This window comes from Sapajus apella, unplaced genomic scaffold, assembly GCF_009761245.1.
Source record: "Sapajus apella isolate SASKATOON/1434 unplaced genomic scaffold, GSC_monkey_1.0 scaffold31, whole genome shotgun sequence".
Classification (NCBI taxonomy): domain Eukaryota; kingdom Metazoa; phylum Chordata; class Mammalia; order Primates; family Cebidae; genus Sapajus; species Sapajus apella.
In genome coordinates, this window is record NW_022436971.1 from 3,705,534 (window position 1) to 3,849,712 (window position 144,179).

The following is a 144,179-nucleotide window of genomic DNA, read 5'->3' on the forward strand; positions in this document are numbered from 1 at the left end:
TAGGAGAGATAATAATAACATGATAGCTATAATTTATCGAACACTTATATATGCCAGTATGCTAAGCAATTTTCATTCATTACTTAAATTAATCCTCATAATATCATTAAGACATAAGTATAATTCTCACTGTACCACAGGAGATGATACCGAAGACTAAGAAATATTCTGCTGAATATATTAGCAAAACTTAGGGGAGAAAAAAAAAGTCACCCAGTGTTGGCAGTGAGTATTGGAAACTACATGCGTTCACACTTTCATTGTAGACAGGGGGTTAAATTAATAACAATTTTATTAAGTAATTTTTACTATATATCAAGAGTCAAAAGCTGCTTTATGTTTTGATAGACTCTATGCAAGTCTAGGAACATACTCTAAAGGAATAATCTAAGCTTACTGTGGCCTGAATATCCCCTCTAAAACTCATCTTGAAACTTTGTCACCAGCGGGGCAGTGTTGAGATATGGGGCCTTTAAGAGGTAATTAGATCACAAAGCCTTTGACCTTATGAATGAATTAATCCATTCATGGGTAAATAAATTAATCCATACATAGATAAAGAAATTAATGGGCTAATCAATTATTGGGTTATCATAAGAGGGGACTGCTGGCCCACCTCATGACTCTGTGGAGTCCCCACAGGCAAGAAGGTCCTTACTGGAAGCATCCCCTTTATGTTGGGCTTCTCAGCTTCTGTAATTGTAAATATTACATTTATTTTCTTTGTAAATTACCCAGTTTCAGGTATTCTATTATAAACAACAGAAAGGGGATTAATACAAAGTTATAGAAAAAGATCAAAAGCATGATTAATGATATTAATTTAATAGGTAGCCATAAGAATAATTTGGAAAGAATTATTAAAATGTAACACTATGACATAATATTTAATATACCATAGAAATATACATACATGTATGCATATATATGTTTATGAAAATGAATAAAGCTCTATATCTAGATATTCCTTGATTAAAACAATGGTCAAATGATACACATACTGGAATACAATTAACCAAAAATTTAATTTCTTACATTTCTCACCTCTTTAATTGTATTCTTACAATAGCGAATTGTAAATAATGGCCCAAATGAAGCTGTAGCATATACCTTCATTTATGCTATTTTTTCCCCTGGAATGACATTCTTCTTGTCTTTGTTTAAGCAACTTATCCTTTAAGATAAAGCACAGGATTTACCTTTCCTGAGAATTTTTTTCTGCCCCCTTTCTATGTACATATATGGGTCCCCCTAGATATCTTGCAATACTAAAGTGTGACAAGTTATTTTAAAATGGTGTTTTCTTATATTGCTGCCTACTCTGGAACTCCTTGTGAGCTCAGGGGATATTGCTACATTTCTTCTAATTATTCTCAGGACCTAGCAAGTGCTGGCCATGTGGGAAGTATCATAAGCTTCTAGGAACTAAACCTATATGTTCTGAAGGGAAACCACTGTTTCTATTAAGATATTAAGATTAAGATACCATGGTTCCCTTTTTCTCGCTTTCCCATAATTTTATATTGTGGTTGTACCATTTGTACACTGATCAGTATGTACGCATTTAAACAAAATGCAATATAAAACCAATATATAATGTCTATAATTGTGTCAATATTACTCTTCAACCAACAAATTTTAGACCTACCTACAGAATAATTATTACATATATTTTTTAAATGTTTAAACATGTACTTGAAATCTGGGGTTAATATGGGAAGGAAACACAAAAAAGAAATGCTGCTTGTCTATAGACACCAATTTTAATGTCTTTGCAAGTTTATTAAAGCATAGAAACTTCAAATAACTTAGCCAAACCAATACTACAAATATTGTTACCAAAAAAGTGTGTATAATCCAGGCACAGTGGCTCATGCCTATAATCCCAGCACTTTGGAAGGCTGAGGGGGGCAGATCACAAGGTCAGGGGTTCGAGACCAGCCTGACCAACATGGTGAAACCCTGTCTCTACTTAAAAGTACAAATATTAGCCAGGCGTGGTGGCACGCACCTGTAATCCCATACTTGGGAGCCTGAGGAAGGAGAATTGCTTAGACCCAGCAGGCAGAGGTTGTGGTGAGCCGAGGGTACACCATTGCACTCCAGCATGGATGACAGAGTAAGACTCCATCTCAAAAAAAAAGGTGTATAACTGAGGTTTAATTCACTTCTCTAATAACAAAAACTAACTGTTGTAAAAAAAAAAACCACCAAGGAAGTAAATTATAAAGGATGACATTAAACAAATATAGATATTTCAGATATCTAGGCAGAAAGATATCCTTTCATAATCATGCAATTGTGTGCATTCTGCCCCTCCCACAAACAAATAACATAATTTCAAATCACTGTGGTGGTTGTGATTTCTGGGAAGTAAGGGATCAACAACAGTTAAGAAATGATGTTAAATTTCCTGAAGACACTTATTTGAGTTAGCATCTTAGATTTGGTGCACACTGACAGATAAATGAGTAGCTGTCTTTGGCTTGGATGGATACCTGCTTTAGGGAGTGTTTACCAACTGATTAATTGTTAGGTATTTGAAAAGAGAGTAAAGCCACAGAAGCCATGAAGAAATGTTGCACTTCTCTGAGGTTGTGTTTCTCCTTCCAAATACCAACAATAGAATACCATGTGACACATTAAAAATTCTGGAGGCCAATAAGTTTATTTTAAAAAAAATTATTGTGATGCTCTAAACTAAAGAAATTTCTAAGAAAGAGCTGAAAACTAAGCCAGAAAATCACAGTACAAAAGGAAAATAAGTTAATGCACAGACATGAAAACTAAGCATGTAAAGGAACATCTTTGATCCTCAATACATATCCAGAAGCCATCAAAGACAAATGTTACAGGTAAAAGCAATAAAAAGCTTACCTCAAGAGAGAGAAAACAACAACACATATTTAGATGCTCTGTTAGAATAGGAAACAAAGCCAGGCAAGCAGTAAAAGATTTGAAAATTGAAAGAGAAAAATCAAATCAGTGGCTTTTCTGCCTCATCCATCTGCCTGAATCCAGACAGCACACTTTGGAGTCCAATAGAGTGAAAACTAGATTGGGCAACTTCAGCAGAAGCACATCCTCTCCATTTTTAAAATAATGAAAACAGTAACAGAGGCATGACTAGGAACCAAATGGAGGAAACATCCAGGGAAATTGCACAAGGGACAGTCGGAGAGGCAGTGAAAAGAAGTTTATTCATTGGAATGACAATTCAGCATGGCTGGACCAGACTACATGGATCAATGGCCTGGAAGAAATTGATTGGAAAAAAATGTGAATCTGCTAATGATCCCATTTGGTCAAGCAAGAAAAAGGGTACTGAGATGCTTGGGAAGAGTGTATCTGGTTTTTGAAGTGATGTGAGACTGTTTAAATTTATAAGCGTGGCCTTCAGAGCCCTCACCATCTACCCACAGGCTTCCTCCCTCACCATCTTCTCCTTGGCTCCTTGGCATGGAGGAGCCTTGAGATTAAACCCAGACCCTTCACTGAGGTTTAAAAGGACCTTTATAATTTGGGCCATCTTGCTTTTACCAGCCTTTATCCTATGATTTCCCTGTTGTTTACGTAAGTCTGGCCACTGGTTCATTCCACCGAAACTTGAAGCTCATCCGTCTAATCTGTATGTTTTTACGTGTTACTGTTGCTTGAAGTTTTTTCCCTCCAGTTCCTTTCATTCATATTTCACCTTATCTGTGAAATTTTCCTGGCTATACCCTCCTACCATTTTTTTATTGTACTTTTAACAATCTTATAAAACTCACCTACATCTGAAATCAGCATTTATAATTATTCATATTAGAATATAAACTCCTGAAATACAGTTTGTTCATTGCTCAGTCCCAAGCAACTGGAACAGTAGGAATTCAGTAAATAAATTTTAATTAAAAATTGATTGGCAGAAAAATAATGATAATTCCCGATTTGAAGAAACAATAAGGAATAACAAATAGACACTGAAACCTACATTATGCCAAGACAGATGCTAGGTATTTTATATGCATTATTTTTCATTAAATCCTCATGCTAAACCAAAAGAATTGTTGTTATCCTGACTTGACAAATCTACTGTGGCTAAAAACAATGGAATGACTTAAACAAAGTCACACAGTCACATAGCTACTAAGAAGAAGAATTTGGCTTCAAATCTGATTTGGAACTCCATGTTCTACCTCCTTTACCATACTGACCCTTCTTTGTCCTGTCTATTTCCTTTCCTGACTGGCTCATTTTCCAACATGCTCTGTGAAGCAGACTACAGTGACCTCCTTCTTTGAGTGACATCCTATTCTGATCATCAATTGGACTTTTATGAGAAAATATACAGGATTGAGATACTCCCTACTGATTTTATGAATTTCTTAAAGTAATAAGACCTTTTAGGACACTAATCTTGTCTATTTCTTCTTTTCCTGTCCTGATTACCTCCATCTTCCATTGATAGGATTTGGCTGTGTCTCCACCCAAATATCATCTTGAATTATCATTCCCATGATACCCACATGCCATGGAAGGGACCAGTGGGAGGTAACTGAATCATGGGGGTTGTTACCACCATGCTGCTGTTCTTGTAATAGTGAGTTCTCACAAGATCTGATGGTTTTATAAAGGACTTTTCCCCCTTTTGCTCAGCACTTCCTCTTGCTGCTGCCATGTGTAGAAGGACCTGTATGCCTCCCCTTGTGCCATGATTGTAAGTTTCTTGGGGCCTCCCTAGCACTACAGAACTGTGAGTCAATTAAACCTCTTTCCTTTATAAATTATCCAGTTTTGAGTATTTTTTCTTTCTTTTGAGACAGAGTCTCACTCTATTCCCCTGGCCGGAGTGCAGTGTTGCAATCTCAGACCACTGCAACCTCCGCCTCCTGGCTTCAAGGGATTCTCATGCCTTAGCCTCCCAAGTAGCTGGGATTACAGGCATTGGCCACCATGTCTGGCTAATTTTTGTATTTTTAGTAGAGATAGGGTTTCACCATGTTGACCAGGCTAGTATCAAACTCCTGACCTCAAGTAATCTGCCTGCCTCGGCCTCCCAAAGTGCTGGGATTACAGGCATGAGCCACTGTGCCCAGAAGAGTATTTCTTTATAGCACTGTGAGAACGGACTAATACACTCATCCTGCCATGTCCCCTACCCTCCTCTATGCCCTCTCTTCCCATGCTTCTAACCTACATGCTACCCGCCCTTCTCTGTCCCCTGTCCTACTGTGCTTACTGCCTTCTACACCCTTGCCTGCCTGCCTTTGCCTCCTGCATCCTTTTTTCCCCTGCCCTAACTTGGACCACAGTTCTGTACAGATTGAGATAAGCTCGATAATAGCTTGGCATAAAAATAGGAGAAGTTATAGTATTATAAATAGGCTTTTCTTATATCTAGATACATGTTCATCACTTTTATGACAATAGCTGGAAAGATGAATGACACACAGAAAATATAATGAGCGATAGTCTCAATTGCTTTGTTTGTCCATGCTTAGTAGACACAGCCTCATTCAAGTCTCTATGGTCATTTTCCTTTGAGAAAGAACTTGTCTAGTACTTAACAAGCATGTGTTTCAGAGCCAGCCAAACCTGGAGTCACATTCTTACTCTGACTTCTTCCTAGCTGTGACCTGGCTAATTTACCTAGTCTGTATCTCTAAAATGGGGTGATAGAATGAATATTACAAAAGATTCTTATAAGGAATAAAAAACCTAATATATGTACATTTCTTACCAAAGTGTCAGGATCATACAAAGCACTGAATAGCTACCTGCACTGTTCAAAACTGATAGAAGTATCACTCCAGCCCATTGAAGGGTTTACACGAACAAACTATGGAAAAATTCTTTTTTTCCCCTAGAAGATTGTATGGAATTTCTCCAAAGGCTCTCAGGGACATTGAAATGTTTGTGTGTTTTTATCGCTATGTGATACATCTCTACTTAGGGGAAAGTATGCTATTCCTTTTCAAAAGATCTGATTCTGACATGAATAAAATTAATAAAAATCTTTTCTTTTTCAAGAGATTCCTTTTGCTACCATTTGTTCTCTTGGTTTGCCGTTTATACTTCTAAGTATCTTTTATATTCTGCTAATTATAAACTATTGTATTACTTCTACGCCATTCAAAGAGTAACAAGCACAATGTAGATAATTTGTAAAGATGATAAACACCAGTAGTACTCACTAATAACTAGATCATTGTTCCTTTTTGCACATACATGAATCTAAAATTCTCACCCCTTTGTAATTAAGTGGGGCCATGTGATAACCAATGAAATGTAAGTAAAAATAGCAAGCGTTTTTGGCTGATGCAGTGAAGAGCCCTGCAGGAGTGGACAGTTAGTTCTTCCTCTGCAACGACCATGACCAGCAAGTCCTGTGCCAATATGGCAGAACCAAAAGATCAAAGTGGCATTAAGTTACTGAGTAGAGATCAAGTGCCCCGGAGAGTGTCCCAGATTTGTGGTAAACGTTGCATAAAAGAGGAGGGAGATTTTGTTATAATAAATCAATATTACTATTATGAAGCTGTTTATTATAGTGTAGCAGGCATGTGCAGGACAGAGTTAATTCATCAAATCTGAGATGCATAAAACTTGCACATTCCCAGAAGAGCCTACTTCTTTTTGACTGGCTCTTGGTGGGCTTCTGAGAATTGAGTGCTGGGAATGTTAAAACTGATAAGATGGTTGTGCATGCGTGGAGCCTTGAAGGAAGCTATATCTGTTTGTCTAGATAGTTTGTGTAAATGATGTGATTTGTGGTGAACATCTGCCTTTCCTATGGAGATCTGCAATTGGAGTAACTGCAGTCAGTCATGAAGGTATCAAGTGCTTATGTGATCAGCCTCCAATAAAAACCCCAGACTTAAACTCCAGCAAGCTTCACACTGTACTTATGTTGCTAAAATTTCTAGCAGGAGGAGTTAAGTGTGCTTTGAGTGACTGCTTTGGAAGAAATCTCTTAAAACTTACTCCTGGTTTTCTCCAGACTTTGCCTGATGCATCATTTGCTGATTTTACTTTGTAAAGTTTCACTACAATAAACTCACCATAAGTGAGTCCCAAATTCTGTGAGTCCTTTTAGTGAATCATCGAACCTAGGGTGATCTTTGGGACTATTGAGACACTTCCCTAACCAATACAGAAAATTAATACTGGAAGTAGGACCTATCATAATAAAAACCTGAAATATTTCTCACTGCTGTTATGGAGGTCTAAATGATGGTGATTTGTATTATAAAGTCGTAGAATTGTTGTCATATGTGATAGAATGTCAAAATGCTCGTTTAGGCTAATTTGAGAATTAGATCATATAGGTAATGAACTTGTCCTCCAGATCTGGGAGTCTAGAGAAAAAGTTTGGAAAACAAATTTTAGGGCTGTGTTTTGAATGGAATTGACCACATTTTATAGGGCATTTTGAGAATGTGATGAGCTTAGCAAAGAATTGGCCATGGAAAAGAATCACGGAATTATAAGCAATCCAGGTCTTACAACAGTAGTGAAAATAATTGCTTTTCAATTCAAAACTCTAAGTGATTAATATATTAAAGACTTTGAAAGTCAAAATGCCTGTAAAAACTCAGCCATGAAACAATGATTAAATTAAGAAACATTCCACCTTTTGTTAAAACATCTCAAAAGACTTAACCACCTTAAAACAAAAAAATCAGATTAAGAATCAATGCCCAATAAATTAATATTAATACATAAAATATCTTCAGGTAAATATTAGATTTAGGGTATGTTTTTTCATCTACAATTCAAAATAGGCTCAGTAAGTCGATAAAGAAATATAAGAAAATGTAAATAAAATCAAACATACTGGGCCTGAGAACATGTAAAAGAGGTCCTTGAAGCAACTGCAGGTATGGTTCCTAGGTACATGGATCTGAATTGATTCAAGCATGTAAAAGTCCTACAGTGTTTTGTGTTGTTATTGTTTTTAAATAGTACTGTATTGCTACAGAAACCTGGAGACCACGCTGAAAAAGCCTGTGATTCTTTGAGACTAACAAATGATGTTTGCATTTGTCGAAAATATTGATTATGTTCACCCGCTCCAGGAATGCCTTCCAACAATTCTTGAAACAATCCTTTCAACTGAGGACTCTAAAGGACTATGCAGGAAACTTTGCAGATTGGTATCAGACAGAGCAGGATTTGGATCCAAGTTCCATTATGGACTAGCTATGGAACATTGGGCAATTTAAATGGAAATAATTATAATGCCATTTCAAAAGGCCATTGTGAAGATTAAATGCATGTAATTGCTTAGTATAATTTCTGCCACATAGAAAGCATCCAATAAATGTTAACATTTACTGTCAAAATTATTTTTGGGTTTCCGTGCTTCTACAGGCAGGTAGTGGGTTGAGAAACTGTTATAGCCCCCAAGAAGGATGTATTCCCCAAACACTTCAATATGAGCACAGAGAATAAGGTAAGTGGGAAAAAAAGGAAGAAACAACTTTCTGAAGATGGAATTAGGAGGCTTCTGAGGACAATACAAAAGGGAACTTCCTCCCAGAGAGCAGACTAAGGGCCCCATTAGAAATTATTTCTACCCTCAGTTTGCAGCTGAGACCATAGGGCCGCTCATATAATGTCTGCCCACTGAGATTTAAAAATTTCTAAAGATCTATGTCCTCTGTCTATCCCTCATTTTTCTCTGTTCAGAATCAGGATGTTTGTTGTAATTATTCTAGCTTTATTTTACTATTATACCCTACGTATATGAGTGGGGGCAAATGATTGTCTTTAGAGTTCGTAGGTTCAATTCATGAGCCACATCTAGACAGGATAGACTACTGCACAACACCTAAACTTTAGAGCTGTTATAGGATAAGATTTGGGTGGTCTTCATTGGCAAGGGGGTGTCTGCTTTGCAAAAAAAATTAGCATATTTGAACTGAAGGAACAAACTGGCAAACTTTACCTGTGCTCACAGTATCCAATTCTCCTTTCCTTCCTTGGTTTATAGAAACTGTACTTCCTGGCTGGGCATGATGGTTCATGCCTATAATCCCAGCATTTGGGAGGCCAAGGCAGGCAGATCTCTTGAGGCCAGGAGTTTGAGAACAGCCTGGCCAACATGTTGAAACTACATCTCTACTAAAAGAAAAAAAAAAAAATTAGCTGGACGTGGTGGCATGCACCGGTGATCCTAGCTACTCAGGAGGCTGAGGCAAGAGAATGCTTGAATCTGGGAGGCAGAGGTTGCAGTGAGCTGAGATTATGCTGCTGAACTCCAGCCTGGGTAACAGAGTGAGACTCCATCTTAAGAAAAAGAAAAAAGAAACTGTACTTCAACATTCTTGCAACTGCATAAAATACCATGTGGCTAGTTCTGACTAATAAAATGTATCATTTCAAGTGGAGGCAGTGAAAAGACCCAGAGACTTTATCTCATCATTATCTCACTACTGCAACTTTTATGAAGGAGTCCTCCTGTTGAGATGGCCAAGTCTCAAGTGCTACAGGCTGGATAGAAGAGAGCTGCCAGTGAGACATTTCTAGACCTAGAGTCTAATTTTACCAGATCAGCATTACGCTGACAGAAGAAAATAGGCAATGACTCTACCAGAAAAGAAAATTACAAGCCTATATACCTGATAAACATAGAAACAAAAGTCTTCTACAAATTACTAGCAAGCCAAATTAAACATCACACGAAAAGGATCACACACCATAACCAGGTGGTTTTATATCATGAACGCAAAGATGGTTCAACATAAACAAATCTATACCACATTAACAGGCTGAAGTACAAACATCATATGATCATTTCAATAGATGCACAAAAATAATTTGACAAAATTCATTATCCTTCCACAATAAAAATTTGGAACAAATTAGATATGGAAAGAATGTACCTCAACGTGACAAAGCCTAAATATAACAAGTCCACAGCTAATATTATACTCCGTGTTGAAAAGTTGTAAGCTCTTCCTCTGAGCTCAGAAATAAGACAAGGATATCAGTTCTTACCACTTCTATTCAGTATTGATCTGGAATTTCTAGCCAGAGCAATTTGGCAAGAGAAAGAAATAAAAAGCATCCAAATTGGAAATGAAGTAGTTAAATTGTCCCTGTCTGCAGGTGACATAAACTTATATATAGTAAACCTTAAAGTCTCCTTCAAAACACTGTTTGAACTAATAAACAAATTCAGCAAAGTTGCAGAATAAAAAAATCAACATATAAACATCAGTAGGGTTTCTATGCATTAACAAGGAACTACCCACCCCCCCAAAAAAATCAAGAAAACAATGTCATTTAAGATAGCTACAAAAATAGAATATAGTTGGCCCTCTATATCTATGGGTTCCATGTGCATGAATTCAACCAAACCTGAACTGAAAATACTTAGAAAAAAAATTTTCTGTTCTGAAAATGTACAAACAGATGTTTTTTGATCATGATTTAACAGACAATACATAATAGTAGCTATTGGATTTCATAGAAAATATATAATAGTAACTATTGATATACCATTTATATTATAAGTATTCTAGAGATGATTAAAAATATGTGGAAGGATGTGCATAGGTAATATGCAAATAATATGTAATATTTTTCTTATTTATTTTTATACATGAATACGTTTTATAATGATTTCTAAGATTTGGTGCATCCATCACCTGAGCAGTGCGCACTCTACCCAATGCGTAGTCTTTTATCTCTCACCCCTTCCCGCCCTTTCTCCCTTTCTTATGCCTTTGCTTCCTCATAGCTTAGCTCCCACTTATGAGTGAGAACATTGATATTTGGCTTTCCATTCCTGAGTTACTTCATTTAGAATAATTGTCTCCAATTCCATCCAGTTTGCTGCCAATGCCATTATTTTGTTTCTTTTTATGGCTAAGTAGTATTCCATGGCATATATATGAACCACCTATTGTTTTTCCACTCGTTGGTTGATGGGCATTTGGGCTGGTTCCATATTTTTGCAGTTGCCAAATTGTACTGCTATAAGCATACATGTGCAAGTATCTTTTCCGTATAATGACTTCTTTTCCTGTGGGTAGATACGCAGGAGTAGAATTGCCGTATCAAATGGTAGCTCTACTTTTACTTCTTTTCCACAGTAGTTGTACTGGTTTACATTTCTACTAACAGTGTAAAAGTGCCCCCTTTTCACCACATGCATGCCAACATCTATCACTTTTTGATTTTTGATTATGGCCATTTTTGCAGGAGTAAGGTGGTATTGCACTGTGGTTTTGATTTGCGTTTCCCTGATAATTGGTGATGTTGAGCATTTTTTTCATGTTTGTTGGCCATTTGTTTTATCTTCTTTTGAGAATTGTCTATTCATGTTCTTAGCCCACTTTTTGATGGGATTGTATGTTTTTTTTTTTTTTTCTTGCTTGTTTAAATGAATTTCCTGTAGATTCTGAATATTAGTCCTTTGTCAGAAGTATAGATAGGGAGGATTTTCTCCTGCTCTATGGCCTGTTTCTTTGCTCTGCTGATTATTTCTTCTGCTGTGAAGAAGCTTTCTAGTTTGTTTCATCTATTTATCTTTATAGTCGTTGCATTTGTTTTTGGGTTTTTTGTCATAAAGTCTTTGCCTAAGCCAATGTCTAGAAAGGTTTTTCTAATGTTATCTCATAGAATTTTTATGGTTTCAGGTTTTAGATTTAAGTTCTTCATCTACCTTGAGTTGATTTTTGTATAAGGTGAGAGATAAGGATCCAGTTTCATTCTTCTACCTGTGGACTGCCAACTATCCCAGCACCATTTGTTGAAGAGAGTGTCCTTTCCCCACTGTATTAGTCAGGGTTCTCTAGAGGGACAGAACGAATAGGATATATGTATATATGAAAGGGAGTTTATTAAGGAGAATTGGCTCACAGGATTACAAGTCTGCAAATTAAGGAGCAAGGAAGCCAGTAGTGGATCAGTCTGAGTCCCAGAACCTCAAAAGTAGGGAAGCCTTTAGTGTATGGCCAAAGGCCCAAGATCCCCTAACAAACCACTGTTGTAAGCCAAAGAGTCCAAAGGGCAGGAAGTATCTAGCACGGGAGAAAGATGAAGGCAGGAAGACTCAGCAAATCTGCTCTTTCATCTACCCCTGCCTGCTTTATTCCAGCCACACTGGCAGCTGATTAGAGGGTGCCCTCCCTGAATTCAGGGTGGGTCTGCCTCTCCCATTCCACTGATTCGAATGTAAATCTTTGGCAACACCCTCAAAGACACACCTAGGAACAATACTTTGCATTCCTCATTCCATTCAAGTTGACACACCATATTAAGCATCACACCTACTTTATGTTTTTGTTGCTTTGTCAAAGATTAGTTGGCTGTAAGTATTTGGCTTTATTTCTGTGTTCTCTATTCTGTCCATTGGTCTGTGCCTATTTTTATACTGGTACCATGTGGTTTTTGGTGACTATGGCCTTATAATATAGTTTGAAGTCAGGTAATGTGATGCCTCCAGATTTGTTTTTTGCTTAATCTTGCTTTGGCTACACAGGCTCTTTTTTTTTTTGGAATTTTAGGATTGTTTTGTCTAGTTCTATGAATAATGGTGGTATTTTGAGGGAGATTGCGTTTAATTTGTAGATTGCTTTTGCAGTATGGTCATTTTCACCGTATTGATTCTACCCATCCAAGGTCATGGAATATGTTTCCATTTGTTGGTGTTTTCAGCAGTGTTTTGTATTATAGTTTTCCTTGTAGAGTTTTTTTTTTGTTTTTTTGTTTTTTTTTTTTTTTTTTTTTTTTTTTGCTGCTGTTGTAAAAGAAGTTGAGTTTTTAATTTGATTCTCAGCTTGGTTGCTTTTGGTGTATAGCCAACCTACTGATTTGTGTACATTGATTTTGTATCCTGAAATGTTGCTGAATTCATTGACCTGTTCTAGGAGCTTTAGGGATGTATCTTTAGGGTTTTCTAGGTATATGGTCATATCATCAGCAAACAGTGAGTTTGGCTTCCTCTTTACTGGTTTGGATGCCCATTATTTCTCTTTCATCTGATTGCTGTGGCTAGTACTTCCAGTACTATGTGAATAGAAGTGGTGAGAGTGGGCATTTTTGTCTTCTTCCAGTTCTCAGGAGGAATACTTTCAACTTGTTCCATTCAGTATAGTACTGGCTGTGGGTTTGTAATAGATGGCTTTTATTACCTTAAGGTATGTCCCTTGTATACCATTTTGCTGAGGGTTTTAATTATAAAAGATTGCTGAATTTTGTCAAATGCTTTTTCTGCATCTATTCAGATGATCATGTGATTTTTGTTTATGTGGCATATAACATTTATTGATGTGTATGTTAAACTATCTCTACATCCCTGCTATGAAACCCACTTGATCATGGTGGATTATCTTTTTGATATGCTGTTAGACTTGCTAGTTTCTCGGTGTGTTGCTAGTACTTTGTTGAGGATTTTTGCATTTATGTTAATCAGGGATATTGGCCTGTATTTTTCTTTTTATTGTTATGTCCTTTCCTGGTTTTGGTATTAGGGTGATTCAGGCTTCATAGAATGATTTAGGGAGAATTCCCTCTTTCTCTATCTTTTGGAATACTGTCAATAGGATTGGTAACAATTCTTTAAATATCTGATAGAATTCAGCAGTAAATCCGTCTGGTCCTAAACTTTTTTTTGTTGATAACTTTAAAATTACCATTTCAATCTAACTGCTTGTTATTGGTTTGTTTAGAGTTTCTACTTCTTCCTGGTTTACCAGAAGGGTTGTGTATTTCCAGGATTTTATCTATCTCCTCTAGGTTTTCTGGTTTATGTGCATAAAGGTGTTCAAGACAGCCTTGAATACTCTTTTGTATTTCTGTTGTATCAGTTGTAATATCTTCCATTTTGTTTCTAATTGAGCTTATTTGGATCTTCTCTCTTTTTTTTCTTGGTTAATTTCACCAATGATCTATCAGTTTTATCTTTTCAAATAAGCAGCTCTTTGTTTCGTTTATCTTTTGTATTTATTTTTGTTTCCATTTCATTTAATTCTGTTCTGATTTGGTTATTTATTTATTTATTTATTTATTTTTTTGAGATGGAGTTTCACTCATGTTACCCAGGCTGGAGTGCAATGGCGTGATCTCGGCTCACCGCAACTTCCGCCTCCTGGGTTCAGGCAATTCTCCTGCCTCAGCCTCCTGAGTAGCTGGGATTGGTTATTTATTTATTTTCTATTGCTGGGTTTGGGTTTATTGTCGTCTTGTTTCTCTAGTTCCTTGAGGTATGACCTTGGATTGTCTATTTGTGTTCTTTCAGACTTTTTGATGTAGGCATTTAGTGCTATGAACTATCCTCTTAGCACTGCATTTGCTGTAACCCAGAGCTTGTGATAGGTTGTGTCACTATTATCATTCAGTTCAAATATTTTTTAAAATTTCCATCTTGGTTTTGATGCAGGACTTTTCTTGGACACTTTGCCTACTGGGGACCTCCATGGCTGGTGACGGCCCCAGCCTGGGCCTTGATTGAGACTTGTTATCTAGGATATGGTGTGTTTTAGAGAATGTTCCATGGGCTGATTGTAAGATCTTTTAGGCTGACTGATAGCCCCATGGATGCCATATTAACCTCTGTGAGCTACAGAAACACTCTAGATGCGTTCCTGAAAAATCTAAAGTAACTGGATGACCAAAAAAATGATCGACCACTGTGGCACCTACTTAACTTTGAGAGTTTCTCTATTGTTCCTTATTCCTGCTCTAATTGATCAGGCCATTGGACTTTGTAACAGAACTTGGTCAACCTCATGACTCCACACCCTACAACCCCCTCCCAGCTTGCAAAAACACCCTAAACTGTAATTTTCCACTGCCCACCTCAAACCTATAAAACCAACTCCTATCACACTGTACTTTGCTGATACACTTTTTGGCTTCAGCATGCCTGTACCCAGGTGAATAAACAGCCATGCTGCTCATACAAAGCCTGTTTTGAGGGGGGGTCTCTTCATTCAGCATGTGCATTTTAACATTGATGAATAGAATGTATATTCTGTAGTTGTTGGGTAGAATGTTCTGTAAATATCCATTAAATCCATTTGTTCTAGGTATAGTTTTAAGTTGTTTCTTCATTGACTTTCTGTCTTGATGACCTGTCTAGTAGTGTCAATGGAGTGCTGAAGTCCCACATTATTTTGTGTTGCCATCTATCTCATTTCTTAAGTTTAATAGTAATTATTTTATAAATATGGGAGTGCCAGTGTTAGGTGAATACATATTCAAGACTGCTATTTTTTCCTATTGGACTAGTTATTTTATCATTATATAATGTCTCTCTTTGTCTTTTTTAACTGCTGTTGCTTTAAAGTTTGTTTCGCCTGATGTAAGAATAGCTAATCCTCCTCACTTTTGGTGTCTGTTTGAATAAAATATCTTTTTCTACCTTTTTACATTAAAATTATATGAGTCTTTATGTGTTAGGTGAATCTCTTGAAGACAGCAGATACTTAGCTGGTGAATTCTTATCCATTCTGCCATTCTGTATCTTTTAAGTGGAGCATTTAGGCCATTTACATTCAATGTTAGTATTGCGATGTAAGAGACTACTGTATTCTATTCATCGTGCTATTTGTTGCCTGAATACCTTGTGTTTCCTTCCTTGTGTTATTGTTTTATAGGTCCTGTGAGATTTATGCTTAACGTAGGTTCTGTTTTGGTGCATTTCAAGGATTTGTTTCAAGATTTAGAGTGCTTTTTAGCAGTTCATAAAGTGCTAGCTTGGTAGTGGCAAATTCTCTGAGCATTTGTTTGTCTAGACAAGACTGTATCTTTCCTTCATTTATGAAGCTTAGTTTCACTGGATACAAAGCTCTTGGCTAATAATTGTTTTGTTTAAGGAGGTTAAAGATAGGACCCAAATCCCTTCTAGTTTGTAGCATTTCTGCTGAGAAATCTGCTGTTAATCTGATTGGTTTTTCTCTATAGGTTACCTGATGCTTATGTCTCATAGTTCTTAAGATTCTTTTCTTTATCTTGCCTTTGATAACTTGATGACTATGTGCCTAGGTCATCTTTTTGTGATAAATTTCGCAGGTGTTCTTTGAGTTTCTTGTATTTGGATATCTAAATCTCTAGTAAAGCTGCAGAAGTTGTCCTCAATTATTGCCTAAAGTGTGTTTTCCAAACTTTTACATTTATTTTCTTGGGAACACCAATCATTTTTAGGTTTGGTCATTTAACACAATCCTAAACTTCTTGGAGGCTTCGTTCATTTTTTAAAATTCTTTTTTCCTTGTTTTGTTGAATTGGATTAATTCAAAAACCTTGTCTTTGAGTTCTGAAATTCTTTCTTCTGCTTCTTTGATTCTATTCCTGAGAATTTCCAGTGTATTTTGCATTTCTCTAAATGTGTCCTTAATTTCCAGAAGTTGTGATTGTTTTTTAATGTATGCTATTTCACTGGATTTTAAAAAACTTATATCCTGTATCATGTTTTTAATTTAAGTTGAATTTTACCTTTCTCTGCTGTCTCCTTAATTAGCTTAAAATAATTTACCTTCTGAATTCTTTTTTTTTTTTTTTTTTTGACAATTCAGAGATTTCTTCTTGGTTTGGGTCCATTGCTGGTGAGGTAGTGTGATCTTTTTGGGGTGTTAAATTTGTTTTGTCATATTGCCAGAATTGTTTTTCTGCTTCCTTCTGATTTGGGTAGACTATGTCAAAGGGAAAATATGGGATTCAATAACTGTTGTTCAGAGTCTTTTATCCCATGGGGTACTCCCTTGATTTGGTGCTCTCCCCCTTCCCCTAGGGATGGGGCTTTCTGAGTGCCAAACTACTGTGATTGTTATTTCTCTTCTGGATCTAGCCACCCAGTGGAGCTAATATGCTTCAGGCTGGTACTGGGGAGTGTCTGCAAAGAGTCCTGTGATATGATCTGTCTTCAGGTCTCTCAGCCATGGATACCAGTACCTGCTCTGTTGTTGGTAGCAAGGGGGTAAAGTGGACTCTGAGGGTCCTTGGTTGTATTTTTGTTAAGTGTCCTGGTTTTGTGTTGTTTGGGCTCCACTAGGAGGTGGTGCTACCAAGGGTGCATTTGCTGCCGTAGTATAGTGAAAATACAAGCTTGCCCTAGGGTCAGGCGATGGGAGGGGCCATAGAGCTCCCAAGAGACTCTGTCCTTTGTCTTCGGCTCCAGGGCAGGTAGAGAAAGTCCATCAAATGTGCCCAGAATTAGGCTGTCTGAGTGCATGCTCTCTCTTTGGGTGGGGCTTGCTGCAGCTGTTGTGGACGATGAGGGTGTGGTTCCCAGGCCAATGGAGTCATGTTCCTAAGGGAATGATGGCTGCCTCTGCTGTGTCACACAGGCCACCAGGGAAGTGGGGGAAAGCTCGCAGCCCCAGGTCTTACCCAGCTTTCACACAGCCCACAGCCCAAAAGACTGGTCTTACTCCCACTGTGCTCCTCTAACAGCATCGGGATTGTTTCCAGGTACCAGTGAGTAGGGCTGAGAACTTGCCCCAGGCTATAAGTCTCCCAGGTGAGAAAGCTGGCTGGCTCAGTTTCTTGGCCGTCCCATGGGATTTGTGGTAGAAATTTGATTCCTTCAAAGGGTCTCTGGATTCTCAACTATGCAATTTTATACCAGAGTGATATGGTTTGGCTAAGCTCCTACCCAAATCTCATCTTAAATTGTAATAGTCCCCATGTTCTAGGGTGGGACCAGGTGGAGAAAATTGAATCAGGTGAATGGTTTCCCCCATGCTGTTCTTGTGGTAGTGAATAAGTCTCATGAGATCTGATTGTTGTATGAAGGGGAATGCCCTGAGCAAGCTTTCTTGCGTGCTGCTTTGTAAGATGTGACTTTGTGCCTCATTCACCTTCCGCCATGATTGTGAGGCTTCCCCAGTCATGTGGAACTGTGAATCAATTAAAATTCTTTCCTTTATAAATTACCCAGTCTTAGGTATGTCTTTATTAGCAGCCCGAGAAAACACTAATACACAGGGACTTGAGCATCCACAGATTTGGGTATTAATGGGAAGTCTTAGTTAAGATTAGGTTTGGGGTTAGGGTTACAGTTAAGGAAACCAATCACCTATGAATGCCAAGAGATGACTGTACTTAGGAATAAATTTAATCAAAGAGATGAAAGACCTGCACACTGAAAACTATAAGATATTCTTGAAAGAAATTGAAGAAGACACAAATAAATGGAAAATATCTTATCATGAATTGGAATAACTGTTAAAATGTCCTTACTACCCAAAGACATTTACAGATTTAATGTAATCCCTATTAAAATTCCAATGGTATTTTTTCACAGAAATAGAAAAAAAAATTAGTGTGGAGCCACAAAAGACCCCACACACTTAAAGAAATCTTGAGCAAAAAGAATAAGGCTAGAAACATCATACCACCTGCTTTCAAATATATTACAAAGCTCCAGTAATCAAAACAACATGGTACTGGCATGAAAACGGAAACATAGATCAGTGGGACAAAATAGACCGGCAATAAATTCACAAATTAAAAAAAAAAAAATGTCAAGATTACACAATGGAGAAAAGACAGTCTCGTTAATAAATGGCGTTGGGAAAACTGGCTATCCATCTATGGAAAAATAAATTAGACCTTTATCCTTCACCATGTGCAGAAATCAACACAAAATGGATTAGAGAAGTAAATGTAAGACCTGAAACTATACAACTTTCAGAAGAAAAGCAGAGAAAATATCCATGGCAGTGGTCTGGGCAATGATTTTTTAGATATCACCTCAAAAGCAGAGGTAACAAAAGCAAAATAGGTAAGTGAGATGTCAAACTAGTAAGTTTCTGAACAACAAAAGAAATGATAAACAGAATAAAGAGACAATATCATTAAAAAAATGTATAAACCATACAGCTGATGAGTTAGTATCCAAAATATATAAGGAACTCAACTGAATTGTAAGAAAAAAATTGCCTCAATTATAAAATGGACAAAGAACCATACAGATTTTTCAAAAGAAGATATACAAATTGCCAAGAGATATATGATAAAAATGTTCAACATCACCAGTCATCAGAAAAATGCAAACCAAAATCGCAAAAAGATATTACTTTATATTTGTTGGAAGGTCTATTATCCAACAGACAAAAGGTAAGTATTGGTGAGGCTGTGGTGAAAAGAGGATCATTGCATTCCCACCTTAGGCGGGGATGTAAATTAGTGCAGCCATCATGGAAAAGAGTATGAAGGCATCTCAAAAATTAAAAATGCAATTGCCATATGATCCAGCAATCCCACTGCTGGGTATGTAGTCAAAGGAAATGTAGTCAGTATGTCAAAGAGATATTTGCACTCCCATGTTAATTGCAACATTATTCATAATTCCAAAATATGGAATCAATCTAAGTGTCCATCAATGGATGAATGAATAAAGAAAATGCGGTAATACATACATAGTGGAAAACTGTTCTCTCAAAAATGAAGGAAATCCTGTCATTTGCAACAATACAGATGGACTTGAAGACGTCATGTTAAGTAAAATAAGGCAGATTCAGACAAATGTCACATGACCTCACATATGTATGGAATCTAAAAGAGTTGAATTCATAAAAGCAGCAAGTAGAATGTTGGTAACCAGAGAGTGACAGAGGCCAGAGGTTGAGGGAGATGTTCGTCAAAGATAAAAAATTTTAGTTAGGAGGAATATGTAGTTCCAGAGATCTATTCCACAACACGGTAACTATAATTAATAAAAGTGTATTTCATTCTTGAAAAGAGCTAAGAGAGTAGATCTGTGCTCTCATCACAAAAAAATAAGTATGTGAAGTAATGCATATGTCAATTAGCTCAATTTAGCCATTACATAATGTATACATATCTCAAAATATGTTGTACATAAGTATATACAATTTTTATTTCTCAATCAAAAAATTAATTAAATGGTATTTCTGATCATATTCTCAGCAAGCTAACACAGGAACCAAACACCCCATGTTCTCATTCTTAAGTGGGAGTTGAACAACGAGAGCACATGGCACAGGGAGGGGAACATCACACACCAGGGCTGTTGTCGGGTGGAGGGCAAGGGGAAAGGGAGCCATAGGACGAATACCTGATGCATAGAGGGCTTAAAACCTAGATGATGGGTTGATAGGTACAGCAAACCACTACAGCATATATATACCTGTGTAACAAACTTTAACATTCTGCACATATATCCCAGAACTTAAAGTAAAATTAAAAAAAGAAAAAATAAATAATTAAAAAATTTTAAGGATGATTTTATCTTTTTCTCAGTGAGGTAATGTGTTAATGACAGTTAATTTGTGATCCTACAGAGAGATGTGGCTCAATGTATTAAATATTAAAGGGGTAGCTCAGGACGAGTTATATGTTTAGAAAGTTTAGAATATAGAGTGTTCCAAGTCATGACAATGAATGTAAATTTTATTTACCAAAAGTGGTATAAAGACATTGAACAATATTAATAACTAGAGTGACATATGATATACATTTTATGCATATTCTGGGCTATGTACAAATCAAAATGATAACTGGGAGAACAATGTTTGCAGCTATTGCAGTTCTCTAAGGAAAAGATGATGTTCTTAAATCCGGAGTCCCTAACCCCTAGACGGTGGCCCATACCAGCGAGCATTACCACCTGACCTCTATCTCATGTCAGATCAGCTGCAGGATTAGCTTCTCATAGGAGGCCAAACCCTATTGTGAACTGTGTAAGTGAGGGATCTAGGTTGCCTGCTCCTTCTGAGCATCTGACTCATGCCTGATCTGAGGTGAAATAGTTTCATCGCAAATCCAAAATTCCCCTGCCCGCCAACCCTCAATGTCTGTGGAAACCAGGAAACTGGTCACTGGTGCCAAACAGGTTGGAAACTGCTGGTTTAGACTATCGTGGTTGTAGTGCATTTGATAAGGTCAGATGGATTCCACATATATTTTGCAGTTTAGAGGCAGTGAGACTTGCTGATCATCTAGGGAAATGCACTGGAAATTTATTTTCCTTGAAGGTAATATAATTTTTGAGAAAGTCAGACTGTACAAACTTTTCTGTATTTGCAAAGCAGGAAATTTGCAAAGGTCTTGGGATTTATCCCTTGTAAATGTCAAGGGTCTTATGATATCTGCTTATTGTAGAAAACTTGAAAAATACAGATGTACCCAAATGTCACTTAGAAGTAGGTATGTATTGCATCTATGCCACAATTACATTTTTAAGGTACCTCTAGTTTTATCTCCTGCAATGTTTTCCCCAGCATAAGCGAGAACATAGACCTCTAAGTATCGTCCCCACTGTTTTCTTGGAGAATACACAAAAGGGATACTTTCTACAACTCTCTAAAGTTTTCCATAGTTCTTCATCCTTTCTTTTTCTTTCTTCCAATTTCAAAATTAATCTCCCCCCAGTCTATACACAAACACACACAAGGAAAAGCTGCTTTTCAGCATTTCAGGGCTGCTGCCTCTATAAATTTTATCAAGTGAACATTACCATCCATGATGGAATATTTTTAAATGATAATTTTAAATTTTCATAGGAAAAATGTGTTTCTTCTCCTTTTGTCATTTATATCTTGTCCCAGTTGTCTCAAGAAAACAATTCAGTCATAACTGTGTCTTCACCTCATCGTTATGTCCAAGTTCTATAGATTATTATATATTTTTTCTTCACTCATGTTTTTACTACACAAATCGAGATCATCATCTCTTTCTGGGACTACTGAAATGGCCTTTGGAACAGATGTCTCTTTATGTAATCTAGTTGACAACCAAATAGCATATACCACACAGCCAGAATAAACACTCTGAACTGCTAATCTCACCACCTCTAACCCTCACCTAGCTTCATTGAAACTTGAAATCTTTTAATACCTTCTCACTGCCCCAGAGCTGAATCCCAAGTACCTCTGTTTGCTTTTAGATATTTTTGGGACTTGCCAATGGCTATTTCTGCAGCCTCATCTTTCATTCCTTCCCCTAAAGCATGTATCTCATAGTTTAAACGTTATTAAAATCTCTCAATTCCTCTATATGGCAAAGGTCTTTCATTTTAGAGCCTTCACATGTCATGATCTTTCTTTCTAAAATAATATTTCTTACACAATTTAGAACTTCAATGTTAATAGCTCTTCCTCTATAAAAACTTTATGACTTCTTTCCAAACCATCTTCTACTTTTAAAGTATGTAGTTTCAAAATACTTTGCATTACTCTGTTATATCATTTATTACATTTACATTGTTATTGTTTAATCATTTATAGACTCCACTATACTTCATAAAAACTGGGCATCTCTCTTGCCAAGCACCTCATAGACAGAGGACAAATAGTTACTGACTTACTGTTGTTTTGCTAGTCTTTGGTGCCAACATTTCTCCCTTACCATCTGAATATAAGTCACAAAGTAACTATGTGCGTTTTATGGAAAAGGCAAAATTATCTACCCTAGAAACTAGCGGAGTATGTATGTGTTCCCTCACCAAATCTCTCTGCCACATTGGAAAACGTACCAGAAAAACAAAGAAGAGAAAAACACCCGATATCTACTTGCTGTGTTTCTTCCAGCCTCCTACTTTTATCTGTTAGATAAATAGGTAGTAAATAGGTAGAACGTATAGTCAGTTCCGGAGATCAAGAGATGATACAGAGCTAGATCAATAGATGATAGTAGTTATGTTTGAAAACATACTGCATGTGATAATGTGTACAGTTTTTTGTTGTTTTTGTTTTTATTTTCTCTCTCTCTGTGTGTGTGTGTGTGTGTGTGTGTATGTGTTTAACATTATCCAGGAAACCTTTCCCATTTAATTGAAAATTGTTTCTAATAGCCACATGATATTCAAATATAAAATGCACATTCAGTAACATACATTATTTTCATTTTTATTATAAATAATTCAATAGCGATAATTTCTGTCAAAATAGTTGCCTAAATCTGGATGTTATATTAATATTTCACAGTCCTATGATCCTTTGCACCAGTGCCTGGTCTTCTAATAGAAACAAGAATAACTTGGTACACTTCCATTGAGGCTCATTTACATAGGCTAACCTTCCTCTTTGCTAACTCCTAGTGATCCTCTCCAGTTTGGTATAGTAGCATGCAAGCTATTGAGTCCAAGTCATCAACTCAGTGGAGTTGTATGAGCTTGAAAATTCACTTAGTTTCCTCATTCTAATAATAATAACTACCTTACTACCTCTCCTTACGGCTGAGCAGGTTTTTGTTTTGTTTCATGTTTTAAAATTTACCTGTGTTTTATGACCGTGAAGGAGTAAAATATAAGTAAATGCCTCTTAACTAATAATATTATGTATGTGTTTGTAAGAATGGTTAATAAATTTTGTTTTACTTGAAATGATTTTATGCCCTTTGTATCACTTGGATTAATTTCAGATGCTCGATTCACACAGTGCATTTGGATCATCTCCAGAGTCATCTCAGGGTTGGCAAATAGATTCTTTCCAGTTTCACTCCAAGTGACAGCTATAATCTGTGCGTATGTGTGTGTGTGTGCGTGCTGTTCCAGATGTACTTACCTTCCCAAGTTTTACAAAATTTCAAGGTCCTTTCAGCACATGGTGTCTTTCCACAAGTTTGTTTCTCTACTTGGAATGCCATCTACCATTTCCCCCTCTCCTTTGGCAAATTGACACACATCAAAGATTGAATGATACTGGCAGATCATCTTCCAGATAAGTTTTAAAAGGCTGTGTGTGTGTTTGTGTGTGTATGAAATGTATCATAATATTTCAATATATGTAATTTTTCAGAGTGTATGTATGTGAATGAGCAGGCATACACATGTATGTCTATCAGTGTGTCTATGTGTAAGAGACAGTCTGTGGGGGAAGATATATATTGAGGATTAAAAGAAAATAGTTTTTTTCCAGTTTCTTAATGACAAGGCTTTCAGCCTGTGAATTTCCAGTTAATGGCAAATGGAGGACATGATTGTGCCTCTCCTTAGGCTTTTACTCAGAAAGCAAATGGATGATAGGTTCCTGAACGCCACTACATCTGCACTGCCCATTGCTGTGTGAAGCTGTCAGCTTCCTATCACGAGATGACCTCACACAGCAAGGTGCAGATGCTTCACTGTATTAGTTATAACAGTACATTGGAGAGGGAGAACAGACATGCATTATTGTAAGGAAAATTAACAACCAGTGTCTGGGAGAGAAAGAATTGAAAATGACAGGCCAGTTTTAAGAGACCTTTTCTTTGGGCATGCATTATTCACCTAGAAATGGACACAATTACTGAAAATTAGAAATGAAACTGGGCTTTATACAATGAAATGAGATAATTTCCTGGCCAAAACAAGTGGGCTCATGTTGAAAGGAAAGCCATTAAAATATACCTAAGCAGCAAGTTAATGGGGGAGAAATTCAATTTGAAAATGAGAGAACATTTTCAGATAGAAAGGGCAGGCAGTGGAACAGTGTGCTTAATGAGGTACAGTAGATATATTCAAGTTTAATCTAGATAATTTTAGATAATTATACAAAATGCTTAAGATAAGAGATTTTTCCTCCTTTTTTCTGATGCCAACTATTTGACTGGAAAAGAAAAAAAAAACACATCCTATTATCAGTTGTTTTTTAGAACATCTATTTTTAAAAACTGAAAGTTTAAAGAGTTTTTCTCCAGATTACTGGATGTCAATCCATAAAAGGACTGTATTGTTGTCAAATATAGTAGTCCCCCTTATCCATGGTTTTGTTATCTGTTGAGGTCAACTGCAGTCTGAACACATTAAATGGAAAATTCAAGAAATAAACAATCAAATAGTTTTGAATCACACGCTGTCCTGAGTAGTGTGATGAAATCTCACACAGTGCTGCGCTATACTTAGCAGTAAGCGAATCCTTCATTCAGCATCTCCAAGCTGTCTAAATGCCCTGTCTGTTGGTCAGTAACCATTGTGGTGATCAGATCTAGTGTCATGGTACCACAGTGCTTGTGTTTAGTAATCCTTGTTTTACTTAATAATTGCCCCAAAGCACAAGAGTACCATCTCTAATATTAAACCTTATCACAGGTATGTATGTAGAGGATAAATCTTAGTATATACAGGATTCAGTACTATCTATGGTTTTATGCATTCATAGGATGTCTTGGAACATATCCCTCATGAATAAAGGGAAACTACTGTAATGCTTGACAAAGAACATCCAGGATTTTTATTGCTCCTAATTTCTCTACTTTGATATAAAGAATAATCTCACATTGGTTGTTAACCCTTCTTTGTCTTCACTCGTGGGTTGTAAGTCTGTACTAGGAAATCACCTGCTGGGAAATGGCCACTCTCTGACAGTCAAAAGTAGCTTCAAGGCTGATGATGATATTTTCCAAATCTTATCTAGCTCCAAATATATATATATAAGTATCTTTGAATTAGTATGGCTGACAAGCCTTAGGTATTGTGTGCCTCCTCTACAGAGGGGATCCAGGAAAGTAAGTAGATACTCAACTTTTGAATAGATTGTCTAGGAGAGAATGCTAGGATTCATCAGAGAAGAGACAGAAGCACCAGAAGTAAGGAGAAGGTTGAAGGCACTCATCCTCACAGGCAACTTACTGAGAGCCAGAGGCTTCTGGACACAAGGGAAACAGTACTAGAGAAACCCCATGGTCTTCGAATTTATGATCTTGGCTATAGGAGAAACCCTGGACCCACTAGAGCCTTGGGTGTGACACATAGAGTTGCCTAAATATTGCGCAAAGACATTGCTCCAGAAAGGGAACTCACACAAAATCCTGTAGGTATTCAAATCTGGAACAGTCTCGGCCAGGCACCATTTTGAGAGCCTAGGTACAGGAGATCTACAGGCACAGCTGTGGCTGCTACACTGCTCAAAGGAGAGAGAAGAGACTGGAAAATCTCTCGCCCCACTGGCAAGGCCCCTACCACCCTGCTTGTAAGTTGCTGCTAAGACTGAAATGTCAGTGGACCACACTCTCCGCAGCTTCTTCTCCATACTGCTTACCTGGGAGGGACCCTGCCTTCAATAGTTCCAGGCCCAAGACACCATTTTGAGAGCTTTATGCTAGGCTGTGCCCTACTCTAAGGCTGAGTTCAGCCTGACTCTGTTGCAGCTGCCTTCTGGCCAAGGTCAAACAGAGAACCAGACTCTCTTACGTATATCTAGGACAATACCCATGGCCCTGCAGTGGGCAGCTGTGACATTGAGATCTGAATTGACTGCACTCCCACAGCCTTCTCCCCACACTGCTTATCTGGGAGGGGTCCCACTCTCCCTGGTTTCTGAGCCAAGGAGCCATTTTGAGAGAGTAGGACTGGGCTGCACCCTGTCTTCAAGCTGAGTTCATGTTGACATGGATGTGGCCAACACCTGGCTGAGGAAGGACAATAAAACCATTCTCTCCTATGCATCTCTAGAACATTACCCACCACCATGCTACAAGCTGCTGTGAGACTGAGACTTGAGCAGACCACACTCCCTACAGCTTCTTGCCCATGCTGCTGGCCTGAGGGATGGATTGCCCTCTCTGGTAACAAGCTCACATCTAGCACCATTTTGAGTATTTCATGCTTGGCTATGCCCCACACTTGGGCTGAGTTTGAGGTGACATGGCTGCACCCAACACACAGCTGAAGAAAGGACAGTGGAGATCAAGCTCCCCTAAGCACACTTAGGACAATACCTATTTCCCTGCTAGAGTTAGTTGTGGGACTGGGGACTAGTCTGCCCTAATCATCACAGCTATCAGGAGCACTACCATTGACTGCTTGGATCCCAGTGGGTTGCTCCACCACTGCTACTGCCACCAGCTGCACCACACCAGCTGACCAGAGGCCTGAAAACTCTCCCGTACATGTGGCCCACTGTTCCCACTACTAGCTTCTAACAAAGCCACCTGGAAGCACCAGAATTAGCACTCTAGGAACCACTAACACTGAAACCGTATAAGCTTCTCTGGGAACAGACAATAGCTACATTTACCCACTGTTGTCAACACTGGGGTCCAAAGACTGGCTCTCGTGGTGTCCCAGTCCCCAACAAAACTTAACCACAACTTCAAGTAATAATTGTGCCCTATGCCACCAAGGAAATCACACATACCATTGACCCTGTGTGTTGCCAAAGAAGTCATATAAAGATCACATTACCAACCATGGGTAACCAAAATCAAAGCCAAATTATCCTACTGAACCAATAAGACATATACATCCTCAGGAAAAAAATTCTCCCCTACAAAAGCAAAGCCAAAACATTGGAGCAAGTGACTGCTACACCAGATACATAGATATCAATGAAAAGGCACAGGAAATATGACAAAACTTGGAAATGTGACACCCACCAAAGGACCACGACAATTTTCCAACAACAGATTATAATCAAAAGAATTCCTTAAAATGCCAGATAAATAATTTGAAGTATTGATTTGAAAAAGCTCAACATGATAAAGAGAAATATAATAACCTATACAAAGAAATCAGAAAATCAATTCTGGATATGGATGAGAAATTTACCAAAGAGATAGATATTTTATATAAGAAAAAGAAGCAGAAATTCTCTGTCTAAACACTCATGTTAGAAAATATAAAATACATGCAAAAGCTTCAGTAATAAACTAGACCAAGCAGAAATTTCAGAATTTGAAGAGAGGATTTTTGAAATAATCCAGATAAAAATAGGGGGAAAAAACAATTAAAAAGAATGAGCAAAATCTTTGGGATATCTGACACTACATAAAGTTACCAAACATAGGAATTATTGGTATTTCCAAGAGAAAAAGAGAGATCAAAAAGTTCAGAAAACCTATTTAAGAAAATATTTGATGAAAATTTCCCTCATCTAGAAAGGTAGTCAGACATATAGATATGGGAAGCCCAGCAATCATAGGCAAATAGATTGCAAAAAGCACTTCACCCCAGAATATTATATTCAGAATGTGTAAAGTAAGAGTGAACAAAACAATTATGAAATTGGTAAGAGAAAAGCATCTACCCACACATAAAGGAAACTGCATCAGTCTAACAGCAAACTTTTCAGCAGAAACTTTACAGACCAGAAGAGAATGAGATTGCATTTCGAAGGTGCTAAAAGAAAAGAGGGGTGGGGAACAAAAAACATTTTATTCAAGAATTTTATATATTTCCAGAATAAGCTTCACAAATGAAGAAGAAATAAAATCTTTTTCAGACAAGCAAACACTGAAGGAATTTTTCACCACAAGACCAATTCCATAGGAAATGCCCAAAGGAGTCTTAAACATGGAAACAAAAGATTAATATTCATCATCATGAAAACACATGGAAATATAAATTTTATAGTTCTTATAAAACAATCACACAAGGGAGAAAGAGAAATGAATCAAATGGCAACATGACAAAATTTCATCAAACCACAAGGACAAAAGATAGGGAAATAAACAAAATGCATAAAGCAATGTGAAAACAATGAACTGTATTATGGGAACAAAGCCTCACATATCAATATTAATATTGAATGTAAATGAATGAAATGCTCTACTTAAATGATACATATTGGCAGAATGAATTTAAATAAAAATGTAAACCAACTATATGCCACCTGCAAGAAACTTACCTTTCCCATAAAGCCACACATAGACTGAAAGTAAAGGAGTGAAAAAAGATATTTCATACAAATGAAAACCAAAAGTTGGCAGAATTAGGCATAATTAGACAAAATAGACTTAAATCGGAAAAGGTAATACAAGACAAAGATAATGATATCTAGAAAGATAAAGGGTTCAATTCAGCAAAAAGATATAACAATCCTAAATATAAATAAACCCAACATAAGAGTACCAAAATTCACACAAAAACATACACACACTTGATTCAAAGAAAGAGGCAATAATAGTGAGAGACTTTGACACCCCACTCATAGCCCCAGACAGATCATCAGGATAGAAAATTTACAAAGAAGGATTGTACTTAAATTGAACTTTAGACCAAATGGATTTAACCAACATTAATGAACATTCCACTACACAACTACACCAGATAACATTATTTTCATTAGCACATGGAACATTCTCCGAAATAGACCACATGTGAGACCACAAAACAACTCTTAACAAATCTTTAAAAATTGATATCATATGAAGTATCTTCTGAGATCACAGTTGAATAAAGCTAGAAATTAATACCAAGAGAAATTTTAGAAACGATACAAATACATAGAAATTAAATAGGGTGCTCTTGCATGATCACTGGATCAACATATTAAGATGAAATTTTTTTTTAAATTGCAACTAATGAAAGCAAAAACACAACATACCAAAACCTGTGGGATATAACAAAAGCAGTGCTAAGAGGAAAGGTTTTAGCATTAAATGTCTGTATTTAAAAAAAGTAGAAATATCACAAATTAACAACCTAACATTACAGCTCAAGGAACTAGGAAAACAAGAACAAACCAAACCTATAGTTAGTAAAAGAAAAGAAATAACAAAGAGCAGAGCAGAACTAAATACAATACAAACAAAAACAATAAAGATCAGTTAATCACAAAGTTGTTTTTTCAAAAGATAAATGATATTATTAAACCATTAGCTAGACTAAAGAAGAAGAGAGATTATCCAAACATAATCAGAAATGAAAAGGGGGACATTATAACTGATTCCACAGAAATATGAAAGATCATCAGAGGCTATTACGACGACAGTATGATCACAAACTAGAAAACCTAGAGGAAACAAAGAAATTTCTGGAAACATATAACCTCATGAGCTAGAACCAGAAAGAAGTAAAACTCTTGAACAGACCAATAAAGAGTAGCATTATTAATTCAATAATGAATCAGGAATAAAAAAAAATTCCCAATAGAACTATCCAGGACAAAATTCTACCATACTTACAAGGAAGAAATATTACTAATTATCCTGGGACTATTCCAAAATTCAAGGGGAGGACATTCTTCCTAACTTATTTTACAAGATCAGTGCAAGCTGATACCAAAACCAGATAAAGATACAACAAAAATGAAAACTACAGACCAGTATTCCTGATGAACATAGGTGCAAAAATACTCAACAAAATACTAACAAATCCAACAGCACATCAAGAAGATAATACTCCATGATGAGATGGAATTTATTCCAGGGATGCAAGTATTGCGTATTTGAGTTAAAAAATGCGATACATCACATAAATAGAATTAAGGACAAAAACCATATGATTATCTCAATAGACATAGAAAAAGCACTCAATAAAACTCAGTATCCCTTTATCATTAAAATCTCTTAAAACAACTAGGCATAGAAAAAACATACCTCAACATAATAAAGACAATGTACCACAAACCCATAACTTAATGGAAAAATGTTGAAATCAGTCCCTCTAAGAACTGGAACAAGACAAGCATGCTCACTTTCACCATTCTTATTCCACATAGTACCAGAAATCTTCACCAGCAATCAGGAAAGAGCAAGAAAATAAAATGCATCCAAATTGGAAAAGAAGTAGTCAAAGTATCCCTGTTAGCTGAGGATATGATCTTGTATCTGGAAAACCTTTTAAAGACTCCACTAAAAAACTCTTAGATTTGATAAATTAATTCAGTAAAGTTTCAGGATAAAATATTAACATACAGAAGTCAGTGGAATTTCTATATATCAATACTGATCCACTTAAGGAACAAATCAAGCTAGTAATGCCATTTAGAGTAGCTACAAAAAAATAAATTACCTAGGAATATATTTAACAAAGGAGGTCAAAGATCTTTCTAAGGGGAACTACAAAACACTGATGAAATAAATCATAGATAACACAAACAAATGGGAGAACATTCCATGCTCATGTACCATCATGTACACATAGGGTTAAAAATACTATACATTGCAAAGCAATTCACAGACTCAACACAATCCCTTCAAATTACCATTGTCATTTTTCACAGAATTATTTTAAAAATTCTAGAATTTATATGGAATCACAAAAGAGGCCAAATATCCAAAGCAACCCTAAATTCAAAGAACAAAGCTGGAGACATCACATTACCTGACTTCAAATTATATTACAAGACTATAGTAACTAAAACAGCATATTATAAATATAGATACATAGATCAATGAAACAGAATAAACACAGAATAAAAGTCACATACCTACTACCAAGTGATCTTTGACGAAGTCAACAAGCATATACACTCAGGAAAAGCACACCCAATTAAAAGTTGGTGCTGGAAAAATTGTATAGGCCTATTGAGAATGGGTCTGAGCCCATATATCTCACCATATAAAAAATTAGCTCAGGATTGATTAAAGACCTAAACATAAAACCTGAAAGTACGTAAATTCTAGAAGAAAATCTAGAAAAAACTTTTCTTGACGTTGGCCTAGGCAAATAATTTATGACCAAGTCCTCAAAAGGTAATGCAACAAAAATAAAAAGAGACAAATGGGACTTAATTAAAATAAAATATTCTCCACACACAAAAAAATAATCAACAGAGTAAACAGACAAATTACAGAGTTGAAAGAGTTTATTTGCAAACTATGCATCCCACAAAGGAATAATATCCAGAATCTACAAGGAACCCAAACAGTTCAGCAAGAAAAAAGCAAATAATCCCACTAAAAAAAATGGGCAAAGAAAATAAACAGGTATTTTTCAAAAGTGGACACATAACATCAACCAACAAACATATGAAAAAATGCTCAACATCATTAATCATCAGAAAAATGAAAATTAAAAGCACAATGAGATACCATCTTCCACCAGTCACAATAGCTATTATTAAAAAAGACAATAACAACAAACAAGAAGATGTTGGCAAAGATGCAAAGAAAAGGGAATGCTTATCCACTGTTAGTGGAAATGTAAATTAGTACAACCTTTGTGGAAAACAGTTTGAAGATTTCTCAAAGAACAAAAAATAGAACCATTCTATCCCTCAATCCCACTACCGGGTATATACCCAAAGGAAAAATATATATATCAAAAATATACCTGCACTAGTATGGTTATCACACTGCTATTTATAATAGCAAAGATATGAGAGCAAAATGTGTCAATCAGTAGAGGATTGGATAAAGAAAATGTGGCATATATATTATGAAATACTACTCAGCCATAAAAAATGAAATGATGTCTTTGCAGCAATATGAATTGAACTGGAGACCATCACCCTAAGTGAAATAACTCTGAAACAGAAAGTCAAATACATCATGTTCTCGCTTATAAACCCTGGGGACACATGGGCACATAGAGTGGACTAATAGAGATTGGAGACTCCAAGAGCTGGGAGATGGGAAGAGACTTGAAAGGGAGTTGAAACATAATCTATTGGCTATTCTATTTGCTGTTTGAGTGGTGTGTACACTAGAAACCAAGACTTCACCACTATATAATATATGCATGTAAGAAATCTGTACTTGGGCTGGGCGTGGTAGCTCATGCTGGTAATCCCAGCAATTTGGGAGGCCGAGGTGGGTGGATCACCTGAGGTCAGGAGTTCAAAACCAAACTGGCCAACATGGTGAAACCCCGTCTCTACTAAAAATATAAAATATGTATATATATTCAGGTGTGGTGGCTCACACCTATAATTCCAGCTACTCAGGAGGCTGAGGCAGGAGAATCACTTGAACCTGGGAGGCGAAAGTTGCAATGAGTCGAGATCACGCCACTGCATTTCAGCCTGGGTGACAGAGCAAGACTCTGTCTTGGGGAAAAAAAAGAAAAAGTTTCACTTCTACCCCCTAAATATATCAAAATTTTCTAAAATTATAAAAAAAAACCATGAACTTATCTAGGAAGGTAATGTCTTAAAGTTACTATCTCCAAGACCACAAATTTTACCTTTCTAAATGTGGTCTAGAGATCAGTTCTTGGGTGTAGATATTGAAATGATAATCCCCAAATCTAGTATTTATGTCTAAGGCACACATTGTGGAAAATCTCAGACACTAAAACCAACTGGTAATGACTCTCAAGGCACTGACACTAAGCTTCCTACATTGTGATGACAATCACACAGACCATGCCAATGTATTCTTCCATTAATAATTTCTCAGATGAAAAAAAAATGCCAGCTTTCTTTTCCATAATATACTGGTCCTACTATACATTTACAATTAAGACCACCCTATCCCTAGAGTGTGATGAGATGCTATTCTAGTTCTTAACTGTAAGAGAGATAATCTTTCTGTAATGATCTTTCTTTTGGCCCCTACCTTTTATTTCTGGAAACTCAGTAGGAGCTGCTGGAATCTGAGAAATAACATACCAGCTAGTCAAAATAAAGGAAGTTGCTATTAAGTTCAGTTTATATAAATCTTATACCATACTTCCTACCCAGAAACAAAAGAAAAAAGAAAATGTCCGTATGTTTGGTGTAGTTGCTTTTTTGCTTGCTTGGTTACAAATAAAGACATTATCCAACCATGAGCAGTGTAGAGTAGATTAAAGAAAGTTTGTATCTATATTTATCACTATGGACAGCTCCCAGAGCAGCAGAGATCCATACCTGGCTCCAGCAGGTAAAATGAAGGTTTCTCTCTAATGGATCATAAAAATCCAGAATAGAATCCACACAGGTAAGAAGACCTTGCTCTGGGTCACACTAACAAGGCAGCAGGTTCTGATGACCACAGTTTCTCTCATTATGACTGAGTTTTCTTCTCTTATATTTTTGTTAGTAGAAGTCCCAAATGCATTTTCTTTGATATAAGGAGTTTAAAGACGCAATAGAGCATAAGGTGAAAATTCCTTCCACTGGACAAAAACGTTTTCTTGAAGAACATAAGCAAGTTTGTTTATAGGTTTTTAAAACAGAGCAGTTCCCTAACCCCTGTTCCTGGGCCCATCCTGTTATTTCCATCTGTATAGCAGAATCCTCACTAGCATAACACTCCTGGCCATTTACTTGCCCTCTCTCACTTCCTCCCATGAAGGGAAGGAGAACTGACCTTGTTAGTGAGTTTTGATGGATGATAATGAGCATGTAAGGTCCACTTCCTTTCTCTCTCCTTTCTCTTAGAAGTTGGCAGTTAACTCTACTCAGTGTCACTAGATTTATAGGAATAGACCCTGCTCCCTCCATTAGTAAGTCTGGCAGTTTTAGTAGTGTGTTTTCATGTCCTCACATGAGAGTAGTAAGTCTTGAGAAGAAGAATTGTGAAGAATAATATTACAAATGGACGAATACTGAAGAATCCAGGGCACGTGGTATCTTATCTTTATGGCTTTCTTTTATATTTGTTTAGAATAAATTCTGTGTACTTAAGAGGTTTTTATAAAGCTTTGAGATTGTAGCTACCATCCTTCACCAGGGCTGAGGCAAGATCAATTAGGAAATTACGTTTTGTTTTGATTTCTGTATTAACATAACCTTAAGTTTATATTCCTTATCAGTTGATTATGCTTGTGAATATTGGAGATCCAAATAGCAGCCCTAGTCACAGTAATTTGATAAATTTTATTAACTGAGTAAAATAAAAATGAAGTCTCCTATGAGGTTTGGATATATAGCCTTCACTTGGACAGAGGTAGAAGAGAGCAGATCATAGATATTTAAACCACCTCTTCAAATGTTATTCTTCAAGAAAGTTTACACTTGGGGTGAGTTAATCTTGGGACTATTAGCCTGGTACAGGGACAGTCTCAGGGCAGAGAAAAGTGGCAGAGAAATTGAAGGATGCTATAGATGAATATAAGATTGCGTTTTAAGAAAAGTCTTTCAAAATGAGGACAATTTAGGAAAATAAGTTAGAAGAAAAAAGTATATATATATATATGTTCTCTAATGTATATAAATGTATATAAGTATATATACATATAAACATGTATATAATACACACATATAATACATATATTCTCTATAATATGTATATATTCTCTTTCATATATAAATGTATTTATACATTTATATAAATATGTGCATGTGTAAATATATAATACATACATAAACATACATATAGAAATTATATAAACATATATTTCAAACACAATCAAGGTTTTAAAGGCCATGATTCAAATGAAAGTGATATAAAAATGTACTTAGGACACTATATACCAAAATTTTACTACTTTTAAGGTTTTGGCTGAACAAGGGGAAAATTTTTTTCTTCATACCAGGGCCAGCAAAAGTGATCAGGGCTTAAGAAAACCTAACAGAAGAATACAATAATGACAACTGAGATCAAGCTGAAATAATTTTCCTGGATAGATCTAAGAATCCAAAAATTATTTTAAAATGCCACTTCAGAGCAACGATAAAGTACACATTAAGTGCTAGTGGAAAACTACCTTCTTGAATATTGTGATAATTATAACAACAGAGTCTATACTATTTTAACATACGCAATAGGAACAGGTGAGGGGTAACAGTGTCAAATCCTCAAATAATTGTTAAGTGAGTTAGTAGAGACACAGGTATTAAGTGTTTTATCAGGCAATATGCTATGGTAACTTTATGAAATTACAAGCCTGGGGCAAGATAAAAGATAAATGATATGAACCAGGGTGAGACGGTCGGATCTCAACAAGTTGTACCCAGGCTGGAGCTACATTTTGGATTGGGAGAGGAATAACTCTTAGATGAAATTATGCTGCTCGGGATAACAAGGCAGAAATATTTTGACAGAAATAGAAATGAAAGCAACACATTTCTTGCTATGGAGGACCCCAGTAGAGTCTAAGACATATATTATAAAGAAAAACATAAAAGAGCATTCAACAGAGAAAATTAAGCATAGCTGTTTTCTCAACCATCTAAACAATGACACATTTATAAATCAAGAGGAGCCCTAAGGAATAGTGGGAGGGCAACATCCAAGTTGGAAGAACAGGCAGAATTAGGTTGATAGATGTTTAGGGACATCAGGAAATTGAAGACACCCAAATATGACTGAATGAGGTCAAGCACTATTTGGAGAGCAAATAACGGAAGCTGTCCAAATTATGAATCAATGTATTTTGCCAGTAGAATTACCTGTCATCAATATAAACACCCCACTGTCAGGAGAAAGCAGCATCAGTAGAAATGTGTTGGACACAAAGTGTAGAACGAAAACTTGATAATAGAAAATTAGGCACTTGGATGCTCTGAGGAATCTCAGGACCGATGATAGGGTAGCCCATTATTCCCATTCTGGAACTTTGCTAGGGCCAGAGTATGGGCAACTGAAAAAAGTAAATTTTGACGCTGCATCCTCAGTCAGTGTGATTACATCAGCTGTTCTGGAGAATGAGATAGGAGCATGCTCATCTTCCTTTTCTTTATCTATTATTATTCTCTTCTTCTACCTATGTTTCCTCCTCCTCCTCCTGACTCCCTTATGCCCTCCTATTTCTTCTTTGTCTTTTCTCCCTTTAAAGGAACACCAAAATGCCTAACTTCATATTTTCAGGGTTAAATATAATAATATAAGAAATGATAACAGAGTTAACATTTTCTAAGATTTACTTGACAATTAAATATTTTTCTTAATTTTCTCAGGCTTTGTACACAATTTTATTTTGGAAAATCTGATACTAGCGATTTGTATTTTAATGAAGCTATATCTTTATTGGCATTTGCATCAATCTTGATGTTGCCATTTGATTTCATTACATAACTTCTGACAGAGTGCTTTGGAAAGTGACTTAAAATATTTTGGAATGGGAAATAGGCAGGAACAATCCCAGCCTTGGATACAGTATGGTTCTATAGTAGATGTGATTCATGTACTGTTCTAATCTATTTTAGTTTGTAGGGGCAAAAATCTATATTCTCCAGTAGTGTTTTAGGAAGATAATCAAGGGGGATAGTTTTATTATTGGGCAAGTGGCTTCATGAGAGTAGAGCATAAATGATAGTTTCCTTCAGAGTAACCACATCTTTGGTTGACCATACATAAGCTTAACGTCCAAACCCAGTGAATTAAGAGATGGAAGACATGAAATATTTGGGGGAGAATAATTCCTCTCAAACTAGTGTTTTCTTATGTGATTTAAAGCATTATTATACTAAATCTTGCTCTTTACTATTCCCGTAGAGAGGTGGATTAAGTTCTCATATTGGTAAGTTTGAGAGAGGACCTGAATTCAGGTAGTCAGCCCCCGTTACTCTCTTACTTGGAGACACAGGCTAACCACAGAGCCCACATGCATTTCATTACTTTTTACTGTGCACAGAGCACAGGCTCTTTCTTATGAGGGTCAGGGTGGTATAGCGGTTCTCGGGAATAAGCTCATTTTGGGAGAATTGTCAATAGCAAGAAGTAACAGAAAGGTCAAGTGATCTTTGTAGAGCGTCTCTGCCTATGTTGGAGCAATATGTTAAACTCTACTTAATCAACAAAGTGATGATATTATGGGAAAATAGAGTAGGCTCTATGACATACGTGTGAAACTGTGCTACTGATTCCATAGACTTAAAGGCAAGACCTAAAATCAAGAGCTAATTCAGAAATACATGACAGCTCATGTAGAGCAGGCATTCAAAAATATGTAAAACAGTCCAACAAATTGTGAGCAAGGCAATATCCTTTTAGAAGTGCAGAGTGTAGTGGTGGGCATATTAAATATATAGCTGAATAATTTTAAGCATTCTACTTAAATGAAAACCTAGGGAGATCTTGGAAATATAACCTACCCTTGCAAAGCCCCACTTACAGAAAATAGACTAAAAAGAAGGTGAATGACCCCTAACTTGCACATCCCATGACAGTCAGGTGATGTGAGGTTGCTATCAAAAGTTAATTCTTTAAAGAGATTCTAGTCATAATTAGTGAGTAGCAATAACCTACTAAAACCATCATTGTTTACAGAGAAAATTATTTTAATATACTTACCATCTGTCTTTTCACCCTATCAGGGAGAGGTACCATCTACAGAGAACCGTATATTTACTTCAAAATATTGTCTGGATTAGCACCAAGACAAAGTAAATTATATTTGCAAAATCTTTAGTTACTAAGTAATCAGTATAATAGAATTAGTTATGTAGGCAAATTTTTAAATAGCTCTTAACCAATTACAATTATATTGAAGTCTGATTTTTGATAATACAAAATATATCTACTTTAATTCAACAAAAATCATACATATTTAGATGTTTTTAATTTTAAAATAATACACCTGTTTATATTTAATAGATAATTTACTACAACAGCTTATATTTGTTAAATGAATAAGTAAACTCTCACATTAAAGTCAATATGAGTAACTTGAAATTTAATTCCACAGTTTAGTAATTTATTCAAAAATTGACAGCAGAAGATTAACTTGCAAGTTGTTTTTTTATGCCTAAACGGTTCTGAAGTTTGTAATTAATGATCCTAAATAAATAAACCACTCTTTTCAGTATCAGTAGATGTGTGAGCCATGAAAATATGAACAATCAATCATTTAATTTATCATGTTTCTCACATTATGTTGTGTTGATCACTGATATGAGATTCTTTAATTCAATTTTTAACAAATATTTATTGAATGATGCACAGAATAAATCTCAGTATTTATAGAAGAATATGTGTCAGTGTCACAGCTTTCTCATCCATGTCCAATTTCTCCATCCTCAACATACTCATTTTTCATAAAGAAATGTATTCCCAGAAGAGGTAAGAACTTTGCTTTGTTCAGCAAACTTGACGGTTGGGTGTGTTATCTTTTATATTCACATTTTGTTATTAACAAATGATTCATCACTGCACATACAATTCACAGATTAATAAATGAAAAGGCTTTTATTAATAATTAATGACATTTTCTTTATTTGCTGAATTCAAATTCAATGAGCTAAAAACTTTTCTTAATCTCTTAAATAATGTGTAGTAAAATTATCTGTGAATTTCATTATATTGTATTCCTATGATACTCTAATGCTACATATATCTTATAGTCAAAATATTTTGAATAGGTTAGTCAAATATATCCAAATTTTATTAAGTCTCCACTTTTGACAAAACAGTGTAGGATATAGAAATGGAAAATATATAGGATTCTTTTCCCTCCTCAGGTATTTATTTATACAGTATAACCTGATTTACTGTCTTATTTTCATTAATTTATCAACATATTCAACATATGCTTTTTGGTATCTTAGCAAGTGCCCACACCATAAAGACCTGAAGGCTGAATGGTGCTGAAGACAGTCTTCTTGCACTCTTTGCCATTGAAATCCAGAGAACAGATAGAAAATAAGCATTGGAAATACAATTTAGTTTGAAACAACATGAATATAATTTTCTTTAAAATGAAATATATATAACATGACATTTTTTGTATAGTTGTGTACATATGTTATGAATGAATATCTAAAGGATGAATCACATCTATTTTTATCAATAATGAAAGTAATTATTTAGCTTTCCAAGGAAACCATCTTAGAGGAAGCAGAGTTTTATAAGCACGCTAAAGACAATAACCATATTTATTTGCATCATCAAGGATTTTCACAACATAATAAATTATATTAGTATGAAGAAGGTACTGTTTTCTGATTTTAAAAGTTACATTATAGAATACTTTTGTAAAAATCTATGCAAGTAGTATTTGAAAGCTTTCTGGCACTCTTGTAACAACTCCCGTGCCCATTCACTCCCCCATTCTTCTGGAAGATTTTTCATATCATTTTCTAACTCCTAAAATCCCTGTACCCCTCTCCTCTTTTTCTGTGTACAGGGGTAGCCTTTTTATTTTACTGACAAAATAGAACTGATTAGAAAAGACATTTCGTGAACTTCTATCATTACATCTGACACCGATCTAAAGCAGCAGTGGGCCCAGTGACTTTCTTCCCTTCTGTTATCATAATTGTGTTACTTCTGTCCTAACAGAGGTTTGTCAGTTTGCACATGAGATTTTATCTCCTCTTCCCCAGTATAGCATTTTGTGCCAATAATCTTATCTGCCGTCTTTTGTATCATTAATGTTTATCTCTCTACTAGAGCTCTACTATGAGAGCACACATGATCTGGTCTCTCTATCCTACTTCCCTCTCTTGCTATTGCTCTTTGCTTTCCTTTCCCTTAGAATGGAACTCTTCTATAGTGTTGTCTGTATTCACTACTACTGATTTCTCCACTCTTGGCCTATGCTGAACTTAATTCAGAATTTCGTCTCTACCAGGCTCCTGAAAATGCTTATTTCAAGGCCACCAATGACTTCCACCTTGTTGAATCCAATAATCAATTCTCATGTTTCAGCTTGCCCGGCCTATCAACAGCATGTAACAGTTAATTACTGTGTTCTTATTAAAACATTTTTTTTCTACTTGGTTTTGAGGTCACCACAAGCTCCTGCTTTCCCTCCTAACTCCCTGCCACTCCTTAACCTCCTTGGAAGGCTCCTCTGCAAACATTCTAATGCCAATGATCAGTCTTGATATACCCTCTTCATCCTCTGTGGTCATTGCCTTTCAGTTACATAATTTGAATACTTTCTTTTCACTGAGGACTTCCAAGGATATTTTCCCAGCCTGGAACTTTTCTCTGAATTCCAGACTCATATAAATGCCTGCCTACTTGACATCACTTGGATTTAAAGCGTCATTTCAAATTAACATGGCAAAAAACTGAACTACTGAACCATCCTCTCCTGCATGAAAACAGGAGCGGATGTAAAAAACGAGGTTTTTCTACAGCCTTTCCTGCACAAACTGATGACAACGTCATCTATCTATTTATTCAGACCAGATAGAATGGAATTATTCTTGACTCTGCTGTTTCACTCCCTCACCCCACGTATTCCAACAGCAAAACCATTGCCTGTCCTCTCAAAATGCACACAGAATTTGACTGCCTTTTGCTACCCCCACTGCCCACTCTGGTTCAAGCTACCATCATTTTTCACTGGATAATGCCAGTTTGTCAATGTGGTACATTTCCACCAGCAATGTGTTCCACATTCTCACCACATTTGGTATTGTCAGTCTTTTGTGGTAGATATGCAGTGACATTTTATTTTGATTTAATTTGCATTTCTTTGATTACTAATGAGTCTTCACACATTTTCTTATTAGCCATTTGGATATCTTCTTTTGGAGAGTTCCTGTTAAAACTTCTCACCTACATTTGAATAGTTTTGCTTTTATTGATATAAAGCCATTTTTGTATAATCTGAATATAAAACTTTTTTGGTTATATGAGTACTAATTATCATCTCCTACTGAGTGGCTTGATATTTTGTTTTCAATTCTATCTTTCAATGAAGATAAGTTTTTATTTTTGGTAGTAAAATGTATCAGTCTTTCTTTGATGCTTATTGGTTTTCAGTTTCCCTTAATTTTTTTCTTACCCAAATATCATGAGGATATTATCCTTTATAATCTTTTGAAAGGTTTGACTTTAACATGTAAATATTTAATCTGGCAGGATTTGATTTTGTGAGTGCTGTGACAAAGTGGCTAAACATCTCTTTTTTTTCATATGGAGATCCAATCATCTCTCTGGAAAAATATTTCTTTTTCCACTGATCTTTAGAAGCAGCTCTAAAAACAAATAGAATGTTCATATGGGTGATTTTTCCCCTTAGGCCCTCTGTTCCATTCTACTACAGGTAAGTAAAAGGCCTTATTAAAGATGAAGAAACCCAGAAGTTATAAAAATATCAACAAATTTGATATTCGTAAATTGATAATATTTAAAAATCTTAGCCTGATATAAATATGTCAACAAAAGTTCACATGGACTCAACTGTCTGAGGAAAATATACTTTTCCTGTGCTGTATATTATTGACCACAAGTTAAGTTTATTACACTATAGAACACCTCTAGGAATCAGCATGAAAATTATGAGCAATACAAAGAAAAATTTGTAAAGAGCAATAAATGTAGAGAGTTCACTGGGGAATCAATGGAAATGGTGTATAAACATACATTTATCTTTCTCATAATTAATAAAATTTAAAACAAGAAGTTGTAATTTTCATTCTATCAGAATAGCAAAGATTACTTACGTGTTAGCATAATCTGTTACTGAGGGTGAATGAAAACCAACTCTTGTATTCTATTGATAGGAATGGAAATCTGTGATACCTTTCATAATCCCTATCTGTATTGACCTAGCTAGCTATTTTGCATGTGTATATGACCATAAACTGAATTTATCCTCCACAAACCCTATGGAGCCAGCCTTTTTATTAGCCCATTTCATTTGTGATATAAATACAACAAACACAGGTAAAGTAACTCGACCAAGATTAAAACTAGCTCTTTTATTTTAAGGCTGAAATTTGTTCCTATGTAGTCTGACTTCAGACTCCAGGCTCTTAACCAAATTTAACTGCCTTTCTATGAATGTTTGAGGATATTAACTGTAGCAGCTTTATCAGTATAGTATTAGATATAACATATACCAAGCAATATAGAATTTTTTTAAAAGTTATTTTCATGCAATGAAATATGTAGCAATCATTAAGAAAAGAATGCTATAAATCTGTAAGTGGTGATTAAAAAATACGTAAAAACTGGTGGGACTGGTTAACTTTGCAGTGAATCCTGGAAATCTGAAATCAAGGGCAGATTTATTTTTCATTATGCTACATGGATGCATGGTTTCAAAGCTTTTCCAAGTGCATTTAAACCTTTGTTAGTAGCAAAAAAAATATTAAAACACATGATCAACTCTGTATGGAGCATGTTCACTCTTGAGGTCTGTACCAAATATACAAACTTCCTAAAGAAAGTTTTCACTCATCTTTTACTTGCGATAAATGTGGAATCCTAAGAACCATGCCTTGAACAGATTTGGCATCAGAAACAGGCTGTGGTTTACCCCTTCAGTTAATTATAAAGAGAAAAGAATATAAAAGTAACAGTATCCATGACGTTTGGGACGTGGTTTGTGAAGGGGACCCAAAACTGTGAGGCTTCCTGCTGGGCTCTGTCATGCCTTCCAAGAGCCTGATAGTTCATTCCTCAGAAGAAATGTCAAGCTGCCCATGCTGTCACAGAGCAGATGCTCTGCTGACGTCTTTGGGGAAGTGTCAAGTGACTATAAACTGGATGCCAAAGATGAAATAAAATTCTTACCCTCAGCACTATGTTCCATGTGCCCCATGTCGTGGTGTTTGGTGATCATCTCAGGCATGAGGATTAGCAGTGGCCTGAGCTGGGGATACCAAACATGTGATGGGGTTACCAGGGGGGTGTAGCTTTCTCTCTGCCTCTTTCACAAGATACTCTTTGTGGTTAGCAAGGAGAATGTGTCTAGTAAACTTGATTTCCCTTAGGAAATGTTGCCCTCTTATCTGGCAACTTTTACCTGAGAGATAGCGTCTCTATTTCAAAACGTATCTTACAAATATTCTGTGTTTGTACCTTGTCTTTTTTGTTCTTCAGTATTTTCTAATAAATTGCTTTTTCAAGGAAGGGCTTTATCAAGACACAAGTAATGAAAGTCCAGAAATTTACATTTTTTTCTTTAATTTTTTATGCATTATATGATTTGAGCTTTAAAAAACACAACGTTTTATAGCTCCATCTTGCAGAGAATAAAATAGAAATCTCTGCGTTTAAATAACTTGTCCAAAGTGACACAACAAATTCAAAATAGAGGTGGGTTGAAAGCTCTAGTCTACCATGTTTTTCCATATACTGAGAGCATTGCTGCAGTTTTCTGTGATTGGTACATTCATCCTCATTAGAGAGCATGTCCCAGGCTTTGAAATCCCAAGAACTAAAGTGAATAATACAGGGCTATTTTACTACAGGAAATTTCAAAAGTTCTGAACAACAAAACAAATGATAGAGAGGAAGGAGGGAGAGAAGAGAAATATGAAAAAGAAAGAGAAAGGAAAGAAATGAAGCAAGGATATAATTAACCAAAGACAAGCACTATTAACATTTATATATATATTCCATTTTTAAGGTATGAATTTTGGCTTATAAATTGTTACGATCATACCCTCCAAGTCTTGATGTTACCATTTAACTTGATAGAAGTTTCACAAGGTGGTAGACATTCTTTCAAATTTTATTTTTTTATCTAATATTCTAAAATATAGACTTCCCAAATTTACTGTGTTGGGTATTTATGGTTATGGCCTCCTTGGTTATTATAATCCTAAAGTGATTGAGTAACGTGGTATTTTTCTCAGACAGGAAACATTCACAGAAATACAATTACTGGACTGAAAAGTAGGAATATGTTAAGGCTTTTGATATATACGGATATATTACTTTCTGGAAAATTTTATACCAATTATTACTTATTCTAAAAATGTATGAGAAACAACAGCATATGCATAAAATTTTGGTTAATTTGATCAACATATTGAATATTTTTTACCATGTATTATACTACTGTTGAGCTAAAAAATTGTGATAATCTTGCTAAGTATTCTTATTTGTATTATGAATTATATTTTTATTTACTCATTGAAAGTCTGCTTAACTTAATAAGATTTATCTCATTCTTTGTATATTAAAAAAACATAGAATGAGATAAAAGTTATCTCAATTATATAGATGTTCTTCCATATAAATTGAAGAATATATAGAATGAGATAAATGATTTTGTCAAACACTTCTTTAAGGAAAACAATATAGAATTAATAAACTAAACATTTATTTGTAATAAAAAAACACAATACATACCATGATCGTGATAAAATCCAGAATAAAAATATAGTATTTTATCTCTGAAATTTCTAATATAAATCTATATTTTTCTACTATTATTTTTGCCATTATGTAACATCAATTTCTGATGTAAATAGAAACAGAAACTAACAAGCGATTACCTGAGGCTAGAGGGTCGTGTTGGGGGGGGGTTGGGGGAGCCAAAGAGAAGAGAAGAAAGGCGGAGAGAGAAGTGGTGAATGACTACTAATGGTTATGAAATTTCTTTTTTGAATGATAAAAAAGCTTTAAAATTAATTGTGGCGATGGTTGCACACCACTGTGAACATACTAAAAGCCATCAGCTTGTATATTTTAAATCAGTGAATCATATAATGTGCAAATTATATCTCAATAAAACTATTAAAAAATTCAGATGTCGGCCAGGAGCTGTGGTTCATGCCTGTAATCACAGCACTTTGGGAGGCAGAGGCATGCTGATCACCTGAGGTCAGGAGTTCGAGATCAGCCTGGCCAACATAGTGAAATCCCATCTCTACTAAAAATACATAAATTAGCCAGGCATGGTGGCATGCACCTTCTAATTCCAGCTACCTAGGAGACTGAGGCAGGAGAATCACTGAAACCCAGGAGGCAAAGGCTGCAGTGAACCAAGATTGTGCCATTTTACTCCAGCCTGGGTGACAGAACAAGACTCTGTCTGCCCACCCCCCCAAAAAAATTCAGATGTCAGAATAGAAAGTCAATTTAATCTTTTCTCTAGTGATATTTAGTTTTCATTAATAAATTACATTTTAGGAAAGAATACTTCAGCATCATAATGTGTTATTGAAAATGTCATTTACATTTTTTAGATGTAGTCAAATTGGGAAAACTTTCAATTTTCTTTATATATGAGCTGTGAAATTTTATAATATTATTGGATACATATATAATATATGTATATCTATTTTAGCATAAAAAATTTTTTTGACCAGGCTGCTTTGGAAACTGAGTTCTCCTTGTATAATTTTAAATGTCTGATTATTTGAAGAATTTACATGAACTAGTTTCTGGTACTATAAAATTCAAATATTCCCTCATTATCCCCATGTTTCTTTTAAAAATGTGCTTAACTGTTGAAAAAAATGACGGTATAAAATATGTATTTATTGTGTATGGCATGATGCTTGGACATATACAGTTGTATCTTGGTGTCCATAGGAAATTGGTTTCAGGATCTCTTACAGGTACCAAAATTCATGCATGAGCAAATCCCTTATATAAAATGACATAGTATTTGCATATAACCCATTCACAACCTCTCATATACTTTAGATCATCACTTGATTAATTATAGTACCTAATAGCATGTAAATGCTTTGTAAGTTGTTAGTATACAGTATTCTTTGGAAAATAATGGCAAAATAATGCTATACATGTTTAGGACAGCCCCATCCATCCATGTTTGTTTTCTAAATATTTCCTTCCACTTGCTTAAATGCACAGATATAAAATTCAAGGAGCCAGAGGGCCAATAGTACAACTATATGAAGTAATACATTTGTCAGTTAGCTAGATTTAACCACTCACCACATTGTGGAGTGTTTAAATCTAGCTAATCGACAAATGTATTACTTCACATAGTTATCATTTTTTTGTGGTAAGAACATGTACCATCAACTGTCTTTAAATTTTTCTATAGTCACAGTGGTGTAAACATAGATCTTTAAAAATTATTCTAATTGTAATTTTATATCCTTTGACCAACATTTTCTCCCCTCTCTACCCAACTACCTAGCCTCTGATAATCACCATTCTATTCTCTACTTTTATGAGGTCAACTTTTTTATTCCACATATGAATGAGATGATGCTGTATTTGTCTTTCTGTGTCTAGCTCGTATCATTTAACATAATGTCCTCCAGGTCCATCCACATTGTAACAAGTGACAGGTAGGTTTTTTTCTTTTTTCCATGGCTGAATAGTATTCCATTGTGTATTTGTACCACATTTTCTTTATTCATTCATCCGTTGACTGTCAATTAGGCTGATTCCATGTCTTGACTGCTGTGAGTAATCTTGCAATAAGTATGGGAGTGCAGAAATCTCTAACATATTGATTTCATTTTCCTTGTCTATATATCCAGAAGCACTGGTTGGATTATATATAGTAGTTCTATTTATAGCATTTTGAAGAACCTCCACATTGTATTTCATGATAGTTGTACTAATTTACATTCCCATCAATGGCGTGTAAGTATCCGCTTTGTCTATATGCTCACTAACATTTATCTTTTGCCTTTTTGATAACAGCCATTCAAACTAGAGTGATGTAATGTCACATTGTGTTTTTTAATTTGCATTTTCCTGAAGATTGGTCATGTTGAACTTTTAAAAAAAATATACCTAATAGCCATTTTATTCATAGACCTATTGAAAAATGTCCTTTTAGGTCTTTTGCCTGTTTTTAAATTGGGTTATTTGTTTTATTGCTATTGAGTCATTTGAATTCCTTATAAATTTTGGATATAACCCTCTTATCGGATATGTTGTTTGTAAATATTTTCTATCACTCTGTAGGTTGTTTTTTCACCATGTTGATTATTTCTTTTGCTGAAGAATCTTTTTCATTTGATGTAATTCAATTTATATATTTTTGTTTGTGTTGAGTATGCTTTTGAGGTCATATCCAAATAAAAAACATTGGATATGATTTTTGGATGTTGGATATAAAAATAAATCACTGAACATGGGATATCTTTTGATTTATTAGTGTCTTCTTTAACATTTTTATTAGTATTTCATAGTTTTTAATGCAGAGGTTTTTCACTTCTTTAAATTTATTTCTAAGTATTATTCTACTTTTTTTTCATAGCTACTAGAAATGGTATTGTTTCTTAATGGTTCCAACTCAATATCATGGAATTTCTTCCCTATGTTTCCCTCCAGCAGTTTCGTAATTTCAGATCTTACATTTAAGTGTTTAATGCACTTTGAGTTGACTTTGTGTATGGTGAGAGGTAAAGGTCTAGTTTTATTCTTTTGCATGTGAATACACTGTTGTTTCAATGCCACTTATCGAACAGATCTCTTTTCCCCATTATGTGTTCTTGTCAGCTTTGTCAAAAATTAGCTGTAAATGCATGCATTGATCTCTGGGCTGTCTATTCTGTTCCATTGGTCTACGTATCTATTTTTATGCCAGTTTAATGTTATTTTTGGGTATAGCTTTGTAGTATATTTTATTTTTATATCTCCTCAAATTCCTTTTATACCACGCAGTGTTTTAAATTTAGGTAATCTCATGTTTCTACCTTGGTTCATTTTGCTCAAAACTGCTTTGACTATTCAGGGCATTTTGTGTTTTCATAAAAGTTAAAAAATTTGTATTTCTGTGAATAATGCCATTGGTATTTTTGTAGAAATTGAATTAAACCTTTGGATTATTTTGAGCTGTATAGACATTTTAATATTTATTCTTATAATTGCTGAACATGGGATATCTTTCTATTTATGTCTTCTTTAACTTCTTTCATCCATGTTTTATAGATTTTAAAGTAGAGCTCTTTCACCTCTTTGGTTAAATACTGTATAATTCCAGTTATATAGGATCTTCCAAAAAGATGATATATAATTTCAATCTTCTTAATTACTAATAATTTTGTTGAAGATTTATGCATGTATATTCATCAGGGATACTGGCCTGTAGTTTTTTTTTTTTTTTCTGTTGTGTTCACGACTGGTTTTGCTACCTGGGTAATGCTGGCCTTGTAGAATGAGTGTGGAAGTATTCTCTTCAATGTTTTGGAAAAATTTGAGAATTGGTATTAGTTTTTAAAAAAATATTTGGGATAATTTAGCAATAAAAAATCTGAATTTTTATTATTGATTCAATTTCCTTACTTATTGGACAATTCAGGCCAGATTTTAAATTTTTTAAGAATTCACTTTTGGTAGGTTGTATATATATCCAGGCATTAATCCATTTCTTCCAGGCTATCCAATTTGTTGACATATTATTTTTCATAATAGTCTTTTACAATCCTTTGTATTTTTGTGGTATCAATTATAATGTCTTTTTATCTCGGTTTTATTTTTTGAGTATTCTCCCTCTCTCTCTGAAATTTAATCTTGCCAAATGATTGTCAGTTTTGTTTAATTTTCATACACCACTTCATTTTGTTAGTATTTTGTGTTGTTTTGCTAGTCTCTATTTTATTTACTTCTGCTCTGACTTTTATTATTTTTTTTCCTTCAATAAATGTTGGATTGAGTTTGTTCTTTCTAGCTATTGAGGTAAGATGTTAAGTTGTTTAGAGAATGTCCTTGTTTTTTGATCTAGTCATCTATTGCTATAAACTTCCCTCTTATAACTGCTTTTGCTGTATCACATAGATTTTGATACATTGTGTTTTTGTTTGTTTAAAGAAATTTAAAAATTTCTCTTTTTATTTCATTATTGACCAATTGGTTATTCAGGAGCATATTGCTTAATTTTCATGTATTTTTAATGTTTCTAAAATTTCTCCCGTGGGTCATTTCTAGTTTATGCTGATGTCTATTGGGGAACATGACAAGACAAGTCTCAATCATTTTAGGATAACATGGGGAGAAATGCCAGATACAGGTGACAGGGGGATGGAGGCAGCAAACCACATTGCCATGTATGTACCTATGCACAATCCTGCATGTTCTGCACATGCACGCCAGAACCTAAAATGCAATAAAATTTTTTATGTGTGTGTATATATATATATATATATGAGATATATATCATTTATATGATATATAAGTGATACATATATATATATACAAATATATATATATATATATTTATATATATTTTTATATATATATATATATATATATATATATATAATTTTAGGAGACCTATTTACCAAAGTTAAGAACGCACCTGGGAGACAGGTCTATGCCTTTCTCTGAAGATGATTTTAAGGCCTCCAAATTTAAAGGGAAAAGGGTGGGATACTGAGAAGCACACAGTTTTCATATAAACAATAGTGGGGAAATCTGCATTTTACATAAGATAACACAGACAAAGTGGGGTAGGGGAACAGTTAGATATGCATTTGTGTCTGATGGGCAGGGGGTGACTGCACCTGTAAGATAAGCTATCAATTGAATCAAAACGGGGAGGTGGGTTTACATGGCCTAGTTCCAGGCTTGATATTTCCCTTTGGCTAAATGAGTTTGGGGGTCCCAACTTTTAATTTCCTTTTAGATCATCATAGTCAGAAAAAATGCTGTATATTTTCAATCCTCTTAAATGTATTAAAACTTGTTTTGTGGCCTTACATATAATGTATTTTGAAGAATGTTCTATAGGAAGTTGAAAATAATGTATATCATGCAACTGTAGGAAGAAGTGTTCTGTAAATACCTGTTAGGTCCATTATGTCTAGGCTGCTATTTAAATTCAGTGTTTCTTTGTTAATTTTCTGCCTGGATGATCTATACATTGCTAATGAACTCCAGTTTTTATTTTTCTTTGTAGCTCCTTCATTTCTGAAGGATAGCTTCAGAAATGCCACTGGTATTTTCTCTGACTGTATATTTTCAAGTAACTTCTCATTAAGTTTACATTTTTTTTCTTATGCTTGATCAACTTGTTACCAGTGGCGTTGGGCACAGCTTTGCCCGTGTGCAATTTTTTTTCCTCAGTGCCTTAAATATATCATTCAGCTGTCTCCTGGCTGTAAGGTTTCCCCTGAGAAGTCTGCCACTAGGCATATTGAAGCTCTCTTATGTATCATTCGTCTCCTTTCTCTTGATTTCAAGATTCTCTCTTTGTCTTTAATCTTTGAAAGTGTGATTACAACATGTCATGGAGGTAGTTTGCTTTGGATTGAATGTGATTAGAATCCTATTAACTTTTTGTACCTAGATATTTATATCTTTCTCCAGATTTGGAAAGTTTTCTGCTATTATTTCTTTAAATAAGTTTTTTAAATACATTTATCTTTCTCTATTGTCTTTTAAATGCAAGTGATGCATCAATTTGCTTTTGATGATGTCACACAACTCTCATAAACTGTCTTTTTTCCTTTTATATATTTTCTGTTTTTTTCTTCTCTGACTATATATTTTCAAGTAACTTCTCATTAAGTTTACAGTTTTTTTCTTCTGCTCAATCAACTTGTTACCAGTGGCAGTATCCACGTTACCACCAGCGAATCTGTAAGGGTCTGCAGCAACCTCAGTTCTTGCCTCCTCAGTAGAAAGAATTGGACAGTGGGGCATAAGGCAGAAGGAGAGACCAAAGCAAATTTTAGAGAAGGAGTAAAAGTTTATAAAGTTCTGAGCAGAAAAAAAGGAAGGAAAGTACACTTGGGAGAGGGCCACATGGGCCACTTGAAAGTGAAGTGTGCGGTTTGACTTTGACTTAGGGTTTTATATGTTGGCATACTGCCAGGGTCTTGCATTCTTTCTCCCCTAAATCTTTCCTTCGGATCAGATGTCTGCACACACAGTGGCCTGCTAGTGCTTGGGATGGAGGCATGTGCAGTGTGTTTACTGGAGTGTACACATGCTCACTTGACGCATTCTTTTCTTACCAGCTGAATGCTCCTAGAAGGCCATTTACCAGTTAAACCTCCACCATTTTACCTGTTAATGCACATGCTTGAGCTCACTTGCCCAGCTCCTGAGATCTTACAGGGAAGCTGCTGATAACCAGTTTCAGGATTTTCTGTCTATAGGGAGACTGCCTTTCCCTGGTGCTGGCTTTGACCAATTATTTTAGTGTGACAGTTAACAACCATCTGATCATCACTTCATGATCACCTGACATTCCCAGTCTGGCAGAGATCTCTTCTACCCTGCTCGTGCCTGACGACCTACTGTAACATTTCCCACATCAAGAGTCCAAGACTCCAGTTCTTTGGGGAAAATTCATAAAGGTCAGTCTTCTCTAACTGCTTTCTGCTGAGAGAGGAGCGGTGGTCATGATTCTTTGAATGTTGGCCTCTTGTTAACTGTGAGGACAGAAGGGTGTTTCTTTGTGTTCTAAAAGTGGTATCCAGCTAGGTCCGAAGGAGACAGGGTCAGAATTTTACCTCTATTATGTCCCACTGATGGGCAATCTAGAGATCCTCTGTAGAAGGGTGACTCGAATATTGAGAAGACGTTATCCCTCACTAAGGATCATCTGGTTAGAATTCATCTGATTAGAATCCAATTAACTTTTTGTACCTAGATATTTATAGCTTTCTCCAGATTTGGAAAGTTTTCTGCTATTAGTTCTTTAAATATGTTTTATTCCCTTTATCTTTCTCTGTCATCTTTTAAATGCCAACGAAAAGGCCTGTAAATAACCTTATTTGTCTCCTTTTGCCATCAGGCCTCCTTGATGACCTGGAGGCAAAAGGAGACACATCAGGTTATTAAAATTTGAAGAATATTAAAACAAAATAAGGTGATGAGCAAAACTCCAAAAAAATCCTGAGGCTGCCGACATGCCCAGGTAACTCGTGGCTATAGTCATATAGTCATGCCTGCTAAGAGAAAATCTCTTTTCTTTATAACCTTCCTTACCAGAAATACCTCTTTACCTGTATAACCTTTGAATTAAACAAGTCATTTTCCCTTCCATTAGAAAGCTAAGGTTTGTTCTGCATGTTGCTGTGCAAGCCCTGTGAGGAGGAAGCAGAGAAGGAGGTTACCTATATTATGTAGATGTGATCCCCCCTTAAGAGATTGCTCAGTCAGAGTTTTGTTAGGGCTTGCCTGAATAAGGGTGGGCTATTTCTAAATCCCTGAGGTAAGACCATCAAGGATGAAATTATTGGTTAAAGATTTAGATATCTAAATCTAATTCAGAAGAGATGATAGAGCTACCTGAGGGAACGATGAATTTGGAGGTTGGCTAAATGTTAAGTAGGCACCTGTCTTGGAAAGTATATTTTTGCCCCAAAGAGGTGTGGGGTATTTAGACATACTAGGGACTGATCAGAGAATGGTAACTGGTCCCTTAAGTAGTATAAAGGAGTGTGAATTATTTCTTTTGGAGGGAAGAGATGCCATTTGCCCTAATTACCCAACAGGAATTGGAGATTTGTTCACAGAAGGAGATTAGCATAGTGTAGGCAACTCTTAAACTCAAAAGGGAAATTGATAATTTTACTTGCCACCTCCAGAGTTGTCCACAGCTTTGTACTATTGATGACAATGTCTGATTTAAAAACCAGCTGGAGCAGAGAGCCCTTCAGTTCAAGGCCTTCGGGGGTTGGGATTCTTCCCAGGGATGCTTTGTCCCTCAAGGCAGTATTGTTTCCGGAGGCTGTGCTTGTGGCAGAGAGCGCAACTCGTGGAAGGCCTTTTCCCATTTATCCCATTGGGGTGCAGTTTGCCTTCTAGTGACCTGCCTTTATCAATGGCAGTTACCAGGAAGTATGTCCTTAGGGCAACTTGAAGTGGACTGGTGGTCTTGCAGAGCAGCCAATAATTGAGTCTGCCTCCTTTCCCTGGGTTTCTCTTTTTTCTTAGCCCTTTCCTCCTTATTCTGCTCTCAATTTAAAAAGACTGAAAAGGCTAACCAGAGGACCTCCTGCACAGGGGCACTGGGTTCCAAGGCTGACTTTTGTAAATTCCTCTCAGGTTGTTTTTAAGCCAAACAGAATTACAAAGGAAAATTAGTTTTTTTGTTTTAAGATTTGGGGTAATCAAACCTTTCCCAGTTTGGGGGCATGCATCCAAGGGACATACCCTATGTTATAGAGATGCAATTACCCATCTGTGAAAAAAGAACAGAACAGAAAAAGGAAAATGTTAAAATAAGGCATTCCCTGTACTTGCTTATTATCATGATGGGCATCCCCCATCATTCTTTGGGTTCTGGAAGAAACCAATCAGACTGTGTACCCTTGATACCATCTCATCACGATTACCTACTTAAGAACAGAGGAGATGCTGGAGTGAAGAGTTGGACTCCTCTTTATCCTTGGGCTTCCAGAATAACTGGTCTTACCATGTACCCCTAAAGTTTCATCTATGTTCTAGTGATAATCTGCTAGCCTGGCACCAACCTTCATCTCTGTCCTATGAGTCTCTTGCACCTGCGTCCTTGGGCTGGCCTATATCCTTATCCATGGCTTTAGAGTGACTCTCACCAGGAGCATTTGTGCAATAAAGTGATTATATCTTTTCTCATATTTCAGTTTCCCATGTTCCTTAAGTAGAGGAGAATTCTGTTTTTCAGCTATCTGCCACAAGGGGGCTGGATTTCCCTCCAGCTCCCTTCAAATATTATCGTTAATGTCTTGATGCATATTGAGAAGGGCATGGAAGTAATTACAGAAATGAAGATTACAGGAGGAAGTGGAAGGAAGTAAAAGGAATACTAATGGAAGGCTTTCATATGCTTGCAAAAACAGCAACCCTTGGATTCGAGAGGGCAAAGTAGTAACCTCCAGAAGACTTGGGGTTCAAGACCAGCCTGACCAACATGGTGAAACCCCACCTCTACTAAAAATGCAAAAAAAAAAAAAAAATTAGTCGGGTTTGGTGGCATGCACCAGTAATCCCAGCTACTTGGGAGGCTGAGGTAGGGGAATTGCTTGGACCAGGGAGGTAGAGTTTGCAGTGAGCTGAGATCTCACCACTGCACTCCAGCCTGGGTAACAGAGTGAGACTCTGTCTCAAAAAACAAAAAACAAACAACAAAAAAAAGAACATTGATTCATTGACTTGTGAAACAATATAAAGAGGCTAGTATATGTGTCAAAAGAGTGTAAAATAAAAAAAGGAAAAATACATTTGGACAAAAAAAAAAAAGATTAAGTAATGGCAGAAAATGTTCCAAATTTGATGAAACTTCAATGAAACACCAAAACTCAAGTTCAAAGACTCTCAAGAATAATAAGCAGAAAAAAAATACCAAGAAAATTATACCAAGACACAATGAATCAAATTGTTAGTAACCGATAATAAAGAAACACTCTTAAAAGTAATTACAGAAATAGGACACATTTCTGATCAGAAACAATTCAAGCTGGAAGAAAAAGTAGAGCCATCTTTAAAGTGCAGAAAAAAAACAGTACATCCTGTTCCTTAGAATTATCTATCTAGTGAAAATAATCTTCAAATATAAGGTAAACCTACAAGTAAAAATTTTCAAAAAAAACAAGTACTAAGAAATTTTGTTATCAGCAGACATCTAGCTCAAAACACATTAAAGAGTATTCTTCAGGCTGTGTAAAATGATACTGGATAAACCTCAGTTCTACACAAAGGAATGAGAAACATTAGAAATTGTCAATATGTACATAGATAAAACATTTTCATTTTTAATTTCTTTAAAGAACTAAAGCATAAAATGTAATAACAATGTATGATAAAGTTTGTCAAACTCAGACCTAAGATGTAATAGTAGGATGGATGAGAGGATATAAAGTATACTGTTGCAAAATTCTTATATTAGGTATAAATATACAACCAGGCACAGAGGCTCATGCCTATAATTCCAGAACTTTGGGAGACCAAGGCGAGAGGATCACTTAAGCCTAGGATTTTGAGACCAGGCTGGGCACTGTAGTGAAACCCTATCTCTACAGAAAATAAGAAAATTAGCCAGGCAAGCCAGGCATGATGAGTGCTCCTACAGTCCAGCTACTTGGGAGGTTGAGGTGTGAGGATCACTTGAGCCCAGGAGTTGGAATCTACCATGAGCCAAGCCTGTACCAATGCATTCCAGCCTGGGTGACAGAGTGAGATCCAGTCCCAAATACATGGTAATAAGTGGAAGCTTATTTGTCAACGCTAGAACTAGCTCTAAAAATAACAGAAGGGACATATCTAATGAGCCAATAGCCACATTAGTGATAAGAGAAATTGTGAAAAACTAGATAAAAAAGTAGAAACATGATAACTGTAACAGATAAAATACAAATAAGAAGCTGAGGCCATTAAGTAATTACTAAAAGTTATTGGAATGAAATATTTCAGATAAGGGAAATAAATTGTTAAAATGTGTGAGAAAGCAGAACCAAAATACATGCTGTTTCAAGAGGTATATATTAAGAAGATACAGTTTTATTTAATGTAAAAGAGTGAAAAACAATTTATCATGGAAACACTAGTTATGAAAAAAAATGAAAGTGTCTATATTGATATTAGAGAAAATAAACTTCATGACACATTTTCTGTCCAGAGAAAAAGAGTAACATTTCCTAATGATAAAGGGTCAAATCATCAAGAGAGCACAATATAATACACAAAGTACGAATGGGCAAAGGAAAAACTAAGAGAAACAGACAAGAGAAATTGGCAATTATAGTTGGCAATTTAAACACTCATCTCTTGGTAATACATTCAACAGAAAATAAATAATATTAAACACTTGAACAGTACTACAACCAACTTAACCTAATTGGCATTTATAAACATTACTTTACACATAACAATTATGTAATAAATTGTTTTCAAGTTCAAAGAAAATTTTAACCAATTTAGACTCTATGTTGGATTATAAAATATGTATTGGCTCATTTTAAAGAGTTAAAGTTAGCACAATCTGTTTGGTTTTAAATAAATTAAAAACCAAAAAAAATCTGCCAAATTTCTGGAATATTCTCAAATATTTGAAAGTTTAACAACTCATTATTAAATAGAGCATGGATCAAAGAAGTGTTTCAAAGGGAATTAGAAACTCTGTCAAACTGAATGGTAATAAAAACACAGCCGATCGAAATTTTAAAATTACAAGAAAATTGCTGTTGTAATTATTTATACTGAAAAAGAAAAGTACAAACTTAATGATCTAAACTGTTACCATAATAAGCTGGAAAAATGAGATAATTCAATCTAAAGAAAACAAGAAATAGAATGCATGAGTGAAACTCAATGAAACGAAAAATGGAAAAGCCCTGAAGAAAAATAAAAACAAAAGTTGCTTATTTTAAGATTAATAAATTTGTTAAGAGTTTAGATGATCAATGATTAAAAAAACATACAAATTATCAACACTATGAATTAAAAATGGAACAACACTGCCAATCTTATGTACTTTACAGATATGAGAATCTTATTAAAGATTTTATGTTAACATTTTAGGTAAAACATGCAAATATTTTGAATACAAAGATTACCAATATTGACAAGAGAAAATATGTATGGTTCTATGTTTAATAAATATACCATATTCAATATACCATTTAATAAATATACATACAAGCTGTGTATGCACACTGATATATATACCCACTCAAATATTTAAGAAAATTATAATAGCAATTTCAAGCGTTTTTTTTTTTTTAATACAAATAACAAGAGACAGCACTTCCAAACATTATGAGGACAATATTGCATTGATAACAAACCAATTTAAAAATACAAGAAAAGAAAATTTTAGATTAATTTTTCTCAAAAATCCATGGCAAAGATTTTTAACAAAATATTGGCAAATTAAAACCAAAAATTTTTAATGCATAATAAACAAGTGAGACTTATCCTAAAAACTAAAAGTGAGCTTACCACTTGAAAACTAGCTCTTGTAGTCTTCTCTATTAATACAATAGCAAAAGAATTACATGATAATTTCATAGATGCAAAAAAATTGACAAATTCAGTACACGTTCATATAAAAATAAGAAAAAACTTAGTAAACTAGAACTAGAAAACATCACTCTAGTAAATCTAATCTACATAAATCTAGTAAAGGCATCTATAGAAGGTTCATAGCTCATATCACATTTAACAGTAAAAGATGAAATATTTCCCTACCACCAAAGGTCAGAAACAAGGCAAATATATTTGCAATCATTACTTGAGTAAACATTGTAGTGGAGTTCCCAGCCCTGGCAATAAAATAAGAAAATTAAGAAGCAGGGAGATTGGATATAAAGAATTGAAACTCTCCTTATTTGAAATCAGTAGAGAAACTTCAAAAACAAATACTTGTAAAGACAATTATTTTCAACTTAAGGTGTCAAATTCAATGTTACAAGGAAGGTGTTCAACAGAGTATTCAACTGACTGGCTACCTATATGAAGACGAAAAAGCTAACCTTAAGTGATACTACATATACCTTATACCATTTACAAAAGTCAGAGATACATCCTAGAGATGATATGATGATATATTTAGAATAATCAGATTTCTACAACAATATAAGGAAGACTAGTCTCATATGACAAAAGCAAAGATTTTTTAAACTATAACAACTAGAAGTACCAACTATAAAATAATACTATAATAAAATGGGCTTAAAACTGGGTGTGGTGGCTCACGCCTGTAATCCCAGCACGTTGGGAGGGCGAGGTGGATGGATCATCTGAGGTCAGGAGTCCCAGGCCAGCCTGACCAACATGCAGAAACCCCGTTTCTACTAAAAATACAAAATCAGCCAAGTGTGGTGGCGCATGCCTGTAATCCCAGCTACTTGAGAGGCTGAAGTAGGAGAACTGCTTGAACCTGGGAGGCAGAGGTTGCCTTGAGCACAGATTGGGCCATTGCACTCCAGACTGGGCAACAAGAGGGAAACTCCATCTCAAAAAAAAAAAAAAAAAAAAAAAAAAAGCATGTGCGTGGGGGGGCTATATTAACACTAAAAACTTGCAAACAAAAGACAAAAAAAAAATACAAATAGGTAAGTCACAGAATCACCGAAAGTATAAAGCTTTGTGATAAAGGATATATATACACATATATGTGTGACCTATATATAATGATATTAAGCACATTTTTATTTATTTGCACATCAACAATTTGGATATATATTTGACTGCATTACAAATAGGAAGAAAGACACACTAATGAAAACTTTGCACAAAAATCTTGAACAGGCATTTTGCAAAGGAAAATATCTAAATGGCTTATGCACAAATAAAAATGGGCTCAATATAATTAGTTATCAGGGAAATGCAAATTAAAACTATACTTGAATACTACTACATATCTACCAGTATATCTAAAATAAGATTAAACACAGATTTTATTAAGAATTTATAGATACTGGACACTCATACTTCGTTCAAGGAGTATTATGGTGCCTTATAGCCAGCAATATCACATGTATGTGATGAAAATATGTGTAGACTAAAGAGTATGACCATCAATACAATAATTGATAAAAGATGAAATACTGTTCATCAATAAAAATGAATATACCAGCATTTTATGTAAGAGTATGGAAAATTTGGATAATTTCCTTTGTAAAATACCTGTTCAAGCTGTTGAGCAAAGTTTTCATTGATTTGTTGTTTTGCTATTTGTGCTGCAGTTGTTTATACTTTATGAATATAAGACCTTTACCAGAAATACTTATGCCTACTTTCTGTGATTCTGTGACTTGCCTATTTATGTTTTTATTGTCTTTCGTTGGGAAATGTTTAGTTTTGATAAAGCCCATTTTATAACAACATTATTTTATAGTTACTACTTTCTTAAAGGATTATGCTAAATTAAAGAAGGCAAATACACAAGAGTACAGATTGTATAATTCCATTCATACGTACTTTCAAAACAACCAAAACTAATACATGGTAAACAAAATCAAAACAGTGTTTTCCCAGAGTAAGTGTATTGATTAATAAGAAAGAGGTACTTGGTCTTTTCTTGGAAAACTGAATATTTCATATTTTGATAAGGGTGTGGGGACAGGCTGTATCCAATTCTCAAAACCCATAAACCTGCAATCTAAATATATACTCATTTAATTGCATGTCAATGATTCTGTAATAAAAAATATATCTTTTAGCATATTTTAAAGAGCTATGTAGAAAAATATCAGTAGTAGTTACTGTAAACAATGGGAAATCCACATTTCTGTGATTTGATTCATTGTTATTTGCTTGTAATTTTTCTCAGAACTTGGTTATATAATTTAAACATGAAAAAATTTTATTTACTTAGTTTAGCTATTTATTTCTGTTTTTAATTGACAGGTAATATTTGTATACAAGTGGCCCTTGAATGAACATGGGTTTGAACCCCATGGGTTCAATTATATGCAGTTTTTTTCAATAAATGTATTGAAAAGTGTTTTGGATATTTGCAACAATTTGAAAATCTTGCAGACAAACCACATAGCCTAGAAATAATTTTTTAATTAAGAAAAAGCTAGGTATGTCATGAATGCATAAAATATATGTAGCAACTAGCGTACTTTATCATTTAGTAGCATAAATACATACATATATCTATTATAAAATGTTAGAATTTATCAAAACGTATGCACAAAATGTCAGAGTGTATGGTTGAGAAAAATCTAACCAAATATAAAGACACAGTATTAAATCATAATCACAAAAAATTAACTGCAATGTATACTGTACTGCTATAGTAATTTCTTAGCCACCTCCTGCTGCTATTGCAGTGAGCTGAAGTGTATATATTCCCTTAAAATGCCATGTGTTGTTAATCATCTCCATGTGAGCACAGTTAATTTTGTATATGATGTGATAAGGTTCTAAACTTATTTTTCCATGTGCAGATATTTAGTTGTCTCAGTGCCACTTACTGAAGAGACTGTCCTTTCCCCATTGTGTCTTCCTGGCACATTTCTCAAAAATCAGTTGGCGGTAGATCCATGAATTTATTTCTGCGCTTTGTATTTTGTTCCATTGCTGTAAGTGTCTGTTTTTATGCAAGTACTGTGCTGTTTTGATTAATATAGCTTTGTAGTATATTTGGAAGTCTGCTAGTGTGATGCCTTTGATCAATCAAGTAACGTGATGACATTGTTTATCTCTTAAGTAGAAGAACTGGGGTCTTTAAGGGGAGGCCAAATCACAACATATTCTCCCTGATGTTTATAGGAGAAAAGGATACAGACTCTGATAAAATTTCCCAGTTACTATCTCACAAAAGAAGTACATTTCTGATACCAGAAAATATGTCTAATATCGACTTTTCTTACAAAAGTTAATAATTACCAGAACATTTATTTCTCCAAATTTTTTATTGGGAGTACATGGAGAACAAAATTTAAAAACTGAGAATTATTTACATTCTTGTTTTAGTGATTGCTATGTGTCCTTGTACACTATTCCTTCACTGCCACATAGTATAATTCTCCAATGATTTTGTTTAGTTGAAAGGTAATTCCTATGTGATAAAATTTACCATTTAGATGCAAAATGCAGTGGGTTTTAATATTTCATAAAGTTGGACAATGATCATAACTAATCCAAGGACATTTTCCTAATCCTCCAAAGAAACTCCATACCCATTATAAATTGCTGCTCTTCCTCATTTGCCTCATCTTCCCACTTCTAGCCTTTGGCAGCCACCAAATTCCTTACCTTTATGGGTTTGCCTATGCTGAACATTTCATATGATAGAATCATATATGTGGCGTTTTATGTTTGATTTTGTTGACTTAGCATAATATTTTCAAGCCTTATCATGTTATGTTATAGCATACATCAGTGTTCCATTTCTTTTTTTTTTTTTTTTTTTTTTTGAGACGGAGTTTCACTCATGTTACCCAGGCTGGAGTGCAATGGCGTGATCTCGGCTCACCGCAACCTCCGCCTCCTGGGTTCAGGCAATTCTCCTGCCTCAGCCTCCTGAGTAGCTGGGATTACAGGCACACACCACCATGCCCAGCTAATGTTTTGTATTTTTAGTAGAGACGGGGTTTCACCATGTTGACCAGGATGGTCTCGATCTCTTGACCTCGTGATCCACCCGCCTCGGCCTCCCAAAGTGCTGGGATTACAGGCTTGAGCCACCGCGCCCGCCCATTCCTTTTAATGACTGAGTAATAGTCCATTTTATTTACCTTTTCATTAGTGGATGGAGGTTTTATTTGATTCTATTATTTTTCCATTAGAAATAATGTAGCAATAAATACATGTGTAATTTTGTGTGTGTCAGCTTATGTTTTTATTTTTCTTGGATATGTAACTAGGATTGGAAATATTGGGCCATCTGCCAAAGCTACATTTAACATCTTGAGTAATTGCCAATCTGTTTCTCCAGAGTGGCTGTATCATTGTATGTTTCCATCAGCTTTGTATAAGGATTAATTTCTCTATTACCCTCCCTCTCAATACTTGTTATTATCTGTCTTTTTAAATTTTAGCTATACTGATGTTGTGGCATGGTTCTGATTTACCATTTATTAATGATTAATGATGTTGAACATCTTTCCTCATGCCAATTGATCTTTTATATATCATCTTTTGGAGGCATCTTAGTTCAAATTCTTTGCCCATTTTTAAATTAGGTTATTTGTCCTTTTATTATTGAGTAGTAAGAATTATATATATATATATATATATATATATATATATATATAAAGACTATATAAAAAAATATATATATATATGTGTCTTCAGAATATATGTGTATGTTCTGGGGAGTAGATACTAAATTTCACGAGATACATGATTTGCAAATATTTTATCCCATTCTGTAAGTTATCCTTTCACTTTTCTGATACTGTTATTTGAAATACAAACTTTTTAATTCTGACAAAGTCCAATTTATCTATTTTTAATTTTATTGCTTTAGCTTTAGATGTCATATCTAAGAAACCATCACCATATCCAAGGTCACAAAAATATTCATTTGCTTTCCTTTAAGATAATTATAGTTTTATTAGTTAAATTATTTAAAACTATTTTCAGTTAATAATTGTATATTCTATGAAGTAAGATTTCAATTGCATCTTTTTGCAAGTGGATATCCACTTATTCCAGCACCAGTTGTTAAAAAATACCATTTCCTTCCTGTTGAGTTGTTTTGGTACCATTGGCAAAAATCAATTCACCACCATGTATGGATTTATTTCTGGACACTCAATTCTATTTAATTGATCTATATGTCTATCTTGAGACCAGTACACACTCTCTTGATTAGTATAGCATTACAGACAGTTTTAAAATCAAGACTCTTTTAACTATACTGGCTACCCTGAATATCCATATGAATTTGGGAACAGCAGGTAAATTTCTGCAAAATTCCACCAGGATTTTGATAATAATTACAGTGAACCTGGAGATCAGCATAAGGAGCATTGTCATCCCAAAAATATTGCCTTCTAATTCATGAACACAGGATATTTTTACACTTATTTAGGTTTTAGATTTCTTTCAATAGGTTTTGTAGTTTTCAGTGCGTAAGTCTTGCATTTTTTTTTTGTTATATTTATTCATAGGTATGCTCCTTTTTCTGTGCTATTGTAAGTGGACACACTGTCTTAATTTCATTTCAAATTGTTCATTGCTGCTGTACAGAAATACAATTGACATTTACTTGAGTGGCTTTTACATCAATGGTTAATTACCAAAAACTAAGCAGAAAGTTCTCTTCCTTTAATATTTAAATAAAGGTTAGATTTAATTTAAGATATGTATTACTTTGTTTAATTTCTTTCTAATATGAAGGACACATCCTTATCGAATATTATGCAATGCCTGGCTCAGTTTCTTACCAGAAAGTTGGGGATTTTTGTTTTGTTTTGTTATAGCCTTTTGAATTTTAGCAAGAAGATTAGTCCTTTGTTATGGAACAGATATTACATTTCAGATGAAGATTTCCTGTCTTCTCCAGACCTGCTAGTTTCTCATCTGAAGCAGACATAAAACCTTTTTTCTACAGTGGCTAATTAGTAATGAAGATAAAAATGGAAGATGGTGCTGGTTTGGAGTGGTGTGTGTGTGTGTGTGTGTGTGTGTGTGTGTGTGTGCACATGTACACATGCATATGTGGGTCAATAGTGATAATTTTTATTTGAATATCACTAACAATTGTCAATCTGAAGTTCTAACAGATTTTTTTTTCCAGTAAGCTACAAAGAATGTTGCTGATTTTATGAATAGAGATGTTTTCTGAGTCAGTCTTATTCTTTAAACAATGTCTTGGTGGATAGACGAAGAATGTGTTTTTCTTAACTCCAATACACAGTAATGGATTCATTAATTTTGATGGATTACGTAAGAGAGCTAAAAACAAAATAAAGCTTATTTTCCTGTTACAAAAAGCTACTGAAATTTTTCTCCCTCAGCCTACTTTAATTGTGTGTGTGTGTGTGTGTGTGTGTGTGTGTGTGTGTGTATCTGTGTGTGTAGTGTGATGTGCTGCTAACTCCTCACAATACATTGGCTGTGGTCCAACAATAACCAATCAAATCAATGCAACTCAGACTGCCATCACAGGACATGACAAGAAATTCTGCCGTCCTTTAGGATGCAATTACCCTGCTGGTTGCTGCAGAGAGTGACCTCCTTTACTCTGGTAATTATTGAATCCAGACCTAATGTCTGGTCTCATTTCAAAGTCCCTGTCTGCAATGTCTATCCCAAGGCCAAGTACAGTAGGCAGTGAACCACCACAGCTGCCAAACATTAGTACTTTGAAGAGCATCTTTGCCAGGAGATTATCATGCCTGTTCCCGTTAGAATCAACATTGCTTTTTCTGGCTCATTTAATGTAAAATGCAATTCAGTTTCAAAGATAAGTATTTTAATTCACAAATGGTTGACAGCAGTAGGATTACAGTGTAGGCTATGAACTTAAAAATAGTTTGGGTCTGATTACAAGAATTTCTGCACTGAGAAATATTTAACAGGATAGGAACTGATTAGAGGATATTAATATTTGGCTTTATCAGCTCAGGAATAAAGACACACTGAAGGTATGACAATTGAGTAATGAGATTTGGAACTGAAGCCATGATCTTCTATTTCATATTAAGAAACATTTTGAAGAAATAATGTATAGGTTTCATTAAAATTTATGCTGTGATTTATTTTATTAAACTTCTACAGTGATTTATGAGACATAATTGCAAAAAAAAAAAGAAGTTCAGTTTTTCTGTATTTGGCTAGAAGTTAAGTACTCTTGAGTTTAAACTTGAGGGACATATCCTTATTAAAAAGGAACTCATAAATAACATTTCTGTGTATTTTCTGTAAACCAAACAGGCAAGAGGGAACATTGAAATGCCTAGCAATTAAAATGAAAACATTTTACTTTTACTGGCAGCCTTTTAACTTTTCAGTTCATCATATTTATAGTTATCATTATTAGACATCTGGAAAAATATAGTTATGCTTGCTATTTATATTACAAACTAAAGACTTTGAATCACTTTGTAGACATGATCTCATTAACACTCTCTACATCTCTGTGAGATAAGTGCAATTATCTTCATTTTATTGAGTTTAAATTACTTCCCAACGTGTCAAATAAAATTGTGGCAGAATATGGAGAAAAAAAAGCCAAGGTCTCTCAGTGTCCACTCAAATGGTAAATTCCATTCAATAAAATCAGAAAAAAAAATACATCTAGTTTTAAGTGGACAGGGCATAATTTTCTACACAGTCATTTGATGTAGCTATACAAGACTTAACATTTTGTAGTTATGCCATTTCCAGTATGATTTATCAGCCTGACCCAAATTCTAATGTATTTGTCAAACCAATATTTTATGTAATGACATTCTTCTAAGTTTTCTGGAAGTTTTACACTGAGGTGAAAATGAAACTGACTTTCCCTGTAAATGCTGATTTTACTCATTAAAGAAGCTGTCATTGCCTTTCTAATTGTTTCCAGTTTCTTCAACCTCTACCATTCAAAGTCACATTTATAATCTACGGGTTGTTTTCAGATGGTTGTTTAAAATGTGTTCTTTATAAGTTAGGGAAAGAAAAGAAAGCTTAGCAGTGTTTATCTTGTAAATTTACTGAATTATCACATTTTTTTGTCCCTACTCTAAATATTTTCTATTCCTAGACTTTTATAAATGCTGAGTAGTTCCACTAACATTTTTTATGTCTAACTTTGCTTCCAGACTTTCAAATGTAAGAGATATTATAATAAATGCTGTGTTTTTCTTTTGTTTTTATGTTTAAAACATGTATATGACCAGTTAATTTTCTGCAAGAATGTTGAGACAATTCCATGCGACAAAAATCATTTTTTCAACATGGTAATGGTAAACTGGATATGCACAAGTAAAAGAATGAAGTTGGACTCTTAGGTTACGCCACAGAGAAAATTAACTAAAAGTGGATCATAAACCTAAACTTAAGAGCTAACACAAAACTTTCAGAAGAAAGTTAACACAAAACTTTCATACTTGCATTTGGCTATATTTTTTTGTAATTATTACATTAAAAGCATAGTCAATGAAAGCAAATACAAAGTTGCACTTCATCAAAATAAAAAATGATTTTCATATATTAAAGATGGTTATTGAGAAAGTAAAATGTCAACTGATGGAATGAGAGAAAATACATACAAATCATATATTTGATACAGGTTTAATATTCAGATTATAAAGAACTATAACAAAAAAGATAAACAATCCAATTAAAAATGGGCAAAGGACTTGAATAGATATTACTACAAATAATATATACAAATGATAAATAAGCACATGAAAAAATGTTCAACATCATTAATCCGTAGGGAGATGCAAATCAAAACCACGATGAGCTTTCACTTCACCCCCATTAAGATGGCAGTAATAATGATAGTAATAAAAACAGGAATTGATGAGGATGTGGAGAAATTGGAACTCTTATACATTACTGGTGGAAATGCAAACTGGCATAGCCACTGTAGAAAATTGTCAATTCCTCAGAAAGCTAAACAGAATTATCATATGACCTAGGAAGTTCACACTCGGGTATATATCCCCAAAAATTGAAGACAGGGACTCTAACAAACTTGTAAATCAATCTTGATTAAAACATTCTTCAGAATAGTCAAATGGTAGAAATAATCTGTGTCTATCAACAAATGAATAGAAAAGAAAATAAAAATGTGGTATAATTGACACATGCTACAACATGGATGAATCTTCAAACCATTATGCTAAGCTAAACAACATAAGCCAAACATAAAAGAACACACATTTTACAATTCCACTAATATAAAATATCTAAATTAGGCCAATTTGTGGAGACGGAAACTAGTTTAAAAGTCAACAAGGGCTAAGGGTAAAGAAGAATAGGGAGTTATGGCTTAATGGGTACAGAGTGTCTGTAGTTGTTTGGAAAAAAAAAATAATGATTATGATTGCCTGACATAGTGAATGTAATGAATAATATTAGATTGTAAAGTTAAAAATGGTTAAAGTGAAAAATTTATGTGGCTTTTTTTTAACCACATAAAACTCTTATTCTTTTGCATTTCAACCTAAACTAACTTAACCAAAGTCCAAGTGAAATACACACATTTAGTTTTTGGTTTTCCAAAATGGGAAACTCTTTATTGGCTTTTATGGTTCAAATAAAACAAAGTGTTGAAAGCCTCTCCACTATTTCACCTCTCTCTAAAACATATTTGATAGTTGAAAACAGCACACATTCTACTAGACAGTGTGTGAAAATTATTTAGTCAAGTACTGTTATAGATAATAGCAATTGCTAAATTTCTTTATACATGAAAATCTAAAGTTGTTCTAGGAATAATATACATAGATCTTATGGCCTGTGTTTCTGATAACTGTTTTTAGGTGCTCAGAAAACCTATCTATGAAGGCCTTTGTTTTATCTCTTTAGAATAGTAAAGTTGCATGAAGGCTGTGTTACAGTATTTAATTTCATGATTTGCATCCACAAGAGACATGCCTTCTAGTTCAAGAGGCAAAACACAACTACACATATACAAATTTAAGAAAACCTCCTTATTAAAATAAGAAACCTATAGTGAAACTTATTCACAATACAAATTAAACAATTTTAATTATGCAATTCTCATTTTGATTACAAAAGCAAGCACTTAAGAGTTAGTAGGGGAAAACCTGCATTCTTTTTAAATGAATAATTAGCAAACATCTCATGCAGTTTATTTTAAATCTTTTTTTATTTTTAATTGGAATAAAGCATAAGTTAAATATTGGAATCTAAAACTCCTATGCATAAATATACATATACATTAAAGTCAAAGTTTCCATAAAACAATTATTAGTACTTCTATATGTAAGGTACTCACACTTATATTATCTTTATAGTATATTTCCACTTCATTTAAAATAAATAATGTCACAGCCTTGAGCCGTTAATGGTTCATGACTAGCAGTTGGAAAATAATGAACAAGTAAATTTCTAAAAGGCATCCATAGCATGAATACAAACAGGGAATGTAGTTAATGAGTGGCTGGCTGTACCTCCTTTTCCATCTTGATGCTAAATGTCAGTTAACACAGACTTTATAGTGATCAACTGAGCTGCTCCTTGAATCTGTACTGCCTTGTAGAAAGAAGAGGTTAACCGAGATTCCTAAATACAGTCCATTTTCTGTGAAAAATAAAAGTATTATTCTAACTGGCATTTGAATTCATCAGACAAAGGGAAATGTCTTTGAAAAAAATATCTTGAAAAGCGCTACAGTTAGGTCTCTCACAAAGAGCCGGAGTGTTAGCTAGTACTGAAGATTCAAAGAAAAGATAAAAGAGTTGTTCTGGATGATACAATTGTAGTGCTGGATGGTAAAACTAACTCCTTCCCTCCCTCCCTCACTTCCTCCCTCCCTCCCTTCCTTCCTCAGTGTCTCTTAATTTATTCTTATTCTATATTCATGTCTTGTTCTATTTTCCTTATTCCTTCTATAGAGATAAAACTGGAGGGGAAACAAGGAGATAACACATTAAAGAGTATATTCTTTTTCTTAACTTACTGCAATATCTAGGACCTCCAATCAATATTGGATAGAAATAATAAGAGGACACCTTTGCCTTGCTTCTAATCTGAAGAGAAAAAACATGATATTTTGCTCATAAATATATAAGTGTTTCTCTATTTTAATATCATTACATGATGTTCTATTTCTGTCAGTATATGTACTATATATATTGACTTTTTTAAATGTGAATACAATCTTGTATTTTTTATATGATTCCATCTGGGTCATGATTTATTATCCTTCTTAGTTTGCTCTGTTATGTGCATTTATGTTCCTGAGGAGTATTGGTCTGTAGCTTTATGTCCTGTTATTTTCTTTGCCTGGTTTTGATGTTTCAGTAATATTGGCCTCACAAAAATGAATTAAGTACTTCTGGCTTCCATGGAAATTTTCTTAGAGTAAGTTATACTTTTGCCTTAAATAATTGGTAGAATTTATCTGAGAAGCCACTGGATTCAAATTTTTATTTGGGTAAAGGTTTTTAACTGTGAATTCAATTAAATATCAATAGATATCATTAAATATCAATAGATATCATTCTATTTAGTTTATTATTTCTTCATGAGTTGGTAAATTTTGGTGGTTTCTGTCTTTCAAGGAAATTGTAGAGTTTAATTAAATTAATACATTTACTGGAAATCTGTTATATTGTTTTTGTTCTTTTAAAATTTAAATAAACTTTTAAATAGTTTTATAATTACAGAAAAGTTGCAAAGATGGCACAGATAATTCTTTTATAATATGCATTATTTCTTATATTGTTACTATCTTAGGTTACTATTGTATATTTGTCAAAACTAGTAAAATAGTATTGACACATTATTAACTGAAGTCCATACTTTACTTTGATTTCCCTCGTTTTTTCCTAATGTACTTCTATTCTAGTGTCCCATCTAAGATTCCATATTACATTCAGTTATCATCTCTTCTTAGGCTTCTCTAGGCTATAAAGATTTATCAGACTATTTTTGTTGTTGTTGTCCTTGACAGTTCTTGGGGGGTACTTGTCAGGTGTTTTGTAAAATTTCCCTTAATGTGTGTTTGTTTCATGTTTGCCCCATGGTAAGACTGGTTATAGATTTTTGTGAGAAGGACAACAGAGAAAACATGTTATTCTCAACATATCATTCACAAGTACATGGTATCAACATTATCACTAATGATGTAAACCTTGACCCAAGCTAAATAAGGTAGTGTTTTCCAAGGTCTCCCATTGTAAAGTTACTCCCTCCCTTCTTTCCATTCTATACTGTTTATAAACTGATCACTGAAGGTGGCCTACTGACAGGGTTTGGCCATATCCCCACCCAAAGCTCATCTTTATTAGTAACTCCCACAATTCCCATGAAACAAACCTAGTAGGAGATGATTGAATTATGAAGGCAAAACTTTACTGTGCTGTTCTCATGATAGTGAATGAATCTAATGAGATCTGATGGTTTTAAAACTGAGAGTTTTGCTCCACAGGCTCTTTTTGCCTGCCACCGTTCATGTACATCATGACTTGTTCTTCCTTGCCTTCCACCATTATTGTCAGGCCTCTCTAGCCATGTGGAACTGTAAGTTCATTAAACATCTTTTCCCTCCAAGTCTCAGGTCAGTCTTCATCGGCAGTGTGAAAATGGACTAATATACCTATGCTTATGGGAACAAAGCCATTCTCTGTCTTTTTGACATGGGAATATTTTCATAATTTTTTTGAAAAGTTTCTGCATATTCAGTTTGTCTCTTGCCATCTATCTGTTTAATAGAAAATTCATTTGCATCAGTGTGAACTTAGGCTTTTTAAAAAGTTTTTATATTTTGTGTTATAATTCAGTACTATATATAGATTACATTGCTCAAGTTCTTCCAGGTTTGTCTATTGGGAGTGGTTTAGTAGTTTTATGTGTCATTTTTACATACCTCTGTTATTTTAATTTTTGAGAACTTCCTTATTTGCTGGAACTACAAGATGTATAGAGCCTTAGAATTAGCCATATCTTCAAGGAGCCCCAGTTATTTTATTGAAGAATGATATTGAAAACATAATATTATTTTTCTAATGATTTATTTATCTTAATTAACAATTTATTTTTATTCTACTTTATCACTACTACTAGATTACTAATTATATATCTTTGTTTTACTAAAATTTCAGTGGTTTAAAATATGCATCTTTTACTTATCACATACTAATTTAAAATAATAATTACCATATTTTTGAAATAATTTTATATCCATTTATTCCCTGCTGTGTACATTGTTCATTATTTTGGTGGAGATTCAAATTAGCATGTGGTTTTATTTTCCTTTTATTTGAAGAGACTACCTTAACATTTTATGTAGGTTTTGTTCACTGAAAAAAATTATCTCAGCAGATGCTTGCCTAGAATTATGGGGTCATATAGTAATTTTATGGTTAACTTTTTGAGAAACTTTGGCACTGTTATTTATACATTTGCCTTCCCACCAATAATGTATGAAATTCCATTTTCTCCACATCATAACCAATACTTTCATTTTTTTAAAATAAAATTATAACTAACCTAGTGGGTACAAAGTGGCACCGTATTATAATTCTAATTTGCATTTACCTAATTACAAATGATACAGAGAATCTTGTCATGCTTGTTAGCCATTTTTATTTCCTTTCTAGAAATATGTCTATTGAAGTTATTTGTGCATAATTTGGTTGTTTGTCTTTTAATTGGTGAGGTATAAGAGTTCTGTATGTATTTTCAAAACTACATCCTTATCAATAATTGTTGATAGCTTTTGTATTAATATATTTGTAGGACTTTTTAGTTGTCACTCAATATCTCAAGATGTTACTGTATTGCCATATAGCTTGTAAAGTTTTTGACAAGAAGTCTGGTGTCATTTCTGTGTTTCTCATTTTAGTAATACATGACTTTTCTTTTGTTGCTTTTTCTAAGATTTGTCTTTTCACGGATTTGATTTAATGTGTCCTGGTGTAGTGTTTTGGTATTGTTTTTCTTTGTTATTTTTCTAATTATTCTCTTGATGTTCGTTTAGCTTGAGCTGCTTGGATTTATAGATTTAGTTTATAATAAATATGGAACATTTTCAGCCACTAATTATATAAATGTTTTTATCATAACCCTGCCTAGCTTTCTTTTTTTTCTGTAATTCCAATAATATGTATGGTAGACTGTTTTATACTGTCCCATAGATAACTGGTGTTTAATTTGAAGTCTTTTCTCTCTGTACTTTATTTTAGAACATTTGTTTCTATGTCTTCTATACACTTACCTTTTTTCTGCAACATTGTAATCTGCTTTTCTGTTCAATTATTTTCATCTCATACTTTATTCTATGTTTTAATTAATCGTCCACTTTTCCCTTCATTATGTTCATATTTTCCTTTAAGCTCTTTAATATGTGGAGGGCCTCTAATAACTATATAATTGTAATTAATTGAGAATTTTTTTAACCATTCTTCTCAATTAATTATGATTAGTCTTCTCTGTTTCTAGATTTATTTATCTCCCTGTTATAGATTGCATTTTCCTACTCTGCATGCTTTATGATTTTTACATAGATGGCAGACACTGTTAATTTTACAATGTTGGCATCAGCTTTTTATTGTATTCCTTTATATAGTGTTGGATTTGGTGTTGAATGCAGTTAAATTACTGTGAATAATATTGTTCCTTTGAACATTTTTTCTTTAAACTTTATTAGAACAAATTCAGAGAAATCTTTAGCCTAGAGCTAATTTATTTTTAAAAAGGCAATGTTCTTTAAAGAACTCTAAGCAATGTTATGAGCACTGTAGATTTTTCCACTTTGGCTGGTTTTAGAATTATTTTCACACCCACATGACCTCTGAAAATTGTTCAGTTGTCTGTTTTTTTCAGTGTTCTTTCCCTTTTCAGAGGGTATTTTTCTTTTATTTATTTATTTATGTATTTATACTTTAGGTTCTGGGGTACGTGTGCAGGTTATGCAGGGCTGTTACATAGGTGCATACTATATCCAGCACTTCTCCCGATGTTATCCCTCCCTACTCTCCCAACCTCCACTGTCCCTACCCTAGGCCCCCTGCAACTGCACCCAGTGTGTGATGCTCTTCTCCCTGAGTCCACATGTTCTCATTGTTCAACACCTGCCTGTGAGTGAGAGCATGTGGCGTTTTGTTTTCTGTTCTTGTGTCAGTTTGCTGAGAATGATGGTTTCTAGATTCATCCAAGTCCCTACAAAGGACATGAACTCATCATTTTTTATGGCTGCATAGTATTCCATGGTGTACATGCACCACATTTTCCCTGTCCGGTCTATCACTGATGGGCATTTGGGTTGGTTCCAGGTCTTTGCTATTGTACACAGGGCTGCAATGAACAAATGTGTGAATGTGTCTTTATATTACAATGATTTATAGTTCTTTGGGTATATACCCAGTAATGGGATTGCTGGGTCAAATGAAGTTTCTGTTTCTAGATCCCTGAGAAATCGCCACACTGATTTCCACAGTGGCTGAACTAATTTACACTCCCATCAACTCTGTAAGGGTGTTCCTATTTCTCCACATCCTCTCCAGCATCTGTTGTCTCAAGATTTTTTAATGATCACCATTCTAACTGTTGTGACATGGTATCTCAATGTGGTTTTGATTTGCATTTCTCTAATGACCAGTGATGATGAGTATTTTTTCATGTTTGTTGGTTCATATATGTCTTCTTTTGAAAAGTGTCTGTTCACATCCTTCGCCCACTTTTGAATGGGGTTGTTTGTCTTTTCCTTGTATATCTGTTTTAGTTCCTTGTAGATTCTGGATATTAGCCCTTTGTCAGATGGGTATACTGCAAAATTTTTTTCCCATTCTGTTGGTTGCTAGTTCACACTAATAGTGGTTTCTTTTGCTGTACAGAAGTTCTGAATTTTAATTAGATCCCACTTGTCTATCCTGGCTTTTGTTGCCATTGCTTTTGGTGTTTTAGTCATGAAGTCCTTGCCTATGCTTATGTCCTGGATGGTTTTGCCTATGTTTTCTTCTAGTGTTTTTATGGTGTTAGGTTTTATGTTTAAATCTTTAATCCATCTGAAGTTAATTTTAGTGTGAGGTGCAGGAAAGGGTTCAGTTTCTGCTTTCCACACATTGCTAATCAGTTTTCCCAACACCATTTATTAAACATTGAGTCCTTTCCCCATTGCTCATTTTTGTCAGGTTTGTCAAAGATCAGATTGTTGTGGATGTGTGGTTTTGCTTCTGAGGCCTCTGCTCTGTTTCATTGGTCTATGTCTCTGTTTTGGTACCAGTACCATGCTGTTTGGATTACCATAGCCTTGTAGTATAGTTTGAAGTCAGTACTGTGATGCCCCCAACTTTGTTCTTTTGGTTTAGTATTGTCTTGGCTATGCGGGCTCTCTTGTGATTTCATATGAAGTTTAAAGTGTTTTTTTCCAGTTCTGTGAAGGTCATTGGTACCTTGATGGGGATAGCATTGTATCTATAAATTACTCTGGGCAGTATGGCCATTTTCACGATATTGCTTCTTCCTGACCATGAGCATGGAATGTTTTTCCATCTGTTTGTGTCCTCTCTTATTTCATTGAGCAGCAGTTTGTAGTTCTCCTTGAAGAGATCCTTTACATCCTTTGTTAGTCGTATTCCTAGGTATTTTATTCTCTTTGTAGCAATTGTGAATGGGAGTTCACTCTTGATTTGGCTCTCTGTTTGTCTGTTATTGGTATATAGGAATGCTTGTGATTTCTGCACATTGATTTTGTATCCTGAGACTTTGCTAAAATTGCTTATCAGTTTGAGAAGATTTTGGGCTGAGACGATAGGGTCTTCTAAATATACAATCGTGTCATCTGCAAATAGAGACAGTTTGAGTTGCTCCTTTTCTAATTGAATACCATTTATATCTTTTTCTTGCCTGATTAGTATGGCTAGAACTTCCAATACTATGTTGAATAGGAGTGATGAGAGAGGGAATCCTTGTCTCATGCCTGATTTCAAAAGGAATGCTTCCAGCTTTTGCCCATTCAGTATGATATTGGCTGTAGGTTTGTCATATATAGCTTTTATCATTTTATGATATGTTCCGTCAATACCTAGTTTATTGAGAGTTTTTAGCATGAAGGGCTGTTGAATTTTGTTGAAGGCCTTCTCTACATCTATTAAGATAATCATGTGGTTTTTGTCTTTGGTTCCATTTATGTGATGGATTACGTTTTTGGACTTGCATATGTTGAACCAGCCTTGCATCCCCAGGATGAAGCCTACTTGATTGTGATGAATAAGTTTTTTGATGTGCTGTTGCATTCGGTTTGCCTGTATTTTATTGAAGATTTTTGTGTCAATGTTCATCATGGATATTGGCCTGAAGTGTTCTTTTTTAGTTGAGTCTCTGCCTGGTTTTGGTATCAAGATGATGTTGGTCTCATAGAATGAGTTAGGGAGGATTCCCTCTTTTTGTATTGTTTAATATAGTTTCAGAAGGAATGGAAACAGCTCCTCTTTGTACGTCTTGTGCAATTCGGCTGTGAACCTATTTGGACCTGGACTTTTTTTGGTTGGTAGTCTATTGATTGCTGCCTCAACTTCAGCCCTTGTTATTGGCCTATTCAGGGTTTCAACTTCCTCCTGGTTTAGGCTTGGGAGGGTGAAAGTGTCCAGGAATTGATCCATTTCTTCCTGATTTATGGTTTATGTGCATAGAGCTATTTGTAGTAACCTCTGATGGTAGTTTGTATTTCTGTGGAATCAGTGGTGATATACCCTTTATCTTTTTATATTGTATCTATTTGATTCTTCTCTCTTTTCTTTTTTATTAGTCTGGCTAGCGGTCTGTCTATTTTGTTGATCTTTTTGAAAAACCAGCTTCTGGATTTATTGAGTTTTTTGAAGGTTTTTTTTGGGTCTCTGTGTCCTTCAGTTTTGCTTTGATCTTAGTTGCTTCTTGTCTTTTGAGTTTTTTTGATCTTCCTCCTCTAGTGCTTTCAATTTTGATGATAAGGTGTCAATTTTAGATCTCCTCTGGTTTCTCATGTGGGCATTTATTGCTATAAATTTCCCTCTTGACACTGCTTTAAAGGTGTCTCAGAGATTCTGGTAAGTTGTGTCTCCATTCTGATTGGTTTTGAAGAACATCTTTATTTCTGCCTTCATTTCATTGTTTATCCAGTCAACACTCAGAAGCAAGTTGTTCAGTTTCCAAGTGGTTTTGTGGATATGAATGTGTTTCTTAATCCTGAGTTCTAATCTGATTGCACTATGGTCTGATAGACTGTTTTTTATGATTTCCATTCTTTTGCATTTGCTGAGGAGTAATTTGCTTCCAATTATGTGGTCAATTTTAGAGTAAGTGCGATGTGGTGCTAAGAAAATGTATATTCTGTGGATTTGGTGTGGAGCATTCTGTATATGTCTATTAGGTCTGCTTGGTCCAGCTCTGCATTCAAGTCCTGGATGTCCTTCTTAATTTTCTGTCTCATTGATCTGTCTAATATTGACAGTGGAGTGTTGAAGTCTCCCACTATTATTGTGTGGGAGTCCAAATCTCGGTTTAGGTCATTAAGAACTTGCTTTATGTTTCTGGGTGCTCCTGTGTTGGGGGCGTATATATTTAGGATAGTTAGCTCTTCTTGTTGGACTGATCCTTTTATCATTATGTAATGCCTTTCTTTGCCTCTTTTGATCTTTGTTGGTTTGAAGTCCGTTTTATCAGAGACTAGGATTGCAACCCCTGCTTTTTATTGTTCTCTATTTGCTTGGTATATCTTATATCCCTTTATTTTGAGTCTGTGTGTGTCTTTGTATGTGAGATGGGTTTCCTGAATACAGCACACTGATGGGTCTTGACTTTTTATCCAGTTTGCCCTTCAGTGTCTTTTGATAGGGGCATTTAGTCCATTTAAATTCAATGTTGACATTATTATGTGTGAATTTGATCCAGCCATTTTGTTACTGGCTGGTTTTCTTGCCTATTGGCTAATTTTCTTTATTGCCTTTTTGGTCTTTGCCATTTGGTGTACTTTTGCAGTAGCTGATACTTGTTCCTTTCTGTGCTTAGTGTTTCTTTCAGGAGCTCTTGTAGGGCAGGTCTGGTGGTGATGAAATCTCTCAGTAATTGCTTGTCTGTAAAGGATTTTATTTCTCCTTCACTTATGAAGCTTAGTTTGGCTAGATATGACATTCTGAGTTGAAAGTTCTTTTCTTTAAGGCTGTTGAATATTGGCCCCTATTCTCTTCTGGCTTGTAGGGTTTCTGCTGAGAGATCTACTGTGAGTCTGATTGGCTTCCCTCTGTGGGTGACCTGACCTTTCTCTCTGGCTGCCCTTAGCATTTTTTCCTTCATTTCAACCTTGGTGAAGCTGAAGATTATGTGCCTTGGGGTTGCTCTTCTTGAGGAATATCTTTGTGGAGTTCTCTGCATTTCTTGGATTTGAATGTTGGACTGCCTTGCTAGGCTTGGGAAGTTCTCCTGGATAATATCTTGGAGCATATTTTCCAGCTTGGATTCATTCTCCCCATCATATTCAGGTACACTGATCAAGCGTAGATTAGGTCTTTACACATAATCCCATATTTCTTGGCGGCTTTGTTCATTTCTTTTCCCTCTTTTTTCTCGTCCTTCCTTTTCTTTCTATTTCCTTGAGTTGATCTTCAATCTCAGATATCCTTTCTATTGCTTGATCAATTTGGCTATCAAAACTTGTGTTTGCTTCATGTAGTTCTCATGCTGTGTTTTTCAACTCCATCAAGTCGTTTATGTTCTCTAAGCTGGTTATTCTAGTTAGCATTTCGTATAACCTTTTTTCAAGGTTTTTGGTTTCTTTGCTTTGAGTTAGAACGTGTTCCTTTGGCTCAGAAAAGTTTGTTATTATCCACCTTCTAAAGCCTGTTTCTGTCAATTCATCGCACTCTTTCTTGGTCATGTTGTGTCCCCATGTTGTTGAGGAATTGTGATCCCTTGAAGGAGACGAGGTGTTCTGGTCTTTGACTGTTTCATCTTTTTTGCACTTCCCCCCTCATCTTCATGGATTTACCTGGCTGTGATCTCAGGGAGCTGTTTGATGATGTCACTTGTCTGCCTGTCAGGGCACTACTGGGTTTCTAGGGACTTCTTTTTGTTTATACTGAGAGGCTAGTCCCGCCTCTTCCACCGATCTGGAGGCACTGCTGGGTGGTCAAGAACACTGTTGTTTTGCTATGTAGGCTTCCTGTGTTTTTTATTAAAACATGAAGCCTAGTCCCACCCCTTTAATGGTGGGTTGTGTCTTTCCTCCACAGGGCTGGATTATTCAGGGTTCAGCTCAGACTGAGGCACTGGCTGCATAACCTGCTAGAGTTAGTGCTTCAGCCCTCTGGGGTTTGTAGGGGAGGGTAGGGACCCCTTGGCTGCACTGTCTGTCTCCCAGCTTTCAGCTCCCTCTCCACTAATGGGGGAGGGGCCCGCATGGCTGCTCCTTCTGTCTTACTGCTTTCAGCTCCCTCTCTTTCCAGGCAGGGGAAAGGGGCAATAGCTCCGTCCACAGGCTCTCCAAGCCGGCTTATGGGCTTATGCATTTGCTTAGATCTGTGCGCCAATCCAGGACCATGTGCTGGATTATTAGTCAACTCTGCATTTGTAATTCCTGGCGCTTGACTGGCAAAGATCCCCTGTTCTGTGTATTGCTGAGGCTTTGGGAGACGTGCTGTTTCTGGACCGGAGTGCCAGAAGGGGAGCCTCCGACTTACTGGTCAGATGAACTTTCTGGGTAAAGTAGCACCACTCTCTACCTCGGTCTGCTCTTCCTGGGCTTCGCTCACCGTCCGACCAGACCTGTTGAAATGCACCTGGTACCTCAGTTGGAGCTAGGAGATCTCTCGATTTCTCTGTCTCTCTCGCTGGTTGTTGTGCCCTGGAGTTGTGTCTATTTGGCCATCTTGACTCCCCCGGATTTTTCTTAATTGTTAACAGATTGGCAGCTAACCAGAAACTCAATAGGATCCTTCTGCAATTCACCTAATCTCTCTCTTTTTACCTCCATCCTCTCCAGGAATTTGCGCTATAATGCAATCAACTTGGCTTGCCAGACTATTGTTTCTCTGCTACCAATGCAATCAGACTCTTGGATTCTTTTGGGTTTCCATAATTGCACTATGGCCTGACAGTGTTTCCCAGCAGTAGACTGAGGCAATTATAGAGCTCATCTTATTTGCTTTTCTCTTCACAAGAATCACAGTCTTCCATTGCTTGCTGTCCAGGATCTAAAAGCCATCTATTCTAAAAAGTAATACATTACTTTTCTGGTTGATTAAGGTAGGACAGTAACTCTGATCTCTGTTACCCTGTTACTCATGGGAATCGTATTAGTCCGTTGTCACACTGCTATAAAGAACTATCCAAGACTAGGTAATTTATAAAGGAAAGAGGTTTAATTGACTCACAATTCTGCATGGCTGGGGAGGCATCAGGAAACTTACAATCATGGCAGAAGGGAAAGCAAACACGTCCTTCTCATGGTGTCAGAAGGGAAAGCAAACACATTCTTATGGTGTCAGAGCAAAGCGAAGAAAAGCCCCTATAAAACCATCAGATATCATGAGAACTTACTCACTATCATGAGAAGAGCATGGAGGAATGTCCCCATGATCTAATTACCTCCCATAAATTCCCTTCCCCAACAGGTGTGGATTACAATACAGATTACAATACAAGATAAGATTTTTTGGGGGGAGTCACAGCCAAACCCTATCAGTAATGAAAGTTTTTGTGTATATCTTTAGTTTGCCCTTGTTACTTTTTCAAATTATTCTAATGTATAGTTTTATTATTTATTTTTTTATAATTTATTTGTGCAACATCTTGTTGGTAAACCTTTGATTGTTTTGACTTTGGGCTATGATGATGGTTAATATTAATTGTTGATTGGATTGAAAGATGCAAAGTATTATTCCTGTGTGTGTCTGTGAGGGTGTTACCAGAGAAGATTAACATTTGTGTCAGTGTACTGGGTGAAGCAGACCTATCCCTCAATATGAGTGGGCACCATCTAATCACCTGCCAGGGTAGCCAGAATAAAGCAGGCAGAAGATGGAAGAGCAGACTCACTGAGTCTTCTGGCCTTCCTCTTTCTCCTGTGCTAGGTGCTTCCTGCCCTCAAACATCAGACTCCAAATTCTTCAGCTTTTGGGCTCTCAGACTTACACCAGTGGTTTCCAGGGGATCTCAGGAAACCACTGGCTGTGCTGTCAGCTTCCCTACTTTTGATATTTTGGGACTTCTACTGGGATTTCCACCACTGACTTTCTTGCTCCTCAACTTGCAGATGGTCTGTCGTGGTACTTTACTTTGATTGTGTGAGTGAATTCTCCTTAATAAACTTGCTTTCATATATGCATATATTCTATTGCATCCCTCCAGAGAACCCTGACTAATGCAGTTATTATGAACATAACTGCTAGAAACATTCTTGTCTTTGTGCTTTGGTGGGCATATAAATTTTTTAGAAAATATCCAGAAATTGAACTTCTGAGTCATAGGAAACATATGACTCATTTTCCTTCCTTAGGCACTTATTTAACTTGAGCAGATATCATTAGTTTTCCAAAATGGTTGCAAAAATTTCTGATAGTAATATATGAAAGTTACAGTTATTCTACTTTCTCACCAACATTTTACAATGCCTGTCTTTTTAATTTTAGCTATTCTGTCTGGTGTGTAGGAGTGCCTCATGGTGGAGTTAATTTTTATTTGCTGACTGATAATGTTGGTTACCCTATCCTATCCTTATAAGCTGTTTAAATATTGTCTTTTAGGAAGTGTATGTTCAGGTCTTCTTCCCACATTTCATGTTTCATTTTTATTTTCTTATTGATTTATGAAAACTCTTTAAGTACTCTGGTTGTGAATGACGCAAATTTTACAAATATTCTTCCAAGCTGAAGCTTGCATTTTTAACTCTTCTAATGATATTATCACTTCTAATGAAGTTCAGTTTATTAACTTTTTGTTTATATTACACTTATTTAATGTTGAGTGCCTTTTAAGTCCTGTTTAGAAAATGTTTACATACTCCAAGTTTATAAGATAATCTTTATGGTGTTTGTATTCGGCAATCTCCAGATAAACAGAACCAATAGAATACAAATTTACATATAAAAGGAGATTTAAAATATGAATTGGCTCATGTAATCATGGATGGCCTGGGAAAAAAAGGGGTAGAAAAATGATCTAAGTCCCAAAATCTGAAAGCCTTAAAACCTAGAGGTCAAATGTCCAAAACAAAAGAAGATGGATATCCCAGCTTTTTGTCTTTTTTTATTTAATGCATTAAGTTCTGGGGTACATGTGCAGAATGTGCAGGTTTGTTACCTAGGTATACACATGCGATGGTGTTTTGCTGCATCCATCACCCCAATATCTACATTAGGTATTTCTCCTAATGGTCTCCGTCTCCTATCCCCTCACCTCCTGCTATCCTTCCCCTCCTGCTATCCCTTCCCTAAGCCCCCCACCCCCTGACAGGCCCCAGTTTGTAATGTTCCCCTCCCTATGTTCATTTGTTCTCATTGTTCAACACTCACTTTTGAGTGAGAACATGTGGTATTTGGTTTTCTGTTCTTGTGTCAGTTTGCTGAGAATGATGGTTTCCAGCTTTATCCGTGTCCCTGCAAAGGATGTGAACTCAACCATTTTTATGGCTACATAGCATCCCATGATATATATGGAATTTCTTTTTGCAGTCTATCATTTTCTTTATCCAGCCTATCATTGATGGGCATATGGGTTGGTTCCAAGTCTTTGCTATTGTGAACAGTGATGCAATAAACATAAGTGTGCATGTGTTTTTATAATAGAATGATTTATAATCCCTTGAGTATATATCCAGTAATGGGATTGCTGGGTCAAGTAGAATTTCTAGTTCTGATCCTTGAGGAATTGCCACACTGTCTTCCACAATGTTGAACTAATTTACACTTCCACCAGCAATGTAAAGGCACTCCTATTTCTCCGCATCCTCTCCAGCATCTGTTGTCTCCTGTTTTTTTTTTTTTAATGATCACCATTCCAACTGGCATGAGATGGTATCTCAATGTGGTTTTGATTTGCATTTCTCTAATGACCAGTGATGATGAGCTTTTTTTTCATATGTTTGTTGGCCATGTAAATGTCTTCTTTTGAAAACTCTGTTCATATCCTTCACCCACTTTTTGATGGGGTTGTTTGTTTTCTCTCATACATTTTTTAAGTTCTTTGTAGATTCTGGATGTCAGCTTTCTGCATATGTCTAGCCAGTTTTCCTAATGCCGTTTATTAAATAGGAAATCCTTTCCCCACGGCTTGTTTTTGTCAGGTTTGTCAAAGATCAGATGGTTGTAGATGTGTGGCATTATTTCTGAGGTCTCTGTTTTGTTCCATTGGTCTATATCTCTGTTTTGGTACCAGTACCATGCTGTTTGCTGTTTTGATTACTGTAACCTTGTAGTGTAGTTTGAAGTCAGGTAGTGTGATGCCTCCAGCTTTCTTTGTTTTTCTGTTTGTTTTGCTTAGGATTTTCTTGGCTATGTGGGCTCTTTTTGGTTCCATATGAAATTTAAGTGTTTTTTTTTTTTTTTTTTTCCAATTCTGTGAAGACAGTCATTGGTAGCTTGATGGAGATAGTATTGAATCTATAAATTACTTTGGGCAGTATGGCCATTTTCATGATATTGATTCTTCCTAACCATGAGCATGGAATGTTTTTTCATCTGTTTATAGCCTCTGTTATTTCCTTGAGCAGTGGTTTGTAGTTCTCCTTGAAGAGGTCCTTCACATCCCTTGTTAGTTGTATTCCGAGGTATTTTATTCTTTTTGTAGAAACTGTGAATGGGAGTTCACTTATGATTTTGCTCTCTGTTTGTCTGTTATTGGTGTATAGGAATAATTGTGATTTTTTTCACATTGACTTTGTATCCTGAGACTTTGCTGAAGTTGCTTATCAGCTAAAGGAGATTTTGGGCTAAGATGATAAGATTCTCTAAATATACAGTCATGTTGCTGGGCGCGGTGGCTCACGCCTGTAATCTCAGCACTTTAGGAGGCCGAGGCAGGTGGATTACACAGGCATGCAATTGAACCAGCATCATTTCTTTATACATCATAATGTCACTTTGTTTGTATATCATCTGCCTTTATATATGTGGGTCATTATCGGCCTTCTCTCCTTTTCTTTGGATGCTTTGGCTAAAGTTGTGTTAATATCACACTTTTTTGGTTACCAAAGCTTTATAATTGTTTTTGATATCTAGTAGCATAAATCCTCCAGATACTTTTTTAATCCCTTCAAAACACTTTGGCTGTTTTTGACCCCAATTTTATCCCAGTTAATTTGACAATTTTTTAAAAAAGTAATTTTTATTGTAACTGCATGGCATCGATAGATACATATCAGGATAACTGACATATTTAAAGTGTTCAATCTTTCAGTCTATGGGCTTAGCATATCTTCCATTTATTTGGATCAACTACAGTTTTGTCAAAAAATATGTCATGATTTTTATGCTTTGTATATTTTATTTTTCTTTTTGGGTTTAGATACAGAAATATGATTGATTTTTACATTGTTCTCAATTCAGTGATCAATCATATTTCTGTTTTTTTTTCCAACCCCCCGGACGGAGTTTCACTTATGTTACCCAGGCTGGAGTGCAATGGCGCAATCTCGGCTCACCGCAACCTCCGCCTCCTGGGTTCAGGCAATTCTCCTGCCTCAGCCTCCTGAGTAGCTGGGATTACAGGCACGCACCACCATGCCCAGCTAATTTTTTGTATTTTTAATAGAGACGGGATTTCACCATGTTGACCAGGATGGTCTCGGTCTCTTGACCTCGTGATCCACCCGCCTCAGCCTCCCAAAGTGCTGGGATTACAGGCTTGAGCCACCGCACCCAGCAATTGAGTGATCTTTTAAAAATTACTGATTTTTATCATTTGTTTATAAATGCTACTGCATTTTTAGGTACATACTGATAGATTCAGGAATAATGATACTATTATTTCTTTAAAGCTGTGGCTTGTTTTTCTTTCCTTATTCCACTATCTACATTTATGTTGAATACAAGTCATAATAACAGGATTCTTTGCATCATTAGCAATTTCAGAAAGAAAATGTTCAATATTTCAACTTTGCATGTGTTCTCTGCCTTAGGATTTTTAAGATATTCTTCATTAAATTAAAAAGTAGTTTTTTTCTATTCCTATTTGATAACAGTTATTCCTGTTTTTATTGTAAATAGGTGTTTAATTTTTTTCAAATGCTTCATTCTGCATCTATAGAACTGATGATATAATTTTTCTACTTGTCTTATCTTGTGTCTGCAGTGTATTGGGAAGTGGGGCATGGGTAGGATAGGACGCTTTAAGCTCATCAGGTCAAATTGAAAAATTTCTCCTCCTCTAAAGCTTAGTTTATTATTTTCATATTGTTCTCTTAGTACTTACATATTAAAAATATATTTTTAGCAAAAATAACCAGACCTATCTGTTATAGTGGCAACAATGACCTGACCAAGACCACTGCATATTGTCTTAAATGTATGTTGTATCTTTTTTTTTTCAAAAATCTGTGTTCCGATTGCTTCATTAAATTTACTGTTTTTTGTTTGTGTTTTACATCATGAATTTCAGTTTTGTCTTCACTGTTGCCTAATGCTGTCTTTTTAATATATATTGTTTTGGAAATTTAGTTGCTCTAATTTTATGTATGTTGTAAATCATTCTTTTTATTATATGTATTACAATATATAATGTTTCAACATCATCTTTAAAAAATTCTACAATATTCTATTTCCATTTTCACTAGAAAAATAATAATAATGATTTTAGCACACTTACATGACAAAGGTATTTAACTATTTTGTTGCTGGTTTCTAGTTTTATTGCATTGAGATCAAATACTGGTGATATATATTCTACTTCATGGAATTTATTGGTGCTTTCCATATTGTATGTTAAATAGTCAATTTTTATTATCTATATTTGGTATATTATTATTACATTTTAACATAAAAGAACAAAACTATTATAATTTTGTTTTATACATTATTATTTATTTATTATCCAATTGAGTTGACTGGGACTGGGAATATTTTTTTGTTCTCTCTATTTGTAGCGTTAGTAATTTCTGCTTTATGCTATTTAGTGTTGATTTACCTCTAGTAGTGTTAATTTAAATGCAAATGTTAGCCTTTACAAGGTATTCTTTCTGGTCTAATTTAAAACATTTTGCCTGATTTTTCTTTTGTCTTCTTTCATTTTATATATTTGTCTGACCTTTATTTATTAATTTGTTTTTATTTCAATGAATCACATTGCTTTATATGAGTATCTTCTATATCGCTTTTTTTATGAGTCAATTTGAATTTCTTTTTTACTTTTAGGGGGAATTTGAAATGTTGTTGTTAAATCGACATTTACATTCATTGATAGACCTGATATGTGGAGTCTCAATTATATCTTATTTGCCTGTTATTTTTCTGTGTCACACTCTTTGTGGGAATAAATGTCTTTATGTTTTAACAACCATATAAGGTATTTTGATGTATACAGAACTGCACATTTTTAATGTCTAAAATTTGATTAGTTTAGATATATTTCAACATGACAATTAAGTTAGCTGACATGCAACACCTCTCAAATTTTCATTGTGTCCCTTTTTACAAACTTAAAGTGTTTTATTTTTACATTTTTTTGGTATGTGATAAAAACACTTACCATGAGACCTACTCTAAAAAATGTTTAAAGTGCACAATATTGTTAACTATAGACATTATGTTATAAAGCAGATGTTTAGTATTTATTCATCTAACATAACTAAAACTTTATACTCATTCAACACCTACTCTCTATTTTCCCAACCCCAGCTCCAAGCAACTACTATTGTATTATCTACTGTTATGAGTTTAAATTTTATAGATACATTGTGAAAGTGGACTTTTGCACCACATGTTCTTCTGCAACTGACTTATTTCAATTATAATGTCCTCTGGGTTAATCCATGTTGTCACAAATTACAGGGTTTCCTTCTTTTGAAGGCTGAATAATATTAATATTCCACTGTATAAGCCCCATGGCCTGGAATACCTAACACCCCAACCATCTGGGCACAGAAGGCTTGGGAAAAACTAGTTTTGTGGGCTAGATACCATGGCAGTCACCAGAATGATATGCAGTTGAGGGAAAGCAAACTGGGTGATCCCCACAGCTCTTTGATGGGTAAGAATACCAGGCTGTGGGTGCCATGTCAGCTGCACACCCATAGCAACCACACCCTGTGGGGAAATCCACTTTTCTTGACCTATTGTATCAACAGACTACCTATAGATGTACCCTAAAACCCATTCTGACTTTGCCAAGCATGCTGCAGGTCTTCTGATGCCCTAATTTTTGGTTAAGGCTACCCCTAAATAACAGAAGATCACAACCCAGCAGAGCTCCCCTTGGAGCTAAGGCAATGTAGACACTATGACAGCAATTGAAGGGGACTCCCTTAAAACCTAGAATGGACCTTCAAAGGGGGTCATTATCTATGTCTCACCTCATCCACCACAGGACACTGCTGCTAATGTGCTGAAATACAAGAGCCCTGTGACAGCTAGAAACTATTTGCTGATCATTATTCTTAAATGCCATCTACTGGATCTTAGCCCGAATTATAAGACAAAAAAAATTATTCCAGTATACATCACTTGTGAAAAACCCAATCCAAGAATCTAGCCACAGATAACGATCCCAACAAAGCTTGTTTGTTTGGGGGTGATTTCAAAAGGCCAAAGCTTTGTTTGGGATCTTTATCTGTGGCTATATTCTTGGATTGGGTTTTTCACAAGTGATGTATACTGGAATAATATTTTTTGGTCTTAAATTCAGGCTAAGATCCAGTAGATATCAATGCTCTAAATGCCCCACTTAGAAGGTATAAAGTGGCAAGTTTGATAAAAACCAAGACCCAAATTCTCTGCTATTCTGAAGAGACCTATCTCACATGTAATGACACTCACCAGTTCAGAGTGAAGGGATGGAGAAAGATCTGTCATGCACATAAAATTAAAAAAAAAAAAAAGAGCAAGGGTTGTGATTCTTATATCACAAAGAATGGACTTTAAGCCAACAACGTAAAAGAAGGGAATTGCATAATGATAAACGTTTCCATTCAATAAGAAGATTTAACTATACTAAATATATACACATCCAATTTGGAGCACTCAGATTCATAAAACAAATTCTTCTTTACCTACAAAAAGACTTAGACAGCTGCACAAAAATAGTAAGAATATTTATCACCTGACAGACTGAATTAGAAAGATTATCAAGGCAGAAAACTAACAAAGAAGTTCTAGACTTGAACTTGACTCCTGACCAGTTAGACCTAATAGACATCTAAGGATATTCCACCCAAAAAAATCAGAATATAGACTCTTCTTCTCTCACAGAACATACTCTGTGATTGACCATGCTCAGCCATAAAGCAGCTCTCAATAAATGTAAAAAAAAAAAAAAAAAAAAAACCTTGTAAAGCACACTCTCAAGCCATAGTGCAATAAAAATTAAAAGCAATACGAAGATGGTGTCTCAAAACCACACAATTAAAAAGAAATTAAACAACTTGCTCCTGAATGACTTTTGGGTAAAAATGAAATTAAGGCAGAAATCAAAAAAGTATTTGAAATTAATGAAAACAGAGATACAGCATACCAGAATCTTCAAGATACAGCTAAATTAGTGTTTAGAGGAATGTTTATAGTGCTAAACGCCTATATCAAGAAGTTAGATCTCAAGTTAGGAATCTAGCATTACATCTAGAGGCATTAGAAAAACAAGAAAAAACAAATGCCATAGCTAACAGAGGAAAAGAAATAAGCAAAATCAGAGAAGAAGAAACTGAGTTGCAAAAACCTATACAAAACTTCAGCAATGTTGAAGTTGTTTGAAAGAATAAACAAGATTGATAGACTACTAGCTAGTTTAAAAAGAAAGAAAAAAAGAGAAGGGCCAAATAAGCACAAGCATAAATGATAAAGAGGACATTATAACTCATCCCACAGAAATACAAAAGATCCTTGAGCACTATTACAAATAAATCTATGCACACAAATTAAATGATCTAGAGAAAATGAATAAATTCCTGGAAACCCACAAACTTCTAAAATTAAACCAGAAAGAAATTGAAAACTTGAACAGACCAATAATTACTTCTGAATTTAAGTTAGTAGTAAAAAAAAAAAAAAAAAAAAAAAACAACCAGCTGGAGTCCTGGACCAGATGGAGCAACAGCCTAATTGCACCAGACATGTAAGGAAGAACTGCTATCATGACTACAGAGACTATCTCAGCAATTTGAGGGGGTCTCCTCCCTAACTCATTCTATGAATCCAGCATTATCTTCATACTAAAATCTGACAGAGAAAGACACAATAAGAAAAGAAACTTCAGGCCAATATCCCTGATAAACATTGACACAATAATCTTCAACGAAATACTAGCAAGCTAAGTCCAGTAGCACATAAAAAAATTTATTTGCTACAATAAAGTAGGCTTTATTCCTGAGGTGCAAGGTTGGTTCAACACATGCAAATCAATAAATGTGATTCACCACATAGAATTAAAAACAAAAATCCTATGATCATCTCAATAGATGTATAAAAAATCTTTCATAAAATCCAGCATCCCTTCATGATAAAAACCCTCAACAGACTGGGCATCACAGAAACATACCTGAAAATAGTAAGAGCTGTCTATGTCAAACCCACAGTCATAATCATATTGAATGGACAAAAGCTAGGAACATTCACCTTGAGAACTGGAACAAGACAAGGATTCTCACTTGTGCCACTCCTGTTTGACATGGCCACTCTTGGAAGTTGTAGCCAAAGCAATCAGTCAAGCAAAAGAAATAAAAGGCTTCCACATAAAGAAGGGGCCAAACCATCTTTATTTGCTGATGATATCATTTTATACCTAGAAAATTCTAAAGACTGCTAAATGCTTCAGGAATGAATAAACTAGTAAATATTCTGGGTATAAAATCAACATACAAAAATCAGTAGCTTTTCTATAGACTAATAACATTCAAGTTGAGAGTCATATCAAAAATATCCCATTTATAACGGTCACAAAATGAATAAAATAGCTAGGAATAAATCTAACAAAGGAGGTGAAAGATCTCTACAAAGAGAACAAGAAAGTATTACTGATATAAATTATAGATGACACAAATAAAAGGAAAATTATTCTATACTCATAGATTGAAAGCATCAATATAATTAAAGTGGTTATACTCCTTAATATGCAGATTCAAAACTATTCATATGAAAATACCAATGTCAGCTTTTACAGAATTATAAAAATCTATTCTCAAATTAATATGGAACCAAAAGGATGTGAAATAGACTGAGCAATTCTAAGGAAAAAAACAAAAATAAAACAACAACAACAACAACAACAAGCAAAGCTGAAGGCATCACATTGCCCAACTTCAAACTATAGTACAAGGCTACAGTAACCAAAACAGAATGGAACTGGTATATAAATAGACACACAAACCAATGAAACAGAATAGAGAGTCCAGAAATAAACTTGCCCACCTAGAATCATGTGATCTTCAACAAGGTCTACAAAAATAAGCAATGGAGGAAAGACTACCTATTTAATAAATGATTGGGGATAACTGACTAGCCATATGCAGAAGAGTAAAACTGGGCCCCTACTTCTCACCGTGTACAGAAAATTAAGATGAATTAAAGACTTAAATATAAGACCTCACATTATAAGATACCCTAGAAGGAAACCTAGGAAATACTTTTCTTAATATCATCCTCAGTAAAGGATTTATAGCTAAATTGTCAAAAGCAATTGAAACAAAAACTAAAATAGACAAGTGAGACCTAATTAAATTTAAAATCTTCAGCACAGCAAGAGAAACTATCAAGGAAGTAAATAGAAAACCTAAAGAATGCGAGAAGGCATTCAGAAATTAGACATCCAACAAAGGTCTAATATCCAGAATTTTTAAGGAGCTTAATAAATGCATCAACAAGCAAAATAAATAACATTATTGAAAACTGAGCAAAGGACATGAACAGATACTTGTTAAAAGAATGGATACAAGCAGCGAACAAATATGTGAAAAAAAATGTTCATCCTCAGTAATCATCGGAGAAATATAAATCAAAACCACAATGAGATATCATCTCTCATCAGTCATAATGCGTTATTAAAAAGTCAGAAAATAACATATGTTGTCAAGGCTGCAGAGAAAATGAAACTCTTACACATTGTTTGTTGGAATGTAAATTAGGCCACTGCAGAGAGCAGCTTGAAGATTTCTCAAAGAATTTAACTGCCATTTGAGTCAACAGTCTCATTATTGGGTATATAAACACAGAAAAATAAATTATTTTATCAAAAAGACATACGGACCCATATGTTCATTGCAGCACTGTTCACAATAGTAAAGACTCTAAATCTACCCATGCATTCAAAACAATGGACTGGTTAAAGAAAATATGGTACATATACAACATGGAATACTAGGCAGCCATAAAAAAGGAAATTATGTCCTTGGCAGCAATATGGATGCAGCTGGAGGCTGCTACCCTAAGAGAACTAATGCAGAAACAAAAAACCTAATACTGCATGCTCTCACTTATAAGTGGAAGTTGAACACTGGGTACACAGGAACATAAAGATGGAAAAAACAGACACTGAGGACTACTAGAGGGGTGAGAGAGGGAGTGGGGCAAGGGCTGAAAACTTGCCTATTGGGTACTATGCTCACTAGCTGAGTAACAGATTCATTCATACTTCAAACCTCAGCATCATATAATATACCTTTGTAATAAACCTGGACTTGTACCCTCTGAGTCTAAAACAAAAGTTAAAAAAATTCCACTGTATATGTATACCACCATTTCTTTTATCATTCATCTGTTGATAAATACTAAGATTGTTTCCATATCTTGGTTAATTGGAATGTATATATCTCTTCAGGATCCTGATTACAGTTTTTTGGACATATGGCCAGATATGGGATTGCCAGATTATATAGTTATGGTTATACAAATATGTATATAGTTCAAATACTTTCTTCCATTTCATAGGTTGCTTTTTTTTTTTCCTGTTGATTGTTTCCTTTGATGTGGGGAAACTTTCTAGTCCCACTTGTCTACTGTTCCCTGTGCTTTTGGTGTCATATTCGAAAACTTATTGCCACAACCAGTGTCAGTAAGATTTTCCCAAAGATAAATTTCTTTCAATCTTATTTTTTTTTTCTTGAGATAGGGTCTCGCTCTGTTACCAGGCTGGAGTACAGTGGCAAGATCTTGACTCACTGCAACCTCTGCCTCCTGAGTTCAAGTGATTCTTGTGCCTCAGCCTCCCAAGTAGTTGGGATTACTGGAACATGCCACCACATCCAGGTTTTTTGTATTTTCAGTAGAGATGGGGTTTCACCATGTTGGCCACAATGATCTCAATCTCCTGACCTTGGGATTTGCCTGCTTCAGCCTCCCAAAGTGCTGGGATTACAGGTGTGAGCCACCACGCCCAGCATATAGTTTTCAATCTTGTGCTTAAGTGTTTAATCTATTTGGAGTTGAGATCTGTGTATGGTGTAAACTAGTGTTTCATTTTCATTTCTCTTGCTTGTGGATTCCAGTATTTCCAACCCCACTTGTTGAAGAAACTATCCTTTTCCCATTGTGTATTCCTGGCACCCTTGTCAAGATAAGTTGAGTATATGTGTGTGGATTTATTTCTGCATTCCCTATTGTTTCATTGGTTTATATGTCTGTGTTTATGCTACTGACATACTGTTTTAATTACTAAAGCTTTATAACGTCTTTTGAAATCAGACAAAATGGTGCCTCCAGCTTTGTTCTTTCTCAAAATAAAGTTAGCTATAAACCTTTGTGGTTCCACATAAATTTAGGGGCTACTTTTTCTATTTCTGTAAAAATTGTAATTGGGATTTCAATGAGGATAACAGTAAAAGTTTAAATCGCCTTAGATAGCATGGACATTTTTCCAATATTAAATCTTCATTCTCATTAACACAGCATATGATATTTTACATTTATTATTGCCTCTTTTAATTTTTTCATCAATATTATTTTGCAGTTTTCAGTGTAAAAGCCTTTCAATACTTGGTAAAATTTATTCCTAAGTATTATGCTATTATTGATCTTATTACAAATGTGACTATTTTCTTAATTTCTTTTTTGGATGAGTCATTATTAGGGTATAGAGATGCAACATACTTTTGTTTGTTGATTTTGCTTCCTGTAACTTTATTGAATTCATTTTATTAGTTCTAACAGGACTTTTGTTTTTGTTTTTGTTTTTGTGTACAGTCTTTATGGTTTACTACATAAGACTATCTCATGTGCAAACAGATTATTTTACTTCTTTCCCCCTTCGATTCCATTTATTTATTTTTTTTCTTGCCTAATTTCTCTGTCTATGACTTCCAGTAGAGTTGGTCCTTGGTAGCTGTGGAGGTTTGGTTCCAGGATCATTCACAGGTATCAATATATGAGAATGCCTGAGTTCCTTATATTAAATAGTGTAGTAGTTGCATATAACCTATGCCACATCGTCCTGCATATTTTAAATTATATCCAGATTCCTTATAATACCCAATACAGTGTAAATGTACATAATGTAAATATTATGTGAATAGTTGTTATTCTGCATTTTCTCATTGTATTACTGTTCATTGTTGTGTTATCGTCACTGTTTTTTAATAAATATTTTTGATCCATGATTGGTTGAATCTGTGGATGCAGCACTCATGGATGTAGAGGACTGACTGTACTATACCGAATATACTGAATAGAAATAGAGCATAAGCATCATTTCTTTAACACTGATTTTAAACAAAAAAAAAATATTTCTATTTTCCACTGTTGAGTATGATGCTATCTGTGTGCTTATCAAATAGGGTATTTGTTATGTTGAGGTACATTTCTTCTATACACACTTTGTTCATTCTTTCTTAATAGGAAAGGGTGTCAGATTTCATCACATGCTTTTTCTGCATCTATTGAGATGATCATGTAATCTTTATCCTTCATTCCATTAATGTGGTATATCACATTTACTGATGTGCCCATGCTGAGCCATTCTGGCATCACAGATATAAATTCTACTTGGTCATGGGGAATGATCCTGTCAATGTGCTGGTGAATTTGGTTTGCAGGATTTTGCTGAAAGTTTTTATGCCTATGTTCTTCATAGATATTGGCCTATAATTTTCTTTTCTTATCTTTGTCTGCCTTTGGTGTCAGGATAAGGTTAACCTCACAAAATGAGTTTGGAAGTTTTACCTCCTCTTTAGTTTTTTAGGAGAAATTAAGAAGCATTGGCATTAATTCTTTTAATGTACCATAGAATTCACTAGTAGAGCCATCTAGTCTTTGCCTTTTCTTTATTGAGAGTTTTTGATTACTGATTCTGTTTTTGCTCATTTTGAGTCTGTTCACATTTTCTATCTCTTTATGATTCCATATTGGTGGGCTGTATGTTTGTAGAATTTTATTCATTTCAGCAACATTGTCTAATTTGCTGGCACATAATTGTTCAAAGTAGTATCTTATGGTCTTTTATTATATCAGTGGCATCATTTATAATATCTTCTCTTTCATTTCTGACTTTGAGTATCTTCCTTTTTTTCCCTTAGTTATTCTAGCTAAGAATTTGTCAGTTTTGTGTATCTTTTTAAAAACCAACTGTAGGTCTTCTTCATTGTTTGTATTGTTTTCTCATTCTGTATTTTATTTATTTCTACTCTAATCTTTATGACTTTTTTTCCTAGGCTAATGTTGGCCATTGTTTGTTCTTTTATTCTAGTCTTTTATGGTGTAGTTTTTTTATTTGAGATGTTTATTTTCTTTCAATGTGGGTATATAAGGCTACAGGCTTTCCTTTAGTACTGCTTTTACTATATTCCATAAGCTTTGGTGTGCCGTATTTTAATTTTCATATGTAACACAATACTTTATGATTTCCCTTTTGATCTATTCTTTGACACATTGCTTGGTTACAAGTGCATCTTATTTCTGCATATTGGTGGTTTTTTCAATTTTACTTCTATTATTGATGTTAATTTTATACTATTGTGTTCTGGAAAGGTAGCTCGTGTAATTTTCATCTTCTTAAATGTGTCAATATTTGTTTTGTTGTCTAACATATCAGCCTTGGAGAATGTTCTATATGTGCTGGAGAAAAATGTGTATTTTGTGGCTGATAGATGGAAAATTCTGCATGTTTGTTAGGTGATACATTGGGTCTATAATATTACTCTAGTTTGATGTTGGATATTTTACTCATTGTGAAAAGTGGGGTATTAAAGTCTTACTTCTATTACTGTATTCTTATATGTTTCTTTCTTCAATTATATTAATATTTGCTTTATATGTTTATATTTTCTAATGTTAGTTGCATGAATATTTATAATTTTTATATCTTGCTAATGAATTGATCCTTTTACTATTGCATAATATCATTATTTGTCCATTGTTGCAGGTGTTGACATAAAGTGTATTTTATCTAATATAAGTGTAGCCATCCTTGCTGTCTTTTGTTTACCATTTGTATTGACTGTCTTTTTCTATTGCTTCGCTTTTGGTCTATGTGTGTCCATAAATATAAAGTGAATTTTTTTATACAGAGCATATAATTGGTCCTTGTGTCATTAGTCAATTAGCTGTTTTATCTCTTTTGATTGGAAGGATTAATTCATTTATAATTAGTGTCATCGTTAATAGATAATGACTTGATATTTCCATTTCTTAATTGTTTAGTGTGTTTTGTACTTATGCTTTCCTCTTTTTATTATATTTTTTGTAGTACATTTTAAAAATTTGTTTCTCTTTTTCTTTTATGACTCTTCTATATATCATCAGTCTTATATAAAATATTAGAGAATTATAACACTCTATTTTCACCTAATATCAAGTTAACTTTAATCATATATAAAAACTCCATAATGTTAATTCCCCTACACACTCTATATTGGTGATATAGTAATTTTAATTTTTTTATCTTGTGACTCTAGCAAACACATTTGTATAGTTATATTAATTTTTTTCTTTTTCTTTTTACATTAAAATTTAAAGTGATGTTACACCACAATCACAGGATTACAGTATTTTGTGTTTGCTTTTATATTTACCTTTACTGGTGAGTTTTATTCTTTCATGTTTTTATGTTGCTATTACATATCCTTTTATTTCAACCTGAAGTGCTGCTTTTAGCATTTGTTGTAAAGCAAGTCTACTGGTGATATGTTTCCTCAGTTTGTGTTTTGGGAATATTTATTTCCTCCACTTTTGAAAATCAGATTTGCCAGCTTTAGTGTTTTTGTTTGGCAGCGGTTTTTGTCTTTTCTTATTTCAGTACTTTGTATTTATCAGCTCACTCCCTTTGAGCCTGCAAAGCGCCTACTGAGAAAGTCAACAATGTTCTTAATGGGGGTCCATCTTACATGCAGAATTGTTTTTCTTTTACTGCTTCAAAAATGACCTTTTTTACTTTTTACAATTGGATTATAATGTATCTCTGTGTAGATATCATTGACTTTGTTCTATTTGGAATTTTTTGAGCTTCATGAATATTAGTCCAGGTTCTCTAGAGGAATAGAAATAATAGGATATATGGATAGATGAAAGGGAGTTTATTAAGGAAAACTGACTCATGCGATCGTAAGGTTAAGTGCCATGATAGGCCATCTGCAGGTTGAGGTGCAAGGAAGCCAGAGGTAGACCAGTAGGAGTCCCTACTTCCCTCAAAAGTAGGGAAGCCTACAGTGCAGCCTTCCATTTGTGGCCAAAGGTCTGAGATACCCTGGCAACCACTGGTGTAAGTCCAAGAGTCCAAAAGCTGAAGAATTTGGAGTCTGATGTTTGAGGGCAGAAAGCATCCAGCATGGGAGAAAGATGAAGGCCAGAAGACTCAATGAGTCTCCTCTTCCATCTGCTCCTGTCTGCTTTATTTAGTTCCGCTGGCAGCTGATTAGATGGTGTCCACTCAGATTAAGGGGGTTCTGCCTCTCCCAGTCCACTGACTCAAATATTAATCTCCTTAGCAACACCCTCACAGACATGCTCAAGAAAAATACTTTGCATCCTTCAGTACAATGAAGATGACACTCAATATTAACCATACCAATGAATGTAAATGTCAATTTCTTTCTCCAAATTTGAGAAGTATTTTTACCATGATTTTTAAAAAATAAGATTTCTAATTTTTTCAAATGATAAAAATTAATCAGACAAACTAATCAGGAAAAACATAGATATGAATAGAAAAAAAGGGGCACTAAAGGCATTTTGAACAGTATTTTAAAAACAAAATTAACCACATATATGAATATCAGTGCACACACACACACACACACACACACATACAAAGTTCTAAACATTAAAAAGGTTTTTGTTTTGTTTTTCTTTTTAAGGGAAACAGCAATAAAGCAAAAGATCAAAGATCAACCATACAAGAAGGAGACTCTTTCTCTCTCTTTTCTCCTTTTGGAATCCCTATCATACATACATGAGTTCACTTGCTTGTGTCCCATAAGTTCCATAGAATTTCTTCACATCTTTTAATTTTTTACCTTTATCTATTACTGGACAATTTTAAATGATCCATCTACCAGCTTGCTGATTCTTTCTTCTGCTTGATTGAGTCTGTTGAGGTTCTTTTCTACTGTAGTTGGTATAGAAATTGTGATATTTGATTCCAGAATTTCTGGTTCTTTTAATTTATTATTTCTATCTCTTTGTTGGTACTTTCATTTCACTCATGTATCATTTTACTGATTCTATTTATTTGTTAATCTTTGTGATCTTTTGACTCACTGGGTTTAATATGACTATTTTGAATTATTAATGAAACAATTAATTATTCTTTATTTCTTTTGGCTCAGTTACTTGAGCTGGATTTTGTTCCTTTAGCAGTGAGTTCTTTCCCTGATTTTGTATGTTCTTTGTCTGATCCTCTGTGTATTTTATTTACTGTGTTTTTGTGGTCTTTCTTTGTCATTCTGTCTTTCTATTACCATCTCTGCTTTTCTCTTTACCTTCATCCTTGCTCTTACTGTTACTTTCACTCTTGCTCTCAGTCTCTTTCTTGTGTGGTTGATTTCTTGCTTTTTTACTATCTCCCTTAACAAGAAAAAAACAAAAAACCTTTTTAATGTTTAGAACTGTGTATGTTTGTGTTTGCGTGCATTGATATACATATATATGGTCAATTTTATTTTAAAAATACTGTTCAAAATGCTTTTAGTGCCCCCTTTTTTCTATTTGTATCTCTGTTTTTCCTGTTTAGTCTGATTAATTTTTATCATTTGGTTTTCATCTGCTTATGCAGTCATAATGAAATTATTCTATTTTCTTCCTTCTTGCTCAATTCACCTCTCACTTAAAAAGTATCTTATTTCTAGCATATAAATATTTTTTATTTTTTTATTCTTCCTTCACTCTTGTTTTTATCTTTGTTTTGATTTTATATTTGCAATTAAATGTATTTATTTGCTTACTATCATTTAATTTGCCAAAGCTTTTTAAACTATCTCTTGTTGGATAAATTTTATTCTTTAATAGATTTCTCAGAAAAGGCTTGTGAGTTCAGGTGTCTCCTGGATTGTACATGTCTATTGTCTTGATATCTTATTAGCTTGGCTAGTTTGAAAATTCTTGATTGTACTTACCTTGTTTTTAATTTTACTGCATCTATTTTAGCTCATATGCTGCTGTCTAGAAATTTGATGTTAACCTCATTTTATTCTTTTTGTAAATGTCTTAGTCTTTTATGCTTGAAAGCGCAAATAACTTTTTTATTTTTAGAGTCCAATTATTTTACTAGACTATATTTTGGGGTTGAGTGTTCCTTGTTCTTTTTTTTTTTGTAATGGGTCCATTTATTATGTAGAATCAGGTTTACTTTTTATAAAGGGAGCATTTTATTGAAATACAATTTAAAATGTTAATTTTCATTGTTTTGCTTTTCTTCTAAAAGTAATGACATTGCTTTTCCCTTTTTCTATATTTATTACTTACTATCTGATGCATTTTTTCTATTTTATGATTTTATTTGATTTCTTGACACTCTTCATAATACTTCTCAATGTCCCTTAGTAAATTTTTATTTTTATGAAATCAAAAACTAACTGGTTTATCTTGTAATTTCTGCTTCATTATTGAGTTTATTTTTGTCCTGTGTCAGTGTACACAATTGTCATTTCATATCCTTTTTAAAAAATTTCTTCCCTCATTGATTAATTAATTATTTTTAAAATATCTGCTTCAGAATGCTCTTTTTTTATGCAGATGCTTGTTTTAAGTCAAACTTAATTTTTCGGAGTTATTGCTATAAGTTTTTGCCATGGTTTTGTTCTGCTTTGTTGTGTCTTGGGGTAATATTTTCTTCAGCTGAAATGTTTTAATTCTCGTCTTGTGTTTTATTTTTATAGCAGCATAGTAAGAATGCTACCTTCTGTTTTTGTTCATTTTTAAATGTCTTGTATTTTCTGAGACTGGCAGTAGAAAATGTCTCTATGCCAGCTGGGGTGAGGAATTTTGTTGTGTTACTATGTTTCTTACATAGAAGGTGTTCTTGTCTGTTAGTAAAGTGAAACAGAGTTCATCCACTGGATGGCAACTTTCTTTGTGATGGGAAATGTTGATGTGGCTTACTATCGTCTATCTTTTTATTTTCTTAATTGTCTGTTTTCTTTTTTTTTTCTTTCATACCCTGCTTCCAACTGACGCCTTCTGTTAAGTTACCTCCCTCTTTCCTGGCAGCAATAGTTTCCCAAGACTGCCAACTTTTCTTCCTTGAAAGTTAAAATTCTGGTCAATGAAGCACTAGACATCAGTATTACAGTATTTAGCCAGTTTTCACATACTATGTGTTTCATCTCTATTAGTACACATACTGCACATGCTAAAAATAATGTACTTCCTGTTTCATTAGTGACATTTCAAGATTCATTTATTTAATCAAGTAATGTGTGCTGACAATTTACCATACTAATGAGAGATAGTAAGTAAAATGAATCCCCAAACTTACATTTTACATGATACAAATAATAACCCACATGGTTGTAAATGCCATAATGTTTATTTTAGAGGCCAGAGCTAAAGTGAGCTGCCTTAGTTCATAGACACATTCTGGAAGAAACAGAAAAATATTAATTAAGCAAAGAGATAAGAACAAGGATGCCACAGGCAAGAAGAAACAACAAAAACAATTGGATCTTGAGCTCAACAAAATTCAGAATGAATGTATATTCAGTATGTCATTTGTACTACATTTTATAATTGCACTACAGTATAAATATTTTGAGGAATAAATCATCTCTTGCAAGTTGGTATCACAAATTATTGTCAAATGGATTTACATAATAGTTTGAAGATACTTACCTCACTAAAATTCAATTAATGAATCAATTGCTTTATGTTTTGTGTTTGCAAACATTTTTAAATGCTTTCCTTCATCACCCGGCCTGGAGAGCAGTGGTGCGATCTCGGCTCACTCCAACTTCCACCTCCCAGGTTTAAGTGATGTTCCCACCTCAGCCTCCTAGTTGGGACTACAGGCATGCACCACCAACCCCCGGCTATTTTTCGTATTTTTTGAGTAGAGATGGGGTTTTGCCATGTTGTCCAGGCTGGTCTGGAACTCCTGTCGGCCTCCCAAAGTGCTGGGATTGCAGGTATGAGCCACCGTACCCAGCCTCCTCTAAATATTTTCTTTCTGTTTTGTTAAGAGATACGTCAATTTGGCTCTGTATTAGCCTTAGAAACTTAGTTCAAATCCAAGATAAGCAGTGAAATCAGAAAAGCATAACATGTATTATTAAATCAATATCCACAGTCGAATAGATGACAGTGAATCCAGAAATATATTTACCATTCTGAACTTGGATGAGTTATTTACTGTATATTAAAATATTTTTTGAAGGTATTCAGGATGATGGTGAACCAAGCAAGGATTCTGAGGATTCTCCATTTGAAGCCATGTGAGAATTTCTCATGGTTCTTGGAACAAATTTCAGTATAGCATTACTTTTTGTTTATAGTAAGATAACATTCATCCTATAGTACCTCAAAAATTATGCACGTTTATCCTTTTTTCATTCTTAGTAATGATGTTTCTGTTCTCATTACCTAATTTTTTAAATGATAAATTCTCATTCAAATCAAGTTCAAATTTCTTTTCTATGCAAAATGATAGTGCCACCTTCTATAATTCGTCATTTAATACATTGCTTGGCAAATAATTATTTCATAAATATTGAACTAAATCTGTAATATTTTATTTTCTTTCAAAACTATAAACAAAAAATGTTATAATATGTTACAACACCCATTTATCCTGATTCAGAGTAAACAGGTATTAATACCATGATAATTTGCTTCAGCATGTTTTTTCTTCTTAAGAAAAAGAGCAAGATCAGAATTAGAACTAAAGCCTGTATTCTCCCATCCACAGGTATACCCCTCATTTTTCTCAGATGAAAACATGATGAATTTGATGAGCATTCTTCATTCTACATTATGTTCTACTACATATGTGTTTTCTATAGTTTTGTTGAGTATTTTAACTTATAGAATACTAAATAAGACAAATAGAACAGTAAATGAAATATTTTTAATACTTTTATACTATTTAAAGATTAATGGTACCTATATAAAATTTATTAATTTTATTTCTATAATATATAACATGTAAATACACATTTTCATGCATTCTCTTGTTGATCAAATTTTGTTACAGGCATGATAGCTCATGTTTATAGTCCTAGCTACTTGGGAGTTGGAAGCAGGAAGATTGTTTGAACTCGGGAGTTTGAGGCTACTGTGAGCCATGATTGTGCCACTGTACTCTAGCCTGGGCAACAGATTAAGACCTTGTCAATAAAAATAAATTGTTAGGCTTGTGAAAATTTCACTGAGTTTTCACGTCTATCTGTCTCTCTGTCTATCTGACTATAGTTCACTGACTTTTTTTTTTTTTTTTTAGACAGAGTCTAGCTGTTGCCCAGGTGAGTGCAGTGGCATGATCTTGTTTCACTGCCACCTCTGCCCCCTGGGTTCAAGTAATTTTCCTGCTTCATCCTACCTAGTAGCTGGAATATCAGGTGTGCCCCACCACACCCAGCTAAGTTTTATATTTTTCATAGAGACAGCCTTTCACCATGTTGGCCAGGCTGGTCTTGAACTTCTGACCTAAAGTGATCTGCTGGCCTCGGCCTCCCAAAGTGCTGGGATTACAGGCCTGAGCCACTGCTCCCGGCTAATGGTTCACTGACTTCTATGGTCGGAGGTGGGCAGTTATAGCATTCAGTATCTAATTAAACATATTTTGCTATATTTCAGTGGGTAAATTTAGGGAATGCAAAGAAAATCAAATGGATATTTTCATGTAATATAATATAAAAATTCAAATAAGTAAAAGCCATCACTGGTCTGGAAGATGTTTGCCAGTTTAAGACGTAATAAAAAGAGTGCTTTATCATTCACTGTGAAATTTGTCCTGTGTCTATTATCTTATGTATCTGTTGTTTCTAAAACATATGGTATTGAAAGATTTGAGTTCTGATATCAAATCTGACTCTTAGTCACCTGACGTTGATCAAATTATGTTCTAGTTTCAATCAGTTTGCTTATTTGCAAAATCTTCATGCTGCAGTTGGAGCGATATTGTAGTTGAGGGTATTTAGAGGTCAAAATACTTCTAACTCACTTGCAGTTTTACATATCAGTCACATTTTTTAAAAACTCATCTAAATAATGTAGTGGTCATACTGCAAAATGGTAAGTGATTATTTTAATGTATGTAATAAACCCTCATATTCACCAAGTGTAAGGAAATCTTAATAAGATCAAAGTAAGAGCCATATTCCTATTAATTTAGCAAGTACAAATTGTATATTTGCATTTAATGATGAAAATTGATAATGTTAGGGTTATAAATTCCTATAATGACAGCATCTAAAACCTAGTAGTAAAAAACATATTGTCTATAAGAGATTTACCAACTGTTATTGGAAACGGTAACTACTAAAACCAACCCAAAAGCAACTATAAGAAGATAGAAGATACAAAAGTAGCAATAATAATAAAATCATTTAGAATTTTCCAGTTTTGCCACAGATGATTACGTAGTTCAGAGAGATCAAAGATGCATGCATGACCACAAGAGTTCTCTGAAGATGAAGGACCATTTGTTGACCAACTGTGCAAATCCATTCATGAAAGTAACAGCACTCTTTTTTTCACCCTGAGCCTTTTATTTTTAAAAAAAAAAGTATAGAAATGTATAAACTATAAAGAAAAGTATATTTTGGCAACACACATACAGTCTACAATGATGAAACATGAAGAACATGGCCTTAATAAACACTCCCGTTACAAAAGGGAATACAGGTATTGATCGACTTACGACCTATGCAACTTACGACCATTCGACTTTATGACCACAATTGCTAGCCACGACTGCTCCGCGTCTGGCAGCGCAAACGTTGCCCAGCTGGGCGTACGACAGTGCAGGCCAGCTTCCGGGCACTACCATCTCCGTGTGCATATAGCCTACTCAACTTACGACCAAATCGCGTTTCGACCAGTCCGTCAGAACTAATCGTGGTCGTAAGTCGAGCACTAGCTGTAGTGGGAGGCTTACAGCAGACAGTAATCTCTAGAAATTCTGAAATCTCACTGGGCAAATTTGTTGGGGACATTACCTTGAGGGTAGGAAAGCTTATTTGATAAGGTCCAATTTCAGTTTCTTGGGAGGGATTCACCACTTTACTTTTGTTTTTTTATAGCTCTGGATTCTGCTGCTCAGGAAGAGTCTTTCTTTGTCTCTATTCTACTGTACTGTTGTTGAAGAGGCAAAAAAGAAAATTCCATTCTTGGTAGCTGAATAGAGTTCTCAGCCTGTTTTCTGTCTGTTGAAAGTTGAGGGACCAGAGATATTTCATGATTAGAATGGTCCTGGATTCTTTGGACTCTTTAGATCAGGTTGGTGGTACATTTGAAAATACAGCTTTTTCAAAAAGTTTTAACATTTTCTCTGTGTTTGATACTAACCAACTCCATTTATTAAAGGTGTACTGATAATTTTTGAGGTATGTTTCTCTCATATATATGATCATAACCTGTTTGAGTTCATTAAATGTTCTACTTATGCCATATTATTGTCACGGCAATAGCAGAAGCCTGAAGAAAGAAACACATTTGTACAAACCTATCTATCTCAAGACTCTGGTTTATATCATATCCAGTAGCATTACATTGGCTAAAAGTAGTTACATGCCTATAAGCAATTTCAGAGGAGCACAAAAATATGTTTTCCCCATGTAGGTCAAAAGGGATGTAGTGACCATTTGCAAAATATTAATTCAATATACCAAACTTGCCATAAGAGTGATAAGCAGGATATTATAGAAAAAAATACACATTCAGTGATGTCACACTCACATCAGTGACAGTGATAAATTATACTCTGAAGACCAGAAATTAGTCATTTCTTATTGGCAATGGTGTAGGCATAATAGAAAGAATACAGTAAGACCAAATTTGAATCAAATAGGCTGTGTAATCTTGCACAAATTATGAACTAATTCGTACCTAGTTCTTCAGCTAAATGGGAGTATATTGCCTGGTTTAACAGTACTATAAAGATTACATAAAGAGAAAACTACATTTTTGTCATTATTTAAATGTTACATCCCTCTGATTTCTACTGTTAACACACACATGTATTTGTTTTTCTCTTCATTTTAGCCAACCAAAATGATCAGATTTGAAAGAGAATTTTTGTTAACCCTCATAGATATAGTAAGATAAACAGTTCTGATGATTAAGAAAATATTGTTCTAAAGGTTTCTATAATTAGGAATAATTATTTCATGTGATGATATATAAAATTGTGCACATTTTGCATTGTGATTTGGCAAATACCTCAAGCACCACTAAGCATGTTCAGACTATATTTACAGTGAATATTTATATCAACTTTAATTGTGACACTGAAGATTGATTAAATAGATTTTGGATTATGAATTTTCTCTAAGTGGAAAAAGATAATTCATATTAAACTGTGATAAAAAAACAAAACTATGCCCCCATTTTCATACAAAAGTCACAAAATCCTAGTATATCAATCTGCATAATGCATTTTCGATACAATCCACTAGGCTTCTGTGTTAAAAGGGCAATTTGAACATAGACCTAAATCTTTCCTTCTTTTCTAAATGCATAGTAATGCTATACAAAATGTATGAACTCACATTAAATTACGTACTTGCATTTAATAAAGGAAAAGACAAAACAGAAAGGAAGCACCCAGTGGTGAGTGGGATATGAGGTTTCTTTGTCCCAGGGATTCTGAAATCAACCTTGAGGGCTGGAGATTAAATGCCAAAGAACTATCTACAACAGATCCATATATAGTATAGGAGGAAGATGAAACTCTGAGTTCGTTTACATTTCTTGTAGAGAGGCTGGAGGTGAAGCTTAGACTTAGCACTTTCTTAGGAAAACATTGCTTGGCGATGGGATTGAAAATACTTTTTCTGAGACATGGCAGGATCATTATTCACTAAAAATTTTAGAGCCTGTTTTCCTTAGAGAACCCTCATAGTAGCAGTCATGAAACCACTGTTAGGGTAGTCTTACTACCCTAAGAAACTAGTCTTACAGTAGCAAGAGATACTTGCAACCAATTCCAATGTATAAAGATCATACAGAACATATCTCAGACCAGAATGAAATAAAACAAGATGAACAACAAAATAGAAGCAAAATAACCAGTCAACCAAATCAGTAAATTTTTTTTTTTTTTTGAGATGGAGTCTTCCCCTGTTGCCAGGCTCGAGTGCAGTGGAGCGATCTCAGTTCACTGCAACCTCTGACCCCTGTTTCAAGCAATTCTCCTGGCTCAGCCTCTCAAGTAGCTGGGATTACAGGTACGCACCACCATGCCCAACTAATTTTTGTATGTTTAGTAGAGATCAGCTTTCATCATGTTGGCCAGTATGGTTTCGATGTCCTGACCTCATGATCTGCTCGCCTGGGCCTCCCAAAGTGCTGAGATTATAGGTGTGAGCCACCTCACTCAGCCAAATAAAATTTTTAAATGTGTAATTACAATAAAACAACCTTCTAAATAGTCTGTAAGTTAAAAACGTTAAAATTGTAATACATTTGCTTTATTTTTATTTTTTAAATGTTTAATTTCTTCAGATTCAACAAGAATGTATTTAGAAGTAAACTCATGGCTTTAATTGCATTTGTAATACTGTATGAATATTTATAAATGAATTAGCTGACCATTGTATTTTAAAATAAACCTAGAAGAAAGTCAACAGAGTAAATTTTAAGAAAGAAAAGAAAAGAAATTTAAAATACTGAAATAGAATAGGGATAGATATACAGATCAATTCAATAGAATTGAAGAGTCTAGAAATAAAGCCACACATTTATTATCAATTGATTTTTCAGCAAGAGTGCCAAGGCAATTAAATGAGAGAAACAATTATCTTTTAAACAAATAGTACTGAGACAGCTCTATATATATCCACACAAATCTGAGTTTGGAATCTATCTTCCACCATATAGGAAAATTAGCTTAAAAAGGAGCAAGGACCTAAATGTAAGAGATTAAACAATACAACTGTTTGAAGAATGCAGATGTAATCTTCAAGACCTTGGTTTAGGCATTTAAAAAAAAATACAACATTAGATGTACACAAATGTGATAAGGAAAAATAGATAAATTGAATTACATCAAAATGAGAAAATCTTGTGCTTCAAAGAACAGAATAAAGCAGCTCGGCATAGTGGCTCACACCTGTAATCCCAGCATTTTGGGAGGCTGAGGCAGGATTTCTTAAGGCCAAGAGTTTGAGAACAGCCTGGGAAATATGGTGAGACCCCCATCTCTACAAAAAAGTTTAAAAGTTAACCAGACATAATGGCATTTATCTGTAATCCTAGATACTCAGGAGGCTAAGGTGGGAGGATGGCTTGAGCCTAGGCTTCTGAGGCTGCAATGAGCTACGACTGCACCACTACATTTCAGCCTTGGCAAATGAGTAAGACCCTGTTTCTAAAAAGTAAACAAATAATTTAAAAAGAAAGTGAAAAGACACCTAACAAAATATGAGAAAATATTTACAAATTATATATCTGATACAAACTTGTATCTAGAATACATAAGAAACTTCTAAATTCAACAATAAAAAACATATGATGCCAAATAAGAAGTGGGCAAAAGATATGAATAGACATTTTTCCAAATAAGATTTAATAATGGAACAGGAGCAGTGGCATGCCTGTAATCCCGGCACTTTGGGAGGCCAAGGTGGGCAGATCACAGGATCAAGAGATCGAGACCATCCTGGCCAACATGGTGAAACCTCATCTCTAAAAATAAAACTAGCTGGATGTGGTAGCGCACAATGGTTGTCCCAACTGCTCAGGAAGTTGAGACAGGAGAATCGCTTGAACCTTGGAGGTGGAGGTTGCAGTGAGCCCAGATCGTACCACCAGCCTGGTGGCAGAGTGAGACTCCATTTCAAAAAAAAAAAAAAAAAGAAAAATGAAAAAAATATTTAGAATGGCTAATAGCCATATGAACATGCTCCACATCATTAATCAATAAGGAAATATGAATAAAAACCACAATAAAATACCACTTCACATTCATAAAATGACTACAATAAAAAGGACAGACAAATCCCTAATGTTGGCAAACATTTTGAGAAATTGGAACCCTCAAACTTTAATGATGGGAATGAAATGCAGTATATCCACTTTAGTAAATGTTTTGGCAGTTTCTCAAAATATTAAACATAAAGTTACTATATGATATAGCAGTTTCACTTTAAGATATAGATCCAAGAGAACTGAAAATATAGTTTACTCAAAAATTTATATAAAAGTGTGCATAGCAGTATTAGTTATAATAGCCAAAAAGTGGAGGCAACCCAAATGTGCATGCACTTATCATAGTCAAAGGTGGTACACCTTTCCAATGGTATTTTATTACTCACAATAAGGAATGGAACACTGATACATGCTGTGACATGGAAGAACCTTAAAACATCAAGCTAAATGAAACAAGTCAGTCATAAAATATGACAATGAATAATTCTACTTCTTTGAAAAATACAGAAGAGCCAAATCTATACAGACATAGGGTAAATTTGTGTTTGCTTAGACATGGAAGAGACAGGGAGAGGTTGGAAAATAACTAATAATGGATACATGTATTTTTAAATAATAAAATGTTCCAAATTTAGATTGTAATGATGGCTGCAAAACTCCTTTAATATGCAAAAACCACTGAACTGTACACGGCAGTTAATTTTGTCACATTAATAACTCATAGATATTTTCAAGTAAATGAAAATCCAAGCAAACACAAGAGAAATAATTTAGAAAACCAGTTTTATTATTTGAAAAGATTTATAAAATGATATAATTCTGGGAAGACTGTTCTGTAATAAGAGAGATGACACATTTTTCATTCTTAGGTAAGAAAGAAGAAACTTATCCACAAATCATTTATATTGAAGAGAAAAAAGTATACTATGATGTTATTTTAAATCTTTATGGGTATAAAATTTATATAGCATGAAATTGACCCACCCCTTTTATGAATATAGTTCAATAATTTTAAGTACATGTATCGTTTTAACACCATTAACATAATCCAGCTTTAGAACATTTCCATAATGCCCCATCCAAATTCCCATGAGCCCAATCGCAGTCAAATCACACCCCGCCCTTAGCCCCAGGCTACTGATGACATGCCTTCTGTGTGTATAACTGGCCTTTCCTGATATTTTATATAAATGAAATTATACATTATATAGTTTATGTGTGTATGGCTTTGTGGCATTTGTGGGGTATGGATTTAAGTTAGCATAATATTTTTGAGGCTCATTTATATTATAACTTCTTTGTATCTGTATTTCATTTCTTTTTATTGTTGAATATTATTTCATGGCATGGATATGCTACATTTCCTTTATCCATTCTCCAGGATGGATATTTGGACTATTTTAAGTTTTGTCTATAATAAATAATGCTGCTATGAACATTTACATACAAATATTTGTTGAATATAGGTTTTCCTTCTTGTTAGATTCTTAGCAGTAAAATTGGTGGTTTTTATGTGTACTTATATGTAACTTTGTAAGAACCACAAAAATATATTCAAAATGATGTTGGTTGTAGTTTCTCCACATCTTCACCAACTTGTAAAATTAGCTGTCATTTGATTACAGCCATTGGGTATGTCTTATTGTGGTTTTAAGTTGTATTTCTCTAATGACTAATGACCACAAACACTCTTTTCATATACTTATTCGCAATTTATAAGTCTTATAGTGAAATATTTATTCAAATATTTTACTTATTTTAAGCTAGGTAGTTGGTCTTATTAGTCAGTTGTAAGTATTCTTTATGTATTTTGGTTAACAGCCTTGTATTAGATATATAACTTGCAGATACTTTCTCTCACTCTATGAATCATATATTAATTTTTCTAAGTGTCAGAGTGTATTTTTTGTTTTAATATGTTTTAATTTTTGTGGGTACATAGTAGGTGTGTATATTTATGGGTTACCTGAGATGTTTTTATACAGGCATGCAATACATAATAATCACATCATAAAAAATGGGGTCTCCATCTCCTCAAGCATTTATCCTTTGTGTTATAAATAATCCAATTATACTCTTTTAGTTATTTAAAAATGTACAATTAAATTATTACTGACAAAGTTACGACGATGTGCTATCAAATACTAGATCTTATTCATTCTTTTTAACTATTTCTTTTGTAGTCATTAACCATCTCCACCTCCCCTCAACCCTCCCATTATCCTTCCCAGCCTGTGATAACCATCCCTGTAACCTTCATCTCCATGAGTAAAATTGTTTTGATTTATAGATACTACAAACAAGTGATAACATGTGATATTTATCTTTCTGTGCCTGGCTTTCTTCGCTTAGCATACTGACCTCCGGTTCCCTCCATTGTTCCAAAAGGCAGGATCTCATTCTTGTAGATGACTGATTAGTACTCCATTGTGTATAATTATCACATTCTCTTTATCCATTCATCTTTACCACATTTTCTTGATCCATTCATCTGCTGATGAACACTTAGGTTGCTTCCAAATTGTGACTATTGTGAACAGTGCTACAATCAACATGGGAGTGCAGATAGATCTTTGATATCCTCTATCTTTGCTTTGGGTGTATACCCAGCAGTGAGGTTGCTGGATCATATGGTAGCTCTATTTTACCTTTCTGAAGAACCTCAGACTTTTCTCCATGGTGATTGCATCAATTTACATTCCTACCCACAGTGTACAAGGTTTCTCTTTTCTCCACAACCTTGCCAGCATTTATTATTGCCTGTGTTTAGATGTAAGTCATTTTAACTGGGGGTGAGATAGTATCTTATGGTAGTTTTGATTTGCCTTTTTCTGATGATCAGCGATGAGCACCTTTTCATATGCCTGTTTGCCATTTGTACTTCTTCTTCTGAGAAATTTCTATTCAAATATTTTGCCCATTTTAATATCAGGTTAATAGATTTTGTTCCCCTATAGAGTTTTTTGAGCTCCTTATATGCTATAGTTGTTAATTCTGTGTCAGATGAGCAGTATGCAAATATTTTCTCCCATTCTGTGGATTGTCATCACTTTTTTGATTGTCCCCTTTGCTGTGCAGGAGCTTTTTACCTTGATATGATCCCATATGTATTTTTGCTTTGGTTGCCTGTGCCTGTGGGGTATTAATCAAGAGATTTTTGCCCAGAACAGTGTCTTGGATAGTTCCCTTGATGTATTCTTGCAGTAGTTTCATAGGTTGAGGTCTTAGATATGCCTTTAATCAGTTTTGATTTGATTTTTATACGTGGTAAGAGATTTTCCACTCTTCTCTACATGAATATCCAGTTTCCCCTGCATCATTTATTAAAGAGACTGTCTTTTCCCCAGTATATGTTCTTGACAATTTCATTGAAAATAAGTTCACTATAGGTGCGTGGATTTGTTTCTGGGTTCTCTGTTCTGTTCCATTGGTCTATGTGTCTGTGTGCCAGTATCATCCTGTTTTAGTTACTATAGCTTTGCTGTATAATTTGAAGTCTGGTATTGGGATTCTCCCAGTTTTGTTCTTTTTGCTTAGGATATTTGGGCTATTCTGGGTCTTCTGCTGGTTCTACATAAATTTTAGGATTTTTCTTCTATTTCTGTGAATAATGTCATTAGTATTTTGCTAGAGATTGCAATGAATCTGCAGATTGCTTTGGGTAGTATGGACATTTTAACATTATTGATTCCTCCAACCTATGAACATGGAACATATTTTAATTTATTGATTTCCTCTTCAATTTCTTTTATCAGTGTTTTATAGTTTTCATTGTAGAGTTCTTTCACTTCATTGGTTAATTCCTAGGTATTTAATTTTATTTGTGACTATTGTAAATGAGGTTAGTTTTTTTATTTCTTTTTTTTTTTTCTTTGAGACAGAGTCTCACTCAGTCACCAGGCACCAGGCTGGAGTGCAGTGCCACAACCTTGGCTCACTGCAACCTCCGCCTCCTGAGTTCAAGCAATTTTCCTGCCTCAGCCTCCCGAGTAGCTGGGACTACAGGCACGTGCCACCACGCCCAGCTAATTTTTTTTTGTATTTTTAGTAGAGACAGGGTTCCACCATGTTGGCTAGGATGGTCTCGATATCTTGACCTCGTGATCCACCCGCCTCAGCCTCCCGAAGTGCTGAGATTACAGGCATGAGCCACCATGCCTGGCCTCTAGTTTTTGACTATTACAGATAAAGCTCCTGTGAACGCTCATGGATATATATTTCCTTTTTTCTTGGGTAAATACCTAGGAGTGGTATGAGTGGGATGGCTGGGTCATATGTAGGTGAATATTTAACTTTTTTTTTGGCATTTTAGGTTTTGGGGTACATGTGAAGAACATGCAAGATGGCTGCATAGGTACACACATGGCAGTGTGATTTGCTGCCTTCCTCCCCATCACCTATATCTGGCATTTCTCCCCATGCTATCTCTCCCCAACTCCCCACTCCCCACTGTCACTCCCCTATTTCCCCCCAACAGACCCTAGTGTGTGATGCTTTCCTCCCTGTGTCCATGTGTTCTCATTGTTCAATACCCACCTATGAGTGAGAACATACAGTGTTTGATTTTCTGTTTTTGTGTCAGTTTGCTGAGAATGATGGTTTCCAGGTTCATCCACGTCCCTACAAAGGACACAAACTCATCATTTTTGATGGCTGCATATTATTTCATGGTGTATATATGCCACATTTTCCCTGTCCAGGCTATCATTGATGGGCATTTGGGTTGGTTCCATGTCTTTGCTATTGTAAACTGTGCTGCAATGAATATTCATGTGCATGTGCCCTTATAGTAGAACGATTTATAATCTTTTGGATATATACTCAGTATTGGGATTGCTGGGTCAAATGGAATTTCTATTTCTAGGTCAGTGAGGAATCGCCACACTGTCTTCCACAATGGTTGAACTAATTTACACTCCCACCGTGTAAAAATGTTCCTATTTCTCAACATCCTCTCCAGCATCTGTTGTCTCCAGATTTTTTAATGATTGCCATTCTAACTGGTGTGAGATGGTATCTCAATGTAGTTTTGATTTGCATTTCTCTAAGGACTACTGATAATGAGCATTTTTTCATATGTTTGTTTGTCTCATGTATGTCTTCTTTTGTAAAGTGTCTGTTCATATCCTTTGCCCACTTTTCTTGTAAATCTGTTTTAGTTCTTTGTAAATTTTGGATATCAGCCCTTTGTCAGATGGGTAGACTGCAAAATATTTTTGCCCATTCTGTTGGTTGCTGATTCACTCTAATGACTGTTTCTTTTGCCATGCAGAAGCTGTGGAGTTTGATTAGGTCCCATTTATCTATTTTGGCTTTTGTTGCCAATGCTTTTGGCGTTTTGGTCATGAAGTCCTTGCTTACGCCTATGTCCTGATGGTTTTGCCTAGATTTTCTTCTACGGTTTTTATGGTGTTAGGTCTTATGTTTAAGTCTTTAATCTATCTGGAGTTAATTTTAGTGTAAGGTGTCAGGAAGGGGCCCAGTTTCTGCTTTCTGCACATGGCTAGCCAGTTTTCCCAACACTGTTTATTAAACAGTGACTCCTTTCCCCATTGCTTGTTTTTGTCAGGTTTGTCAAAGATTGGATGGTTGTAGATATGTTGTGTTGCCTCCAAGGCCTCTGTTCTGTTCCATTGGTCTATATCTCTGTTTTGGTACCAGTACCACACTATTTTGATTACTGTAGCCTTGTAGTATAGTTTGAATTCCGGTAGTGTGATGCCTCCCACTTTGTTCTTTTTGCTTAGAATTGACTTGGCTCTGCGGGCTCTCTTTTGGTTCCATATGAAGTTTAAGGTGGTTTTTTCCAGTTCTGTGAAGAAGGCCATTGGTAGCTTGATAGGGATAGCATTGAATCTGTAAATTACTTTGGGCAGTATGGCTATTTTCACAATATTGATTCTTCCTCACCATGAACATGGAATGTTTCTCCATCTGTTTGTGTCCTCTCTTATTTCATTGAGCAGTGGTTTGTAGTTCTCCTTGAAGAGGTCCTTTATGTTCGCTGTTAATTGTATTCCTAGGTATTTTATTCTCTTTGTAGCAATTGTGAATGGCAGTTCATTCTTGATTTGGCTCTCTTTAAGTCTGTTATTGGTGTATAGGAATGCTTGTGATTTTTGCACGTTGTTCAGATTATTCACCATTGGTATATAGAAATGCTACTAATTTTTGTGTGTTGATTTATTATCCTGCAACTTTATTGAATTTGTTTAACAGTTCTAATAGTTTTTCGGTGGAGTCTTTAGGTTTTCCCAAATATAAGACCATATCATCTACAAACAAGCACAATTAGATTTCTTTCTTTTTAATTTGAATGCCATTTATTTCTCTTGTCTGATTGCTTGAGTGCAGACATCTGGTGCTGTGTTGAGTAACAGTGGTGACAATGGGCATTCTCGTTATGTTCCAGATCTTAAAGGAAAGGCTTTTCATTTCTCCCATTCAGTATGGTACTAGCTGTGGGTCTTTTATATATGCCTTTTATTACATTGAGGTATGTTGCTTCTATACTCAGTATTTTAGGGCTTTTATTATAAAGTGATGTTAAATTTTATCAAATGTTTTCTCACCATGATTATGTAATTTTTTTCCCTCATTCTATTGATATGATGTATCACATTGACTGACTTGCATATGTTGAATCACCCTTGCATCCCAGGGATAAATTCCACTTGTATCTAAGGATTTTTACATTAATTCCAGATTTTCCAATTTGTTGACATATACTTGTCAGAGAAAATGCTTAATATTATTTCATTTTTTAATGTTTTAAGACTTGTTTTGTAACTTAACATATGGTCTATTCTTGAAAATGACCTACATGCTTAAGAAAAGGGTTTGTATTCTGTAGCTGTTAGATAAAATATTCTGTAAATATCTATTAGGTCCATTTGGTTTATAGTACAGATTAACTCTAATGTCTCTTTGTTGATTTTCTGTTGATAAGATATATCCAATGCTGGAAGTGGGGTATTGAAGTCTACAGCTATTATTGTATTGTGGTCTATATCTCTCTTTAGCTCTAATGATATTTGTTTTATATATCGAGGTGCTCCATTGTTGGGTGCATATATATTTTTATATACTCTTGCTGGTGAATTGATCGCTTTATCATTATATAGTTACTGTCTTTGTTGTTTCATATTTTTTGTCTTGAAATCCATTTTGTCTCAGTATAGTTCTTCCTCTTTTTTAGTTTCCATTGGCATGAAATATCTTTTTTCATCCCTTTGTTTTCAGTTTATGTATGTCTTAATAGGCAAAATGCATTTCTTGTAGGTGAAAGATCATCAGATCTTGTGTTTTTATCCATTCAGCCAGTTCATCTTTTTACTGGAGGATTTAGGCCGTTACATTCAACGTTATTATTGATAAGTAAGAACTTACTACTGCCATTTTGTTATCTGTTTTCTGATTTTTTTATGAACTTCTATACCTTTTTTTATTGCTTCCTTTCTTCCTTTAGTGAAGGTGATTTTCTCTGGTGATAGGATTTAGTTTCTTGCTTTTTATATTTTGTGTGTATGTTGTAACCTTTTTTGGTTTGAGGTTACCACGATACTTGCAAATACTGTCTTACAACCCATTATTTTAAACTGATAAAACACTATTTGCATAAACAAATAAGCAATAAGAAAATTAACAATGACTCTATGCCTTAACTCAATTCCCCCTTTTTAAACTTTTGCTATTTCTGTTGACATCTGATTGTACCATATATATCTTGAAAAGTTGTTGTAGTTATTATTTTTCATTGGTTTATGATTGAGTCTTTCTACTTAAGATAGAAATAGTTTATACACCTCAATTACAGTGTTATAATATTCTCTTTTTATCTTTGTAGTTACTATTACCAGGGAGTTTTGTATCTTTAAATGTTTTATTATTACTCATTAATGACCTTTTCTTTCTGATTAAAGTACTCCCTTTAGCACCAAGACCTGGTGTTGATGAAATCCCTCAGCTTTTGACTGTCTGGGAAAGTCTTTGTTTCTTCTTCATGGTTAAAGGACATTTTTGCTGAACATACTATTCTAGGGTAAAAGATTTTTTTTCCTTCGTGACCTGAAAATATTGGGATTCACTCAGGGTGGTTGGCAAAATATTAGGGGAAATATTAGGGAAAGCTATAAGATGTAGTCTTAAACCTTCTGGAAGACTGATTCTAATGATGGGATGGGTTTCTGACAATCCTTACATTAGAGCATTAGGTCATAGGGTGAAGATTAGGGATAATAGAAGCTTCCCCAGTTAAGTCTTTTTACCCCACATTCCTTTGTCTCTAACTGTTTATTCATGTAAACTTTGTGCCAGATGGTCCTCTCGAGAGGAGGTCGAAGGGGAATTACCTGTAAATGGTGTTTACTCTGGGCTCCTTCTGTGAAACCACTCTTTTAACCATGTTAATTATCCACAAGCATGTTGACTTAGAATCTCTGTTATTAAATCTATACTGAATAAATGCAAAGGGACAGGGAGTAGGGGTCAGTTAGCCACAGTCACCCTCTAAGAGCAGCTGGCGACCTCCTTGGTCCACTTGATCACTGTACTTTGTGTGTGTATGAGTGTATTTAGTCATTCGTCGCTGAGACAGGGTCTGCAGGATGGACCTCCACAGGTGGTGATCAATGTCTTATAAATATGTCATGCCACTCTCTCCTGGCCTGTAAGATTTCTAATAAAAAGTCTGCTGCTATATGTATTGGAGCACCATTGTATATTATTTGTTTCTTTTCTCTTGCAGCTTTTAGAATTCCTTCTTTATCCTTGACCTTTGGTCATTTGATTATTAAATGCCTTGAGATAGCCTTTTTTGGTTAAATCTGATTGCTGTTCTATAACCTTCTTGTACTTGGACTTTGATATCTTTCTTTAGGTTTTAGAAGTTCTCTGTTATTTTCTTGTTTAATAGGCTTTCCGCCCTTATCACAGTCTCTACTTCCTCTTTTAAGGTCGATAATTGAGATTGGCATTCTGTTCTTAGAGGTGGCATTCAAAACACAAGGCACATTCTTTCCCACCCATTCCATTGATTTTGAAAAGTGGAAGAGCCTCATCACATGGCGACCATCACCACAGGCCCATGAGGAGTGCTAGACTACCACTGATGTTCATGTTAAGGCCCAGGGACTCTTAAGTCAGTTTGTGTTGAATGCTGCCTGTCTTGGGACTCACACTTTGGGGCAGTGGGTTCTCCTCTGGCCCAGGACAGGTTCAGAAATGCTGTGCAAGAGCCAAGTTCTGGATTCAGGGACCCTAAGAGCCTGTCTGGTGCTCTACCTTTCTGTGGCCAAGCTGGTACCTAACATGTAAGAAAAAGTCCCTTTACTTTTCCCTCCACTTGAGAAAAGTGGAGGGAATCTCATCCCTTAGCCACCACAACTAGAAATGTGCTGTCTCACCTGAAGGCAGCTTGTCTCAGAAGCTCACCCAAGGCCCTCAGTGTGGTACCTAGGTATTGATGCTGGTTGTTCTGGGCCCAAGGACTCTTAAGTTAGCAGGTGATTAATCCTGTCATGACTTGGTTTTACTCTTCAAGGCAGTGGGTTGCATTCTTGCCCACGCTGTGTCTAGGAATGTCATCTGGCAGCTAGGGCTTGGAAAGGGGGCCTCATGACTCTGATTGCTGCCCTATCCCTCTTTTGCTGAGCTGGTACCCAAAATGCAAGACCAAGTGCACCCTACTTTTCCTCTCCTCAAGCAAAGGGAGGGTCTTTTTTTGGAGCCGTAAGCTGTGCAGCCTGGGGTTAGGGGAGGAGTGATGACAGCACTGCCTTAGACACCCCAGCTGCTCTCTCAGTATGTCATGTGCCCACCAGTCCACTGTCTATGAGCTCAGTTCAGCACTAGGACTAACCTAGGATTTGCAGTCTTAGAGGCTGAGACTGCCTTTCAAATTTATGTAGGGCCCCAGGACAATTTGTCTTGCAAAGCTGAGGCCTGGCGGAGCTCAGGTTCGGACTGCTGGGACTGGATATTCCCCTCTTGCTGGGGTTGGTTTAAATGCTCCCTCCATGGGCAGGCATTTTATGGTTTTGGTCAGATTTTGTTTTCTACTATAATAGGGCAGCAATGACTTTAATGTCTCACGATTGCTGCAGTCTCCTTCTCCCCAGTGCACAAAAATGCTCTCCACACCATGCTATGGCTACTGGGGGATATGGAAAAGGGTTGTGTTGGTACTTCAACACTGTTTTTCCTAACTTTTCCATATCCCTTTCAGTGATAGCAAGTTAAAACCAGGTACTGTGAGCGCTCACTTGGTTTTTGGGTCTTCTGAAGGTGATTTTTCAGTTGTTAAATCGCTATCCTTGCAGGGCAGCGGGAGGGACAGCCAGTGGAATCTTCTATTATATCATCTTGCTCTGTCTCTCCTACTTAAAGTACAATTTTATCTGTATTTTAATGAAGTCCAATTTATAATTTTTTTATTATTTCATGGTTTATACTTTTGCTGTTGTATCTGAACTCTTCGTCTAATTCAAATTTAAGATTATTTTCTTCTATTTTTTCTTTTTAAAAGTTTGCAGTTTTAGTGCTTATATTTAGAACTATGAGCTACCTTGAGTTAATAATTCATATACAGCAGAAGGTAAGATATATATATTTTTTGTTGTTGTTTTTGTTTTTTCATGTGGGTATCCATATGTTTCAGCACAACTTGCTGAAAAACCATTCTTTCCTATTAAATTATCTTGCTATCTTTGTTAATAATTGACTGACCATAAATTTCAGAGTTTATTTGTAGACTATCAATTCAGTTTAATTGATCTATGTGTCCATCTACATGCTAATATCATACTAATTACTATAAATTTAGAGTATTATAACCATGTAGTATAAGTCATCTACCATTTTTCTTCTTTTTAAAATTTTTTTTAATACTCTGGGTCCCTTGAGTTTCTGTGTACATTTTAAGATTAGCCTGTCAATTACTGCAGAATATACTGCTATGATTTAGATAGGAATTTAATGAAATCTATAAACAATTTGGATAAGATTACTGTTTTCATTATAGTAGTTTCTACAATTCATGAAAATAGACAGTCCATCTGTTTATTTACATCTTCAATAGTTCCTCTCAGCACTATTTTATAGTTTTTAACATATAATTATTATATTTCATTAAATTTATTCCTAAATATGTATGCCTTTTTATGCCATTGTTAGTCAAATTGTTTTCATAGTTTCATTTTTCAGATTGCTTTTGACTAGTATATCACTTAATTAAACACATAAACGAAACTGTTAGTTTTCTAGAACAAATTCAATACTCTAAGACATGCATATAAATCATCATACAATTATACTTAAAATATAATTAAACATATTGATTTGGAGATGTGTTGTGAGGATGAATTTTCTTGCAATGAGTATTTTTCTGTTTTCTTTACTTTCATGTAATCTTTGTTTTAACTCTAAAATGTTTTTCCTTTTTGTGTCTGTTCCCAATTATAAGAGTATTTCATAAAGAAAAGATGGACATATACATTTGATGAGGCTCCAACACAGCTTTCTTACTTTACATGGATATTAACTGTACCTACCATCAATCCTATTAACATAAAATCATATCCTTGTAATTGCTAAATTCACTCAAGTCTAGAGAATTCTAACCATCCTAAGCAGTTTTCCATGTCTCAACCTGAGACTTTTACTTGGGGACTATTACAGGAGAAAAGTTTCTTTTTGATAAAATCCTTACAAATTTAATAGGTAAAGAACTACTTTGCAAATGGAACTACCCGATAAAATATACAGAATAATAAGTATTTTTAGAAGTCTCAGAAAATTTTTCAACATATGTTCACATTACAGCTAATCTGGAAGTCAGTAGACTTACACTATATGTAATTCAAGAAATAACCAAAGAATTAGCTATGGTCTCAGAATCCCTACGAGCAAAAATTTCCAGGACTTGGGTAGAATAATTGGAGTAGAGCCCTTAAGTGTCCAATTTAATATTTTTAAACTGCTAGTTAAAATTTTTCAATACCTTTTAAAAACTGAAGCCAAGGAAGGTCTTCAGAAAACAGTAGCCAGGAAAAAATTATATAGGAAAAAAAAAATATATATATATATATATATCTTATACCAGCGCCTGTAATATGTTAAGCTTATATATATATATATAATCTAATATTCAAGAATATAGCTTTGTCAGATATACAGAACAATTAGCAAATTAACAATCATTACTCCAAACCTAAACATAGCATGTTGGTTCCATATGAATACAAATTCAGTTTTAGATGGAGTCTCTCTCTGTCACCCAGGCTGGAGTGCAGTGGCACCATCTCAGTTCACTGCAGCCTCTGCCTTTCGGGTTCAAACAATCCTCCTGCCTCAGCCTCCCAAATAGCTGGAACCATAGGTGCACACTGCCACGCCAGGCTCATTTTTTATATTTTTTAGCCTTGACAGGGTTTCACTCTGTTGGCCAGGATGGTCTTGACCTCCTGACTTTGTGATCTGTTCGCCTTGGCCTCCCAAAGTGCTGGGATAACAGGCATGAGCCACAGCACCTGTCCACAAATTCTTTGCTATAATAAATTGTATGCTCAGCTTTTATTAAGGTTCCCATTAATAAGTATAAGTATGCCTATTTGTTTTCACTTGGAAGAAAAGTCAGCAGCTTACCTGGACAGTTATTCCCTCGGGATGTATGAAGTCCTCTACTATTGCTTCCAAGTCTCATATCAAACATTTAAATGCTCTGATCCAAACTACTGATGACTTTTTAAAATGTTTTACTGATTTGGACAGTTCAGCAATGACTTTATCTACTCACTGATGTACGGGCACATAGCTTCTGTTTTAATTTTTTAATTTGGCAGATAGCATTGTATGTTTTTATTGTCCAATAGAGCTTCTAAGAAAATTCTTGAAACTCCAATTCTGGTAGACGACAGCTTATTGTCTCCGTTTCCGTACTTCGTTGAGGGAAGGACATTATCTAAAGAGAGATCACCTATAATTCAAAATTACACAAGGTGGGCCAACTATGTAATATAAATGTGAAAATCAAATATTTCTGAACTAGCAATTCCTCTTTCTTATTTTACTAAATTAAACATCAGAGAACCAATCCCATTGAACTCAGAAAACTAAAATACCACCACTAATCTCAAAATGTCTCTAACATCCACTTATAGTCTCTCTAGTTATCATAAATCTTATTTTTTATAAGTAAATAAAATGTTACATCTTACTCTGAATTTACTTAACAATATAACATACTTAAAAGACTTATAAGCCACTGTTATCCTATCCCTAAATCCAGTAGCCAAGATTTACCCTTTTTACTGTAAGTTTCTTAAATATGCTGCTTGGTTGTTGCTGTTTTATATATCTTTGTAAAATATTTAGCTTTCAATGATAAAGGCAACATTTTTAGTATCTCCAGGCAAAGAGATGACATAGATTTTATAATTTAAAACAATTAGATCTCATCATACTCTCAAATATTCAACCAGTTCTGTCTGTTTTACTAAGATAGACTCCACTTGATCATAACGTGTAATTTAAAATATATTTTTGGGTATGGTTCAGTAATATTTTGTAGAGAGTACTTTCACATACATTAATGAAAAGCATCAGTTTATAGTTTTGCTTTATTGTAATTTTGTGTCTAGCTTTGGTATAGGGTAATGTTGGTCTCACGAGCCATTGATGTTTGATTTAATTTCTTACATTTGTGTGAGTGTGTATGTATATGTATTACTCCACTCTTGCACTGCTATAAAGAAATACCTGAGACTGGGTGATTTATAAAGAAAAGAGGTTTAGTTGATTCATGGATCCACAGGTTGTACAGGCAGCATGGCAGGAGAGGCCTCAGGACACTTACAATCATGGCAGAAGGCAAAGGGGAAGCAGCTCGTCTAACTTGACTGGAGCAGCAGGAAGAGAAAAGGGGGAGGTTCTACACACTGTTAAACAACCAGATCTCATGAGAACTTACTATTAACAGAAAGCAAGGGGATATCTGCCTCCATGATTCAATCACCTCTCACCAGGCCCTTCTTCCGACACTGGGGATTACAGTGTCACATGAGATTTGGTGAAAGGACACAATTCCAAACCATATCATTTTGTCCCTTTATATGAGTTTTGATAGTTTGCATCTTTCAAGAAATTGGCCTATTTCATCTAAGTTATCATATTTGTAGGCATAGTATTTTTCAAAGTATTCTTTTATCATTTAAATGTCCAGGATATGAGTAGTAATGTCCCTTTTCACATCTTATATTGTTAATTGTATCTCTTCTCTCCTGCTTGTTTGCTTTTAGCTTGGCTAGAAGTTTATCATTTTATTGGTCATTTCAGAGAACCAACTTTAGACTTTGTTAAAAGTCAAACAATGTAATTTATCACATCAGCAGGCTGAAAAAGAAAAATTACATGTCTTATCAATAGATACAGAAAAACCATTTGACAAAATACAACAGTCATTTGTGATAAAATTCTCAACTTGCATTATAGAGGAACATCCTCTAATTGAAAAAGGACATCTGCAAAGAACCTACAGCCAACATCATACTTCACAGTTAAAAAAAACTGGACAATTTCCCCTCATATTGAGAGAAGGAAAGGATATTATTTTTTGCCACTCCTATTCATCATTTTAGTATCCTTGGGAGTGCAATAAATTAAATTGTACTAGAATTCAATTGAATTGAATCCTAGATAGTTCAATAAGACAAGGAAAGGAAATAAAATGTATACAGATTGTCAGGGAAGAAACATAAGTTTTTATGTTCGCAGATGACATGGCTGTCTATGTAGAAAATACAAAAGAAAAGACCAAAATAATTCTGGAAGTAATAAGTGAGTCTAGCAAGATCACAGAACATGAGTTTAATATATAAAAGTCAATTGCTTTCATATATGCCAGCAATGGTGATTGAAATTTAAAATAAGACATACTATTTATAACAATCAAAGTGAAAAGAAAGAAATGCTTATGTATAATTCTAACGAAATATATACTGAGTTATATACCATAGTACTCTGAAAAAATAAATAATATCTAAACAAATGGAAATATGATCCATGTTTGGACTGAGAGATTCAATATTGTTAGGATGTCAATTCTTGTCAACTTGATCTATAGATTCAGAGCAATCACAATGAAAATCCTAGTCAGCTATTTTGTTAGTTAACAAACTGATTTGGAGGTTTACATGGAGCATTTTGGGAGGCCAGGATGGGAGGATTGCTTGATCCCGGGAGTTTTCCACCACCCTGGGCAACATAGTGATACCCCATCTTTGTAAAAAATCAAAAAGCCCCAGGAGGGGAGCATCACACACTGGGGTCTGTGGTGGGGAACTAGGGGAGGGACAGTGGGGGGAGCGGGGTGGAGAGTTGAGGAGGGATAACATGGGGAGAAATGTGAGATATAAGTCATGTATGTACCTATGCAACAATCTTGCATGTTGTTCACATGTACCCCAAAGCCTAAAACAGCTTTATACATATATATATATATATATATATATATATATGTATATATATATATATACATATATTTATTTATTTATTTATAAAATAAATAAATAAGTCCCAACAGGCTTGATGGTGAAAACCTGTGGTACTAGCTTCTCAGGATGCTGAAGTGGAGGATTGCTTGAGCCCAGGAAATTGAGACTGTAGTGAGCCAAGACTGAGCCCTTGTACTCCAGCCTAGGTAACAGAACATGATTCTATGTTAAATAAATAAATTTTACATAGAAAGGCTGAAGACCTAGAATAGTCAACAATATTGGAACAGTACCAAAATGTTGCAGGAATCACACCAAGAGACTTCAAAGCTTACTCTAAAGAAACAGTAATCAAGACTGTGTAGGATTCAGGAAAAACTAGGTAACTATATTTATGAAACAGAATAGAAATAGACTTAAATAGATATAGAAGTGATCTTTGAATTTGGGGCAAAGATAATTTCCTGGAGAAAGAATAGTTTTTTTCAACAGGGTACTGGAACAATTAAATGTTGAAAGGAAGAAGAATGGGAGTAGGGAGGGAGGGAGGGAAGGAAGGGAGAGAGGGAAGAAGAGAGGGAAGAAGGAAGGCAGGAAGTCTCAGACTGTACATCTTTCTCAAAAATTAAAATAGATCATGAGCCTAAATATAAAGTGAAAATCTATAAAATTTCTAGGATAAACTATATAATAAAATGTACATGAATGTGGGTCTACTAATTTTTTTGATACAACATCAAAAGCATGACTATAAAAATCAGTAAGTTGGACGTTATTAAAATTTAAAACTTTTCTTCTGTAAATGGTGCTGTTAAAAGAATAAAAAGCCAAGCCACAAACTGGTAGAAAATATTCCCAAAACATAAACCTGATAAAGGGCTTGAGTCTAATATGTACAAAGAACTAACACTCTTAGTTTCATTTTTTAATTATTAGTCATTTAAGTTGTTTATTTCATTTTCATTTTATTTTTAAGTTGTTTGTTTTATCTTCAACTCTTAGTTTTAAGAGTTGAAAAATAAACAGCTAGTAAAACAATGGGTGAATCATCTGGACAAATACCTTACCAAAGAAGGCATTCAGACAGCATGTAGACTTAAGAAAAGATGCTGAATTTCTCGTTTTAAAATTTAAATTAAAACAACAATGGGATTCCTATTGCATATTTATTAGAATAAATAAAAACCAATCAAATAAACCAAGAAGAAACACACTAATTAGGTAACATTAGCAATTGTTGGCAAGGGTGCAGATCAACAGGAACCCCGATTGCCAGTAGAAATTTAAAATAAGAAAGCTCTTTGAAACACACTTTCACGGTTTCTTACAAAGCTAAACATAGTCCCACCATAGGATTTAGCAATTCTAATTTTAAGCATTTGCCCATGAATTGGAAACTTATGTTCTCACAAAAACCGGTATGGAAGTGTTTATAGCAGTTTATTCATAAATTCTCCAAACCAGAAACTACAGATACTCTCTTCAATAGGCAAATGGATAAACAGATGATGGTATATCCATTCAATGAAATATTATTCCATGATAAAAATGAATGAGGTATCAAGTCATAATACATAAATGGGTACTAAATTCATACTGTTAAGTGAAGTAGCCAGTCAGAAAATTTATGTATTGTATAATTCCGTTTATGTGACAGTCTGGAAATTGCAAAACTATAATGCAGTTGCAAAATCAGTGATTGTAGGGGCTGAGAAGGATGCACTGGAGGGTTGAATTGGTGAAGCACAGGACATTTTTTAGGGCAGTGACACTATTCTGTATAATACTGTAATGTTGGCTACATGCCATTAAGCATTTCTCAGTTCACAGAACTTTCCATAAGAAAAAAAAAAATGAGCCTTACTATATGCAAATTGAAAAAACTGTTTATACAGTTAGGGTGTCCCAGAACAGAACGCTGAATGTCAAAGAAGCTATTAAACTGTTGTGTTCATCTGTTTTGTGTTGTTAAAATAGAATACCTGTTAGCTGGGCATGGTGGTGCGTGCCTGTAATCCCAGCGACTCAGGAGGCTGAGGCAGGAGAATTGCCTGAACCCAGGAGGCGGAGGTTGCGGTGAGCCGAGATCGCGCCATTGCACTCCAGCCTGGGTAACATGAGTGAAACTCCGTCTCAAAAAAAAAAAAAAAAAAAAAAAAAAAATGGAATACCTGAGACTGGCTAATTTACACAGAAATGGGGTTTATTTAGCACATTTGTGTAGGCTGGGAAGTTCAAGAGCAAGGCCTTGAACTTGGAGAGGGCTTTTATGCTCTATCACAATGGCGGAGAAGATAAAAGGACAGAGTTGGACACATCTGCATAAATTAAAGTTTAGTAAATAAATTTCTTTATTTTATGTTTTAAAGACAGGGTCTTTCTCTGTTGCCCAGGCTGGAGTACAGTGGCACAATCATAGCTCACTGCAGCCTCAGCCTCCTGGGTTCAAGTGTTCCTCTCATTTTAGCCTCCTGAGTAGGATTGTAGGCACACATCACCACACCTGGCTAATTAAAAAACAGTCTAGAGACAGGATCTCACTATGTTGCCCAAGCTGGTCTTAAGCTCCTGGCCTGAAGCAATCTTCCCACTTCAGCTTCCCAAAGTGCTAGGATTACAGGTATAAGCCACTACGCCAGACCTATAGGAGTATTCATACATATGTGCAAATGCAAACATTAGTATACACATACACATGTTTTTGTTCTCTCAACTGATGGCGTTTAGAAGCAACCAACACCTCAAGAGCCATGAGCATACTAAGTGCCCAGATCTTGGTTTCTGAAATGATTTTCCAGTAAAAGGAACAAGTGCTCCAAGTGGATTCTTAGAGCAATAGCTGATTCTAGGAATGAGACCACACACACACACACACACACACACACACACACACGTGCATATATGCATGTACTTGTATTTTGTCTCATTCCTAGAATATACACACACATACATATATACAAACGTATGTGTGTATATGTATATAGAGAACCCTATTATCTTATAATGCCAGAAAGTGAGGAAGTTCTTAAAACATGAAGAAACAAAAAAATCAAAGCAAAATTGAAAGTAATAGGTGTATATAAAAGGGACATAGGAACCAACTAAAAAAGCTCTTCATGGCCAAAGCTGGAAAAAAATAGTAACTAAACAGAAGCATTTACTAATAATCTTCAGTATAAGATAATTAACCATAGACTTTTTTTTTTTTAATTTTAATAGCTTTAGGGATACAAGTAATTTCTGGTTAAACAGATAAATGTTATAGTCATCAAGTCTGTGCTTTTAGAATACCTATCCTCTCAATAGTGTGCATTTTACTCACCATGTAATTTTTTATCCCTAATCCCTCTTCTACCATTCCCACTTCTGAGTCTCCAGTGTCCATTATACCACTCTCTGTAAGCCTTTGCATACCCATAGCTTAGTATAAGTGAGAACATATAGTATTTGGTTTTCTGTTACCAAGTTATTTTGCTTAGGATACGTGTGTGTGTGTGTGTGTGTGTGTGTGTGTGTGTGTACATATATATATATACCACATTTTCTTTATCCACTCATTTGTTGATGGGTGCTTAGGTTGATTTGATATCTCTGCAATTGTGAATTGTTCTGTAATAAACATATGGGTACAGGTGTCTTTTTAATATAATAATGTCTTCTCCTTTGGGTAGATAGCTAATAGTAGAATTACTGGTTAGATTGGTAGATCTACTTTAAAATATTTGAGAAGCCTCCATCTGTTTGCAATAAGGGTTGTACTAACTTACATTGCCACAAACAGGGTGCAGGTGTTACATTTTCACTGTATCCACTCCAAAAAAAATTTTTTTTTTTGACACTTACATGATGGCCATTTTGACTGGGATAAGATGGTATCTCATTGTGATTTAATTTGCATTTAACCCTGATAATTAGTGATGTTGATTTTTTAAATATAACTTTTTTGTACATTTGTATATTTTCTTTTGAGAAATGTCTGTTCATGTCATTTGCACCCATTCTCATATAAATCAATAATGAAATAAATTAACAAATAGGTGCAAAGACATACATCTCCTCCAAAAACATCCAAATTATTTGTTTAGATATTCTTCCCTTAATGATGTAGAATGTAACTCGACACTCTAAGAATGAGTTTAGCATAGTGATTTCTTTTCAAAGTGTACAGTATGGAAAGAGGGAGAATCCTGACAAATAATACCTCAGCCAGGTAATCTAGGTTTACATCACCTAACCTTGGTAAATCATCTTGATAGTATGTACCCTTAATATAAAGTGATAAGAATGACACTTTATCTCTGTGATCTTCCTACAAAAACTGTGTAGCTGCAGTCTAATCATGAGTAGATTATCACACGAATCCAAAGGAAGGACATTTCACCAAAATGTTTGATCTCTCCTCGTCAAAACTGTCAAGGTCATCAAACACAAGGAAAGTCTGAGTCAAGAAGACCTTACGGAGATATGATGAATAAATGTAATATAATATCAACATAGGATCTGGAATGAAAAAAGACATTAGGTAAAAAGTTTAGAAATGTGAACAAATTACATACTGTAGTTAATTATAATGCATCAATCTGGTACTTTTGACAAATGTACCATACTAAATGTAAGGTGTTAACAATAATGGAAACTGGATGCAGGCTATATGGAAACTCCCTGTATAATCTAAATAATATTTCCTGTAGATCTAATAGTGTTCAAAATAAAACATTTATTTAAAAAAAAAAAAGACCAATGAAATTCCAATAGTCATTTAAGCAGCAAAATACATTTGCCAATAATGGACCAAACACTAAAACACTTAGAAATGGTCGTACCTGTAAATGATTGAGTCCTAAATAAAACTATTCGGAAAGGAAGAAGTTGAGGGATTTGGAGTTAGCATGATGTATTTTACACACATTTTCAGTGTGTAAGCCATAAAGACCAATGAGGACAAGAGAGAAAGTACAGAAGAAAAATATATTAACAAAACTCTGGAGCCATATGCACATTTTATGCTGAGGATAGTTTTGTACACACTCCACAAAGCTGATGTTCAGTTTGTCTGAAGAGGATGGGGATGAGGGATGAAAATTATCTCTGGAAACTACAGGGAGGTATTGGCAGTGTATGGGTCAATTTGGGGACAGAATGCCACACAAGCTTTAGTAACAAATATGTTTGTCTCTAAATTACATAAAATCCATTCCTATTCTTTTTTAATATAAAAATGAATATATTTCATAAGAAATCAGTTTGTTTAGGACCCAAACAGGATTTTCAAACAATGCAAATGAAAATCTCAATGAAATTGATTTTTTCTCTTTAGCATAAATCACAGAAAAACTCAGTATTCTAAGACCATGTTTTCAATGATTAGACTATGCTTCAGGTGAGGGTTGCTAGCTTTGATATCGTTAACTCTTATGTTTTGAAAGCTAAAATAGGTTTTCAAGGTTGATTGGAAGGGAATGTTAAGTAAAATATTGCCTGAAACCAAACATTTAGGCTTTTAAGTAATTGTTTCCTTGATTTTTTTTTTCTTTAAAGGTGAATGGAATTGTCACTACAGAACTATGCTTTTTATTTGTCTCTAGAATGAACCCTGGTAATTCCACGAAGACTGCTGAGAGCTTTTAAAGAACAAGGGAACTGCATGTCTCCAGGGACTTGCTAGCACTTAGCGTTGCTTGTTTTCTGTTCCCTTTATTTTCAACAGGAAACAAACTTTAGATTTTAGACAAGACATGCAGTCTTCATTAAGCTTGAGCCTATGTGGAAAACAAAAGAAGCTAGAAACTTTCTTAGGGACTTTTAACCAATGGAGAACAATGACGGAAGTGGGAAGGTTGGATTGGAGGTGAGGGGCGGTTCTAAATTCTAGAGCTAGGTGGTCTGGCTCTATAAAGACTTACATACTCAGGGAAAACCTTATGGAGAAGTTAGAAATGAAAGTAAATTTGAAAACTTAGAGCCCAGATTATTTTTCCATATCTTGTTCACTGTCCTAAAAGAGACTATACATAAAGTTAAATATAAGACAGGCTTTTTGGAATCTGCTACCAGGTATCATATGCAGTGGTTGAGTGGGCCTCTGTAAAGTTGGCTGAATCCTAAGAACATTCTATTTCACAGTCAGTCATGTCAGAGACATTTGAACTAGAGCAACTCCATCTTGAATAGGGTCTGGGTAAAATAAGGCTGAGACCTACTGGGCTGCATTCCCAGGAGGTTAGACATTCTTAGTCACAGGATGAGGTAGGAGGTCAGCACAAGATACAGGCATAAAGACCTTGCTGATAAAACAGCCTGCAGAAATGAAGTTGGTCAAAACCTACTAAAACCAGGATGGTGATGAGAGTGACCTCTGGTCTTCCTCACTGCTCTTTATATGCTATTTATAGGGCATTAGCTTGTTAAAAGACACTCGCACCAGTGCCATGACAATTTATGGATGCCATGGCAATGTCCAGAAGTTACCCTGTATGGTCTAAAAAGGAGAGAAACCCTCAGTTCTGGGAGTTGCCCACCCCTTTCCCAGAAAACTCATGGAAAATCCACCCCTTGTTTAGCATATAATCAAGAAATGACTATAAGTCTTTTTAGGCAGCTCAAGCCCCTTCTCTGACTATGGAGTAGCCATTCTTTATTCCTTTACTATCTTAATAAAGTTGCATTCACTTTATAAATTTGCCTCAAATTCTTTCTTGTATGAGATCTGAGAACCCTTTCTTGGGGTCTTGATAGGGACCCCTTTCCAGTAAAAATTATATTTATGCAGTATGTTTATAAGTTATAGCACACCTTCACATATGAGTTTATTTCTTCATTCTCAACACTCCTCTTTTTCCTTGCATTAGCTAAACCTTGAATGTAAAGTTCTTGTCTTCATTTTTTAATCTCCAGTTTACATCTAAACATATCACCCATTGATTCAGTGAAACTGACATATTAAATGTTCTATCTAATGACTTCTCAAACTTCATCTTACTTGACCTCTCTAGAGGATGTGATACCATCATAAGGCCTAGTCTATCTTTACATGGCTCTCGGAGCTTTTGAGTCAGGGATGCCGTTTCTCTCTGTGGCCACTTGTTTACAATCTCCTTACCCTCTGTTTGTATTTTATTTTTATATATTAAATTTTAGATTTCATAAGCCCTTATTCCCTTTTCTTATTTTCCTATATTCATCTGGCTTTATATACTACCTACAGCCTATGTTGTGAATCTGTAGGTTGAGCTCAGAATTCTCCCTGTATTCCAGAACCTTATTTCCACAACCCGTGAACATCTGACCTTGGAGGTCTCAAAGCCCCTTCATGTACTCCACGGTCAAAAACAAAATCATCATCTTTTCTAACAAGCCTGTTGCTTTTATGTCTTGACTAAAACACGTGCTAATCATTCACCTGGAAATCACTGGGTTATCCTGGTCTTTTCCTTGTGTTTCATTTTTCCACGTAATTGACTACTGAGTCATAGTGGCTCATGCAAGTTACAGAGCTACCCAGTCAACTCCAGCTTTTTACTGTTCCCACTGGCCATGTTCTGGTTTAGGCCCTCTTTGGGGCTTTGCAACTGATACCCCAAAATATGGCACTTGGATATGCCAGACTAAAGAAGCAGCCTCAAGCTCTCTCTGACCTTTCCTGCACCTCTCCAGACTCTCAATTCTCTGTCTCTCTCAAAGAACACAACGAAATACTGAAATTCCCTTGTCTGCCTAAAGTCCAGATCTTCTGAAGAAGAGAACAATGATCTCTGGTCTCTTCCCTGAGTTTTCACTAACTTACCCCATATCACGAGAAGGAAGACTGAAGTCTGTAAATTCAGTTGCACAGTATTTTGTCACCAACCAGTCTTGCAGTCTCATTCAGTATTTCAGGAGAATCATTTACCAGCCATTATCTGCTCTGCAGACTCAAGAGACTTTGATCTAGACCACTGTATATTCTCTGAGTCCATTCACTTACTGTCTTTCAAATTGCCATATTTTCTCCATCTCCCCTTGCCTTATGAGGAAGGGTATAAAAACATCTGTACCCCATTGAGTTTTGGGTAATCATTCTCTTGTGATCTTCTCACCCCGACCAGTGCTATGCATGTGAAAATTAATTTGTTATGCCTTTTCCCCTATTAACCTGCCTTTTGTCAGTTGATTTTCAGTGAGGCTTCAAAGAGTGAAGGGTGTGTTTTCTTTGGCCCCAAAACTTCCTTCCTCTCTTAGTGTATCCTGATTTATTTATTTGCCTCCTTTCACAGAGATTTTCTAAAATGAAAATGTACCATATGATTGAAATTCTTGATAGTTTTTCTCTTCTCATTGATTACAGGACCAAGTATATCTTTCTCAGTGTCATGAATGAAGCCACTTACAACCAGGCTGGAACTGGGCCTCTGTTTACCATCACTTGGTCTCTACTGAACTTTAGACCTCACTCTCTGTATGCCCCTCATATAGCCAAATGGTTTTGGTTGCTGATATCACTCACCTGGTGAAGTCTCATATTAACACACTTCCCTTTCTTCTTGTCACCCCTCACACAATAAATTCAATCATTTACTTCATGTACTCTCAAAGCGTTTCATAAAAACTCCTTTTCCTCATCAATTCTTTTCCATGGCACTACTTTTGGCTTTATACTTTTACACATTACAGCTCTGTAACTAGCTCTTTGACCTATTATCCAGTGACTGGAAACAAAAATGAGAGCAAAGACACTTGCTTCTTGTATATATATATATGTATATACACACACACACACAAGATATATATATATAAGATATATATATATATATACACTACACCATATATATATATATATATATATATATATATGGTGCAATAGCAAAATCTCAGCTCACTGCAACTTCTACCTCCCAGATTTAAGAGATTCTTTTGCTTCCGCCTCCTGAGTAGCTGGGATTACAGGCACCAGCCACCATGCCTGATTGATTTTTTTTTTTTTTGTATTTTTAGTAGAGATGGGTTTTCACTATGTTGGCCAGGCTTATCTCAAACTCCTGACTTCAAGTGATCCTTCAGCCTCAGCCCCCCAAAGTTCTGGGATTATAGATGTGAGCCACAGTACCTGGCCTGTTGTTTATCTTTGTATCTCCAGCATCTAGCAGGTGTCTGGTAATTTATAAGCATTCAAATACATCTGAAAAATAAGTAGACATGCACCACATTATGAGCTAGATGAAGGAGAATGTGTGAATACCATCTAGGCTTGTCACTAGCTTTAGATGGTCAAATTCTGGAGGACATGGTATTTCAAAAAGCTCAAAGGATGTGACCCAGGCTGCAGTGAAGATCTCCTTCTCATTGCAACTGAATACTTTCTCTCAGAGCTAATCAGAGTTTTTCCATTCCATTTTTCCTTAAAAAAGTCATGTCTACCAAATTGTCAACTAAAATAATAATTTGTCTTCATCAGCAATAGAAATTTGGAATTTGAAATAACAAATATCTGAGTTGCAAGGCTATGTTTTATCTAGTTTGAAGCACATAATAAGCAGTAATACTATAGTACTGTATTGTATATGTTGTATGTTATAGTTTATATTTTTTCTTTTCCTTCTGTATTTCCTGTTTACTGTTTTACCTTCCTTTTCACTGCTTAAGTACCTGCTTGTGATTAAAAAAATAGCTACAAGACAAAATACAAGCAATTTTGCTCAGTGTAATAGAGAGGACTAGACTGATTGAGACTGTAAAAGTTAAATTATTAAGTGCTTGTTCTGTACCAGACCTGATATAGTTAGGCTTTGTGTCTCCACCCAAATCTCATCTTGAATTTCAGTCCCCATAATTCCCATATATCTAGGGATCGGAGGTGATTGGATCATGAAGAAGGCTTCCCCCATCGCTGTTCTTGTGATATTGAGTAAGCGCTCACAAGATCTGATAGTTCTATAAGGGGCTGTTCTCTATTTGCTTCTCACACCTCTCTCTTGCTCCTGCCACCATGCAAGATGTGTCTCTTCCCCTTCTACCATGATTGTAAGTTTCATGAGGCCCTCCCAGCCCTGTAGAACTGTGAGTCAATTAAACTTCTTTTCTTTATACATTACCCAGTATTGGGTATGTCTTTATAACAGTGTGAAAATAGACTAATACAAGACCCTGTTCTAAGAACTTTACAAAACATTTTCTTTTTATAACCCATTATAAATATATTAACTTATTTAACTTTTGGAATAACTCTAATGAATAGGTAGTATTATTGTCTGCAGTTTACAAATAAGCAACGAAGTGATAGAAGGAATAAGAATATGTTAAAGGTAAAAGATCTAGATACAGAACTGGGATTCCAACCCAGAGAGTTTGCTCCACCAACTATGTTCTTAAATAGCTTGCTATTATCCTGCTTCTTTATTGGAGAAAAAAAATGTAACTCAGGGTAGTAAATTGAAGTTAGAACCCCTGGGAGTACATCCACAAATATCTGAGTATACAGGACATATCAAAGGGGAGGATATAAATAACTTTGAAACTATTTAAAGACATTTCCCATGTATACAAATCATTTAGTGGAAACTATAATTATCCTGGAGATAACCACTTATTAATATAGACAACTTAACCATAGTTGTTGACCCATGTGTTGTTTTTGAGAAGGAGAGCAGGTTTAATTTATTAAAATTCACTGTGTAGTGACCCAGAACCACATTCTAACAACAGGTGATTTAACCTGTACAAAAATAAATCTAACGGTATTAATGAAGCAAAAAATCTCAAGTCATTGAAAAGAAGTAGAACTCAGGTTAAAAATTCCTTCCATAGTCACATTTATGGACTGTTATTTCCATTTTATCTGATATAAAGGATTTGTAAAAAGGGCCAAATTCTTTCTTGGTATATTTTGTGAATCTTACTAATTATATGTTACTTTCTTTGTCTTGATGGGCAATTTTGTTCTTTTGTTTGTTTCTTACATTCACTTTCTTCACCAAATTCATCCAAATAGAATGCACTTTGCATAGTCTAAACATCACACTAAACTTCAATGTCCTTGATTTTGCTTCTCAGATTTGTCCTTATTAACTGCATCCAGATATTTCTCTTTATGTATTAGATGTAGTTCTACAAATGTGAGCTCGCTTCAGCACATTGAATCCCTTTGCCCTATGCCTTCATCTTTATTTTTCTTTGTAGCTTTCTTGTTGCCCTGTAATTTCACATGTATCCAAAGTTTGCTTTTCCTTCTTATTTATTGCCTTGGTCTCCTACAAAGGAGATTTAGTAGTGGGTGGTGATCCCCAGGGCTCTGTCTTTAGTAGTTTTGCCATTCTATGCTATGTTCCATCCAGACTCACGCTTCACCACATATAAGTATGCTTATATGTATAATCATATACTTTTAGACACACTTTTTTCTGAGAAGTTCTGTGGTTTTATCTATAGTTACTTGTTGGGGATGCTTACCCTCAAAAATTCATACTTCAGTGGAAAGAAGGAAAAGAGTAAAGTATAGTTCAGAATGATATGAATGATGGAAAAGAGGGACATCCAACACAATCGGGAATATCAGGAAGATTCCAGGAGACTGATCTATCGCAGACGAGTAACAGGGGCCAGTCAAGAAGACAGGAAGACAAATGGTGCAAAACCAACAACAACACAGTGGAGCTGCATGAAGCTGAGCCTGACAGCAGTGTAGTGGATGAGAGGATAATGCATAGAAATGTGGCTTAAGAGGTAAGCAGGGCCAAATCATAAAAGACTTACCTTCTGAAAGTTGTCAGATAAATACTTTAGAACTGTAATTCTCAAGCTGGTGTGGCAATTAGACTATAGAAAAGCAAGTCAGGAGTCAAGAAGACGAGCCAGGAAGCTGTTTCAGTTCTTATGACAGAGATGGACTCAATTAGAAGGGTTAGCAATTAAGTTGGAGATAAGCAAATGGATTCAAGAAATAGTTTGAAAGGGAAAACTGACACAGCTTTGCAGTTGGATACCAGGTAAACACAAAAGGAAATCTCAAGAATTACATAAATCTATGTGGTTTGAGTGACGAGGTAGATTCACTATGTGAATACAGGAGTTTTTGTTGGAGATGAAAATTGAGATTCTATTTAAGACATGCTAAATAGGAGATTTCTGTGCAACATCAAAGTGCCGATGCTTGCTGGATGCTCAGATACATGAGTCTGGGGAACGGAATCAATATATTGGACTCAAAATTTGGTTTTGGATATGGGGAAGAGATAATACAAAGAATATGTGTAAGATCCCTAGCTGAGACCAAGCAAGTGTTCTCTAAGACTAGAGGAAAAACAGTAGGGATGCAAAGGCTGTAAAGATATTTGCTGTTAATGGGTAGGTAAGAAGTTGGGATAGGTCATTTCTGATCTTCTAAGTTTCTTCTTGATTTAGGAACTGAGTGTATTTACTAAATGTAAAATGAACGAGACTGGATATCAGCTTGAGGGCAGTGCTGAATTTTGGAATGGCACTGAAAGCAATGGAAACGGTTAAAGGCAAATATAGAAGTTGCCAAGTGACATGAGAGCTGAACTGAGTGTTGAGAGTAGGAGCTCCTTGTGGTGCTTTAGGGCGTGTGATATAACTCAGTTTGTGGTTATGGTACTGAAGTAAAGTTGAATGTTGTCAGCATAAGCAGGTCAAGCAGCTGTAACCTGAACCCAAACATTTTGTAACACATGCTGTTGTTTAAGTCCCTCAAATAGCCCTATAGAGTAATACTACTCTTATCTTCATTTTAAAGATGAAATAAAATGTTTGAGGAGAATAAGTAACTTGCTCCGGAAACCCAGAAAGTCAGCAGGTGAAACTCAGAAACTCAGGGATGAGACCACATTATATTGGACAAGTAGTGTTTCTTCAGTATATCAGGTTTGCTTTCTTCATAAAATGATTTTTATTCTGTAAGCAGCACTGGCCACCAACCCTTAGTAAGAGCCATTGTCTGATTAATGACTTGTGTTGCCAGCTTAGTGGCAGTGGCAGGGATTCTACTGAGGGCAGGGTTGAATTTGATAACTTTGAAGCACCTTCTAAGTTTAATATTCTGAGTATCTCTCCTCTAAATGACAATGACAATGCCTTTTTAAAAATTTTATTTCATGAAGTAAAATTCCAGGAGTGTCTTAAATTTTAAGTAGCTCAATTGCTGTCTTCGCTTAACTGCTAAGATAAAATATATGAGTTTGTTTAGTGTGATTGTGTGTGTGTATGTGTGTGTGCACAGAACCAGAGATTTGACTTTTGCTCCTTATTGCATTTCTTAAACTAGCTACACTTGGCAATTCATTTACATCAATAATTGAAAAGCCATCAGTCTCCTCTTGTCTTAAACTCCTTGCTATGCACACTAATGATATGCATGATTGGCTATTGCCATAAAAATGCACCATAAATTTTTTAAAGATAATTCAGCTACAGAGATGAATCAATATGAATCTACAGTGAAAACGTATGAGAAACAATTTCTCTAATGCCACTTCAAAGTAGTTAGCACTCCCCTTGATGAGGAACTGTCACTGCTTCCAGTTGGAGTTTTTAGGCAGTGATTTAGCACTTTCTTCTTTCAAAATCTGCCTAAGGTTTGTGTTCTAGATATTATTATTTGGCATACAGGGTTTTAACTTGTATACATGTTATTATGCTTTAATATTCTACATCTTATTTTATTCTTATAAACTATATTTTGTATATATTCATGTTGCACCGTTTTACACCTAGTTCATTTTTTCCATGATATATTCCAGTGGATCTATAACATATTACTTAGACACTCCTCTGTTGATTATCCCTCAAACTTTTGCTTACAATAAGCACACACATACACACACACACACACACACACACACACACACACAATCACTTCATCAACTACTTTATACCTGTCCCCTTATAAAGTTGGTCTGTGATATGTGCTCAGGAACAGAATAGATTAATTATAAGGCATAGTCTCACTTAATGACATGAAGAACCACCAGAATAATTTCCAAAATGGCTGAGGATTTTGACATAATCAATGTGCTAGGGTTCTTGTCTGCCCACATCTTCACCATCACTTGGCATCCTGGCACCTTTCCAATTCTTGCTATTCTAATGAGTGTTGCCTTGTGTTTCATTTTTGTTTAATTACATTTTTTTTTCTGATTTCATCTTACTTTGAGTTACTCTTTGGAGAAATTTCAAATATTTTAGCATATATTCCCATGAAATGCTTTTGCCCATCTTTCAATTGGATTTCAAACATATTTTTTCCAAGTTAGAAACAAGATGTTTAGTGAAAGAAGACGAGAATAGTAGCAAAACATAGGGATTCTAAACCAGACAGGTTTTTAAATCCTGGATCCACAATTTACTAGTTATGTGATATTAGGGAAGTTGTTTAAGCTTCTGTTTCTTTTCTTCTACATGACATGAGTAAGGTTTTAATAAATGATAAATTAAGTAAGCCATTTACTATTACTACTGTATGGCCAACAGCAATCATTTGAAATGTTAACTGATATGTTTGATTAAAGAAGACCATGTGATCTTTATCCTCTCCCCTCCCCACCAATTTTGTAACAAGGATCAAGGTAAGTTATGACAGACTACCATCCTAATATGTATTGTCACTGTGGTTTTCTTTTTGATAGGGCAATATTTTACTTGCATATAACATGTACAATAAAATGTACAGATCTTAATAATTCAGTTCTATTATATTTGAAAATTTCATACATGCATGTAGTTACAACCAAAAACATTGAAAACATTTTCATCATGTCATGTTGTGCTTCCCTCTAGTCAACTTTCTCTGCACTCTTATCCCTGAGGGTGTCTTCTTGACTTTGCATCACACATGGTGGTTTTGATCGTTCTTGAACTTCTTACATGTGGAATTATACTGTGTGTGCTATTTTGTGTCATGTTTCTTTGGCTCAGCACAATGCTTCTTAATTTATTCATGTTGTTGCAATTATCAGCAATTTATTCCTTTTCAACACCGACTAGAACTGTCTAATGTGAATATACTACATATGTTTACACACTTCCTAGTGATAGACATTTGGGTTTTTTCTAGTTTGGAGCCATTATGACTATGGCTGCTTATGAAGATTCCTTATTAGGGTGAGTGTGTTTGTGCATGCACATGCGTGCAGGTGCACACATGTTTTTGTATATCTTGAGGAAATGCCAAAGAGCAGACTAGCTAGGACATAGGGTTATGGTAGATCTATGTTTATCTTTATCAGAAACTACTAAATAGTCCTCCAATATGGTAAAACCACCTTACACTCCTGGCAGCAAGGTAACAAAACTCCAGTTGTTCCACAAGCTCACCAGCATTTGATATTGTCTATCATTTTTTCTTTTATTTTAGCCACTCTATTGAGTGTGGAAAGATATCTCACTGTGGCTGTGATTTCATTATTTGATGACATATTCCTTATTCACGTGTTTATTTGCCATTTTTATGTCTTCATTTGTGGAGTATCTATTCAAACATCTTGCTTGGTTTTGTTTATAATGAGTTGTCTTCTTTTATTGTTGATTTCTACAATATGTGTAGAAATATATGTAGATATATATGCATATATGTAGAACTATATAAATATATACACATATGTTTAAATATGTACATATATGTAGAAATCAACAATAAAAGAAGACAACTCAATATAAACAAAAGGCTATACATATATATACAAATATAAACAATATACAATATAAACAAAAGGCTGTCTCTCTATATATATACACAAGCTCTCTTAAAAACTAAACATTCTGTGAATATTTGCTCCAATTGCAGCTTACTTATAATTTTAAAATATTGCCTTTTGATTGTAAGAAATATAATTTCAATAAAATTTGGTTTCTCTTTCTTGTTTGACACTGTGCTTTTATTGGTTTTCCATTTAAGAAATCTTATACAATGTAATTAAAATATTCTCTGGAATTTTTCTTTTATTAGCTTTATTATACTAGCATTCATGTTATTCAGATGTTTCAACCTATGATTCATCTTACATTTTTGTGTTCAGCATGTAATTGCTGTCAATGCTTATTTTTCATAAATGCAATTCTGGTTCTTCTAAGTTTTTTTTTTTTTTTTTAATTTAGGCTTTTCTTTTCCTGTGTAATTGATTTTGCATTGTTCAAAAATCAATAAGTAAATATTTATGGGTGATTTGTTGACTTTCTGTCATTGATCGTACATCAGTGCCACATTGTCTTTATTACTAGAGATTTATGTTGTCTTAAAATCAAGCAGTTTAAGTCCTCCAATTTTATTTTCCCAAGATAATTTTGGCTAATGTAGATAATATGCATTTCCATATTCTAGCTTGTCAGTTTCTTCAACCACAATGACAACAATAGCCTTGTGGGGTTTTAATTGCATCTGGGTTATATCTATAAAAAAATCTTAAGAGAACTGACATCTTAACAATATTGAATCTTCCAATCCATAAACATGATATATATCTCTATTTAAGTCTTCAATTTCTGTCACCAGTATTTGGTAGTTTTCAATTTAGAGGTCTTACACATCTTTTATTAGGTTTTTTCTTCAGGTTTTTCAATGCTTTTAGGTATTTTTATAGATAGCAGCTAATATATAATTTTTCAGTTTGTTGATAATACATAGAAATATAATTAATTTCAGTATAATAACCCTGCACCCCATCATCTGGCTAGTCTAGTCATATTAGTATAGTTTTTTATAGATTTTGTGTTTATATACAAAATAAGTCATCTTGAAGAATAATAGCTTTAATTCTTTTTCATCACATTTGTACAATTTATTTCCTTTACTTGCTTTAATATATAACACTTATAGTACTATATTTAATGGAAGTGGTTCGAATGAATAACTTTCCTCATTCTTCAACTTAAAATGTCTACTAATTTGGCATAATTAAATATGATGTTAACGTAGCTTTTGTGGACAAAATATATAAATATTGAGGAGGTTTTTCATTTTTCTTTAGATTTTTAGTGTACTGAAAGGTTTGAACAATTATGAATTGGTATTGGATTTTGTCAAATGCTTTCTCTACATGTATAGGTTAAAATAGTATAATTTTAACCATTATTTTGTACAGTGAATCATATTGCTTACATTGTACGCAACATCAACCTTGACATCCTGAAGAAAGCCCCACTTGCTTAGAATTTATTAGCCTCTATGTTATGTATTCTTAGATTTAGTTTGCTGACATTTAGTCAAAGATGGTTGCCTCTATGTTATGGGAGATATTCATCAGTAATTATTTTTAAAAATTTCTTCTTGGTGTCATAATTATGCTGAACCTATAAAACAAAGTAGAAAGTATTTATTCCTCATCTATTTCCAAAACAAAAAACCAGACACCTTGTGTAGCATTGCTATTCATCTCTCTTAAATGATGAATAAAATTCTTGGGTGAAGTCTTCCAGGCCTGGAGTATTCTTTATGGCAATGATTCAGATTGTGATTTAATTACTTATAGTTCTATGCAGGTTTTACATTTTTACTTGTAGTAGTTATTTTTGAATGAATTTATTAATTTTAAATTGTCAAATTTATTCCCAATAAATTTGGAAAAAATATTTTCTCATCATGCTACTGTTTGTAGGATCTATAGTAATATTTTCTTTTTGGGTTCTTAATATTGATCATTCGAGATTTGTCTTTGTTTATTTGTCTAGTCATCTTGGCTTTTTATCAATTTAACTTTTCAAAGAAACTACTTATAAATTTATTGTTTGCTGTATTGTTTGTCCATTTTCTATTCAATTTATTTTTGCTTTGATATTAACATTTGTTTTCCTATTTTGGATTTAGTTTACTCTCTTTTTGCTACTTTTATAGACTGATATGGTAGATTATTAAGTTTTACACTTTTTTCCATTTTCTCATATAGGCACTTAGAGCTATAAAATTCATTGTAATTAATGTGTGGCTGCATTTCACGCATTTTGATAGTCTCTGCTTTCATTATCATTTACTTTGAAATATTTTCTAATTTCTCATGTGATTTATGTACCCATGAGTTATATAAAATTGTGTTGTTTAATTTCGCAATATTTAGAGATTTACTTGTTGATATTATTATTGATTCTTAGCTAAATACCGTTGTTTTCAGAAAATTTGCTTTGCTTATTTAAATTATAGAATATTTATTAAGCTCAGCATATGATTTATATTACTGAATGTTCACTTGAAATTAATGTGATTTCTTCAGTATGGGAGTGTAATATTCTCTAAATGTCAATTCAATCAAGTTGGTTGATAATTTATTATTGCTGCTGCTATTGTTGCCTTTTTCTCATATCCTCCATCCTTAATGATTTTTGGTCTGGATGTTCTATGAATTATTGCAATTATGGATTTCTTTATTTTTCTCTTTGTAATTCTTTATATTGCCCTTTGGTTATATCTATTTTTTCCACATATTCTAAAAATCATTTATTGAGGTTAAACTCATATAACATAAAATGAAACATTCTAAACTGAACAGCTCGGTGGCATTTAACACATTCACAATGTTGTTTAACCACCACCTCAATCTAGTTCAAAAACATTTTTATGCAATGTGAAACACCTTACCTATGAAACAATTCTTCCCCTTCCACCTCTTTCTCAGCTTCTGGCAACTACAAATCAGTGCTTGTCACTCTGAGCTTATCTATTCTGGAGAGTTCGTTTAAATGGAATCATATCATATTTGCTCTATTGTGTCTTGCTTTCTTCACTTAGCATAATGTCTTGTATGTATCTCCATTTTGAAGTATGTAATAGTACTTCGTTCCTTTTTATGGTTTAATAATTCCATTATGTGCATATGGCACAATTGTTTATTCATCCTTTAATGGAAATCTGGGCTGTTTCCAGTTTTTGGCTATTGAGAATAGTGCCACTATGAACATGAATGCACAAATGCTCATGTGAGTGCCTCTCAAAACTTTTTTTGAGTATACACCTAAAATTGCAGTTATTTGGTAATTTTGTCTTTAACTTTTTGAGGAATTACCAAAATTCTTCACAGAGCAGCTGAAACTTTTTGCATTCCCACCTGTAATGTATACAACTTCCAATTATTCCACCTCCTCACCAACACTTGTTATTTTCCATTTTTTAAAAATGATAGTCCTCTTGGTGGGTATGAAGTGGTACTTTACTGTCATTTTGATTTCAATTTTGCTAATGATTAATAATATCGGACATATTTTTACGTGTTTTCTAGATCTTTGAATGTTTTCTTTGGAAACAATGTTTATTCAAACCCCTTGTCCATATTTAAATTAGGTTGTTTGAATTTTGTTGTGGAATTTTAAGGCTTATTTATGTGTTCTGTTTAATAGACCCTTATTAAATACATGATTTGCAAATATTTTCTGTAGATTTACTAAATTCTGCATTCTCTTTCATTTTCCAGTTAAAAGTTGCCTTTTCACTTTTTAGATATTAAATTTTAAAGCACAAATTTTTTAATTCTGATATTCTCTTCATCTGTTTTTTAAATTGTGCATGCTGTTTGTGTCATAACTAAGAATCTAGTGGTAAATTCAAGGTCATGAAGATTTATTCATATTTTTCTATAAGTTTCATTGTTTTAATGCTACATTTAGGACATTGATTCATTTACAACTACTTTGTGTACATGATTTAGGTTGAGGGTCCAAATGAATCCTTTTGCTTTGTTTTTATTTTTGAATGAGAAACTTTCATTGCATTGAGCCATTGTCATCTTGGCATTGTATAATATAGTATTTAGATTTCTCTGACTAATAAATAATTTTTGTTACTGTTTTAAGCAAGTATTTAGAATTGATTCATTCTTTATTTATTTTTATTTATTTTTTTCAAGACAGAGTCTCACTCTTTTACCCAGTCTGGAGTGCAATGGCACGATCTTGGTTCACTGCAACCTCTGCCTCCCAGGTTCAAGCAAGTCTTCTGCCTTAGCCTCCTGAGTAGCTGGGACTACAGATGAATGCCACCATGCCTGGCTAATTTTTGTATTTTTAGTAGAGGCAGGGTTTCACTGTGTTGGCCAGGCTGGTCTCAAACTTCAGACCTGAGGATATTGGCCCACTTCAGCTTCCCAAAGTGCTGAGATTACAGATGTGAGCCACCATGCCCAGTCTAATTAATTCTTTTTAAGGTTATTTTATTTTTAATTGACATGTAATAATTGTACATATTTATGAGACACAGAGTAATATTTTCATACATGTATGCCATATATAATGATCAAATCAGGATTATTAGCAAATCTATCACCTTGAATATTTATCATTTCTTTTGTTATGAACATTCAAAATTCTCTCTTCTAGCTCTTTAAAAATATACACTAAATTATTGTTAACTATATTCACCCAATAGTGCTACAGAGCGTTAGAATATATTCCTATCATTTAGCTGCAATTTTGTATAAATAAACCAATCTTTTCCTATTCCCCCTTCCCCTTCCCTTTCCTAGCCTCTCATATAAGCTTTTTTTTTTTTTTTTTTTTTGCTCCCACTTATAAGTAAGAACATGCAGTATTTATCTTTCTGTGTCATACTTATTTCATTTAACATAATGTTCTCCAGGTTCATTCATGTTGTCACACATGGCAGTATTTTCATTCTTTCTTATGCCTGAGTGGTACTCTACCAACTTCATTCTTTGTTTATAAAAATCCCATTGTCCCAGCACTGTCTGTTGAAGAGGCTATTCTATTCCCATTGAATAATCTTAGCAACTTCTTAAAAATCAACTGGTCATAGATAGATGGACGTATTTATGAATTCTGAATTCTGTTCCCTTAGTCTCTGTCTGTTCTAATGCCAGAAGTACACAATTTTTATTACTGGAGTTTTCTAGCAAATTTTAAAGTTGAGAACTCCAAGCCCTCCAACTTTGTTCTTGTTTTCAAAATTATTCTGGCTATGTGGGCCCCTTTCAATTACATACACATTTGAGGATTTGCTTTTCCATTTCTTCAGAAAAGGAACATTAAGATTTCGATACTGTTTGCATTGAATCTGCTGATCACCTTGCGTAGTATTGCCATTTTAACAGTATCAGGTCTTCCAATTCATGAATATATGATAACTTTCAACTTGTTTACATCTTTTAACATTTATCTCAGCAATGCTGTATAATTTTTAGCCTGCATTTCTTCCACATATTGGATTAACTTTAGGCCTCAGTAGTTCATTCCTAGCTTCATTCCATTGTGGTTGTAGGACATATTTTGAATTATTTTAGTCTTAAAGTTATTTAGACGTGTTTTTGGTCTAATATTCACTTTGAATAATAGGTATATTTTACTCTTTTGGAAGGTGTTATAAATATACTTTTTTAAAAAATTTCCATTTTGGATTGTTTATTGCTCATGTATGGAAACATGATTTATTCCTCCCTGTTGATCTTATATCATGTAACTTTGTTCAATTTGTGTATTAGTTCTAGTAGCATTTTATGGCTTCTTGGCATTGTTTTCTACAGAAGATCATGTCATCTGTGAGTAATTTTATTTCCTTCTTTTCAGAAATAATGCTTTATTATTTATTTTTCTTGCCTAAATACTTTGGCTACAAATTTCAGTGTAATGTTGAATAGCAATAGTAGAAGTTGGCATACTTGTCTTGTTCCTGATCTCAGGGAAAACTTTCAGTTTATCACCATTGACTATTTATTACTTTAGATGTTCGTTTTTCATAAATGTCTTTTATCATGTTGGGAACATTCCCTTTTTTTCTTAATTTTCTGACTTATTATCATAAAATAGTATTAAATTTTGTCAAATCTTTTTTGTATAAATTGATATCATCATGTATATATTTCAATTGTTAATGTGTATATTATAGTGATAGAATGTCTTATATAAAAACATCCTTGTATTCTTCAGATAACTATCACTTGGCCATGATGTATAATGTTTTTAGCATGCTATTGGATTTAATTTGCTAATATTTTGTTAAAGATTTGTCTTTCTATATTTATAATGAATATTGGCCTATAATTTTATTTTCTTATATTATTTTCCTGTTTTTCGTATCATGGTAATGCTGGCTCATAAAATCAGTCAGAAACTATTTTGCTCTATGTTTTTGAAGAATTTGAGTATTGATACTAGTTTTTCTTTAAATATTTAGTAGAATTTACCAGTGAAGCCATCTGGTTCTGTATTTTCAATTTTTGGGAGATGGTTGATTAGGAGTTCAACCTCGTTACTTTTTCTAAGTCTGTTCACATTTTCTGTATCTTCTAGAGTCAGAGTTGATAATTTGTGAATTTCTAAGAATTAGCCCATTTTATTTAGGTTATGTAATTTGTTGACATAAAAATTCATAGAATGTTTTTGTAATTATTTTTATTTCTGTAAGTCCAATGGTAATGTTTTCATTTTTATTTCTGATTTACTTGGTGTTGTTTGTTTTGATTTTTGCCGTTCTAGCTAAATATTTCTCAATTTTATTGATCTTTTAATAAACTATCATTTGTTTTTATTGATTATCGCTAGTTGTTTAGTTTCTAACTCATTTTTCTTTAATTGATTTTATTATTTATTTTCTTCTCCTAGCTTTGGGTTTAGTTTGCTCTTCTTTTTCTAGTTCCTTTTTCTTTTTTTTTAATTGTATTTGGGCTCTGGGGTGCTTGTGCACATCCTGCAGGATTGTTGCATAGGTACATACATGCTATGGTGGTTTGCTGTCTCTATCTCCCCTCTCCCCACTTTGCCTACATCAGGCATTTCTCCTGGTGTTATCCCTCGCCATCCTCCCTGCCCCCCCTTGCAGTCCCTCCCCACCCCTCCCTTCTACTCCCCCACCTATAAGATGTATTATTAGTTTGTTGATTTGAGGTCTCTCTTATTTTTTATTTTTTATTTTTTTTTTATTTTATTTTTCCCATTTATTTATTTTATTGCATTTTAGGTTTTGGGGTACATGTGAAGAACATGCAAAATTGTTGCATAGGAACACACATGGCAGTGTGATTTGCTGCCTTCCTCCCCATCACCTACATCTGGCATTTCTCCCCTTGCTATCTCTCCCCAGCTTCCCACCCCCCACCCTCCCTCC